Source organism: Nelumbo lutea, chromosome 3, assembly GCF_056320005.1.
Source record: "Nelumbo lutea isolate HS-2025 chromosome 3, American lotus-T2T, whole genome shotgun sequence".
In the NCBI taxonomy this organism is placed as follows: Eukaryota; Viridiplantae; Streptophyta; class Magnoliopsida; order Proteales; family Nelumbonaceae; genus Nelumbo; species Nelumbo lutea.
In genome coordinates, this window is record NC_142686.1 from 103,305,912 (window position 1) to 103,449,771 (window position 143,860).

General features: G+C 39.7%; 8 protein-coding genes across 12 annotated transcripts; 7 read left to right on the forward strand and 1 right to left on the reverse strand.

Annotated features, from left to right (window-relative positions):
- The first annotated feature begins 14,038 nt into the window (after nt 1-14,038).
- On the forward strand, nt 14,039-30,522 carry LOC148867291 (PH-response transcription factor). Its single transcript, XM_088980696.1, has 9 exons — nt 14,039-15,059; nt 15,148-15,216; nt 28,002-28,058; nt 28,220-28,259; nt 28,744-28,839; nt 29,015-29,278; nt 29,536-29,578; nt 29,946-30,024; nt 30,156-30,522. Exons 1-9 carry the CDS (start codon nt 14,781-14,783, stop codon nt 30,246-30,248), a joined length of 1,020 nt encoding a protein of 339 aa, XP_088836822.1. The 5' UTR covers nt 14,039-14,780; the 3' UTR covers nt 30,249-30,522.
- LOC148867292 (uncharacterized) lies at nt 19,564-20,582 on the forward strand. The gene is made up of 2 exons (XM_088980698.1): nt 19,564-19,796; nt 19,881-20,582. Exons 1-2 carry the CDS (start codon nt 19,707-19,709, stop codon nt 20,451-20,453), a joined length of 663 nt encoding a protein of 220 aa, XP_088836824.1. The 5' UTR covers nt 19,564-19,706; the 3' UTR covers nt 20,454-20,582.
- Nucleotides 30,523-40,847: 10,325 nt separating the features above from the next.
- Nucleotides 40,848-45,024, forward strand: LOC148867293 (receptor-like cytosolic serine/threonine-protein kinase RBK2). Of its 4 annotated transcripts, none has more exons than XM_088980411.1 (9): nt 40,848-41,626; nt 42,158-42,270; nt 42,376-42,759; nt 42,893-43,144; nt 43,236-43,390; nt 43,793-43,872; nt 43,966-44,101; nt 44,212-44,361; nt 44,745-45,024. In XM_088980411.1, the coding sequence occupies exons 1-9, from the start codon at nt 41,592-41,594 to the stop codon at nt 44,913-44,915; spliced, it is 1,476 nt and encodes a 491-aa protein (XP_088836537.1). In that variant the 5' UTR covers nt 40,848-41,591; the 3' UTR covers nt 44,916-45,024. The 4 variants fall into 4 exon arrangements, with proteins under 4 accessions (XP_088836537.1, XP_088836539.1, XP_088836540.1 ...); XM_088980413.1 differs by having other exon boundaries at nt 40,882-41,626; nt 42,923-43,144; XM_088980414.1 differs by having other exon boundaries at nt 41,324-41,626; nt 42,383-42,759.
- Nucleotides 45,025-60,960: 15,936 nt separating this feature from the next.
- Nucleotides 60,961-83,964, forward strand: LOC148867294 (autophagy-related protein 18g-like). Its single transcript, XM_088979207.1, has 9 exons — nt 60,961-61,530; nt 70,714-71,175; nt 71,558-72,007; nt 79,558-79,803; nt 79,931-80,755; nt 80,839-81,014; nt 82,339-82,469; nt 82,690-83,322; nt 83,517-83,964. The coding sequence occupies exons 1-9, from the start codon at nt 61,357-61,359 to the stop codon at nt 83,519-83,521; spliced, it is 3,102 nt and encodes a 1,033-aa protein (XP_088835333.1). The 5' UTR covers nt 60,961-61,356; the 3' UTR covers nt 83,522-83,964.
- A 2,288-nt stretch (nt 83,965-86,252) lies between these two features.
- On the forward strand, nt 86,253-106,533 carry LOC148867295 (putative prolyl 4-hydroxylase 4). Its single transcript, XM_088976475.1, has 9 exons — nt 86,253-86,805; nt 86,872-86,929; nt 87,099-87,236; nt 94,646-94,837; nt 94,924-95,134; nt 95,239-95,582; nt 103,569-103,796; nt 105,833-105,899; nt 106,005-106,533. The coding sequence occupies exons 1-9, from the start codon at nt 86,594-86,596 to the stop codon at nt 106,298-106,300; spliced, it is 1,746 nt and encodes a 581-aa protein (XP_088832601.1). The 5' UTR covers nt 86,253-86,593; the 3' UTR covers nt 106,301-106,533.
- Nucleotides 106,534-112,861: 6,328 nt separating this feature from the next.
- Nucleotides 112,862-114,791, forward strand: LOC148867296 (histidine-containing phosphotransfer protein 1-like). 2 transcript variants are annotated; one of them, XM_088979209.1, is made up of 6 exons: nt 112,862-113,296; nt 113,444-113,574; nt 113,710-113,778; nt 114,127-114,198; nt 114,322-114,394; nt 114,466-114,791. In XM_088979209.1, the coding sequence occupies exons 1-6, from the start codon at nt 113,237-113,239 to the stop codon at nt 114,511-114,513; spliced, it is 453 nt and encodes a 150-aa protein (XP_088835335.1). In that variant the 5' UTR covers nt 112,862-113,236; the 3' UTR covers nt 114,514-114,791. The 2 variants fall into 2 exon arrangements, with proteins under 2 accessions (XP_088835335.1, XP_088835336.1); XM_088979210.1 differs by having other exon boundaries at nt 114,478-114,791.
- A 2,148-nt stretch (nt 114,792-116,939) lies between these two features.
- LOC148867297 (nucleoside hydrolase 3-like) lies at nt 116,940-127,808 on the reverse strand. The gene is made up of 13 exons (XM_088979208.1): nt 127,647-127,808; nt 127,355-127,563; nt 126,955-127,134; nt 126,603-126,707; nt 126,096-126,431; nt 125,737-125,913; nt 125,143-125,427; nt 124,721-124,843; nt 124,415-124,612; nt 123,095-123,348; nt 118,929-119,133; nt 117,821-118,126; nt 116,940-117,388 (listed from the first exon to the last, which is right to left on the reverse strand). Exons 1-13 carry the CDS (start codon nt 127,672-127,674, stop codon nt 117,080-117,082), a joined length of 2,715 nt encoding a protein of 904 aa, XP_088835334.1. The 5' UTR covers nt 127,675-127,808; the 3' UTR covers nt 116,940-117,079.
- Nucleotides 127,809-133,808: 6,000 nt separating this feature from the next.
- LOC148867298 (uncharacterized) lies at nt 133,809-134,519 on the forward strand. Its single transcript, XM_088976476.1, has 2 exons — nt 133,809-134,103; nt 134,164-134,519. Exons 1-2 carry the CDS (start codon nt 133,809-133,811, stop codon nt 134,517-134,519), a joined length of 651 nt encoding a protein of 216 aa, XP_088832602.1.
- The last annotated feature ends 9,341 nt before the right edge of the window (nt 134,520-143,860 follow it).

Below are 143,860 nucleotides of genomic sequence, written 5' to 3' on the forward strand. Positions count from 1 at the left end.
CGGTACTTTTATCGGGATATTCCCTACCCCGCTGGTTGCACTCAACGCCTCCTGGGGCGGTCCTCTCCCTTAATAAATAAACTCCAAGCACCCGAGGGGAGTTCTTGGATTCACTGCCGGTGTCCTCACTACTGGATGAGGTGGAACATGGAGTGCTGGTGTTAAAGAGGTCGAGAAGGTCATAACATTCAGGACTAGAGTCTGAGTATGACAAGGTTCCAAGAGAAGTCCTTTACCTAACAAGTTAAGTGTGAGGAAGAAAGCTAAGGAATCGGTTGGTTGGTGGCCAAGGTCTGTGGAAGCACAAGTTGAAAGCGAGAAAATGGTAGGGAGATGCCTCAACCAACGGCCCTATTTAAAGGAAAATGTACAGTTTAGACCGCTTCAATCCAATGGCCATAGAGCCACTGACCTGATAGCCCGAACCGACGTGTGCCACATGGCGTCGACCTTGGGAATGCAAAACGACGCCGAAGAAATTAGTCAGTCCGATCGATGAACCCGAGCTAGAAGCAACCCAAGTCGGGCGACCCACTGCCCATCTCGTGCACGGTCATGACCGATCGATGCCAATGCCTGTCCCGCGTACGGATCAACAACGATGCCCATACAGAGCACAATCGACAAACACTAATGCCTCACACCCGTGCTGGATACGGCCTCGCACTCTTGGCCCACTACGATCCTCCAAAGAAGTGAGAAGTCAACAAGGAAGCAATTGGCACTAGATGACCAAGTAGAGCTCTCGAAAGCCGAGGCCAACACCTCCATGCCACTATATGACGCTCTCTTCGACCAAGCCAAGGCCTTCGCTTGATGCACTATCCAATGCCTCCAGGAAGCATCATACTACTCTCTATGATCGAAGTCAAGGTCTCCGTTCAACACATCGCTTGACCTCGGCCACTATGTTGTCGAGAGTGGGGAGCAATTGATATAGGCGCATATGGCAGGGTCCCAAATGGCACCATGTGGCATCGGTCAGATGAGATCTTGGCCGTCCACCTCTAATTGCCTCCAACCACTCCATGGCAAGGTCAAGTATAAAAGGGAGAGTCCAGCTTCAAGGTAAAGCCATCTAGTCCACTCTTGCTCTCTAGCTTTCCTTCTCTTGAGTGACTTCGTTTGAGCCATCATCTCAAGCCTGGTCCGACCCCTCTCAAGCACTTGACTAACTAGAGCGTCAAAGTCTCTACCCCTGGGATAACACCTGGGGCCTCTGACGTGTGCTCTCTCCTTGTCTCAGGTTGGATACATCGGCCTCAGCTAGAAACAAAATTACCTTGTTGCCCTCAGCCTCATCCTAGGAATCAACACATGTAAATACGAAAGATGTTCGGAATATACACTACACAACTTCAGTGTCTTGTGGGTAGGAGATTCGAGCTCCGAGGGACCAAGGTGTAGACATGATAACAATGGGGACTCATAGGAAATGTCCACCCAATCCAATGAGTATCCATTCCAATCCCCGTTTGGGTGGGTTTTTTTCCCTTTTATAGGGACAAATTTTGGGATTTTAGGATCTGTATAGGTGTTGAGTTTAATAATATATTGAATTTTATGTAAAGGATAATTTATAATTATATGTTTTTTACATGTTTTAATCAAATAATTGGAAACTTTGATGTCTATTCATTCATGTTATTATACTTATTTATTGCTTATATATAACAAGAAATAATTGTAAATTATGTGTTCTAAATCCAACCTTTCAACTTAATCCACCCCACCCTCAAATGTGGGAACGATAGTGTCTAGGAGATTTTGAATTTTTAATGTGCTAGAGGATTTGGATTTTGAAAATCCAACCCACTATGGGTTTTCGAGAAATTACAAGGTGGAAGGTCCAGAAAACCCAACCCAATATAGGTTTTGGGGAGAGTACAACTTAAACCCACCCTATTACCATCCCTAATCCAATGCAACCTTGGGCCCATAAGTCAACCATTGGAACAAAGAATGATGAATGATGCTAGTGCAATGAGTGTAAAAAACATTCTTAGAAGGCATACATTAACACATAAAATGATAAAACATGATATCATGGTGTGGAGATAATTACTACGTGCCAACTGATTCTTGGAGCACGGCTCTGCTTGGTTAGTTGTTTTTGTTCTCTCACCAAAATAATAAGGGGTAATAGCATATAAGGGCAACTTTTTGGGTTTAATATCAATAAAAGTAATATATTTAAAGATTTTCAAAAATATGTTAGCTTTTTAAAAATAATATCAATAAAGGGCAAAAACATTGTTCATCTTCTTTTTCTTGCCATTTTTATTCACCAAAGCCGCCGCCACCGCCGTCCGCTGTCGCCCATCGCTGCCTCCACTCACCTCCACCTCCGCCTCTAGCAACATTGTTGAAGGTGGCGGCGATGACACTGGTGGCTTCTCTGTCCAACACCGCCACCTCTGCCTCTGCCTCCAACGACGTTGCCGGAGATGGGTGGAGACAAAAGTGGCGGTTGTAGCGGGTAGAGGAATGACCACTAGCGCCACTGCCGCCACCTCTACCTCCAGCCACCTTCGGCAACATTGCCGGAGGCGGAGGCAGCAGCAGACAGCTGTGGCGAGTGGCGATGGATGGCAGCGGGTGGCGGCTCTGGTGAACAAATGGCAAGAAGAAGATGATGAACAGTGTTTTTGCCCTTTATTGATATTATTTTTAAAAAGTTAACCTATTTTTGAAATTTTTTTAAATATATTACTTTTTTTGATATTAAACCCCAAAAATTGCCCTTATATGCTAGAAACCCAAATAATAATACTAATAATATTACACGTGGAAGTAAAATAATTATATCCGTTTTTAGAATTGAGCTTGATTTTTGTTGTTTTATCCAAACCAATTGCGTCATTAATAATATATAAAGTTTTTTTCTTATAATTTTTAATTTTTTATTATATTTTATGTCTAAAAGGATAAATTTCATAGACATTATACGAGAATTGAGAAATGAGATAATTTTGGTTAAAAACAATTATTTTATCAGAAATTAACTTCTAAGTTGTAACATCATAGGTACTTGCTTTTCCTAATTAATAATTAGTTTGGTTCTCATTTATCTTATAGGCTGTTTTTGGTGGCAGTGCAATTTTATTTGCACTAAGACAAATGCATGGGAGTGCAAACAAAAAAAAAATGCAAATTCTGGTTTAGTCTTTGTTTCAGGTTTTACTTTATTAGACTGTGTTTGTTTGCAGTGTAAACCTCATCAATGTAAAACTCCCTCAATAGGGTTTTACACCAAACCATTTGGAAAAAATTTAAACCACTGAAAAAGTGAGCATCGAAAAAAGTGATTATTGATGTATTACATCGATTTTTATGGATGCCATTTTTATATCGTTAATCGATGTAAAACCTCACTATAAGTGATGTTTTACATCGGTTTATGATGTAAACCTCATCTCTATCCAAATGCGGATAAAACCAAACTGATAGTGACCTTTTACACCGCAAACAAATGCAGCTTTAGGTTCTTATTTTAATGCACTTGTACTGCATTCAAACAAAATAAGATAAATTTTGAAACAAAAATAAATCATAATTTGCACCAAAATCATTTAAACTATCACACTTTTGCATTAGTACAAATAGATTTACTATGCAACCAATGCAGCTATACAACCAATGAATAATCGGTTCAGGATTGGTCCACCCTATTTCGAACCAGAGCCAACCCATTAACAGTTCTAGCCTGAAGCCTCAGCTCTCAAGAATGGATTAAGGTTGTGTTTGGTATGATTGCAGTTTTTCCGTAAAACGTTTTGGGTTGATTAATAGAAATTGAGGAGATCATGAGAAAGATGAGCTGTCACTTTATGCAAGAGAGTCAAATCAACTGAGAAAATGCATGTGAAAATTGATCATTTCTGTTTAGAGTTGAAACATCAAGTAATATTTTAACACCAATTTTCATGAAGAAACATTAATGGTACCTGATGGAGCGCGATCCGGCTGGTCTTAGCTGTCCGCTGCCTTGCTTCCGAACGGGGTAGCAGGGAACCAGAAATGGAGGAGATGGGAAAGCTCCGGGGGGAACCCGGTGTAGAGGCTCCGAATTAGAATCTTTCAAAAGCAAGGTAATACCAGATAGCGCAAAGTTTGCATATCTCCGTTGTCGGGGGGCAGGGGGCTCTTATAGTCACTTCGTGTACTCGTCCCGAGGCCCTTGTCAGATCGGGTATGATTACCCTTGCGCTTGTCAACTCGGCCGTCATCCCTTCTGTTGAGACAGAACCGTCACTGCCTATCCGTCTAACTGGAGATGGTGGCGTCAGTGGCGGTAGCAGGTGGCCATTTAGAGTGCTGCTGCCAAACGTCAGATCCCAAGTCAGTCAGGCGTGGCGTCCTCGGGCACGGACTTCCCTGGTGTCAGGCATGGTACGACTTGTTTGGCTTTGGTGCCTAGAAGATGATGCGAAGTGCTGAGCGAGGCAGTCTTGAGCTCGGAGGTATCCCGAACTGTTACAAGGTGGGTCAGTTCGGTGGTGTGTCCCCTTGTCCCCACCTAGGCTTGGCCCCTTCTGCCGAGCTGTCGTTTCTGCCACGTGTCACATAATGAAGAGATCGGGCCAAATCTTCCTTCATCAATTGCCCCCCACTCCTTATGCCGAGGGTCTTGCCATGGTGCGGGGAGTTTTCGCGAGGTAGCTGGTGGATTTGTCCCATCCTTCAAACCTTCACTGTACAAGACGCTTTTGCTAAGGTTCTTTCGGTTTCCGAGGAGGCTGGGAACGTGCTTACTCAAGAACGCTGGTGGTTGTGACCGCGCATTTTAAATTTCAAACCAACTCGCGCCGCTGGGACGTGACAGCGGGTCATTTCAAAAAGGCACGCCACTGCTGTACGTGCGCGGTCGACTGTCAGGGAGACGTGCGGAGCGTCAGTTTCAAAAAGAGGCCTGTCGAAGCGACGTCGGTTTCAAAAGGACGCGCTGACATTTCGCTTTTTTCGGAAACACGTGCGCCAATCACGTCTCGACCTTAAGGGTTGTGCGGCCGATAAAAACGTGGGCCGTCGGATCGTCTTCGGTCTGCACGGTCAATTCTTGGTTACTATATCTATAAATAGTGGGGGACCCCGGTTGTTTGTCACTTCTGCGGTTTGTCTATTGAGCTCGCGTCCAACCTTTCAGCTCGCGTCCAAGTCTTTTCCAGCTCGCGTCAAAGCTGTTTACACAGTTCACGGTTCTTTAGTTTTTCTTCAAACTTTCCGGTGAGTACTTTCTTGAATTCGTCTTTTCCCCAATGTCTAGCTTTGATAGCTCAGACGACTCTTCGAGTAGGGCTGATGTAGGGCCCACCAACCAAGCCGTGTCCCCAGACTGCCTCAGTGATCCTGAGGTGGAGTTTGAGGACTACGAACCAGTAGGTCGAGTCGCTTCGGGCAGTTTGGCGTCTACCTCCCGCCGAGGTCGGATGCTAGACCGGTTTGGCCCTTCGACCATGACGCCTGAGGGGCTTCAATCCATACTTCTATCTTATAATCTTCCCGGGGGGTACACAATTCCTTCGGGTAGCTTTCCTTGGGAACACGGTCCCGACGAGATCGTGATTTTTTGAGAGCAGCTCGCTGCAGGGTTGCAACTTCCTTTCCATCCCCTTCTCGTCGAAGTCATAAACCACTTCGGTGTCACCATTGGCCAGCTTCATCCGAACTCTATCCGGAACCTGGTGGGGACAATCTCCCTTTTTTGCGAGCAGAACTTTCCCTTAGACTTAGAGATATTCTCCTCTATCTTGATGCTCAAGAGACAGGCGGGTTCTCTTCCTGGGAGGAGACGGGCGTATTACCTTACTCCTCGTCAGGGTTTCAAGCTTTTGCACGATCTTCCTAATAAGGTCCCGGCTTGGAAGCGGGACTACTTCAGCGTGCGAAGTGCACAAGGATGGCCCTTTCAGACCGGGTGGGATGAGGCCGCTCCCGATTTGGGCGTAACTCTTGATAAAGAGACGGTGAAGGGTCTCCAGTAGTGGGCACGGCAAGGCTTAAAGTGCCACCACTACTTAACGGAGGCTAAGTTTTTTCCAGTCGGCCTGAGTTCTGGTAGGTTTCTGGCTATGCAGTTTTTTTTTTTTTTGATGTCGAACTCGTTTTTGTAGGTGTGATGGATGCGGAGAGAACTCGTGGGGGGCGTTTGTTCCAAGGTATGAAGAGGAGGAAGCGGGTCGCCAAGCGAACTCGTAACAAGCTGCCCCTGGATGAGGAGCCCCAAGCCCCAGACCATACGCCAGAGGATCTGCCCAGGGAGCCCGAAGTGACTCCACCGGTGCACGAGACTGCCGGGGCGCCTTTCGCTGAAACCACTCATACGGGCGCTCCTGCGTACTCAAGTGCTCCTGCTCACTCCGGGTCTGCTCATACGCGGGCTGGGCCCTCAGGCTCGGGAGCTCAAGGGGAGTTAAGGAGCGTGTTGACGCCGAACTACGCTCTTCAGAAGAGTAGGGATGCTACTTTCCCCGAGGAGGTCGCGGCGTGGACCAATCTTCCCTTGAATCAGGTCGCTTGCCATGCCGTAACGCATGCCATGGTGGTAAGTTAGATTCTGTCTTCCTTTTTTATTCTGTTGCTTCTGCTGTCATGTTGCTCACTTGTTTCTTTTGGTAGGTGAATTCTTCGATTCATGCCTTGGCGGCCCAAGTGGAGAGGAGCTCGCGACAGGCGCGAGCTACTGAGGCTGCCGCTCATGCTGCTGAAAAAGCCTTCCGTGCTGCAAAGGCAAATACCCGGGCTGCTGAGGCGGCTGCTTATGCTGCTGAAAAGGCAGCTCGCGTCGCGATGGCCAGACAGGCGAGGTCTCAGTGTGACGCCGAGGCCATGGGGGTAGTTGTCAAGCATATGGCGGACTTGAAGTTGGATTTGCAGCATCAAGTCGAGTATCTTCAAGAGGACATTAGGGAGAGAACACAGATTTTTTCCCAAGGCATTGAAGACGCCAAGAAGAAGGCAGTTGAAGACTACATTGCCTCCCCGCGTTTTGACGATCTGATGGTGGACTCTTACAGGAGGGGGTTCAAGTTGAGCCGGTGGATGATCCGGAATACATACCCCGACCTCGATGTAAGTGCCATAACCACTTCGCGCATAACTCAGGAGATGGCCAATGCTGCCGATGGCGAGCCGGACTCTGAAGGAGAGGCAGGGCCTTTGGGTGTTGTTGAAGTGCCTTCCGATGGCGAAGAAGTGGCTCCGGGCATGTAAATTTTTTTTTTCCAGTGTACTGTTTCTTGCAATGGAGTGTCTTTTTCCCCTTGCTCATCTTCCCCGAGCTGTTTCTTTGCCGGGTTTTTAAATTTTCGTGGCCTTTTATGCCGTGAACTGATTTTTGTCGAGCTGATAATGTGCTGAAGTTCCTCGGCTTGCCTTGTGACACATGGCCTGATTTCGTCCACTTCGCTAGGTGGTTTATAGGTACTATCGCCTCAAGTTCACGATGTTCCACGTTCGGGGTACTCGTTCGCCCTCCAAGGTTTCGAGTTCGTATGCGCCCCCAAGCGCTGTTTTTACTTTATAGGGCCCTTCCCAATTAGGTCCAAGCTTGCCGACACCGGGTTCGGGCACCATAATCTTACGGAGGACCAGGTCGCCGACTCGGAAGCTTCGTTGCTTTACTCTGCTATTGTAGTAGCGAGCTACCTGCTGCTGGTATGCCGCTGTTCGGATGTGCGCGAGGTCCCTTACCTCGTCCAGTAGGTCGAGGTTGGTGCGTAACTCATCTCCGTTCGTCCGATCGTCGTATGTTTCTAATCGCAACGTCGGTATTTCGATTTCCGCCGGGATCACTGCTTCAGTGCCGTAGGTGAGGTTGAAGGGGGTTTCTCCCATGGCTGCTTTTTCAGTCGTTCGGTGAGCCCATAAGACACTTGGTAGCTCTTCGGCCCACAATCCCTTAGCACGATCCAGACGTGCTTTCAGTCCACGCAGGATGGCTCTGTTCATCACTTCCGTCTGGCCGTTTGCCTGTGGGTGCACGACTGACGTGAAATTTTGCCGAATTCCCATGTCTTGGCACCACTCTTGGAACTTGATATCCTCGAACTGTTTGCCGTTGTCAGAGATTAGAACCCGAGGTAATCCGAACTGACATACTATGTTCTTCCAAAAGAAGTTCTGTATGTTTCGGGCCGTAACAGTTGCCAGAGGTTCAGCTTCTATCCACTTTGTAAAGTAATCTACTGCAACAACTAAGAATTTTCTTCCGCCTGTTGCTGGTGGGAATGGCCCTAGGAGGTCGATGCCCCATTGTGCAAAGGGCCACGGGCTGGCGAGGTATTTGAGGTCGGAGGCAGGTTGATGGTGGATGTTAGCGTGCTTCTGACACTTGTCGCATTTTCTGACGAGCTCGATAGCTTCTGCCTTCATTGTTGGCCAGTAGTATCCTTGTCGAAGTGCCTTTTGGGCGAGTGCTCTGCCCCCCAAGTGTCTGCCGCACAGGCCTTCATGAGTGTCGCGGAGTACAAACTCGGCTTCGGTAGGTCGCAGGCACCGCAAATAGGGGAGCGTGTACGACCATCGGTATAACCGTTCGTCTATTATGACATATTTGGCCGCCTGGCGCTGCACCCTCTTGGCCGCATTGCGTTCTGCAGGGAGGGTTCCGTCTATTAGGAAGCTCGCGAGTGGATCGATCCAGCTCGGCTCTGCTTCTAAGATGGGAGCGACCTCCTCTGTCCCCCCGAGAATGCTAGGCCGAGGTAAGTCCTCTATGTACACAGTTCTCATATTGTTGTGACTCGTGCTGGCTAACCGGGACAGGTCATCGGCCTCAGTGTTTTCGGACCTCAGGATTTGCCTGATGATGTGTGACCGAAAGTTGAGCAGGGCTTCTTTTACTTTGGCCAAATATCCAATCATGGAGAGATCGCGTGCTTCGTATTCGCCGGTAACTTGGTTTACCACGAGCTGAGAATCGCTACAGATGACCAAGTGTTTTGCCTTAACCTTTCGCGCTAGGTCCAGCCCAGCGATCAATGCTTCGTACTCTGCCTCATTGATGGATGCCGCGAACTCAAAGCCTAGTGCGTACTCTACTTTTGTGTCGCTCGGGCCGCACAAGACTATTCCAGCTCCGCTGCCCTGCCGGTTCGAGGAACCATCCACGTGAAGGATCCAGGGCTCCTCATCCCAATTCGCTCTTCACCTGATCAGGAGAGATGCCACACTGGGTGCTACTTCACGGGGTTCGAGCTCTATGGGCTCAGGAGCTCCGGGTTCGCCGCAAATGGGGACCTCGGGCTCGACCTGTGGAGCTTCATGGCTGAAAGTGCACTCGGCAATAAAATCTGCCAAAGCTTGGGCCTTGATAGCGGTTCTCGGTTTGTACTGGAGGTCGTACTCGCTGAGTTTGATGGCCCATTTCGTCAGTCGACCGGAGACTTCCGGTTTGAGTAAAACTTGTCTAAGAGGTTTGTTAGTTAGGACGATGACGGTGTGAGCCTGGAAGTACGGGCAGAGTTTCCGAGCTGCTATTACTAGGGCGTATGCTAGTTTTCCTATCTCCAGGTACCTTGCCTCTGCTCCCTGCAAAGTTTTACTAACATAATATATGGGTCGTTGGACCCGGTCTGTTTCCTTTATTAGTACCAAACTAACCGCCTCGTCGCTCGCCGAGAGGTACAGTTGTAAGACCTCGCCCACCTCGGGCCGGGCTAAGGTTGGAACACTAGCGAGGTAACCTTTTAGTTCGTCGAATGCGAACTGGCAGTCCTGGGTCCATTCGAACCCTTTGCCTTTGACTGCCTTGAAGAAGGGTAGGCAACAGTCTACTGACTTAGATAAGAAGCGGCTTAGAGCGGCTATGCGGCCGTTTAGCCTCTGAACCTCTTTTACTTTCCGATGAGGTTTCATATCTAGAATGGCTTTTAGTTTGTCCGGGTTGGCCTCAATACCGCGCTGATTGACAATGTAGCCTAGGAACTTGCCCGAGGTGACGCCGAAGACACACTTGTTGGGATTCAACTTCATGCTAAACTGACGCAGGATTTGGAAAACTGAATATAAGTCTTGTATTAACTCTTGTGAAAACTGAGTCTTGACGACCATGTCGTCTACATAACACTCTATCTTCGTGCCAATCAGGGGCCGAAATAGCTTATTTACAAGTCTTTGGAAAGTTGCCCCGGCATTTTTTAGTCCGAAGGGCATGACTTTGTAGCAATACAGGCCGAACTCGGTAATGAAGCTGGTTTTTTCCTCATCGGATGGGTCCATCCTAACTTGGTTGTAGCCCGAGTAGGCGTCCAGGAAGCTTAGCAACTCGTTTCCCGAGGTCGCGTCCACTAGGCGGTCAATTCTGGGGAGGGGGAAGCAATCTTTCAGGCAAGCTCGGTTCAGGTCGGTATAGTCGACGCACATGCGCCACTTGCCGCTTGCTTTTTTTACCAACACCGGGTTGGCCACCCAGCTCGGGTAGTGGACTTCCCTTATGAAGTTTGTTGGGAGGAGCTTCTCAACCTCCTCGTCGACCGCTCTCCAGCGTTCTGGGGCTAGGTTGCGTTTCTTCTGTCTAACGGGTCTGGCTATAGGGTCAGTATTCGGCCGCGGACCAGGCAAAAATATCTAAATTTTGAAGTAAAAAACTCACCAGTTCGGCTCGTAGGGGGTCTTCGATGGAAGCTCCGATGCTTAGTGTGCGAGCTGGGTCCGTAGCTGAAGTCGGGATTGCGACGGTTTCCTCCGTGGGCGAAGCTCGCTCCTCACCTTGCTCCGCCGGCCGCTCCAGCTCGAGGTCGTCGGCCGCCTTGGTTTTTCCCTTTAGGGCGGCAACGTAGCACTTGCGGGACTCGAACTGGTCGCCCCGCGCTACCCCTATACCGAAGTCCGTAGGGAACTTCATGGCCAAATAGTAGGTGGAGACCGCCGCCCGTAGGACATGCGTGATCGGCCGCCCTATTATGGCATTGTATGGGGAGGGGGTCGCGACTACCAGGAAATCATGGTTGAGTCTGACCGCACAAGGCCATGTGCCGACTTCCACAGGGACAGTTACTTTTCCGAGGGGCCTAACTTCCTCTCCGCTGAAACCTACCAGGGGAGTGTTCGCGGGCTTCAGCTCGCTCCTCTTTAACTGCAGCTGGTCAAATGCCGATTTGAAGAGGATGTCCGCTGAGCTGCCCGAATCTACGAGTACGCGCCTGACCTCGAAGTCGCTTATCCTTAGCTTAATGACAAGCGCGTCATCATGGGGGTAGTGGACTCCTCGCGCGTCGTCCTCCGTGAAAAAGATTGGTTCTTCGGTCTTTGGTCTCTTTGGGGGGTTCCTTTCTTCGAGGGCTGCTTCGCGAACTGAAGTCCGGGCTGCTGCCGAGGTACACCCCGCTACCACGGATCCTCCCACTATTACATGGATGGTTCCCCGAACTGGCCTCTCTTCCGGAGGCTGCTTCTGCAACGGTTCGGCAGGTCTGTTGCTAGACTCGGGTGCATCCTTTTCTTGCTCCCCTTGCCGACCTGCTTTATTGTTATTGTTGTGCTATACAAAATTTCTCAAGTATCCGCGACGGATGAGTCCCTCTATCTCGTCCCGGAGGTTATTACACTGTTCGGTGCTATGACCATGGTCTCTATGGAAACTACAATACAAATTCTTGTTTCTATCGTTCGGATTTCCCTTCAGGCGAGGTGGCCACTTAACGTATGGAGCGTCTTTAATCGTCATTAAGATCTCTGTCCGCCTCGTGTTTAACGGCGTGTAGTCCGTCCGAACTGCTAGGGGGGCCCGGAAGGAATGGTTCGGCTTCGGCTCCCGGGTCGGGTTTTTTCTATTCACCGGGTTGGAGAGGTTGCCTTCTCTCTTTCTTTTCTCGTTCCCACCTTCGGTTCGTTGGTTGATTTCTTCCTCTGTCCTCATGAACTTATCCGCAAGTTTGAGGAATTCGGCCACGGCCACGGGCTGGTTGGCCACCATGTGCCATTTGAACTCTTTGTGCGTCACCCCTCTTTTGGCCGCCGCGAGCTGCACTGCGGGGTCCAACCGCGGTATTTGCAAGCATGCTTCGTTGAACCACTTGATGTAGCCCCGAATAGATTCTCCTTCTCTTTGGACCACTTCGAAGATGCTTTCCTCTGTTCTGGGGCACCGTCGGCTGGTGACGAAGTGTGTGGTGAAGACTTGCACGAACTGGGCCCAACACTTTATCGACCCGGGGGCCTGGTTCATGTACCAAGTGCGAGCTACCCCCCTGAGGGTGGTGGTAAAGGCCACGCACATGCACGATTCGCTGGCCCTGGCGATGTGCATTTGCAACTAAAAGGCGTCAACGTGGTCGTTGGGGTCGAAGGACCCGTCGTACTTGTCCAGAGGTGGGAGCTTGAAGTCTCTGGGTAAGGGGACCGCCAGGAGTTCCGATGCGAGGGGGGAAGGAACGGAGAGAGCCGGGGTAACCCCTACCTCGTCCGAGCTCGTGGCTTTGCCTCTGAATTCCGACAAGGCGCAGGTGGCGGTTTGGCGACTTCGCCGGCGCCTTCGCAGTTGAGCGGGCTTTGTGCTGGCGCTGCTGGCCTCCGTGTTACCGAGCTCGATGGGCCCGGAGTGCTGGCGGTCTGCCGCCAGGGCGCTGAATCGGTTTTCGGTGAGCGGGAGCTTGGGCTGGGAGCGCCGGGGTGCCGACCTTGCGGGCGAGGTTCCCGACCCGCCTGCGGGTTGCGAGGCGGGGATGACATTTTTCTCTCTTCGGCCTGGGGACGAGGCCTAGCTGTTGGGGTGGTTCTGGGGCCGGGAGGCCTTCGCCTGGCGGGGGCGCCCATCCTGCGGGGAGGCCTTAACCGGCCTCGGAGCGGGGTGGCGAGGTGGAAGTAATGGTTGGTTCAGTGGCAGTTGGGGGAACTGCTGTTGATAGTGATACTAGGAGATGTTGTGCAGCACTTGGTGCTGGTGAAGCTGGTGTTGCTGGAACTGTTGCATTTGGGCTTGCATTGCCCGCATGCACTACATCAGGTCCTCCAATCGATCTTGGCTAACTGCCAGGGGGACGACAGTTGGTTCAGTGAAGGTTGTCTCAATGGGGAGAGGAAAGGGGACGCTTGTGGTAGGAGGGTTTACGGGTGCCACTGCTTGTGGCGTGTTCAGGATGGGGATCCCATCCGCCGAAAGGGGGATGGTGAACTGTCCAACGCATACTACGGGGACCTGAAGTTGCTCCCCGGTGGCGTTTGTCTCCGTGCCACGTCCGGTGTTGCTGGAGGAGGCCATGAGTGTTGGGTTTTTTGAAGAGAAAAGGGGGGTATCGAAGTTTGGAGGGAGGCTTTTTGAAGCGTATTCCCACAGACGGTGCCAATTGATGGAGCGCGATCCGGCCGGTCTTAGCTGTCCGTTGCCTTGCTTCCGAACGGGGTAGCAGGGAACCTGAAACGGAGGAGATGGGAAAGCTCCGGGGGGAACCCGGTGTAGAGGCTCCGAAGCTCAAGTTAGAATCTTTCAAAAGCAAGGTAATACCAGATAGCGCAAAGTTTGCATACCTCCATTGTCGGGGGGCAGGGGCTCTTATAGTCACTTCGTGTACTCGTCCCGAGGCCCTTGTCAGATCGGGTATGATTACCCTTGCGCTTGTCAACTCGGCCGTCGTCCCTTCTGTTGAGACAGAACCGTCACTGCCTAACCGTCTAACTGGAGATGGTGGCGTCAGTGGCGGTGGCAGGTGGCCGTTTAGAGTGTTGCTGCCAAACGTCAGATCCCAAGTCAGTCAGGCGTGGCGTCCTCGGGCACGGACTTCCCTGGTGTCAGGCATGGTACGACTTGTTTGGCTTTGGTGCCTAGAAGATGATGCGAAGTGCTGAGCGAGGCGGTCTTGAGCTCGGAGGTATCCCGAACTGTTACAAGGTGGGTCAGTTCGGTGGTGTGTCCCCTTGTCCCCGCCTAGGCTTGGCCCCTTCTGCCGAGCTATCGTTTCTGCCACGTGTCACATAATGAAGAGGTCGGGCCAAATCTTCCTTGATCAGTACCAAACACAACCTTAATTTAGCTTTGACCCCAAATTCCGTTGACCCCAACCTTACAAATTCTCATTTAGGCCAAAGCAATTGGTAAACCAGAGATTGAGATTTGAACTCAATTTGAGTAGCTTGGTCATCCATTCAATTAGCTTTGATCCCCTCATCATCATAACTCATAAGCTTTGATCCCCTCATGAGCGAACTGATCCCACAAAGAGAAAAGAGAAAAAAGAGAAGGTTGAGGAACCCAAAAAGCTGAGTAAGTTTTGGATGCTCCATCATCGGTTTTCAATTCAAAACTCAAAATGGTGTTCTCTGATCTGATAATAGAAATCTATCTCTATGCATGTATGCACTACTGTTACTGTTACATTGGTTTGTAATCTTTTGCATAAACAGACATCAGGAAAATAGATTTCTTCTTCTTGAGTCATCCACGTCGCTATCCTTGATGACCTGTGCCAAGCCGATGCACTCAGTCATCGATTTTCATCTTACTTTATGGCCTACAATTACAACTCACAGATAAACTAACTTGCACCAACAGAACACCAACCTCTTCTTCTTCTTCTTCTTCTTCTCTCTCTCTCCATCATCTACTCATCCCCTTCCTATCCACAATTTCATACTCTATTTTCTTATTTCCATTTACACCCATAACCCAGACCAGACCATCACCACCACCATATATTTTCCTCTTTTTCTCAGAGGGAGGGAAGGAGAGAGAAACTCCATCCGTCCGTCGTCCAATAAACCAGTTGCAGAGGACTACACACAGTGACACAGACACCCTCTTTCATTTTCTCTGGTTAAACCAATCAGAATTTGAGAATTAAGAAATGCACGCACAAGACTCGGGAGTTCCCAATTTCGATCTTCCCGAGGAGGTCCTCGCTGTCCTGCCGTCTGACCCTTTTCAACAGCTCGATATCGCTCGCAAGGTAACCTCCATCGCCCTCGCGACACGTGTCTCTAAGCTTGAATCCGAAGCTTCTCGTCTTCTCGCCAATCTCACTGAGAAAGATGCCTACATCTCCGAATTACATGCTCAGATCGAGGCCCTCGACGCTTCCCTTGCCGATACCGCCGATAAGCTCGCTCGGGCCGACGAAGAGAAGGTACCCACTACTTCCCCTCCCCTCTCCTCTACGGTTGGGTTTTCCTTTTGCTCACTTTGTTCTGTTTCTGTGTGGTTACAACTTACAGGAGGCTCTGTTGAAGGAGAACGCTTCCCTGTCCAACACTATAAAGAAGCTTAACCGAGATGTCTCCAAGGTAAAACTACCCCCATCCTCCTGTTTTTCGTATTCCAACCGAAATTCTGCGCGTCGAAATCTTTTGAAGGCTGAGATTCTAATAGAACAATCAATTAGTGCCTAGAGGGTGGAACTAATCTTCTGTTTTCTTTAACTCTGAATGCTACAATATCCTACTCCTGCCACAAAATCAATTATGTTGACTTCGCATTGTTCTATTGGGGACCTTTCAGATTTACATATAGCATACCTCTTGGCTTTATTCTTTGTTTAATCCTTATTGACCATAATCTGATTTACAAATAAACATCTATCTCAGCTCAATGCCACTCTCAAACTGGCTCAATGCCTAAACCAAACTCAACTGTTTAAAGCATTACCAGAAGAATACCATTAATGGTATCATCGTGTTTTCCCATTTCGTTTGAGTGCACAACCTCATCATCTCTAAATTGGAGCCATTTCCGGTTTATTAAGAAAAAAAAAGTGTATATAATTGAGCTGAAACTTCCTCTGATTTTAAAATTTCCCTTATCATACATGCTTGCTTAGCACAACTTTGAAATTTCCTTCCATTAGATATCCATCACATGATCTGAATGTGGGGCCACTTGATCACAGATGAAATGGCTGAACAGAATGACTATTGTTTTGTCTTTTAGTGGATAAAATAATCAAGTAATAAAATACTCAAGGGTATAATAATCAACCCAATTTCTGCTCCATCCAGTAAGGAACTTGTAACCTCTTGAATAAATTATTCACTAAATGCCAAAAAAATAAGTCTTTTAGTCATTCAGTTCAGCCACTTCAGCTGTTATCAAACATCCCCTGAATGTTATTGCATGACTTTTACAAATTTTCATTTTCATAAATTCAATAATACCCTGCCATTGCAAATTTTAGATGCTTTTTTTTAGAGAGAGAAGATAACAAGGTATTATATTAATATAATAATATTATTAAAAAAAAGGCGGTATAAACAGAGACAGTAAGCACAGGAGCCCAAAAACAGGGCATTACATTGCTACTGAATAAATCCAATCTATTTACTCCTTTTTTGCCAAACTATCAGCTAACATATTTTGATCTCTTGGAACCCATCTGAAAGAACAAGCAAGTTTAGATGTTATTGACACCGAGATGTCCTTATTTTATGTGGGATAGTTAATTGTCGATGTTACTTCCTCTCTCCTCTTGTAGTTTAGGACAGGACACAACCATTTTGGCATTTTGATGATTGGGCATGGATTGAACAGTTTGACCACTAGTTCAACCGTTTCACTCATCTAAACAAAAAATTAAAAATTAAAAAATTAAAAATCAGAAATGGTTCCAGATTTTTTTAGAGCTGTTTTACAGCAAAATAAACTTAAAACAATAAATGTCAGAGGGTATAACAACTATTAAAACATGTACCAGTGGTATGTTTGACCAAAGTCCACACTTCTAAGAACAAGGCAACTAAAAATCCACTTTGGCCGTTGGTTCCCTGTTCCAACTGTCCTGCTGTCTATCTGGTCTGGTCTGTTATCAGTCTAACAATGTTGGTTAGGATTTTGAGAATTAAAAGAATGATTTTGAGAATGTTAGAAAATTTTGAAAATTAAAAAAAATAAAGAGTTTCTGAATGGAACAGGTTTTTTAGGTGATACACATGAGTAAAAAAACTACGTACAAGCAAGAGAGGTTATTAGTATTTTTCACAGCTATAATAGGAGGTGAGCATATCAAGAGGTGGCTGCTATTGGTCCCACAAGAACATTGTTCTTCATGGACTATTGGGAGCTTGTCAAGAAAGGTGACTTAAGGAGCCATATGAAGGGAATAAAGTCAATGTTTTGAATATTGTAATCATAACTGATGGTGCGCAATCCGACCGGTCCTAGCTGTCAACGACCTTGCCTCTGACTAGAGCAACGGGGAGCCTGAAACGGAGAAGATGAGGGAACTCTGGGGGGAACTCGGTGAGATTGCTCCGAAGCTCAAGTTAGCATTCTCTCAAAGGCAAGATAAAATCAGATGGCGCAAAGTTCACATACCTTGTTGTTGGGGGTAGGGGGCCTTTTATAACCACTTCGCGCACTCACTCCGAGGCTTCTGTCAGGTCAGGTATGATTATTTCTGTTCTTCTGCTAGTTCGGGTGTCATCCCTTCTGTTGGGACAGAACCGCCACTGCTCCTTGTCAGAGTTGTCTCTGTAACTGGAGATGGTGGTGGCAGGTGGTAGTGGCAGGCGGTCGTTTGAAGTGCGGCTGTCAAGCGTCAGATCCCAAGTCAGTCAGGTGCGCCGCCCCTGGATACGAACTTCCTCGGTGTCAGGCATGGTACGGTTGTTCAGTTCGGTGTCCTGGAGGCGAAGTGATGAAGTGGTGAGCGAGGTGAAGACTTGAGTTCGGATAGAGGTGTGTCCCGAACTACCATGGGGCAGGCCAGTTCGGGTTACTGCCCTTTGTTTTTGGCTCGGGGCCTAAGGGAGAGTTTGGGCTCCTTGTAGGGAGTTCGGGCTCTTAGGATGGAGTTCGGGCTCCTAGTAGGGAGTTCGGACTGCTGGTAGGGAGTTCAGACCGCTGGTTCCTCCCTATGGTGCTCGCGCCTTGGGTGCACTGTTGTGCCGAGCTGTTGCCTTTGCCACGTGTTGCGTAATCACGAGGTCGGGTCAAATCTTCCTTCATCAATTGCCCCCCACTCCTCGTGCTAAGAGTCTTGCCCTGGCGCGGGGAGTTCGCGAGGTGGTAGGTGGATTTGTCTTGTACTTCGAATTTTGATAATGCGAGGTGCGTTGTCAGGGTTCTTTGGGTTTCTCGAGCGCACAAAAGGTGGGAGACGCGCCTACCTGCTAACAAATGTTGACAGGCGTGGCGGCGCGCGCTTATTTCAAATTTCAAAAGAGCGCGCCGCTGGGAGACGTGACAGCGGGTCTTTTCGAATTTGAAAAAACGCGCCGCTACCGTTTGAAAGGCGAGGAGATGTGCGCTAGCGTTCTATCAGTTTCAGAAAGACGTGTGCTGTCATCTTGTCAGTTTCAGAAAGACGTGCGCCGGCGTTTTGTCAATTTCAGAAAGACGTGCGCCAATCACGTCTCGGTCTCAGAGGACGTGCGGTCAGCGCGAATGCGGGCCGTCGGATTGGCTCTGATCTGCACTATTGGTTCTCGGTTACTGTGGGTATAAATAGTGGGGGACCTCAGTCGCTTTGTCACTTCTTCGTTTTGCTTCTTGAGCTCACGTCCAAGTTTCAGCTCGCGTCCAGGCTTTTAGTTCGCCTTCAAGGTTTTTTGTTTGTTCCAGTTTCCGAAGTCTATTCAAACATTTTTTCGGGTGAGTACTTTCTTGGGATCCACCTTTTCTCCTTGATGTCTAGCTTGGATAGCTCAAACGGTTCTTCAAGTGGGTCTGATGCAGGTTTTACGAACCGAGTTGCATCCCTTGATGGCCTTAGCGAACTTGAGGAAGAGTTTGAGCCCGTAGGCCGAGCCGCTTTGGGCAGTTTGGCGTCTACCTCTTGTCGAGGTCGAATGTTAGATAGGTTTGGTGCTTCGACCATGACGCCTGATGGGCTCCAATCCCTTATTCCCTATTACAACTTGTCTGGGGAGTACGCCTATTTCATTCCTTCGGGTAGCTTTCCTTAGGAACACGGTCCTGAGGAGATCGTGATATTCCGGGAGCAGCTCGCTGCGGGGCTGCGACTGCCTTTCCACCCCTTCTTGTCGAGGTTATGAATCACTTCGCCATTACTGTCGGCCAGCTTCACCCGAACTCCATTCGCAACTTGGTGGGGACAATCTCCCTATTTTGCAAACAGGGCTTTCCTTTAGACTTGGAGATATTTTCTTCTATCATAATGCTTAAGAAACAAGCGGGTTTTAAGCTCTTGCACGAACTTCCCAACAAGGTCCCGACGTGGAAGCGGGACTACTTCGGGGTGCGAAGTGTACTAGGGTGGCCTTTTCAGACCGGGTGGGGGATGGCCGCCCCTGACTCCGGTGTTACGCTTGACAAAGAGACGGTGAAGGGCCTTCGGCAATGGGCACGACTAGGGCCAAAATGCCATCAGTATCTGTCGGAGGCCAAGCTCATTGCGGCCGGCCTGAGTTCGGGTAGGTTCCTTGCTCAAAAGTTTCTTGTTTTGCTTTGTTCTTTCGTTTTTTCTGATGCCGAACTCTTTTTTTGCAGGTGTGATGGACTCAGAAAGGACTCGCGGTGGACACCTGTTCCAAGGCATGAAGAGGAGGAAGCGAGTCACCAAGCGAACTCGTGCCGAGATGCCCTAGGATGCGGAGCCTCATGTACCAGACTACTCGTCAAAGGATCCGCCCAGGGAGCCCGAGGTGGCTCCTTCAATGCAAGAAGCGGCAGGGGCCCCTTATGCCGAGACTACTCACACGGGGGCTCCCGCCTACTCTAGTGATTTGGGTCCGCTTATACGCGAGCTGGGCCCTCAGGCTCGGGAGCCCAAGGGGAATTCAGGAGCGTGCTGTCGTCAAACTACGCTTTTCAGAAGAGAATGGAGGCCACCTTCCCCGAGGAGATCGCGGCGTGGACCGATCTTCCTTTGAACCAGGTCGCCTATCGTGCTACTACTCATGCTATGGTGGTGAGTCAGATTTCTTGTCGGGCTTCTTTGTTTTTATCCCTCTTGCTATCGTTCTCTTAATCACTTGTTCTTTCCTTTTGGTAGGTGAACTCTTCTATTCATGCATTGGCGGCCCAGGTGGAGAGGAGCTCGAGGCAGGCGCAAGCTGCCGAAGAGGCTTTTCATGCCACCGAGGCGACTACCCGAGCTGCTGAGGCGGCTGTTCGTTCTGCTGCGGAGGCTGCTCGCACTGCTATGGCCAGGCAGGCAAGGTCTCAGAGAGATGCCAAGGCCATGGGGGTGGTTGTGAAGCACATGGCGGACCTGAGGCTGGATCTGCAGCATCATGTCGAATACCTTCAGGAGGACATAAGGGAGAGATTGCAAATCTTTTCCCCAGGCATCGAAGATGCCAGGAAGAAGGCCGTTGATGAGTACATCGCCTCGCTGCGCTTTGATGACCTGATGGTGGATTCGTACAGAAGGGGATTTAAACTGAGCCGGTGGAAGATCTGGAACACGTACCCCGAGCTCGATATCAGTGCCATATTCACTTCGTGCATAACTCAAGATATGGCCAATGTTGTTGATAGTGAGCCAGATTTTGAGGTCGAGGCAGGACCTTCGGGTATCGTTGAAGTGCCTTCTGATAATGAAGAAGTAGCTCCGAGCCTATGAATTTTTATTTTCTTTTAAATGTACGCTCCCTTACTTTGTAATGGAATGACTTTTCTTTTGGTTAAGTGTTCGTTGTTCTTTCTCCCGAAATGACCGTATTTGCCGAACTGACAATATGCCCGATCTGTTTCTTGCCCGGGTTACTGCACTCACACGACTGTTTTGATGTTTAATAAAGTCTCCGTTTCGCTTGAGCCTTTGGCTGACTTTTCTTTGCTTGCCTATGCCGAGATTCCTTCGTTAGCTCGGCATCTTGGCCCTTAGGCTCTGGTAGCGATTTCGTCCACTTCGCTTGGCGGTCTATAGGTAGTATCGCCTTAAGTTGACGATGTTCCATGCTCGGGGTACTTGTTTGCCCTCTAAGGTTTCGAGCTCGTATGCCCCCTCGATCGCTCTCTTCACTCTGTAGGGCCCTTCCCAATTTGGTCCAAGTTTGCCCACGCCGGGTTCGGGCACCATAATCTTACGAAGAACCAGGTCGCCGATTCGGAAGCTCCGCTTCTTTACTCTGGCATTGTAGTACCGAGCTACTTTCTATTAGTAGGCTGTTGTCCGAATGTGCACGAGGTCTCTTACCTCATCCAATAGGTCGAGGTTGGTACGTAACTCGTCTTTGTTTGTCTGGTCATCAAATGCTTCTAGTCGTAGTGTAGGTATCTCGATTTCCGCTGGGATTACCGCTTCGTCCGCCCACAACCCTTTAGCCCGGTCTAGTCGTGCTTTCAGTCCGCGGAGGATGGGTCTGTTCATTACTTCTGTCTGACCGTTTGCCTGCGGGTGTGCGACCGATGTGAAGTTTTGACGAATTCCCATATTTTGGCACCATTCTTGGAACTTGATATCCTCGAACTGTTTGCCGTTGTCGGAGATCAGTACCCGAGGTAGCCCGAAACGACATACTATGCTCTTCCAAAAGAAGTTCTGTATGTTTCGGGCTGTAACTGTTGCCAGAGGTTCAACTTCTATCCATTTTGTGAAGTAATCTACTGCCACCACTAGGAACTTTCTCCCACCTGTTGCTGGCGGGAATGGCCCCAGGAGGTCGATGCCCCATTACGCAAAGGGCCATGGGCTGGTGAGGTATTTGAGGTCGGAAGCAAGTTGATGGTGGATATTGGCATGCTTCTAACACTTGTCACATTTTCTGATGAGCTCGATAGCTTCTGCCTTCATTGTTGGCCAGTAGTATCCTTGTTGAAGTGCCTTTTGGGCGAGGGCTCTGCCCCCCAGGTGTTCGCCGCACAAACCTTCATGAGTGTTGCGGAGTACGAGCTCGGCTTCGGCAGGTCGCAAGCAACGCAGGTAGGGGAGCGTGTAGGATCGTCGGTACAATCGTTCGTCTATTATGACGTATTTGGCTACCTGGCGCTGCACCCTCTTGGCTGCATTGCAGTCCGCAGGGAGGGTTCCATCGAGCAAGAAGCTCGCGAGTGGGTCGATCCAGCTCGGCTCTGCTTCAAGGACGGGAGCGCCCTCCTCTGCCCCACCGAGAATGCTAGGCCGAGGTAAGTCCTCTATGTACACGGTTCTCATGGTGTTATGACTCGTGCTGGCTAACCGAGACAGGGCGTCGGCCTCAGTGTTCTCTGACCTCGGGATTTGCCTGATGAAGTGTGACTGGAAGTTGAGCAGAGCCTCCTTTACTTTCACCAAGTATGCGATCATAGAGAGCTCGCGTGCTTCGTATTCGCCCGTAACCTGGTTGACCACGAGCTGGGAGTCACTACAGATAACTATGTGCTTTGCTCTTACCTTTTGCGCTAGGTTCAGCCTGGCTATCAGTGCCTCGTACTCTGCCTCGTTCTTGGATGCCGCGAACTCAAAGCATAGTGCGTATTCCAATTTCGTGCCATCCGGGCCGCATAGGACTATTCCAGCCCCGCTGCCCTACTGGTTCGAGGAGCCATCTACGTGAAGGATCCAGGGCTCCTCATCCCAGTTCACGCTTGGCCTAACCAGGAGAGATGCCACACTGGCTGCTACTTCACAGGGTTCAGACTCTATTGGCTTGGGAGCTCCGGGTTCACCCAAATTGGGGATCTCGCGCTCAATCGGCCCAGTGGCTTCGAGGCTGAATGTGCACTCGACGATAAAATCTGCTAAGGCTTGGGCCTTAATGGCAGTTCGTGGCTTGTACTAGAGGTCGTACTCGCTGAGCTCGATGGCCCACTTCGTCAGCCGACCGGAAACCTCGGGCTTGAGTAAGACTTGCCTCAGAGGTTTGTCAGTCAAGACGATGACAGTGTGAGCCTGGAAATATGGGCGGAGTTTCCGAGCTGCAATTACCAGTGCGTACGCTAGCTTTTCTATCTGCGGATATCTCGTTTCTGCTCCCTACAGAATTTTACTAACATAATAGACGGGCCGCTGGACCCGATCTACTTCTTTTATTAGTATCGAACTGACCACATCGTCGCTCGCCGAGAGGTACAGTTCTAAGACCTCGCCCTCCTTGGGCCTGACTAAGGTTGGCACGGTGGCGAGGTAGTTCTTTAGCTCGTCGAACGCGAGCTGGCAGTCTCGGGTCCATTCGAACCCTTTGCCTTTGATTGCCTTAAAGAGAGGCAAACAACGGTCTGTCGATTTGGACATGAAGTGGCTCAGAGCAGCTATGCAGCCGTTTAGCCTCTGAAGACACATTTGTTGGGGTTGACAATGTACCCTAGGAACTTACCCGAGGTGACACCGAAGACACATTTGTTGGGGTTCAGTTTCATGCTAAATTGACATAGAATTTGGAAGACAGAATTTAAGTCTTGTATTAATTCTTGTGAGAACTGCGTCTTGACGACCATGTCGTCTACATAACATTCTATTTCCGTGCCAATTAAGGGCCGAAACAGCTTATTTACAAGTCTTTGGATGGTCGCCCCAGCATTCTTCAGTCCGAAGGGCATGACCTTGTAGCAGTACAGGCCGAATTCGGTTATGAAGCTGGTTTTTTCCTCTTCGGACTGGTCCATCCTGATTTGGTTGTAGCCTGAGTAGGCGTCCAAGAAGCTTAGCAACTCATGTCCCGAGGTTGCGTCCACTAGGCGGTCAATTCTGGGGAGGGGGAAGCAGTCTTTTGGGCAAGCTCGGTTCAGGTCGGTGTAGTCGACGCACATGCACCACTTTTCGTTTGCCTTTTTCACCAGTACTGGGTTGGCTACCCAGCTCGGGTAATGAACTTCCCTTATGAAGTCCGTTGCGAGGAGCTTTTCGACCTCCTCGTCGACCGCCCTCTAGCGCTCCGGGGCTAAGTTGCGTTTCTTCTGTCTAATGGGTCTGACTATAGGGTCAATGTTAAGTTTGTGAGTTATAAGGCCAGGGTCAATACCGGGCATATCGGCCGCGGACCATGCAAAAATATCTAAATTTTGAAGTAAGAAACTCACCAGTTTGGTCCGTGGAGGCTCCTTGACGGAAGCACCGATCTGTAGCGTTCAAGCCGGATCTGTAGCCGAGGTCGGGATCGCGACCGTTTCCTCTATGGGCGAAGCTCGTTCCTCACCCTGCTCCGTAGGCCGCTCCAGTTCGAGGTCGTCAGCTACCTTGGTTTTTCCCTTTAGGGCGGCAACATAACACTTGCGGGACTCAAGCTGGTCGCCCCGCGCTACCCCCACACCGAAGTCTGTGAGGAACTTCATTGCCAGATAGTAGGTGGAGACCACTGCCCGCAGAATATGCGTAATTGGCCGCCCTATTATGGCATTGTATGGGGAGGGGGTCGCGACCACCAGGAAATCGTGGTTGAGTTTGACCGTGCAAGGCCATGTGCCGACTTCCACAGGTACTGTTATCTTCCCGAGGGGCCTGACTTCCTCTCCGCTAAAGCCACCCACCAGGGGAGTGTTTGTAGGCTTCAGCTCGCTTCTCTGCTACTGTAGCTGTTCAAATGCCGACTTGAAGAGGATGTCTGCCGAACTACCTGAATCCACAAGTACGTGCCTGACTTCGAAGTCGCTGATCCTTAGTTTTATGACAAGTGCGTCATCGTGGGGGTAGTGGACACCTCGCGCAGCGTCTTCCGTGAAGATCGATTTTTCTGTCTTTGGCCTCTTTGGAGGGTTCTGTTCTTCTCGGGCTGCCTCGCAAACTGACATTCGGGCTGCTGCCGAAGTACATCCTGCTACCACCGAACCTCCCACTATCACATGGATGGTTCCCCGAACTGGCCTCTCTTCTGGAGGCTGTCGCTGCAACGCTTCGGCCGGTCTGCTTCTAGATTTGGGGGCATCCTTTCCGTGCTCCCCTTGCCGATCTGCCTTATTATTATTATCATTATGCTGTACAAAATTTCTCAAGTATCCGCGACGGATGAGTCCCTCTATCTCATCCCGGAGATTATTACATTGTTCGGTACTATGACTGTGATCTCTATGAAAACTACAGTACAGATTTTTATTTCTCTCGTTTGTATTACTCTTTAGGCGAGGTGGCCACTTTACGTATGGGGCATCCTTGATCGTCATCAAGATCTCGGCCCGCCTTGTGTTTAACGGCGTGTAATCCGTCCGAACTGCTAAGGGAGCTCGGGACGGCTGGCTTGGCTTCGCCTCCCGGGCCTGGTTTCTTTTGTCGCCTGGGTTGGAGAGCTCACCTTCTCTTTTTCTTTTCTTGACCCCGCCTTCGGTTCTTTGGTTGATTTCTTCCTCTGTTTGCATGAACTTGTCCATGAGCTTGAGGAAATCGGCCACGGTCTGGTTGGCTATCATGTGCCATTTGAACTCCTTGTGCGTTACTCCTCTCTTGGCCGCCGCGAGCTGTACTGCGGGGTCTAATCGCGGTATCTGCAAGCATGCTTCATTGAATCGCTTGATGTAGCCCCGGATGGATTCTCCTTCCCTCTGGACTACTCCGAAGATGCTTTCCTCGGTTCTGGGGCACCGCTTGCTGGTAACGAAGTGTGCAGTGAAGACCTGCACGAACTGGGTCCAGCTTCTTATTGACCCGGGGGCTAGGTTCCGGTACCAAGTGCGGGCCACCCCCCTGAAGGTGGTGGTGAAGGCCACGCACATGCATGATTCACTATCTCTAGCGAGGTGCATTTGGGACTGGAAAGCATCAACGTGGTCGTTGGGGTCAAAGGACTCATCATACTTGTCCAAAGGTAGGAGCTTGAAGTCTCTGGGCATGGGGACTGCAAGGAGTTCTGATGCGAAGGGGGAAGGAACTGAGAGAATTGGGGCAGCTTTTACCTTGTCTGAGCTCGTCTCTTCCTTACCTCTGAGCTCGGGTAGGACACGGGTGGCAGTTCGGTGGCTTCGTCGGTGCCTTCGTTGTTGAGCGGGCCTGGTACTGGCGCTGCTGGCCTTTGTGTTGCCGAGCTTGATGGGCCCAGAATGTTGGTAGTCTGCTGCCAGGGCACTGAACCGGTTCTCCGTGAGCGGGAACTCAGGCTTGGAGCGCCGAGGTGCTGACTTTGCGGGCGAGGTTCCTGATCCGCCTGCGAGCTGCGAGGCGGGGGTGATTTTCCTTTCCTTTCGGTGAGGGCGTCCACCCTGAGGGGAGGCCTTGACCGGCTTCGGAACAGGGTGCCGAGGTGGAAGTAGTGACTGGTTCAAGGGTAGCTGAGGGAACTGCTGCTGATAATGGTGTTGAGAGAGGTGGTGTAGTACTTGGTGCTGCTGGAGTTGTTGCATATGGGCTTGCATTGCCCGCATGCATTGCACTAGGTCGTCCAACTGGTTCTGGCAGGTCGCCAGTGAGACAACAGTTGGTTCAGCGAAAGTTGTTTCGATAGGGAGTGGAAGAGGGATGTTCAGGGCAGGAAGGTTTAGGGGTGCCACTGCTTGTGGCGCATTCAAGCTGGGGATCCCATCCATTGGAAGGGGGATGGTGAACTGTCCGATGCACACCACGGGGACTTGGAGTTGCTCCCCGGTGGTGTTCGTTTCTGTGCCACGTCTGGCATTGCTGGAAGAAGCCATGGGTGTTGGAGTTTTCTGGAAGAAGAGGAGGTTATGAGAGTTTTAGAGGGAGGCTTTTAGAAGCGTTCCCACAGATGGCGCCAATTGATGGTGCGCAATCTGGCCGGTCCTAGCTGTCAACGACCTTGCCTCTGACTGGAGCAACGGGGAGCCTGAAACGGAGAAGATGAGGGAACTCCGGGGGGAACCCGGTGAGATTGCTTCGAAGCTCAAGTTAGTATTCTCTCAAAGGCAAGATAAAACTAGATGGCGCAAAGTTTACATACCTTGTTTTTGGGGGTAGGGGGCCTTTTTAACCACTTCGCGCACTCACTCCAAGGCTTCTATCAGGTCGGGTATGATTACTTCTATTCTTCTGCCAATTCGGGTGTCATCCCTTTTGCTGGGACAGAACCGCCACTGCTCCTTGTCGGAGCCGTCTCTGTAACTGGAGATGGTGGTGGCAAGTGGTGGTGGCAGGCGGCCGTTTGAAGTGCGACTGTCAAACGTCAGATCCCAAGTCAGTCAGGTGCGCCGCCCCTGCATACGAACTTCCTCGGTGTCAGGCATGGTATGGTTGTTCAGTTCGGCGTTCTGGAGGCGAAGTGCTGAAGTGGTGAGCGAGGTGAAGTCTTGAGTTTGGATAGAGGTGTGTCCCGAACTGCCATGGGGCAGGCCGGTTCGGGTTACTGCCCTTTGTGTTTGGCTCGGGGCCTAAGGGAGAGTTCGGGCTCTTAGTAGGGAGTTCGGGCTCCTAGTAGGGAGTTCGGACTGCTGGTAGGGAGTTCGGACCGCTGGTAGGGAGTTCGGTCCGTTGGTTCCTCCCTATGGTGCTCGCGCCTTGGGCGCACTGTTGCGCCGAGCTGTTGCCTTTGCCACGTGTTGCGTAATCACGAGGTCAGGCCAAATCTTCCTTCATCAATAACAATGATAGAAAAATGTAATTCTAATAGGAATTAGGAACTGTAATAAGGTTGAGTTGAATTGAATTGTGATTTTTATCATAAATTGTAAGATTGCTTATATCTTTTAAAATTTTGTCAAAATAATTCAAAATATATAGTAAAAGCTAACATATAAAGAAATATGGTTTTACCACATTTTAAATCCCTATTATATGAGTAGTTAGTAATTACTAAAACGAAGTTTACCATTTGTACATTATAGGTGTAAGATAATTTAATCAAGTTTTGGCTTCAAAGTTGATTAACCCACACATAATGGCTTTTTAACCTACATATGATCTCAATGCATGCCACCCACCCCTCAATGCTTTTCTGAGAAAGCATGTTATGGATGACTAAGTTTATGGTTATATTCTTTTCTTTGATAATTAAGCATTACTACCCTACTGTTATCTTTATCAAATAAACATTAGCATTAGCAGGTGATGGACTCCTCAATTGTGGTACCAACTTTTTTTCTTCAAATAGTTGTTCTTGGACTTCATTAACGAGTATTGTAATAGAAATCAGTAAGTGCGTGTGGAAATGGAAAAAAAAAATTAAAGTAAAAACAATGTTACTGTTCTACTTTCTGAATCCAAGTCCCTCTGCTTCTTCTTAGTAATATATTGTATAACCAAATTTATTCATGATTCAACCTCAATTTTCTTGTCTTCTCTGGAGTAAGTTTTCACCATTTTCCACTTGTACAGCTGGAAGTCTTTAGGAAAACTCTCATGCAATCACTGCAAGAGGAGGAAGAAACTTCTGTAAGTCATATTTTCTATAAATTATTTCTGCATTTACAGATATTTTTTTTGCAACTATTTCTTATATTGATTGTTTATAACTCTTGGATATCTTACTCTAGTGAACTTTCTAGATGCATTTAAGATTTTGACCACCATCCTGACTAAATCCCTTTCTGCAGCAAGCAGCAGCTCCAAAGATTGTTGCGAAGCTGATGCCAGGTTAGCAAAGCTAATACTTCTAGTTCACTGTTTGGTGGTGTTATAAGATTACTTATAAACAGTCTACTGTTTAGTCTAAGTATATTATTAATGACAAAGTGCGGTATTAATTGATTTTTATTACAAAAAAGCAGAGAAGAATGCAGGGCCACTAGGTCTCCCCTGAGAGGCTTCTTGGATCCCAAGTTGAATTGTTGGGTTGTTCAAATCTTTTCAATCTGCTGACACTTCCATATTTCATACAAACATCTTAAAGAATTAAATAGACTCTGTGGCTCTCTCTGTCACACACACATATAATCCCAAAACAGATTTTGGATTTTCTCATGACAATAGTTCTGTTATGGTTTCTTGACCTACCAGAAATGGACCACTGAGCATCTGGGTTTCGAATTTTTGCCCTGATAAATTATTTTGTTGACTCTGCTCTATCGTTTGTAGACCATATGAAAATATTATAATAAGGTTTTCTGATTTGTTTCAGGGGAAAATGCTATACTACCACCTTCAAGGTCATCTTCAATTCAGAGTCAGTTTTCAGAAACAGGAAATTCATTTACAGAGGATGGTGATACAGATGGTATGCTGGCATTACATTTCTTCAATAGTTGTTGACAGAATTGTTGTGACTGCACATACACATATCATGCAAGTGTTTTGTTTCCTGAAATTATCTTCATTTTCATCTGCCGTAGTTGAAGAACTACTACTCTTTCTTTTTTTTCTTTTTGTTCTTACTACTAATATTTTGGCAGCATCAAGGCCCCGAGTATCACAAGGTCTTCTGTTAGCATCCCAAGCCAGCACGCCAAAGGTTTCACCTCCAGTTTCCCCTCCAAGTCTTTCTGTATCAGGATCTCCAACAAGAATGTCTAAACCAGTTTCACCAAGACGGCATTCCATTTCCTTTTCAACCTCGAGAGGCATGCTTGATGATAGATCTTCAATTTTTTCTTCAGTTTCATCAAGCCATCACAGTTCAATATCATCAAGCTCTGCTGACTTTGGAAGCCAAAGTGGTTAGCTCTGAGAACCTTCTTCCTGATAGTAAGGATTATTCATATACTAATTAATCATTTCAAGCAGAGTTGACACAACTTCCTGTGATATACATCATACATACAAGTGTGGATTCATTAATCATGACTTTGTACCTGTAGTGTGAATAAAAGCTGTCTTAAACTAATGTTGTTTATCAGTTATTTAGTAACATACTTATGTTTCTCACATTGATCTCATTTTTCTTTCTTCTTTTTTCCCCATCAATTTGTTTCAGGACGGACCAGAATAGATGGGAAAGAGTTCTTCCGCCAAGTTCGGTATATAAAAAAGCACACTTTCTTAGAATTTTGGAAAGATATATACATCAAAAACTCAGTATTTTACTTGATTCTTTAAATATTAATCAATCCGCATGGCTTTGCATTCTTCTCAATAGTCAGCATTCACCATATATAGTGCCACTTTGTGCGAGTAGAGTCAGTTCCTAGTACACATGAACATGCCTAAAGATACTTGTACTTAATTCCATTCTTCTAATAGAACGCATCAAGTAACCAAATGGTTAAGTAGTTCACTTCCAATTTTTGGAACAAGTGCTTCCCCAACGTTCTGGGTTCAATTAAACATTGAACAGCATCATCAAACTACCTCATCCACATCTGATCTCTGTATATGTTTCATCAGGAGCCGCTTGTCTTATGAGCAGTTTGGTGCATTCCTAGCCAATGTCAAGGAATTGAATTCCCACAAGCAGACAAGAGAGGTACATAAAATCAGCCATCATTTCTCATTTGGTCAATTTTTAACTCTTCCAAATACAATCCTTCACTGCCCAGCTATTTCTGTGAATTATGTCTTTGACCTTTCTATCTTTATGAACGAACATACTTTCAGGAAACTTTGCAGAAGGCAGATGAGATTTTTGGACCAGATAATAAGGACCTCTATAGCAAATTTGAAGGATTAATCACCCGCAATGTTCACTGAAAGCCCCAACATATGGAATAAAATTGTTTTTCTAAATATCAATGTACCGTTTTTTGTTCCTTCTTTAGACTTTAGCTGTATCTGTAAATAGAATAGTCTCTTGGCTGTCATTGTGTGATTCTATGTACAACTCTCCTTTAGTTTTATTTATTATTTATTGGTTGTATCTACTAATCAAATTTCAACAGAAGTCTTGTTTTAGTAAGTACCAAATGTTCATCTTGATTTTAGTCAAGTAATGAATAACATAAGATAAAAATTTTCCATTCTTCTATGGAACATGTGCAAAATTCATTAGTTGCTACTGCAGGCCAATTTTGAAAAGCAGAACTCATGGAATTTCTGAAGAGATCCCAGGCGGTGTCTTGTCAGGGGTGGACTGGATACAGACTTGAACCTTCTTATTGCATGAAGTGGCTGCTTTCGTATTGGAGGTTGCAATCTCACCCTTGTCAGCCTGAGATTTTACCATTTGCACCAAGCATTCCTCCTTGGAAGGAAATCTCATATCTTGTATGGAATTCAATTTTTGTGAAGATACTAATGGGGAATTTTGATTTGACCCAGAGGTAAGATGCATTGTCCCAAGATCAGGTTCCGAATTTGACTGTTGGTAACTCTAACATCCACTGTAATTGATGGGATGGAAGGTGGAACCAAGACCAGAGGAAGTATGGATGTGGACATGGAGTGGACAAGGATGGGCCCCAACCCACCCTCCCTTTCTTAAACCTGTCTTCAAATTTCAAATTCAGGCATTTCCATAACAAGAAAATTTTATCTTCCCCAATTTAGGTTGAGTATGAAGCCATGAAGGGGCGATTGCTCTGCCCAACCTGGTAATGGTTGGGAGTATCACGTTTTGGAAGGTTAGAGAAGATAAGCAATTCCGCATAAAAAGGCAAGAAATATCCATTAATGGGATGCATACGGAGTTTTCAATCATGGAAGTTTGCCTTTCAAGACATGAAACAGATACTGGTCTAAATGGTGAACAGCTTACTTTTCTGAATCTATCTCATCCTCCTTACACATTCACATCTTGCACCGAGGCAGATTTCTAGCTCGCAGTACAAATTATAATTCTTAGCCCCCTTCCTTGGTTGGGCCGTTATCGTGTTATGCTGGTTATTTCTATTTCTATTTCTATTTCTATTCTAAGTTTTCAATCAGAAATGATACAAATATAAACTGTTGAGTGGGTTGCCTTGCATGTGCCTGTAAATGAAGCCACTAGACCTGGCAATCGGATTGGGTTGGGTCAAGGGGATATTGGTTCGAGCTTTGGGTTGGGATGGAAAAGGTTAAACCCTAAACCTAAATAATCAGGCCAGGGTTAACTCACAAGTCAGAAGAGTCAATGGTTCAATTACCCAGTCAGCAGGCAATGCTTTTTTTAATCAAAAATATGGATTTTGATGTAGGCGTATGTGGCAGGAACCGGATGGCACCACGTGGCAGGGTTAGGAAGCAATTCTGGCCGTCTGCTGCTAACTACCTTCAGTTCATCCCAAGCTGGCTCAAGTATAAATAAGTGGCGTCACTCCCTAAGTAAGTTATCTTGGCTTTTTTTGCTCTCAAGTTGTCTAGGTAATTTCATTTGAGCACTCTGTCCTCAGGCCTTCTCCAATCTCCTTGTTACACATTAACTTGACCGTCAGAGACTCCACCTCTGGAATAGCACCTAGAGCCTCTGACGTGCTTCTCCTTCCATGTATCGGACTTACAGGCCCTCGGCTTCATCAACCCTCAGACATATCAGCCTTATTGTCCTCGACCCATCCTTGGCAGCAACAGATTTAATCGTTCAATTCGAATTATTCAAACAGTTTAACCATATGGGTCAACGCCGATTTGGAAACATTGATGTAGAAAAGAGGTGATTAGGTGGTGATCGGTGACCCGGGTTGGGCAAGCCGGATTCACAGGGTAGGTCGAATTTTTGCCAGGCGTAGAAGCCATGGCTCATCAAAATAGGTGGACCAACCTAACATGGCCTGTTGGCTGTTGCATCCCAGATTTCTTTTTACAAGACGTCAATGCCAAACAAGAAGACAAAGCATTTCATTACTTGCTTTTATTTTTAACCATGTATATGGAGGAAATGTTATCTAACATTTGTCCAAACAGCAACCCTAATATTTTTATATGGGTAAGAGCAACCGACATTTATCTGCAATCGATCAGGAGGAACCAAGCAATATATTCTCAAATCTCAAATGGGTTAAAACCTAATTTTAACGATTACGTCGGTCTCATTAATGGTTCTATCAGACGCCTTCACCCCTTTGATTGGACCGAAACAACCCAGAAAAAGTATTTGTCTTACAATATCCACACAGACCAAAACCTAACCCTTAAACAATTCAAGTACTACACATTGCTGAGAATTGAGAAAGCAATATCTGTACGTTGGTCAATCACAAAATGACTCTAGCTGTGTGTCTGCGATCGAGGTCGGTGCGACTCAAAACAGTTTTATATAGCTTCAGACCTTCAGACCAGTACTTTGTACTGTCTGTATATATGGCCGAAAAGGATCAATTTCCGCCATATGTAAATGTAGCTAACTGAAAATATTGATACAAAGAAAGAAAAGATGAAACCCAGAAAAAAGAATTCATTAGGGAATTATGGGATCAGACAAAGTTGAGGATCGACCTGGTCTGATAGTTTAAACATCGACACTTAGGTTGGTTGCATCATCTTATAAGGAATTACAATTACTTCTGTGGATAGAAGATGAAAGGCTTAAACATTTTAACAGATTTTCTAACAGATGAGAGGACACATGCATTGGATTTAGAAACACGTAGTTATCAGCTCAGAAAACATCGTTCTCTCTTTTGTCATTCTTCTGCAACAAGAAGTGAATAAACAAATATAACTCAGGAGATGGTCTGTCACCAAGCCCAGTTCTTATTTAACGAGACTCATGCTAGGGTTGGTCGTATTTTGGCATCTGATAATTACCATCTAGAGCACACCAACGAACCAGAAAAAAAAAGAATTGAAATGATGATGGATTGGGCATTGACAAAGAGATTTTTTATCATGGACTAATTCCTTCTATCTTACTCCTTATTGCAAAGGATCTAGGAAGCTTTCAAGATTAATGACTGTAGTAAGATTGAAGATTCTAATAATTATCAATGTTTTAAAAATCAACCCTGAGGCAGATCGCTGGTTGAACCACTCAAGTCAAATGGAAAATTTTCCCCAATCAAACAAGTGAGTGTGTAACATGTGACTCGATGACCAGGTTGAATGGGTCAATGGTTCAACTGTCTGGATGATTTTTTTATCAAATTAATGGTTTTTTGTCAAAATCTGATTTTAATAAAAAATAAAACCGGTCAAATGATTCAACCAATCGGGTCAATGATAATAATTATCAGTGTCAGTGTAATTACTATTGATTGATCTCATAGTTGGGACAGATCAACATCCTAGAGTGGAAAACAAAACGTGCCAACTTCTTTAGGTTGAGAGCAAGATAAGAAAACAATAGTACTCCTTACTCATTATTATTTGAATCATGTTGCGTGAGAGGTTGGTTTGTGGCCGACGCTAACAAAATCAGCTGAAGAAAGATGGTCCTTTTCTTTAGGATCCCTCTCTGATTCTTCATCTTTTTTCAATCTCAAGTTTTTCACTTTTCAGTAAAAAGAAATCTGCAAGAGCACTCTTACCGTCTTACGCTATTGGAGCTCCACCATTGTTTATTGATAACCAGAACGAATAAATAAGTATTGTCTGTGTAGTCTGTGTCCATTTTCTTTACTCCATGTATTCTGAATGTGTTCAGGCCTGATTTGCTCTAAACAAACAATATGTCATATAGCTTTTAAGCATGCGTTAGCTAGTGGGGCAGTGTCATATAATTTTCTGACTACATTTTATAACTTAGAAAAACACTATCTGATTAAATAATTTGACCAACTTCATTACATTGAATTAATCATTTCTTCAACAGCAATTAGGGATAAATAGCATTTGTTCCTATTCAGAGATCTGGGTTTGCAATTTGGGTCCTGATTTTGAATTTGGTTGGGATTGGTTTTGCCCCCTAATTCAAGTATTCAACCCCATTAAGAGCAAAACCAATTATTTAAACCAATAACTTGGTATAATTGAAGACAGAAGAAGACATTTAGCAAAGTTAATCTATTGTTCATCAATTTATCAAGCTAAAGGCTTGTTTGTTGTAATTGGGTCAAATCACTTCATACCCAATAAACCCATTTAAAAATTTCTGCCTTTGTGGGTCTAATATCCTCGTACAAAGTTACAAACCCTATAGGATAGGCCGATAGGGACCAGATCTACTCTAATATATAACCCAGTCCAGACTACAGACCTGGCCTATTAAATGAATGTTTAGGGTAAAAGAAACATATGGCTCAGTGATAAACTTCAGAATCTACAAAAGCGATTATCAAAATTTGTTACCAATATTTCTTGCTTATAGCGTTACTCAACAAACTACATTTAAAATAGTAATAATAATAATAATAAAGTGTACTCTAATGTGGTGATAGGAGAGCTAGGTTTTAGGATCGGCCCCTCATGGGGGGGGTAGTGTAGACTAGGGAGTCTAGGGTAGGATCCTCTATAAGGGATCACATCAATGGCTTTGGCTCTTAAATAATACTCATTTTTTTAATTTATTAATTTTCACAAAAATAAAATAAAAACACTAAAATGACATTTAGGGATGATCATTTTCGGCCTCACTCACATATATTTTATGTTACAATTTATATTTTACATATGAATATTATAATATAACACTCACGATACATATTATGCATATTATTTTGTTTTATATAATGTTTTTCTGCATATATTATATGACACTTGACATATAACATAAAATATTATATAGATTTAATATTTTATGCATTAAAAGTCATAAGCCTATAACCCAGGTGTTAAGCCTGACCCGGCCCATGACCACCCTTAATGGCATTGCTGGTCACAATGGGTCGAACCAGTGATTTCTCATTATGGCAGGCCTACGTGGAAGAAATGGGTTCCCGTAGTCAAACACAAGATTTATGTTCGAAGATAGAGTTGTTTTTATGGGTTAAAATTAGGGGTTTTCATATTAAATGTCAAACCGATGAAACCGGCACAACCTAACCCAAGTTGGTCGATTTTTAAAACCATTGGTCGGTTTCATTTTGTATGAGAAAATAAACCAACAATTTGGTTCGGTTTCGGTGAAACTATTAATTTGTCCCTACTCAATATGTTAAATGTTGATATATTTTATTTGTGTTTTGTTTGAATTTTGATAAAATGGTTATTTAGGATAAAAACTAAAAATGTAAAACCAATACATATATAATACAATGGTACAATATTTAATTTAGTTTTGTATAAATTTAAATATGTTGACAAAAAAATCAGTTTTGCATAAAAAACTAATTGATTTAAATATATATTTTGGTTTTGCATAAAAACTAAAAATAAATAAACTTAAATATAAATAGATATTTAGATATAGATAATTTAGTTTAAAATACATATAAAAATCGACTAAACTAATAAACTGACCCTTCATGTTTGGGTCAGTTTTGCTTCAAGGTCGACCGGTTTCGATTTAGTCAATGAATAAACCGACTATATTGGGTTGGTTGAAGAAAATGACTCAAACCGACCCAACCCGACCCATGAACACCCCTAGTTAAAATTTTGATTGGATAGTTTGATTTAAAATCATACTAGCGGGGACCCGTGCAGTGCACGGGATTTGTTAAGTAAAGTTAAACAATAAAACACATAAGAGTATACAATTCTTTTATATTTGTAACTTTTTAAATAATGATTAACTATTTATATTTTATAATACTTTCAATAACTTTTTACAATACAAAAATATAATAATTTATTGCAGCTAAGCTTGTTCATCAAATTGATGAAAGCAACCAACCCGGCCAACTCGCCTTGAATTGCTCAGTTTCTAATATTTCCAGTTGAAATTTTGATCAGTTTCGTTGTGGCCATTCATAAATTAACCAAAATCGAATGACCCAACCACAAATATATTTTAATATTTTTGTATTTTAATATGGAAAAATAGGGAAATTCCTATATTTCTTAGTCTCAAATATTTCATATTATAAATTTATTTTTTAATAATATTAATGTAATTTTAAAATTTTAAAATTAAGTTTTCAATATAATCTTTTAAACAAATTGAGCAAGCTGAAAATTAACCCAAACCAATACAACCCGATTTAGTTGGTTTTCACTAATGGTTAGTAGATTTCGGGCGACCAACTCCCCAACATGACCATGTCAATTTGGTTGGCCAAATAGCCTACAACCGAACTAAAGCAGGTTGTGATCAACACTCCTAATTTCATCTAAATTAATATTTTAATCTCTAAGAAATAAAAGAAGTTTAATCTCCAATAATTATTAAAAATTTATAGAAAAAATGCACAATAATTGAAAATATATTAATAATAAAAATAAAATAATTATAACAATTACAAAAATACTAAAAAAATATATTAAGTTAGTCAACAAATATTGTAATCTAAAAAATACAATACATATAATAAGTATAACAAATTAAATTTAAAATGTTAAACAACAGTAGTTTAATATCCAATATTTATTAAAACTTTTCTGTTAAATAACAAAACAAATATAGATTTATACATAAATATTGAAAATATATTTATAAAAAACTATAAATAATTGATGAATATACAATAAATATTAATTTTAGTATATTAAATATATAATAAATATAGATTAATATTTTAAAATCATTATTAATGAATATTATTTTTTTGAAAGTTATTTTTCTTGACTTATTAACTGATGTAAGTAAAATAGGTTATTTAAAATGTTATTTAGTTATTTAAATAATATCCTTATTTAAATTTTATAATTTTAATTATTAATTGAATTTAATAATTTATTAAATTATAACTTATTCTATTATTACATAATTTCAGTATTAATTTAAAAAAATGAATTATTATTAATTTTAGTATTATGTTATGATTTATTTTTTTAAATTTATTCATAATTTCGTTATTTTAACTATTTAAAATATAGTTATGATGAGTATTTTGTTATTTAAAATATTAATAAGTATATTAAATATCTAAAATACTCATTATCTGAACTTAAGATATTTAGTTATTGAAATATTTAAATAATATTTTACTTTTTAATGTTAAGTTTCTATTATTTGAATAAGATTTATCTTGAATAATATAAAAAATAATAATTTATATTGTTAGTAGATAATTTCATGATGAATTTTGTAAAATATAAAAGTATTAATAATATGAATATTATTAAATCTATTATAATTATTTTTTGTATTTTTAATAATTATTTTAAATTTTATACTATTATTACATAATTTCATTATTAATTTTGTAAAAATATTACATTATTATTAATTTGAATATTATCTTAAGATTTTTTTTATTTATTGCATAATTTTGTTATCTTAACTATTTAAAATATTGTTATGTTAAATATTTCGTTATTTAATAAACTTAGTTATTTAAATGTTTAAATAATATATAAAACATTTAAAATACTCATTATTTGAATTTTAGATATTTAGTTATTGAAATATTAAAACAATATTTTATTTTTTAATGTTAAATTTCTATTATTTGAATACCATTTAGTTTGAATAATCTGAAAAATCATAATTTATATTATTAGTACATAATTTCGTGATAACTTTGTAAAAACATAAAACTTTTAATAATATGAATATTATTAAATCTATTATATATTTTTTTGTTTTTGATAATTATTTTAAAGTATATACTATTATTAGATTACTTAATTGTTAATTTTGTAAAAACATTAAATTATTATTAATTTGAATATTATGTTATGATTTTTTATTTTATTGCATAATTTTGTTATTGTAACTATTTAAAATATAGTTATGTTAAATATTTCGTTATTTAACTTAAAATTTCTTTAGATAGAAATAGATAAAAAGTGACAAAAATGATAAATAGAAATTAAAGATAATTTAGAGAGAAATTCTCTAGTAAATTAGAGATAAGTTAGGAGATAAATAGGAATTAGAGATGATTTAGGAGTAAGTTTAGGATACATTTTAGGAGAAGAGATTGTTGGAGAAGGAGAACATGTCATTGGTTCTTTAAAAAATGACATAGAATAAAAAATAAATAAATAATTCAAAAAAGGGAAAATTTTTCTTGACAGCTTTGTTTTAATATATATATATATATATATAGAGAGAGAGAGAGAGAGAGAGAGAGAGAGAGAGAGAGAGAGATTATATGCAGTATGCCAAGCTTCATCAGTGTGTGCCTATGTGTTTGTGATAAAGATTTTATCCCTTTTTTTGTTGTATTTTATCAATTTTCTTTGTTGAATAGATGACATTCAAATTTGTTTTAAGTATACATAGCAAATTAAACAAAAAAGTTAAAAACCATGTGCCAAATTGCTACTACTAATACACAAATTTCAACACTTGAAAAAAAAAATCTCACTGAAATTTCCTCAAAGATAGGCTTTTCCCAACCTCAAGATAGGCTTTTGATTCTATACTTACCTTGTTAAAATGGGTTTTCCAGACTTTCAAAGTTGGTGGTTTTAAGTGCTTTACATTCTCCATGGTCCACAGTCTACGCAATAAACAGACTTAAGAAATTCTGGACTGTTGAGTGTTGAATATTCTCACCTTGAAATCAAAGATGTTTATCAATATGTCCATTTCAGAGCTTGTTTTTAATTTTTGTGAGAGTGAAAACCTTAGAGGAAGGGACGGTTTTGTTAACGGCCGAAGGCTTGAAGTAGTTAAACTGAATGACTCATTGCTTTGTTTGTTAGTAGGGAGGGCAATTTTACTCATAAAATTGAGGCTATTCCTAGTCTTGTCTCATCCCGAATTCAGTTGTAAATTAGTAAAATATTTTTAGGTTTAATATTGATTTTTTTAAATATTTATAAGTTTTTTTTCAAATTCTTAAAATCTCATATTTCTATTTTTAAAGTATACCTAAATTATCATAATTCAATTCTTAAAATATCCCAAATTCTCAGAATCCTATCTTATTTGGAAAATATTCATAAATTAAATTATTTTTAGGTGATTGCCTCGATGCAAGGAAAATTTGAGGATTTTTTGTCTTTGACGGGACAAAAACAGGAGTAGAGTATCTTAAATACGGGGTGGGGATGGGGATGGGGATGGGGATGGGGATGGGGTGCACCACCTAAACCTGCCCTATTGCCATTCCTATTTGTTAGTGAGGAGGTACGTTATAGTTTGTGGGTAAAGGCATGATTTTGATAACCAGAGCAGACCAGACAATCAGACTGGTTGACACGAGAACTGGTCAAGTAATCAATTCCATTTTACCCTAAAACCGCTCCTAGGACAAAAAACCGTTGATTTTATCAACAACCTACTGACCAAGCCGGTCAAATCATCAACGCTTCCACCTAGACATTCAATAGTTTTGGCCCTTTTTATTTTATTTATTTTGTACTTTTTAAAACAGGCCATTCATTCAGATTAAACGATTGGACCATTTGACCGGAGAACAAGTGGCCGGAACAGTTCTATGTCCGGTCCATTTTTTTTAAACCTTGCTTGCTTAAGGGCCTTAACATACACTTGCGAAAATGAGGTAACCGGTACTTTCAAAATCCAATAGTCAAGTCCATTTGTTAAAGCCACACAATGCCATCTACGCCTTCAAAGTTCGAACATTTAAAAATCTCAAAATTACCTTTTACATATTTTATGAGACTGCTTTGCCCTAGTTCTTAACCTCTTTTTCTCATTTTCTCTCTCTCAAAGTTGAATAAACAAGAGTTGAAGCTACAGAACAAATTATGTTTGATTCCAAAGAGATTTACTAATTATTCAGACTCAAACTCTTGATGGGCAATGCATTTTGATAAATTTAATCAGCTAATGAACTTGGACTCGAATATTAATTTTTAAAAATATAGGGTATCTCCTTGTTGCAAATGAAAATTGAAGCCATTAAAAGTACAGGGTACCTCCCTCTAATTTTCCCAATAATTAAAATAATCAAATCCTTAAATGTACAGTAATCAATCCAATTTCAAGTCTCAACTTAGCCATTAAATTAAGGGTACAACTTCATGAACCACTTCACTAGAACTAGAAGATGAAGCTAGCAATAAGTGATTGAGTTCAGCCACTTCAACTCTCATCAAATTGCCCCCAACACGTGGTCAACACTGAATTGAATGTACAGAGCATGTTCTGAGTAGATTCTGCCAACTATTGGTGGGATTTAATTTATTTCCTTCCAAACATGACTTTTCTGCAACCATTGTCTTTATTTATTAACTTGTTTCCAAAAAATAAATAAATAAAAGACTGTTGCCTTCATTAACTGAGGCATGGAGAATTGGAGATTATCAAAAACATTTGAATTTCAAAAGTAAAACCAAACCACAGTTTCAGTTTCCAGAAAAGAAGTAAGGCGCTGGAAACGAGAAATCAAATGCTCAATCACATCTAGGAAACGCAGCGTCTGGGAGGAAAACCAGAACCCATTTTTATGCAACTTGATTGCAGGCAAATCGAGGAAACAAATGTTTTTAAATGGGGTAGTGAGACTGAGATTATTCTATTTTATTTTACTGCATTCAATGTTTACACAGCTTTTCTGAGCTTTAATTGCTCCACCATTTCCCCACAAAATGCTCTCATATGTCATCTCAGACTGGAAACGCTTTCACATTTGAATTCAAAATTCATGGATGGAGACTGTAGAATGGAGAGGATAGAACTAATTCACCAGTACCAGTAGAATACCAATTTGGGGGGTTTGACCAACAGAAACTGCTTCAAACTGCCAACTAACACATTAATCCTAACCTTTAATTTGGTGGGTCATAGATCAATGTCCTATCAGATGGTCTACCCACAAATCAATGGTCTAGATTGATGATTGTCGAAAACTCCAAGGTGGGGACAACACCATAGCCATGAATTGCCGAAGATGGATTGAAGAAGAATGAAGGGCCAAGGTTTATATATAATTTCCCGGGCTTAAGGAATCGTTGCTGGGTTTGCTAAGCTTCGTTCCGGCCGCTGCTACACGTGTCGGTCGGCTCCGAGCAACGGCAGCGATTCTGGCGGACTTCTGTAAGGACGAAAAATCTTCACAGGTTTGCATTTGCAGAAATGGCTACGGGATTTCTGAGATTTTGCTACCACTCGAATTGAAAATGGAGATATGGAGAAAAGAGACGATTTTTTTATACATTCCCTTGCATTCGTTGCTTCTCTTTTGGTTTTCTGGCATCCTTTTGCTCGTCTGAGAATTCATGGAAGCTGCTCTAGAGCCTTCAGCTTCTCCATGGTATGCCTCTTTCTCTCGTATTTTTTTTCTTTGTCTCCTTTTTTCTTTAGATATAGCTTCTGGGTTTGTCTGGTTTTATGAAAATATGAAACATTCATTTCTCCCCCGTCTGTAATGGGTTTTCACTGTTTACTGGGTTTGTGTGTGTGGGTGGGTGGTGGGGGGATGGTATTCTGTCTTTTCTCTTTCCTCTTAAATCTGTTTTCGTAGTTGAGCATTATGTATTTCAATGTAGTAACAAACTCGATTTTGTTTTACGTCGTTTTCTGTTTCCCTCTTTTTGTTCTCATATGGAAAGATAGTCTCGTTTCATTTCTTTCTTCTTTTTCTATTCTTTCCATCGTGCTTTGTTTTTCGAGGCTGCCGATTTCTTATTTTTTTGTTTTCCATTTTCACCGTTCTGGTTTCAGCTCTCTCTCTCTCTCTCTCTCATTTTCTCTTTTTCGATTTTTCCTTATCATGGGTTCTTTGTAATCTGCTCTTTTTACCTGCGTGTTTGATATTATTATTTGAATGGGTTTATCTCCACAGTGAAAACGGTAACGGCGCCAGTGCCGTCACCGGGAAACTCCCGGTAGGCGAGGGTACTCCGGGTGAAGATAAAATTCCGGTGGCTGTGCTTTCCGTCTCTGTTTCCGCTCAAGGTGAAGGACTGAATTCCCCATATCTGAAGACGTCCGGAATCACATTTTTTCGATTTCATTTACAGATTTTCTTATTCGTATCATGCAATGCTTTTGTCTTCCTAGACCTTAGATCTTTAGACATGGAGAAGGAGCGAGTGGACGATTCTTCTCCTCGGGAAGTTCTAGAGGACTGCCTCCGGAGCTTAGAATCTGAGACGGGTTCATCCAAAGCCAGTACATCGGATTCTGATTCTCAACCCAATCGCAGAGCCGTCTCCCATTGGCAGGAATTCGTTCGGCTGATAAAAACTCGAACAATAAAGCGATTATACACCTTCCCTCCATTCGTAGTTCCAAAGCTTTCAAAAAGGAAGAGCAGAAACACTCGAGCGAACCCCATCTCTAAGCCGAACCCAACTGAAGATACAAGTTTCTGCAGTATTAAGTCGTCCTGGAAAAACTTTACACTCTCAGAGCTCCAAAATGCAACCAACAATTTCAGCCCTGGTATTCACCTTGTTTTTTGTCAAATGGGTTCAAATGCTTTCTCCTTAGAATCTTTATAGACAATCTGACTGGAGCTTCAATCATAAACTTACCAGTTTCAGAGAAAACATCTCTTTCATTTCTTTTATTGTAGGAAATATAATTGGGAAGGGCGGTTATGCAGAAGTTTACAAAGGGAGGTTGAAAGATGGGCAGTTTGTAGCAGTCAAGCGGCTCATTCAAGGAACACCGGAAGAGACAATTGGGGATTTCTTATCTGAGCTTGGGATTATAGTCCATGTGAATCATCCTAATACCGCGAAGTTGATTGGATATGGGGTTGAAGGGGGAATGTATATTGTTCTACAATTGTCTCCACATGGAAGCTTGGCATCTCTGCTCTATGGTTTGTTCATCATGTTACTATCTATCTCTCAAACTTTCTGCTGATGGTGGGTTAATATGTTATTTTGACATTGCTTTTTGTTTACCTGCAGGTTCAAAGGTGAAATTGAAATGGAGCATTAGGTACAAGATTGCTCTGGGAACAGCTAAGGGTCTTAAGTATCTTCATGAGAACTGTCAAAGAAGAATCATCCACAGAGATATCAAGGCTTCTAATATTTTGCTTACAGAGGATTTTGAGCCTCAGGTACCATTCAAGTCTGTGGAGGATCAAATGATATGATCATGGGTTTTGCGGAAGTTTCATGTTTCTATTACAAATTCTTGAATATACAATCAATTTGAGATTTTTTGAGAGAATTTTCTTTTGATATCTTATTATGCCTTTCAAGATTTTTATTTTATTTTATTTTTTTTATTCTCATTGCAGGTTCCATCCTAACAAGTTCTATTGTTTTTTTACTGAAATTTTGCAATTTTTCATAGTGCTTATAATTCTTTTACTGATCTTTTTCCCCCTTTTATTATCTTAACATAGCAAATTAAGAACAATGGTATATTGCTCAGAACAATGATGTTTATTTGTTTATGTTTTTTGACTGTGCTTTGGAGCTCATAGTAAATTCTAAAATGGCCAATTTCAATACAGATTTGTGATTTTGGACTAGCAAAGTGGCTACCTGAACAGTGGACTCATCACATCATACCAAAATTTGAGGGCACATTTGGGTCTGTAAATCTAAGAGCTAAGACTTCCCATTTTTCCTGAGCCCTGTAGCGAGATTTTATTCTTATCTTTTCCTTAGTGTCTTACTGTTGCAGTTACCTTGCTCCTGAGTACTTCATGCATGGAATAGTAGATGAGAAAACTGATGTATTTGCTTTTGGGGTGCTACTGCTAGAGCTCATCACTGGACGCCAAGCTCTGGACAATTCAAAAAAAAGTCTCGTGATGTGGGTAAGTTCTCATCTGCTTCCATTTGTTTTTTTTTTTCGGTAGCATGCTAAACTTCTCATATGGCCCCAGAGGATAAAGTCTGAAATTTATGTGGTTACTTCTTTCTGCAGGCAAAGCCTTTGCTCGATAAAAACGACATTAGGGAATTAGCTGATCCTTCTCTTGATAATGCCTATGATCCAGAACAGATGAATCGTGTGGTTTTATCAGCATCTTTGTGCGTACAGAACTCTTCAATTCTACGCCCTCGGATGAGTCAGGCATGTTCTTATCTGCAATTCCACATTTAAATCAGTAAGACTGGACGTTGATGCACACCTAGAAGAAAACCACCTAAAAGAATAACTTAACTGTTTGATCTCTCAAATTGTTCTTCATGGTCGGTAAAATTGTACAGCAATATCTTTATGTTTAGTGACTGATATTTACCATGGGAAAGTTTTCAAAGTCAAAACAGATCAAGTATTAATAAACATCTTCGGTCCTTCCAAGCTGGACAAAACAAATTAAGCATTAGTAACTTTTATATATCTACAAGAGAGAGAGAGAGAGAGAGAGTATCCATTTGGTCTTTCCATAGACTCTGATAAACATGGTTTGAGGCTTTGAGCTGCATGTTGATCTGCCTTTGCCTTGCATGCAGGTTGTACAAATTCTTAGAGGTGATGAAGGGAGCTTGGACTGCGTAAAACTATGCCAAAACCTAGGCCTTCAAAGGACCTACTCAGTAGAACTATTTGATGCAGAGGAATACAACTCGACAAGGTACCTGAGTGACCTTAATCGGCATAAAGAGATTGCTTTAGAGTTCTGAAAGCATTGACAACCGATTGCATCTTGTAAACTTCTAGAAAGAAAGTAAATGTTGTTTTGTCAGGATGTGTAAATCGAATTCTTGTGTAAATATATGATGCGATTTTGTATATTGAAGCTGCTTTTCTTTCTTTTTCCTTTTATTTTTTGGTTTGGGGGGGGGGGGGGGGTTGTTAGAAGATTTTGAATCCGCCTTTTAATGTATATTCCAGAGGAACCCAAATTTGGAACCTGAGGAAGGAGCCTGAAAAGTGAAGTCAGGAGGAGGAGGAGGAACAGAATCAGAAAAATCCTTGGCAGGTGGCGTGGGTTGTGAACAAAATGCAGGACTATCTTGTTTTGTGTGCTAAATATGCTAGTAAGCCTAAAATTTGATGGTGAAACACCAAAACAGAAAACTGAGATGAAAGGAAAATCAAGAATTGGAATTGGAAATGCATTGAAGATCATGGTGATGAGGTCACAAGCGATTGTTCGAGGCACAAGGTGGTGTTCTAGGGGCAGAAATTCTGACGGTCAAGTTAACAGAATTGGCAATAAGCGTGAGCTACCTTACCTTCCAAGAACATTTTCCACTAAAGATGTTCCGAATATAGGGTTGGAATATGCTGTGAGGCGTTTGTAGAGTGCAGATGTGAATTCTGTATTCATAGGGGTGAGAGTAGTGGATCATTCCCTTTGCTCCCAATAGGCACGTGGTTGGCTGTTAGAGTGCATTAGTGCATGGGTCTTAATGGTTCAATCGGTCGGCTGAACCGTAACGATCCAATGTGACAGCTTTCCATGTCATGCCTACGTCATTGGGAGATGTTCCCAATGATAGCATCAAGAATGATGATGGCATCATTAGGAGATGTTTTCAATACATGGTGCCGATATGATGTGGGATATTGTGGGGTCTGATTGGTTTTTAGTAAAACTATCAAGTTGTGAAATCAAATCAGCCCCTCCTACAGCGTGGCATCATTGGGAGATGTTCTGAATACAGGGCGGGGATGTTCTGTGGGGGAGCTGATTTGAACTCCTAGGTTGCCCTCTGAGGTGATTTGAATTGTCCTAATCACTTTCGGCCAGTGTACTAGCTGCTTTGTCGGCTCTGACAATGGAATGACATGTTGCTATAGAAATGGATCCATGTGCCGTTTTTTTCCACGTCACGACCCCGACAAAAAAATTGTAAAACACTTGAAAAGCAAGCTTCACGGGTGGCTAAAGGCTAAAGGACCTTCACCTTATGGAAGGTTTTCCCCAAATACGTACCAACTTCCAAGCTAAGTTGTATTAATTGACCCCCTACCTGCTACCTCTACTTTAAAGAAAATTCCAAATTTTCGTACCTCTTAGGCTGTGAGTGAGAGGGTTCAGAAGCCCTGCAATGCTGATTCATGCATACAATTACGCAATAAAAGAGTCCAGATTCATTTGCTCTTCGCGTTTCCTTTTAAATTCCAATCACCTAGAATAACAAGTGTTGCTATAATTAGCATTTTACCAGAAGCATTTCGATTTTCTAAAATATTACTCCTTTCACCTTTGATTTTGAGGGTAAAAACTGATGGCCCTATGTGCATTTATTCATCTTTTTTTTTTAGGAAAATAAAATAATGAACATTTTAGTCATAAAAAAATCATTTTTAAAAATAATAATTGTCTTATTCAATTATTGACAATTTTCTCTCCAGATAGAAAAATTATTCATCTAGGAAATAGGTATCACTTACCTACATAATCAGTATTTAAGGAAAATAAAGTTTTCATAGATTACTTGGTCAATGAGATGATAGAAGCATTAGCAGGCAACTGAAACAACATTCTGTGCAACTTTAAATTTGAGAGGAGCAATTTTAAAGATATCTATCCAACTGCCACCTTGGTTAAGTGCCCATTTGAGAGGGCTGAAGCCCATAAGCGGCTTCTGGCTTTCCGAGGTCGGCCCTACACTTACAGCCTATAAGTTATGTTTGGTGAAATTTTCAAAAAGTCCTAACTGGTGTCGGTAGGTAATTTAAAGCGCTGTCTGTTCCTCTTTAAATAATTTATCTAGAAGGCTTCAATAAAAGCATCTGAATCAGCTTAGATGAATCTTACTCATCTCTCCCAAATGGGCCCTATCTGAATTGCTTCAATGCAGCTGAACCAATTTAACTGAACCTTCAGCTCAGCCCTCTCAAACAGGGCCGCAATATCCCTTTTAAGCATGGTTTACCATGTATAGGACTCAATGACTCAAACCAAACTATCAGACTTCTATTGCATCTCCCAAGTTCTTTTCTCTATCAAATACTGTTAATAGAGATAAGATTTGCTCCTCACAGTGCGCGTCTCACACCAACTTTATAGTGCATAGCAGATATATTGAGAACATATCCTGATGTAATCATTCATGAGAAGATGTTTCCAACGCACAGCTATGATGCATTGTGAGGATTGTGTGAGGAGAAGATGCGAATTCCTGTTAATAACCCAACCCAGCCAATCCAAACTACTTAGACCAGCGCAAATAGCAATAGAATTGTGGGCTTGACTCAAATGCTGTCTAGTTGTCTTATTGGATCCAAGTTCTGGGCCAGGGCCATCCATCCAAGTTCTGGGCCAGCCATGTGTAAGCGTCAAAGAAAAGAATAGAAACTTTCAATAATAATAATAAAAAAAAAAAAAGATAAGTGAACTGCAATCCACCTTAGAAATCTGAATTGCAACTCCCTCCTAGTCTATTAGTAGTCCACTTATAAACCGCATTTTACCCGTGAATTTGGCATCAATCTACGGGCAGAATTCAGTCCACCCCTAAAAATCCTAGCTCCACCCTAAGGGTAGACTGAACTATAAAAATTTGGCTGGTTGGGCCTTCTTGGGTTCACCCTTCACATTAGGTCTTTGGAAGAAAACGCAAGCTTATCCTCTTACCCTAAGCTCTGCCCTATATGATAAGGGGCCCTTTAATAAATGTTGAATTTGCTGAATTGAAACACTTGAAAAGGCCCATTTGGTTTGTAGTAGAAATCAAAATTAAAATCCCTTAGAATTGGAATTGAAATTAAAATAGTCTATTTTTCATAAACTGTTTGGTTCGAATAGGAGTTAGAAAGAATTGGAATAAGCTGAAATGAGATTTCCTTCTAAAAAGAGGGAAAGGAATGACCATTCCCTCAAATGGGGGAATGTCATTCCAGCAGGAGGGAATGGGATTCTCTGATTCCGCCCAACAAAACAATTAAAATTAGAATAACATTTTTTACGATTTGAATGCCATTTTTCTTTTCATTTTTTTAATTGTTAAAACAATTTAATAATAAAATTGTTAAGGCTACAGTGATCTCCTCAACCTCGGTTTCAGCCATTATGAAACCAATAATATCCTTAAAAACTTATTCGCCAAAAGACAATGCAATAAAATTTTCAGCTGTTATCAAAGGCCTCAGTCCGTGTTGAGTGTTGACTGCTGAGGCTCCACAACCAGAACTTTAGCTGCTATAAATAAACTCATAAAGGATTCCAATTAGATGGTGTTTGCGGATTGTCCGAACAAAAAAATGTGCATGTGTTTGAAAGAGAGAGAGAGAGATTTTTTGGAGTTCAGGAGGGTAAATATGACATTTTTCCATTGTTAGAATTAGAGCAAAAAAATGTATTTATCACAATTTGGGTTGATAGCTAAACTAATGGTCCATTTGGTTCACTGTCGAAATCGGAATGGTCTATTCCCTTCACCTGTTTGGTTCAAATTAGAATCGGAATCAAAATCAAAATTGGGTAGAACAGATTGTCATTCCCAGGATTAGGGGAGGAAATGGTCATTCCCCCAAATGGGATTCTGATTCCACCCAACTAAATAGTTGGAATTGAAATGGACCATTCTAATTCTGATTCCTTACCCCTATTCCTACAAATCAAATGGACGGTAAATATTGATTACCAATCCACAGTAGTTCAATTGACAGGTTCAATAACTTTTTGTGGTGGATACTTGGAATCAAATCCCGCTGCCATTAGGGTTGGGGTTATGTTGTATGGGTTTTGGTGGGTGATGGAATACGGGTTACCCAGTTGTATGTGTAGCCCCATAAAATAAAATAAAAAAAAAAAAAAAAAAGTGCATTAATTTACAAAAACGGCAACACTAATTTGCTTTTTGCTGATGTAAAACTTGTTTTTATTTTAGAAAATAAAACTACCACCCTCCAAATCCTCTACTGGCCCAATGATATACGAACTCATTTACGTTAAAGGTGGTATTCATCAAAGACACATTTGAAATTGCTTATTGCTTTTTTGAATGATGCACTTATTCAGAGTTTTATCGACTGGAATGCTATAAGTGAATCTTCAGTTCATATTTGGGCTTCTACTTTGTGAATAAGATCCAATACATTAAATTCTGGGTTGGGCTTGACCCATTTGTATGAGCCCGTATGGTTTCTCTTACTCCTATCTTATTTCTCCTTTTGTTTGGATCAGACTTGGCTTTACCCAAGTTAGAGCCCACATACGCATTCAAGGCATCATAGTGAACCTATCCACGGATCCATCAGTTTAGGTGGTGTTCGCCACTGTGTTCATCTCGTGTCAGTCCCATCCACACCCCAATTTCTCATCCACAATAAAAACTCGTGGCTAGGGCCCGTTCACACTCTATTATTGATCCCCTGGTTCACACTCTTCCTAAAAGGCTGAAATTCTATTGTTTGTTTTACATTTTAATGTTTTTGCCAATAAAATATTAATGATTTTACTTAATTTTTTATTTATTTTTAGTTTTTAATATTTTTATTAATAAAATAATATTTTTAAATATTTAAAATACATTTTTAAAATGTTAACTATTTTACTATTGTTTTTATAAAAAAATTAAATTTAGTGGTTAATATTAATTCATTGATGCATTTTTCAATATAGTTATCATATAAAATGTAAAAATTAGATATTTATGATTAATTGTGTAGTCAAGGTTTTCGAACTGTCATTGACCCAAACAGTCGAACTGTTCGGCTTGGAAACGATCCAGGCAAGCGGCTCTGTCCATTAAAAAGTCAACAACCTGTTGACCCAAGCGGTCAAACCATCAACCTATTCAACGGTTTTTGACCATTTTTTTATTTCTAATTATTTTTTTAATGTTTTTGTTAGAACATGCGTTTGTTCAAACCGGACGGTTGGATCGTCAACCCGAAAACTGGTGGTCAGAATGGTTCCGTTTCTGCATTGTTTTTTAAGATATTGGTGTAGATCATTCATAAATGTATATAAGATACATGAAATCAAAAAGTGTCCACACCACACCTATAAAACACCACTTTGGGTGTGGACTAGTTCAGACCACATAGTTTGTCAACACTTCAAAATAGCTGTAGACTATGGTGTGGATTAGTCACACCCATTGATTTCTCATCCACACTACAGAACTCCCTCTTAGTCAGGCCTTTCATTTTACTGTGTTAGCACCTATCTATCTCGGATCTCCTATTCACAAATTCTTCTCACATACCTACCCACACAACATTACAGGTTGTGTATTGAGAATATGTCCTTTATCATTTAGGCCCGTTTGCTTTTCGAAAAGTTATTTACCTGGTGAAATACACTTATCAAGGTAAATATTTTCCATGAAACACTTGTCCAGTTAAGTTTATTTACCCATGTTCATTTATTTCTCAAGTAAATAAGACAATGACTATTTTAGCCATAGAAATCCATTATTAAAAGGAACAATTTTATCACATCCAAATATTTTACCTATTTGGAATATGTGATACCCAGGGACACGAACCCCACATAATTCTGAAAAAATAACATGAGTATCTTGGTTAATGGGAACCAAAATCCTATTGACCAACTTTCCCTCCTCTCAAAATCCAAAACACAAACAGGCCCTTAGGAGATGTTCCCAATACATGGAACATTGTGGCAGTATCTTGTGGGTAGAAATGTGGGAAAAGTTTGTGGGTAAGAGATATAGAGTGGTCAACCCTCTACACCTCAATTATTGTATCATTTCAAGCGGATCCACACTCATAATCTGTCCCAATATGTGGATCTTATATACAGAATTCCAAATCTGTGTTGTGGGATGGATTTGTAATGCATGCATATAAGAATTGTATTTTACTATTTTTTAAGGCTATGTTTGGTTTGAAGGAAAAGGTAGGGAAAGGAAAGGAAAGGAAGGGAAACATACACAAATCTTGTATATATTTCCCTTCCTTTCCCTATCTTTTCCTTCAAACCAAACACAACCTAAAGGAAAAGATCTATGATGCCGGAAAGACGTAATACCCAAAAGGCTTTTAAGCCTTTCACCAATCAAACCCCTGTGAACTTTGATAGAAACCCATTTGATTCCTTACCACTTTTATGATGCTAGTTGATTGATTATAAGTTTTCCCAATATTGTCTTTTTGACATCGTAATTGAACCCTTTTTCTAAATTTTGCATGTAATCCTTTTTTTTTCTTTGAAAAAAATGGTCATTTAGTTAGACACCTCTTGTAATTTTCTGCATTTACTAAAACCTATCCTATAGTTTTCGTGTTACTAAAACACCCCTTACAAACTGTTTGTATTTTTGTTTGGGAATCATCATTTGACCTTTTAAAGCTAGTAGAAAATGTGAAGGACATGGGCCTAGGTTTTTTTATTCCAAAAATAATCTCATATTAAACTTTTAGAAACAAACTTGAGGGCAAAATCAACATTTTCTTTCTTTTTTTATTTTCTTTTTTATTATTTTGGTAAAACAGACATTAAGGCCAAAAACATAATTTCCTATTATTGTCCAAGAAAATCTAAGAAGAACAGTTGCAAACTATAGGGGGTGTCTTAATAATACACAAACTATACATAAAACTATAGAGGTGTGGGTGTCTATGTAAATCACCCCCCAAAAAACACAACTGAACTGCATACAAATCTCCTTCTCTCTTTTACTTCTGTTCCATTTCCTAGGAGTCTTAATCTCCTACCAACAAAGTACGTTCTAACACCCTTTCAACATAATTTGACACCACACATTTCACCATGAGATTGGAATCCCACACCCAACATATAAGAGATGTACAATGTCAGATTATGTTGGAACCTATTTTGTTGGGAGGAATCCCAACTCCGTTTGTAATGCATGAAATGGGTTGGATCGGGACCAGATCCAGCCAAATTCAGACAATCTTCACCTGAAAGGATCCATACCAAGCCGACAAAACACTTTCCAGATCCACATCCGATCTGAAATTGGGATATCTTTCGGGCCTTTCCCTTGAAGAAGAGGCTTGTAGGCTCTGCACATCAGGCTGCAATTAGTTGTCGTGCGATGTTGGAATGAAGATTGAAATTTGGGAGAGGGTTTGTGGAAAGACACGATACCGGGAAAATTTACAACCCATGAACCTGCATTATAAAATAGTAATCAATCAGGTGAGTTTTCATCAAAATTTACATGATTGTTAACTTGTGATTGATCTAAGCCTTTTTGGTATCATATCTTTTCGGCATCATAAATTTTTCTTTTGGGAGAAGAGTTATGGATATAAAAAAATAAAAATCCGCTCCATTTTTATAGAGAAATCATAAATGTTCTATCTCGCTCGTTATCCTCCGAAGCATGACATAGACTCGACCAACTATTTTCCATGGTCAAAATCTTGTCTAAATTTAAGAAAGGTCACCTTCAACAAAAACACAAACCAAATAAAAGGTTCAATAAGAGATGAAGACAGAACGTTTAATAAGCCCAATTAGAAGTTATTGACAGCCGCATACAAAGAATATATGAATATGTGAAGTTTGGGATTCAATATTTTCCTTTCACTTGCTTATGAAAACATAGGGAGGTAAAAAAAGGAAGCTATTTTCTCATAGGTTGCTTGGGATCAGTGTGTATCATGATCTTTTCATTTTATAAGTGGGCCCTAATTCACAATTGATTTGTTTCATCTATTTTTTTTTAAATACAAAAAAAAAGGATGCAGGTTGATCGCATGTTTAAATTGATTTGCCTTAATATTATAATATATATAATATTGACAACTGTGTGACATCTCAAAAAATAATCATTTTTTTCAAATTTTAATGTACCATATCACCAGGTGTTTCAAGAAACCCCTCCTTTATTGAATCCCAAAGTTAATTATTACAAAAAACATTTTTTAAAAAAACAAGGCTACCAAATACTGTTTTTTATCGATTCTGTTTATTTGCTGATGTGGCACGCATAACACACCAACAGAAATGGAACTGTGGTAAAATGCACCAGTCCCAAACGTCCCCTTAGGCTGTGTTTAGTTTGAAGGAAAAAGTAGGAAAAGGTAGGGAAACCTATACAAGATTTATAAAGGTTCCCCCTTCCCTCACCTTTCCCTTCCTTTTCCTTCAAACCAAACATAACTTTAATTCCTTCCTTTTTTTACCAGGATTTACTATCAATTATCCTCTCCTACATAAAAAAGGTGCTTGGCTCCATTGATGTTTGTTGAATAAACGTTTTGTAAGGCACTTGTCTCATCTTGAAAAATGAGAAATGTGGTTGATTAGGCACCATTAGACGCTACACAAGCCAAATAATAACCGTTCAGTCCACCCCTACGTGGAGCTACTATTAGACTAGGGTGGACTGAATCCCGCTCTAATAAATGACTCTCACATAACCCAAAACAAATATTTTTTAATAATCGGCTCAAGCAAATAAAAATTTAGGTTTTATATCAAGAAGCACCCAATTAATTGAATCAAACCATATTTGAACTTGGACCGGAATTTGGGGTTATTTTTGGATTAATTTTGGCCATGGACAACCAGGTGCTGATGGAAGTATAGGCCAACTCCCAACTACATTACTTCAGATAAGCTGAAAGTTTTTGCTGTCTAGCAAGTTGTGGAATCAATGATAATGCCCCGCACCGGTGAAAAAATATATATAGCCCACATTGAGAAATTGCATGGTTGTGAGCCCCGTGTATTTTATGATTGATGTGGAATGTTATTATTGATTCTACAACTTGCTGAACAGTTACTGCATTCAGCTAATCCTATCTCCAATTGCCTGAGTGCTTGTGGCTTCTTCTCTGACCCTACTAATGAGGCCCAGGTGAACCCCCATTTTCCAAGTTGAGATCACACAAAACAAGTTCCAACACCCTACCACATTTCTCGCTATAAAATTAGGACCTGCAATGTATGAGATGTGCAGTGTCAGATGTAGACATGTAGATGGTGTGGTGTTGGAACATATTTTATTGGAAGGTGATCCCAACTCCCATATTTCAGTCTGTGCTAACTTGCCCAGCCCATAGCTCTCCAAGCAAGGTTCTAAATATTGATATGCCTGATATATCGATAGGGGTGTATCGGATAATATCAATAGTGTTTTTTTTATTTTTTATTTTTTTCAAAATCAATTTAAGGAAAATCGGTTTAAGGCTCTTCCACCCCCTTAATCAGTCAGAACCCCAATACACCCTCTGTAGAAATGTATCAGGGAGCTTCCAAAACAATACATATTGACCAACATGTATCGATACTTTGAACCTTGCCTCCAAATGGGCCAATTCATACTCTTAAATAAATTGATTCTTTTCTTGTTGTGGTAATAAACTAATAATCAAATCAGAACTCAGAAAGAATAGATCATGTATGTATGACATTTAGGTGTAGGTATGGTTGTTGATGTAGCTAGGCAGTTGGGTTTTAGGTTTGGGCCTCTCGGGTGCTTTGCCCTGGAGGCGACGCAATCCAGAGAGTTTGATTTTTGAGCCATTCAGCCAAGTAACATTAGCACCATACGCAATTCAAACAGAAATGGTGGCTTATTTCTTGTTAGGAATATTGATGTGTGTCGCCTCTTTGGTCTTATTTCCTTCTCTTGAGATGGCTCTTTCAATTGAACCCCCTCTATTATATAATTATTAAAGGTACAACTATTTAATAAATAGATCACCATTAATGTTGAATCCATTAGGGCAAGCACTTGATTAGAATAAGATATGTACCTCCTAATCTCATTAATTTAATTGATTAATTAGAGGAATAAAGACATATTTGCATGCTTTTAATCAGCATCGGTTCCAGGAGGGAGGACATAGTCCCGAAATGTTCTAATAACATAATCCAAGGTTGGAAGCATCTCAAATTCATGGGTTCTTAATTAATTTTCTTCCCTTTCAACCCTCACTGTGAAACCATGTAACTCCTACATTAATTCAAGACTAATTATTATTTGTGATCAAATCCCTGTTGATAATTACTAGTAGGGGTGTAATTGAAGTAGAAAGAACTTTATCGAATAATATCAATCTAAGCCAATTCAAGTATTATATTTTTGAATTGTGTTAGTGTAAGATATCAATAGGCTGGTTGGTAAGGTCTTCTGTTGATTGTAGCAGAGACTTAAAATCGAATTCTGCTTGCACCTGGATTGGGGGATAGACTACTCTATGTTGTGTAGCCCTTAGAGCAGAGAGAGAGAGAGAGAGAGAGAGAGAGAACTATGTTTAATTATTCTGACCATGATCCATTAGTGAAAGTGAAAACTTATAGCAAATAAAATCAGAAAACAAATTGATGGGTTTTTGGTTACTTCTTCCCTTTCAATCCTACTGTGAAACCATGTAACTCTCGCATTAATCCATTAATCCAACTTTAATTATTTTTTCTGTCAAATCGTTGTTGATAATTATTGTTGTTAGAAAGCAAGACACAAACAGACCCTCATTAATATCTGCTTGCCCCAACACACATTGTTTTCGGGTAGGGATCTACTACTAGTAATACACTCCCACCAGTCCACCACTGTACCCATAGGTCACTGCAGTCACAAATCGGAGACATCTCCCTTGTCATTCATGAGGCGATGTTTTCTATCTACCGCTGCAATGATTGGTTGATACTTTTTTGGTGTCCCACCGGCCTTTTATTAATTTGGTTTTATCAACACAGCTTTTATAATTTATAAGCCCTACTAACATTTCTAAACCTACTCCCACTTTAAAAAAATATAAATATAAATATATATAATATAAATACATATAAAATAATATAAAATATAAAATTTTACATTCTTTGTACCTTTTCTAAATTGAGCCTAAGGCTGCATTTATTTACAATACAAATGTTGAACCAGGATATTTGTGTATTTAGTTAAGAGGTTAAATAGTGGTTAAGAGATTAAAAATGTGTTTTTTTCTGACATTTTTGTATTATGAGGAGAGAACATTATTATATCTATTTTTTAGATTTAAATTTATACTCTTTTGATAATTGGTGCATTTGATCAAAAGTTTAAGGCGTTTAATGATGAGGTCCATGCTTTATATCGATTTCAACCAAACAGGAAGAACATAATAAAAGGGTTACATTAAGAAGCCACTTTACACTCTTAAACCAAAAAGAAAATATTAACTACAAAGTACATATTTAATCAATATTTTTGAACCATCGTTGACCTGGATGGTCGGATCGTTCGGCCCAAAAACCGTCTGAACAACCGGTTCTGTTTCACCCCTAACTCGTTATTGAGTCAAAACCCATTGACTTTGTAAAAAAACCGCTCACTCAAGCGGTCGAACTGTTGACTTGTTTGACCTGACCAACGATTCACAATATAAAGTTGCAGGAAAACTCGGATTTGAGGTCCAGTCTGAGATCGGATTTGAGGTCCAGTCTGAGACACGAACTCAGATATGGGATCTAGCACAAAGAGAAGAAGAAGAAGACTTTCTTCTATCGGTGTTTTTAGAGAAATCGATCTCAAATCTGAGATCTGAGTTCTCGGATCTCAGATCTGCATCTGTTGTCACCGTCATCAATGAGCATCCAATCATCATCCTCCTCTTCCTTTTTCTTCCCTCCTTCTCTCCTTCCTTCTTCTTCTTTCTTTTTTTCTTTCTCATATGACAATAATTTTCCTTTCTCCTTCTACTTTTTGGCTTTCTCAGTCGATATCTCTTCTTTCTTATATAAGATTTGCATATTAGGACAAATTTCATATAAACATTTTCCCTAATATACAAACCATCCAAACTGTTCGACTCGAACAATTGAACTGCTAACCCAGAAACCGGATAGCTACCAGATCAGTTTTTAAAACCTTGTATTTAATATTTTAATTACATTTGCATCGCAATTAATACAGCCTAAACAGAAGAAGGAAAAAAAAAAAGGAGGGAAATTTATATATAATCAATGTGTTACGGTTTGAGCCTCAGAATAAATTATATTCACGATACAAAACCACTACTGGAGTCTGGAGGAGGGGGAACAGTTGTCACAATTGGAATTTTAATAATACTAATATTCCCTGAAAGGGTAGCGTAAGCAATGGAGAGTGTAGACAACTTAAGAAACTTGTGTTGGACAGGTAGCTTAAGCGGCGGCCCTGAATAGATAGCTTCATCTCATTGAATGGAATTCTTTTATAAGATCTTCCATTAAAGAAAAGATCGAATAGATGGCGTCACACAGGAAGAAGAAAAGCCAAAGTCTAACACTTGCATCGTTTATTAATTCTTTCTTTAAATTAAATACAACATGGTATATCTAGGACAACTAAAATAAATGGCTATCCCACAAAGTTTCTCGTTTCATCAACAAACCCAATCACCCATGTCCTATGCCCATAACTCCATATCCTACAAATAACCTGAGCAGATATAACAGTTTACAAATGGAATGGTTAATCTAGGTGATTTCACATAATTGAGACTTGGGATAGGACTTTGCAAAAATCGATCCTGAAATAAAACTGCTTTGCTTATCAGTTTTTTCATTAAGGCTACCTTTGATGTATATTTTTGTTTGGTATTTTGGCTGTTTACAAGTAAGGAAGATCGGTTTTTGGTCTATTTTTGTTTGGTGTGTAGAATATTTACCTGTCAAAAGACAAATTGTCAACAAAACGCGAAAGCCCATTTTGAGCTGATTTTGTGAAGCTTCAGATAAAGCTTATCGCATCTTTCGCGTTTTATCCTCGTGCAAAAAGACCAACGCCTACCAAACATGCTTCGAACTGCTTAAATCTTTATACAAAAGCTCAATACGTTTTTTGACTGTTAGAACTATCAGAAGATCTTTCCAAAAATACATACCAAACGAACCCTAATTTAACGTTCTTTTTAAAAAACAGTACAATCAAGAACCATCATTGAGTTTTGGGTTGAACGGTTCATTCGTTCGGTCCAGTTTGATTTTATTAGCTTGGGACATATAAGAGAAAAATTATACCACCGAACCTTCATAGCTGAGACTTGAGAGGCCTACCCATGAGAATGTATTTAACCTGACCTACATCATCTCTCTTTCAATGTGATGTGCGTATGGCCCAATGTTTAATTTTTCAATCCATCCTTGACTCAGGCGGTTGAATCGTTAACCTCTTTGCTCGGTCAACAAGTTATGAGTTGCACACAAACTTCTGAAGGCCTTAAGCTTTGCATTCGATTGTTAAATTGGGGCTTTCAAAAAAACAAAAAGATTGTTAGATTGGGATGATCTTTATATCGATTTCGGGTAATTTTTTAAAATCCTTATATTTTTATAAAAAATCCATTTTTTTACTTTAAATCCTATTTTTAGCATTTTTTATAAATAAAAAAATTAAAAATTGATACATGTATATACATATATGTATATTACATGTAAATATAATTATACATTATTTTTTTGACAAAATACATATTTACACACATATAAATATATTTATATATACATACTAATGTATCACGGTCTCACCCTAGGGGTGTCAATTGGACCGGATTTGGTCCAAACCGATCCAGTCTAATATGAGTCCATTAATAATAGACCAGGTCCGATCCAATCCAATGAATATTTTAGACTATTTTGAACCGGTCCAATTCAATGCCTGGACCATCCAATCTGTTTAAATTTGTTTTAATCTAGATTCTAACTCAAACCTGATCCATTGACACATATATCCTAATCTTCTATCAATGGATCAAATATTGGCTCAATCTAACCCCAATCCAATATAAATTCTTTATGAATGGACCAGATCCAGTCCAATAAAATAAATACTTTGGAACATTAAATTTGGACTGGTCCAATTCAACATATCTGATTGGTTCATTCAAATTGGTTTTGATTTGAACGAATCCAGTCCAAAAGCTGGTCTATTGACACCCCTATTCATCTATTTTAACCTAGATGATTGAACCCACGACCCAGAAGCAAAAATGTTTCTGCCCCAGAATCGGTTTTTAAAACATTGTATGAGTAAACCGAGGTCGATGGATGGTAGAATTTGCAGGCTGTGTGGGTGTTGGCTAATGGGGTCTGGCCCGGAATTCCCTACCAACACCGCCTAATCCGATAACTACAACCTACAGGTTTGGCGTATAGCACGTCACCCTTATCGGGGCTAAACTCACATTACAATTTACACAACAAAAGACGAAACTACTCTTCTTAGCGGTGGTGGTGCCGTGTCTCACCACCTGCTTTCCTGTCGGCACGCAACCACGGCTCCGCGAAGTCGCCCAAGGCCCCTAACCAACCCAAAGTTATATCCGTTTTCAATATTCCCACACTCTCTCTCACTTTCAAAATTTCAATCCAAAAGCAATCTCTCATCCTCAAGAGTCAAGAGTAAAGACCAAAGACGAAGGTCTGAGAAAAGTTGTTAAGCCAAGCGCACCGCTTGCGGGATTGACGTTGGCCTTGCCTGCTTCACCCTTCGAAACCTTGTTCCTCTCTGTTAACAGTGCAAATGGATGGTTCGGATGATCATCTGATTTCCAATCTGTTGGATCCGGATATCTCCTGTGTTCGGTTTTTGAATTGGAATGGATAATAGCAGTGTTTTCGAATTGTCATTTTTTCTGACGGTTGGACCATTCGGTCTAGATAGCATCTAGGCAACCGGTTCCGTTTCACCTTAATCCATTCTTTGGTCAAAAACTTTTGACTTAGTGATCCATTGAGCTAAGTGGTTGAATTATTGACTCATTCAACCTGAACAATGATTTTTTTGTTGTTTTTTATTTTAATTATTATTTTTTAATTTAAAATGGCTCATCAATTTGAACCGAATGATTATGGGTGGTTATGAGTCAATTTTTTCACAAATTGTTCGAGTTTGATTTGTAAAAAGCTTAGCTTGGTTCAGTCAAAATCGAGTTTATATATATATTGGTAATTTATTAGCAAGTTGAACATGAATAGTTAGATATTCGACTCGACTTAACTATGAGTGATCAAATTGCAAACCTAGAAACCGGTGGCCAAAATGATTCTAGTTTTAGATCAGTTTTTAAAACATTGGATAATAGTATCTGATTAAAACCCTATTCAATATGAAAGAATTCGATCCATCGGATCAGATTTAGGTACCCAACAATAACATCCTCATTGGATTCGATTGCACGTGGATCTCACAATGCCCACAGGACCCACCACATCCACAGCCCCATCTGTCCGACCCACTCAAAAGGCCAAAACCAGTCCACACCCATCCGATCCATGACCATGATGAAAATGTTCTTACGTCCTTGTCCTTTCTGAACCCATTTGGACGGTTATGATATTACCCCGAAGGTGGGGACCCAGGTACAACCAGCATGATGCCATGTTGAGAAAGAATACTGGGAATTTCGATGGAAGGGATTCGCATCTGTGAATTTCACTTCAACAAAACTCGTTAGCTGTTAAACTCATTACTGTGGTTGGTGGGTGGGTAGGAGACGAGCAGGAGACCGAAAGGAGGCCCTTTCTTGGCTTCATCTCTCTCTCTCTCTCTCCTCTGTTTAATTAACAAGATGGTGTGAGTGAAACTGAGATATTGAGTTAATACTTTTATTTTTTATTTTAAAAATAAGGAATCTATGAATCATTGGTTTCTGTTGGGTTTCTCTCTCTTGCCGTAGTATATTTAAGCTTACTTGGGCATTTCGTAAAGGTATTTCCAATTGCGTGTGATGTATTTGTAATATTTTTTTTTTGTGTTTATTTTCTCCATTTTGACTGATTTTATTTCTAATTTCTAAATTTTGGAATTTAAAAAGCTAACAACAACTAACAAAGAAATAAATTTTTTACTTAACTTACAGCGCAAACAACAGGCGCTCATCAGTCTGAGGGAGGAGACAGAGAGAGAGAGAGAGAGACGTAGCGGTAGCGGCCCCTTCCAATCCAAGTCAAAATACTCCGAACCCAAAAAAGAAACATTATACGACCCAAAGAAACTGGGAACAGCGATTTCAAAGAGGAGAGAGGAGGAGAAGGAGGGGAGAGATTGGAGATTGGAGAAGGAGAAAACCATATTGGTTTATTGTGTCTGTCGGATTCAGTTTGATCGTGCAATCGGATGGTATTGGGAATCGTGGGTCGTCAGAGATGGTCGGCGGCAGCGGCTGCAGTGGTGATGTCGACGGAGGGTGGTGGTGGGGTTCCTTCTGAGTGGTCGAGTCGGACTGCGAGCAGCGGTTTGCGACCCAGCGGGGACGATGAGGAAGGGAAAGGGGAGGAGTAACGGTTTGTTGCCCAATTCTCTTCGGATTATTTCCTCTTGCTTGAAGACGGTCTCCACGAATGCCAGTACCGTTGCTTCCACCGTGAGGTCTGCAGGGGCGTCCGTCGCCGCTTCTATTTCTGTTGCTTCTGATGAGGCCAAAGACCAGGTTCCCCTTTTCTCTTTCTTTTTTTTCTGATATTCGATGCTGATTTTTCATTCTATTTGCTTTTTTTTTTTGAGCATGTTAATTTAATTAATACTCATTGTTTTTAACATCTGTTCCTGTTTTTGATTATTGAGTTATTTCTTAGTCTTTCTATTCAACTGTTTTTTTTTTTTTTTCTATATTTTTGTGATAACTGAGATGGAAAGGGAGAAAAAAACGGAACTTTTTTTTTGATCAGTAGAGAAAAATGGAATTTGCTCGATCATTTCTTTCAGTTATTCGATTTCTTAATCCTTTAGAATTATTATGTTCAGATTTGGATTATCTATCTGTGTTGTGAGGAGGGCAGAGATGGCTATGGATAGGTTGTTTCATTTCTTAAAAATTCTTCTGAAGGATTGTTTGTGTTGCTGGTGGTGGTGCTTCTATTGTTCGGCACATATAAAACAACAAAAGAACATGTTAAAGAGCAAAAGCTTAAAAGAAACACCTGCATCTGAGTAGTGTTTTCTTGGCGTTTCATCTCCATCGTCCTATTTCTGGATTGATCTGCTTATGCTAGAGCGAAACAGAACATTGATAGGCTTCTGGGTTTTTATCTTCATCACCTTCTTATGTATCTTGTCTATGCTATCTCTGGGTCTATTATTTTCTCTAAGTGCCTAATCTTATTGGGCATTGTTCTTTGTTCATTTAGCATCCCAAGCAGCTTGTTTGTTTTCAGGTCAAGCAGTGGAATGGTGTTCCTGATCCCATAGACTTGGAACATAGGTTGGCATAATTTGTATAGGACTCTCAGTAGTTGCAGATACTTAAAATGGAGTTTGAACTCTGGAACCATTTTCAATTATCAAAAAAAAAAAAAAAAAGGAGTTTGAACTCCCACTTTGAAAACTCTCTCCTGTTGACCACCAGTTAAATGATAAGTTATTAGTCAATACATAACAATGACTTTCCACAGCTATGCAAGTAAAGGGGAAATACTATAGAGGAGCCAATGATTTTTCCGTTTTTTTTTTTTTTTTTTTTGAGAAAAGTTAACCAAGATTCATTAAGAGAAAAAGAGGTACATGAGAAGATGTACAAAGCAGGGGAAGAACCCCTACAAATTACAAAGGAGGAAGCTTATCGCTATATAATTGCTCTAAGAACAGTTCTATTGTATTTTTCAGTTTTGAGTGATATGTTTGTTGTCTAACAGTTCTATTGTATTATTATTATTTTTTTTTTCAGTTTGTATCACTTAAAGTCACTATATGAGAATTTATGCTGTATTCTTGGTTACATAGTCCGTCCATGTCTGAGGTTTGAGATTGCATCTATCTCTTCTTACCAAAGCAATTGGTCCCCCAAGTGGTCTGGTTTAACAGTTCAACACTGAACCTTTCTTTCATCAACCCTCAACATGAATGTTGAATCTCAGAAACAAATTCTCATTATTCTCATGGTCTAGGAATGAGGAATGGGGATAAGATATTTCCAAATCTTCATACTTCCACTGACTTTGAGATTTTGCAAGCTACCAAAGGAAACACATTAGAAGAGCCATCATCATTTTTTTTTTTAACCTTATAAGTTTAATTGTGAGGTGACAGGTGAGAATTACGAATACTAAGGGAAAAATAGAATAATGAATGAAGATCTTGACCCTTTGTTTTTTTTTTTTTTTTGGGGGGGGGTAGTGATGATATCTAGATGAAATGAGCATAAAATGTCATTTTAATTTTCATCTAGTTAAAAAATGTGGTTTATAAATCTAGTAGAACTTCTGGATTTATGGTCTGAATAGTTACATCTCATCAATCTTTTTTCGGAGAAGCTAAAGGTGTCATTAATTCTTAAAGGGTTACTTGATGCATTCTAGGGGAGTTTAGTATCGTCCACTACTTGAATTGAAAGGGGGCAGGAGGACAGTTTCTTGTATGAAGGATGTTGCAGACTTTGGCGATGGGAAACCTGTTGGTAGATTTTCCTTTTAGGTTGGGGAGTTCACTTTATTAACTATTATAACCCCTTCATTAGTAAGTTGGATTGAATCTGTATCTCATCCAATCTGGAATGTTGGTACAAATTGGTCATGCAACTATGCAAGTGGCTTTGCAAAGTCCAGTTCAGATCATTTACTTATTGTTTTGGACTGTGAAAAGAGGTCCAAAAGGCCACTTGTATTTAAATTTAAATTATGGGGACAGATGTACCTGACTTTATGGAATTTTTCAGAAATTGATGGAGATATTTTTATTTAAAGAAAAAACTAGATATATGTATTTTAGGAAACTTTTATTTTGTGGATAACTGTGAAACTTTATTAAACTGAATGTGTTGTGGCCTTGTGGGAAACTCAAAGTGATTAAAAGGAAATTTAGAGAAAAATGGAATAACGTGATACTGATGAAAAAAATGGAATAACGTGATGTTAGGAGGATAAAGAACAAGAAAAATATTCCATCTTACTGTATCTACTATTTACTAATAAATAGAATGAAGTGGATCCTTTACTTAAGGGGGATTTAAGTGGTGAAACCGGAGGCCAAGGAAGATTTTAAGGAGATGGTCATGTCAAATAAAGAGGAGATATCATGGAGACAGCAGTGTGGGATTTGGTTGAAGGAGTGCACCAAGATTATAAACTTACCTATTCATGCTTGTTAGGAGATTTACTTCCGTTTTAAGGGTTACAATGGATGGCTATATTACAATGTCTCTAGTTTAGAAAAATTAGTGGTTGACTTCTTTTCCAAGTTGCTTATAAAGGACAGTTCTTTTAGATCAAGGCTTAGGTGCTTCAATATGAGCTCTCTAGTTTGGAAAAATTATTTATGGTTAAGACTTCTGTATTCTTTGGTAAAGAGAGCTCTCAATATGAGCTTGGGCTGCCATGACTGCCCTCTTTTAAGTCACAGGGCTTCTGTACTCTGTATGAACCATGGAAAGTTGTTATTTAATTACTAATACAGATATATTTACTCTTTTTGCACAGCTGACCGGTTTTTGGTACTGGGGTGATTATACTTGTATGCTTGTTAGTTATTTCTGTAATTGTATTTTGTAAATGGGCTTCCCTCCCAAAATTTCATTTTTTTTTCTACCTACAAAAAAGAAAATAAAAAGATAATTCTCTTTGTTGAGAAGATTATACTGAACTCAACTCAATTCAACCCTACTATATGGGTAATATGCGGTGGGAAGAAGTGGGAGAAATAAGGATCTGAATTATGAGAGGAAGAGACTCTGATCTGGATAGTGATAGAGAAGAGACAGAAGAAGTAATGCACTTCAGAAGAAAAAAGAGAGGAAATAAAAATAAACTTTTCATTCCATTAAATCTACTCTTAATTTTCAATTAAAATGATCCTATTCAAGGTTTTCAAGCTGTTATTGACCTGGATGAGTGGACTGTTTGGTCTAGAAGCCGATCAGGGTACTGATTCCGTTTCACCCCCGAACCGCTATTTTCCCCAAAACTGTTGTATTGGTTAGTGACCTGCTGACCCAGGTGGTTGAACCATTGACCCATTTGACTTAGACAGTGGTTTCTGGGGTCTGGGCATTCTTATGTTACTCAGGCTGATCCATGCGGACTGGATGGTTGAACTGCTGACCCGGAAACCAGTGTCCAAAAGCGGTTCTGTTTCCCGGTCGGTTTTTAAAACATTGATCCTATTTATAGACTAAACATGAGGTCTGAGATATCCCTTTTCAACTAGGAAGCTGACCTAAAATAAATTCTAACACAGTGAGTAACCCATGAGGATGCTCAATCAAGGACTCTAATACCTAAAATAACTCAAATAGAGCTATCTAATTGTACTGCAACTAACTTATTGTAAAGACACCAGAAATTACTAAAAATATCAAATAACAATTTTATTATAAATAGAAGCTTTAGGGATTACAGAAAATAGTAAGTCTTAATGTTACTATAAATAACAATTTGATTTTTACTAGGAATAAATTTCTGTAAGACCCGAAATACCCCTGTTTAGATACCAAGAAACAAAAAATATTGAAATCTATAACCCAAAAATTACGAAGTTGTGATTGATTCAAGAATATGAAGGATCTTCTTTATTCCAAAGCTTCTTTCTCTACTTTTGTGGTTGCATTGGTAGAGTTGGCTACATGAGTCCTATTCCACCAATTCACATTGTTCAATATCATGTTCATTATTAAATTATTATGGGCCCTTAAATCATTTCTTACTACTTCAACCCATGCATTTCTTCACCTGCCCCTAGATCTTCTAGACCTTGTTGGTGCTGTAGATGGTCTTATCTCATGTAATGATCAATGTGGTCTTTTGTTGTTCATATTTCCTTTATTATTTATTACTTCAGTTTTTGGTCAACAATGAGATCTAATAGTTTATTGCTAAATACATAGAAGAGTATTTGTTTAAGCAATCAGGGATAGGAGGTGTATTTAGATATAGTGAAGGATTTTTCTTGTTTTCTCTGGACCAATAGGTGTTGAAGCAGTTATTGTGGTGAAATATTAGAATTAACACAAGAGCTGAGTTGCTTTTCTAATTGGAGTTAAGTTAGAAATTGAAGGAGATTCACAAGTGGTGGTTGGATTGGCGAGGGGAAATAAAGAGGACCCTTGGTAGTTATGGCACCACTTGCAAAAGTGTAGATCTTTGGCTAGTAAAAATCATCTCTACTCTTGGATTTGGAGATGTACCAACTCATAAGCTGATAGTCTCCCCAGGTCAGGACTGGATATAGAAGAGCTGCACTGGGGTGATCATCTGTCTTAGAAGGTTTCAAACCGCAGATGTTGAAGGAGCTGCATGCCACTCCATTTGTATGGAAGAGCAAACTCACAAGCCTCTGAATCAACTTCCACCATAATAATTCACTGAGAGCAATCTTGACCGAATGGCATACACCTAGCCTCTGTAATAATTCACAAAGCCTCTGAATCAACTCACAAAGCCTCTGTAATCATGATTCAGTCTATGATATCCAGGTACCTGTACATACCTAGTGCACCAGTGTCAGACATGATATTTACCAGATACTGCATGTGCACTTCTAGATATAGTCTATAGCATTAATACTTTTAAAATATGCAAAATTATATGTTTGGACAAATTATACTATAAAAGAATCTGCACATATTAGAAATTCAATAAATTTGGCTAGACATAAATCTTAAGAAATGACATTTAGCTTTTAAATTAAGAGCTTATTACATGGATACATGTATATATGTCCTGGAATTTAGGAAATGGAGAGTTATATCCTTGTTTTTTCTTATCTGTCTCCTTGTCGGTATCCCTATCTGAGTATCATAGGATTCAACTAAATCAGAAATGTATTGCCAAGCATTTGGGAGTCCCTCTTTGTTTGGTTGTAAGTGAACTTCTCCTTGGATCCACAAAGCTTTTTCAGCCCTTCTTTTCTCCCAAACTGAAAAAAGAGGAAAAACTATGTGGTGTGCAAGAGCAGCTACTATTTGGTATTTTTGGGAAGAAACTTGAGAATATTCAGAGACAAGAAGAAGAGTAGAGATCCAATATTAGAAAACATGATGATTAAGGTTGATATTCATAGAAACTGGTTGGCAGTGGCTTCTTCTTCCTCCATGGCAAGAGATAAAGCTTCACTACAATAGATCCCTCCTGTTGAGATTCTTGAGAATAGTATCAAGCTGAACTTTGATTGATCAGTTCCGGTAGCCCAGGCCTTTCTGAATTTGGAAGAATTTAAAGAGATGGGGAAGGAAATACTTTAGCACTATTTATAAAAAAAAAGCTTCAGCACTCTCTATTCAGGGCCTATTGGTGTAGGTGATTCCATAAGGGCAGAGCTATGGGCTGTGTTGCATGCCTAAGGATGGCTTGATCTCTTAATCATAAAGTTATATTGGTAGGAGACTCAAGGGTAGTAATTACCTAGACTAGGAACATTAAAGCGGGATATTGCCATATAGGAAAAAAACAAAGAAACTGTCAATGGACATTAGAACACAATACAAGTGCATTGCAAGATCAGCGAACTCCTAATCAGATGGACAGGCAAAATTAGGGGTCAATGGGAATCAAATGTTTTGTGGCACTGTATCAAATGGGGGGATTGTGTAAATTAAGGGCAGAGGGGGTTAGTAGAGGCTAATGACCCAAAAGGGGTACAAGACAAGAGTTGTTTAAGGAATGATGTTACTTCTTTGACTCTAACACAAGGTCTGACCAACTTACCATATTGTCAGCAATTAGAAGACGAGTTTTTTTTTTTTTTTTTCTATCTCTGTTTCTAAAGAAGTTGTCTTGTTTATCAATAAATGACTCTCTTATATGTCTCACCATCCGTAAAAAAAGCAAGTTGTTCTGCTCCTCTAAATCATTCTCTCTTAAGAAACCAGATAATATCTTCACCATCATCATATATAAATTGTTCTAATATTAACTGGTTTAGGTTTGCAATTATTCTTTCTCCTCACCTTCCTTCACCTTGTTGAAATTTATACCATTTGCCTTTTCCAGTCAGGCCTCACATGCAGAGAGAGAGAGAGAGAGAGAGAGAGAGAGAGATCTACCAGTGAAGTCACTTGAAAATTTAAATAGAAGCTCATTGTTTGGTTTGAAACAATTGTTTGCCCATGAAAATGGCTATTGCAGTCAGATCTCTGAAGGGTCTGAGGGATGACAGTCAGGAGAGATCGGAGGGGAAATTGATGAAGTAGCAGATGGCTGGACCCCTAGAGGGGCTTCACTACGTACCCTCTGGAGAGGGATTAGGCCACTGTAATTCCTGCAGAAGGTTGGTGGGAAGAGGGAAAAGAGAGAGACTGCCAGTGAGAGGGAGGGAGCGGATTCAGGTCCCATTCAGAAATGAGTACCCTTTATATATATTTTCCTTTTCCTCTTCTGTATAAAGAACCTTCTAGAACTATGCCATGTCATCCAGGGTGGCCAGCTGTCAGCCACTAGTCTATATTCATAGTTTCATACTGCCTTTACAACTTACAATCACCATCTTGCATCTCAGGTTGATCACCGAACTAGGCTGGTCTGATTTTGGTTCAGGATGTATTAAACTAGGTCTTTTACAACAATGTTTCAAAACATTGAGGCATGATACAAGGCATTCCACTGTCCTTACCGTCCTGATGCATGAGGCATGGTTCAGAACACGAGGTGTGGAAGTGCAAAAAGTCCTAAGCCTCCTCAAGAAGAAGAAGAAGGTATACAGGGAATATGCCTCTGTACATGCCTTTGTACTAGATAACTTGACTCATTAAGGATGGAAGGTGTCCCCTTCTTACTAGAGTCACCACCAAAAGTGGAAGAGGGATCCAAAAGATGGTTCCCTCCTCACTTGGTTGAACTGGTCTGTCAAATATATCATCCTTCTTAGAAGTTGTATTGGTTAAGGGTGAAAAATGGATTGGAAGATTGAACCTAAACTCAAATGAATAAAAATTTTATTTCATGGCAGTGTCTTGAAGAAACTTGTTATTTGAAACTGCTTTACTCTATGTTCCCAAAATATACATATTTTGATATTAAATATTTTGGCTGATTATGTGAATAGAGAACCCAATTATGAGAGAAAGGTAACTGATTTCATTAAGAAAAGAGAAGGGTACACAAGAAGGTGTACAAATATAAAGAAAAGAAAAACAAAAGCAGGGATCAGATCCTTATGTATTATACAGGAGGAAACTTATCAGAGTACAAATCTTCTAACAGAGCACCTAATTTTTCTAGTCCATCTGCAAGAGAATTAAATTCCCTTAGAATCCAAATCAGGTTTGCATTAGAAGCAGTCAGTAAATCCCTCGCCTCCGTCAGAAAGTGACTGAGTCTCCATGGCCCAGTCTCTTGTTTTCCTAACCATTTTATAGTGTTTGCTGAATCGCCTTCAGTGGAGAGGTTCTGAATACCTAATCTGTTAATTATTCTGATCCCTGTAAGTGCAGCCAACACTTCTGCCTTGGAGAATTTGCCATGCTTATCGGCCCACTATACACCCAGCAGATGTTCCCATTTTCATCCCTTAGAACTCCTCCTATGTCAGCAGCACCAGGGTTGCCTGAACCCAATTCCCCATCTTGAGGATTGCTGAGTCATGATATGATATGGTGCACTAAGCTGGAGAATGATCATACCAAAATGTATCTATATTTCAACATCTAGATAATATGGTTCCACCAGTTTCAAGAATGCCCTTTGTGGATAATAAAAATAGGAAAAAATAGGAAAGTGGTCATTTCTGCCATTTTCTCAGGCCCAATTGGAGTGGGTGACTCCCTTAGAGCTGAGATCTTTGCAGTTATGGAAGGAGTCCGGAAAGCTAAGGAGTTGAACATCAGGAAACTCATAATTGAAGGGGATTCAGAGGTGGTGATAGGGTGGCTGATTAAAGATTACAATGGCTTATGGAGGTACAACAATGAGAGGAGGAAATTCAAGTGGCTGGTGCGAGAGATGGAAGTTAAGACATGTTGGGTTAAAAGATAGGCTAATTCCCTAGCTGACGGTTTAGCTAAACAAGGGGCAGAAAGGGATTCACTGTTTTGGGCTAAGCTGTAACTTTAGTGTTTTTTTCTTTTTTTTTTTCCTTTTCTTGAGGTTTTTTGTTGCTCTTGGAAGATAATTGTGTTTGTCTTCCTCTTGTAAATCTTCTATTGATGATTTAATGAAAGTGTTATTGGGAAAAAAAAGGAAAAAAATGGTAAAACTAAAATTTAAAGGAAAAAAACAAAGTAGAAACAGACAGTTGGCCTGTCTCTGATTATAAAACAGTTTCAGGCTGTTACTATATATTATATAAAGCTATGCACTATTTGACCAAGGAAAGTAAAGAGCAGAGCCGAATTTGAACTAGTCCATCTAGGGCCTGGTTCATGGTATGAATGGTCAAACTATGCTGTCCAGTCTGTATTTCAGAAAAATTCCATGCTGATTATGAGAATTTCTTATACTTCCTTCCACAATTGTCACAGAGAAACCTGAAAGATGTGAAACATTCTGTGTGCATCACCAGAAATGCTATCCTTTTGGTCTTGTCTATCTCTTGGATAAAAGTTGCTTTGACTTGATGCTTGTCATCAGGAGCATTTTATATGCATGCTAAATCTAGTCTAACTGCATTCCAACTTATGCATTTATAACTGGCAGTATAAAATGTCATCTCATTGACTTTTGCACATGAACTAAAATTCTTGGTCAAACAGGTATTATGGGCTGGCTTTGACAAGCTAGAGCTTGATCAGTCTACCTTGAAACATGTGCTCCTACTTGGTTACTCCAATGGCTTTCAAGTCCTTGATGTTGAGGATGCTGCTAACGTCAGTGAACTGGTTTCTAAGCGTGATGGTCCAGTTACGTTTTTACAGATGCAGCCCATTCCTGAGAAGTCAGAAGGTTGTGAAGGGTTTAGAGCATCACATCCATTACTCTTGGTTGTTGCAGGGGATGAAACCAACTCCTCAGGTCCTGTTCATGGAGGGGGCTATTTGAATGGGGTGATCAGAGATGGTAATATTGATACTCAACCAGGAAACTGTGTCTCTCCTACTGCTGTGCGATTTTACTCGCTAAGGTCTCATAGTTATGTTCACATGCTGAGATTTCGGTCAGCTGTGTATATGGTCAGATGCAGCCCTCGCATTGTAGCAGTTGGTCTTGCAACTCAAGTGAGAACTTATCAAACTCGATTCCATATTATATTCATCAATATTTTTAGTATGGAAAACTTAGATATTATCAATAAGAGGAATGCCATATTGCCATTGGATCTGGAGCATTTGCAGCAGGTTTGAAGCCTGCATCATTAAGTTGTCCTACACCAAACTGCTGGACTGTTTCAGAACTGTTCACCAAATTCCTTTTAACAGTAGGATAGAGTACATTTTCTACTATTGGCTTTTGTTATAAGAATTTTTCTAAATATACACACTATATTTTAGGATGTATATAGGTAAATATAGTGATATCCCACCTGCAGATACTGGATAGTTGTGGTTTTTTTTGATGGAGAAGTTTTGCGGTTACTGATAAATTCTTTTTTATGTGCAGATATACTGCTTTGACGCCCTCACACTGGAGATGAAATTCAGTGTTTTGACCTATCCTGTCCCTCAGGTAGGAGGACAAGGAGCAGTTGGAGTTAGCATTGGTTATGGTCCAATGGCTGTGGGTCCCAGGTGGCTAGCTTATGCTTCAAACAATCCTTTACTGTCAAATACAGGCCGCCTTAGCCCACAAAACCTTAGCCCTTCTCCAGGTGTTAGTCCGTCAACATCACCAAGCAGTGGGAGCTTAGTGGCTCGCTATGCAGTAGAGTCAAGTAAACATTTAGCTGCTGGCATAATAAATCTTGGTGATATGGGATACAAAACATTGTCTAAATACTGCCAGGAGTTCTTACCTGATGGTTCTAACTCTCCAGTATCGACAAATTCAGGGAGGAAAGTTGGTAGACTTGCATCATCAACACATTCAAATGAAACAGATAATGCAGGAATGGTAAGTCCTTTATAAATATTTTTATTTTTTATTTTTTGACTTCAGAAAGGGAAATTCACGGGAGATATTGTCTTAGAACTGTAAGAAAACTATACAAAGTACAACTTAAGTATTATGCCATATTAGAAAGTATTGTTTTTAGTAAACAAATCACGACATGAACCTATGATTTTAAGACTCATAACTCATAAGTCACAAGCCTTTATCAGGTCAGTATGGCAAAAATCAATTGGTTGCTGGATATATAAGATCTTGAGTGAAACTTCAGCTGTTGAAACTTCACTGGTGGCGGATAATGACCCATGTGCGGCAGTAAAAGAAGGTGGGGGAGGAGATAAAGACAAGGAGGAACAAATTCTGAAATTGATTCAAGTGATGGATTCTGAAATGGAAGCTGGGGTAAATGAAACTATTGTAGGCATAGAAGAAAAGGAAAAGGAATTCTGTGGGTTAGATGAGAGAGAAGATGTTTGCAGAGAGCCACCCAAACTAAAAGGAAAGGAACAAAAAGAAGCCAAAGGGAAGGTCTATCTTAGAAAGGAGGCAGAAGATGACAAAAAAAGAAAGAGGAGAATGAATGAGGTGGAAAAGCTAGCCTGTGGTGTATCCTATGAGAAGTTTGTAAATAGGAAGAGGGAGAAGAAAAGAGGAGAATAGGAATTGGGAATAAGAACGGGTCTAGAAAACAAGTGGAAAGAAGAGGAGAATTATTAGGAATGTGATAAGAACAGAGAGACCGGTAATAGTCATGCTACAGGAAACACAACTTTCGGATTTGGATGGAAGATGGATAAGAAGTATTTGGAGTAGCAGGGGTCTAAGTTGGTTTTTTTCCCTGTCGTGGGGTGCCTCGGGTGGGATCCTTACAATTTGGAAGAATGAGGAAGTTGACTGTCAGGTGGAATTGATAGGACTGTACTCAGTATCAATAAAAGCCAAGAGGATGAGTGATGGAAGGGATTGGGTGTTGACTGAAGAAAAAGAGGAGAATAGGAATTGGGAATAAGAACGGGTCTAGAAAACAAGTGGAAAGAAGAGGAGAATTATTAGGAATGTGATAAGAACAGAGAGACCGGTAATAGTCATGCTACAGGAAACACAACTTTCGGATTTGGATGGAAGATGGATAAGAAGTATCTGGAGTAGCAGGGGTCTAAGTTGGTTTTTTTCCCCGTCGTGGGGTGCCTCGGGTGGGATCCTTACAATTTGGAAGAATGAGGAAGTTGACTGTCAGGTGGAATTGATAGGACTGTACTCAGTATCAATAAAAGCCAAGAGGATGAGTGATGGAAGGGATTGGGTGTTGACTGAAGAAAAGAGGAGAATAGGAATTGGGAATAAGAACGGTTTAGAAAACAAGTGGAAAGAAGAGGAGAATTATTAGGAATGTGATAAGAACAGAGAGACCGGTAATAGTCATGCTATAGGAAACACAACTTTCGGATTTGGATGGAAGATGGATAAGAAGTATCTGGAGTAGCAGGGGTCTAAGTTGGTTTTTTTCCCCGTCGTGGGGTGCCTCGGGTGGGATCCTTACAATTTGGAAGAATGAGGAAGTTGACTGTCAGGTGGAATTCATAGGACTGTACTCAGTATCAATAAAAGCCAAGAGGATGAGTGATGGAAGGGATTGGGTGTTGACTGAAGAAAAGAGGAGAATAGGAATTGGGAATAAGAACGGGTCTAGAAAACAAGTGGAAAGAAGAGGAGAATTATTAGGAATGTGATAAGAACAGAGAGACCGGTAATAGTCATGCTACAGGAAACGCAACTTTCGGATTTGGATGGAAGATGGATAAGAAGTATCTGGAGTAGCAGGGGTCTAAGTTGGTTTTTTTCCTCGTCGTGGGGTGCCTCGGGTGGGATCCTTACAATTTGGAAGAATGAGGAAGTTGACTGTCAGGTGGAATTGATAGGACTGTACTCAGTATCAATAAAAGCCAAGAGGATGAGTGACGGAAGGGATTGGGTGTTGACTAATGTGTATGGCCCGAACTCATATAGAGAGGTACATTCTGGGAAGAGCTAGTTGCAATCAGGGGCCTTTGGGAAGGCTTGTGGTGTTTGGGAGGGGATTTCAATGTAATAAGGTATACAAATGAGACAAACAACCCTAATTAGTTCATAACAAAAAGTATGAGACACTTCAACTCCTTGGTTGAGTCCCTAGAACTAAGAGAACCTACCTTGTTACAAGCCTCTTTCACCTGGTCAAATCTTCAAGAAAATCAAGTGTGTTCAAAACTGGATAGGCTCCTTTTCTCCATTGGTTGGGAAGAGTTGTGGGGAAACTTAACACTGAAAGCCCTACGTAGAGTAACCTCTAACCACTGCCCCCTAAGTCTCTACCAAGAAAACCTTAATGGAGGCCCCACACCTTTTAGATTTGATAATATGTGGCTAGAAGTTCCAATTTTTTTGCAAAAGTTAAAAGATTGGTGGTCAGAAGGTGGAATAAGGGCTAGAGAGAAAGTGGTGAGATTCTCCAAGAAGTTGAAAAGATTGAAGGAAAAGGTTAAGGAGTGGAACAAAGAGGAATTTGGAAAACTTGAGGTCATAAAGGAGGAATTAGCTAGGAAAATAGAGGAAGTGGACCAAAAGGAGGCCCAAAAAGAGTGCGGGCCGGAGGATAGAGCTAAAACATGGAACTTAAAAATGCAACTAGAGGTGATCCTGAGGAAGGAAGAAATTTTTTGGAGACAAAAATCTAGGTGTAAATGGCTTCTAGAGAGGGATGGAAATACCAGATTTTTCCACTCCCTAGCAAACGGGAGAAGACAAAAAAACCAAATCTCTAGTATAGAGGTGGAGGGAAGAGTAAACTCAAAGGAGGAAATTGAAAGGTGCTTTGTGGATTATTTCAAGTCAATCCTTGCCTCCACTGATGAAAGCAATTCAGAATTGGGAGAATTACAGTGGGATAGAGTGCCAGAATCTGAAGCTGCCCTCCTAGAAAGAGCTTTCAGTGTAGAGGAGCTACACGAAGCAATTTTCTCGATGGATAGATCTAAAGCTCTGGGCCGGATGGATTTTCAATGGCTTTCTATCATGATTGTTGGGAAATGGATGTATTTGATGAGTTCTATCAAAAAGGGAAGTTATCGCTTGGAGCAAATGCAACTTTTATTGCTTTAGTGCCAAAAAAGAAAGAAGCCAAAACCCGTAAGGATTACATATCGATAAGACTTGTGGGTAGCTTGTTTAAGATCATTGCTAAAGTCCTGGTTGGTAGGTTGAAGACTGTCTTTGCCTTTGTTACCTCTCAAAACTAAGGAGCTTTTGTACAAGGGAGACAAAGTGTGGATCAAATATTAATGACAAATGAATGTGTGGAAGTTAATAAAAAACAAGGTGGCAAAGGTTTGATTTGCAAATTGGGCCTAGAAAAAGATTATGATATGGTGGATTGGTCCTTCCTATTGAATCTCATGGAAAAGATGGGTTTGGGTGAAAGATGGAGGTTGTGGATTAAATGATGTATTAGATCGACAGATTTTTCCATCCTGATGAATGGGGTAGCAAAGGATCTCTTCCAGGCTAAAAGAGGACTCAGACAGGGTGATCCCTTATCCCCATTCTTATTCACTTTTGTGGCTGAGGTCTTGAGTAGACAAATCATCAAGGCTGACCAAGATAACTAGTTTAAAGGTTAGAGGATTGGTAGATCAGAAGTGGTGGTTCCTCGCTTTCAATTTGCTAATGATATAATAATTTTCTGTGAAAGTTGTGATGAATCCAGTTTAAGGAATCTGAAAAGTTTGGTGGACAAGTTTCAATAGGCCCCCAAACTGAAAGTGAATTGGGGAAAAGCTGTGTAGCTGGAATAAACATTGGGGAGGGGGACATCCAAGCCATGGCAAATTTGCTAGGTTGTGAAGTGAAAAGCTGGCCTCTAGAATACTTAGGTATGCCCTTGGGGTGGGGGGGAATCCGAAAGCTTTCAGCTTTTGGAAGCTAGTGTTAGAGAGGTTCACAAAGAAGTTCACGATGTGGAAGACAAATTATATTTCCTTGGGGGGAAGAATCACCTTGATAAAATCTACCCTAGCAAACCTACCCACTTATTTCCTCTCCACCTTTAAGATCCAGGTGAAAATAGCCAGGAAGTTGGAGAAGATTATGAGGGATTTTTTGTGGGAAACTGGCGATGAAAAGAAGGACCATTTAGTGAAGTGGGAGCAAGTTTTTTACCCAAAGGAGCAAGGTGTCCTAGGTTTAGGGAACATATTAAAGAAAAATAAGGCCCTTCTAGGGAAATGGCTGTGGAATTCCCTTGTGAAGAAGATAGGTTGTGGCACAGGGTCATTAAAAGCACTTATGGTGAAGCAGATAACTGCTGGGGTGCAAAACTAGCTTCCATTGCAGCTCCAAATTCCCCCTGGAAGGCAATCTTTGAGGTACTACCAACCTTTCTTCAATTTATCTAATTTGGTGTTGGATGTGGCAATAAAGTTTTATTCTGGGAAGACCTTTGGGTTGAGGATTTGCCTCTTATGGTTAAATTCCCGGAGCTCTACTCCTTATCAATCCTTAAAAACAAACCTGTTGCTAGGATTGGTATGCTTTCAGATTTGGGTATCTCTCGGGACTTTGACTTTGGAAGAGGGTTGAGGGAAAATGAATGTGAGTCCCTAGTTCTTTTGATCTCAACACTTGAGAAGGTCTACTTAGACCAATCTATAGCTGATAGTAGAGTGTGGTCCCCAACTCCTGATGGTTTATTTTCTTGTGCATCTTTCTTTGGTTTGCTCATTCACTCTGATCCTTTGGAGGTGAACTTCCCAGTGAGAGAAATCTGGTGTAAACCAATCCCTCCAAAAGTACAAGCTCACTGTTGGGAAATGTTCCTGGGGAAGGTAAATACTTGTGATGTGCTACAAAAAAGGAGGCCTAACAAATGCCTCTCTTCTCATGTGCGTCCTTTGTATGGATTGTGGTGAAACCCTACCCCACTTACTTTTATCCTGCTCTTTTGTTTCTAGTATTTGGAGTGTTGTTTGTTCTCTCTTTGGATGTAGATGGGCTCCCCCACAGGATGTGGTAAGTCTATTCAGCCCCTCCTTGAGACAACAGAAGAAAAGAGGAAAGTGCTTATGGAAGGCAGCAAGAGCTGCTACAGTATGGACTATATGGGAGGAAAGAAACCTAAGACTTTTCTCTGAAAGAAGTAAATCAAAGGAGGAAGTCATTGAAGCCATAAAAAGCAGAACTGCACATTGGGTGATGACCATGGAGCTATTAAAAAATTTCTCCACGAATGAGATTCTAAGAAGTTGGACTGAAGTAGCACAAACAGACACCCAAAGTAGTTGTGAGAGTGGAATGGAAGCCACCTGCACTGAACAAACTAAAACTAAACTTTGATGGGAGTTCCTTTGGTAATCCAAGAAGGGCAGGCATAGGGGGTGTGATTAGAAATCATTTGGGTGTGGTGGTGGCACTCTTCTCAGGACCAATAGGTATTGGTGACTCAATACAGGCTGAATATCTAGACCTACTTCAAGGTCTAAAGATGGCTGAGCAGATAGGAACAACGGATTTAGAAATAGGAGACTCACTACTGATCATTTCTTGGGGTAAAAACATCACATCAGTACCTTGGAAGCTCAAATTTATCTTCAGAGAAATTGACATACTTGCAAGGAGGTTAAAGTCTCAGTTGGTTGGGTCAAATGGAATGCAAATGGGATGGCGGATACCCTAGCAAAACAAGGGGCAAATAGATCTACCTTGTACTGGGCAGAACTGTAGCTGCTTGTATGTGGTTGCAGATTAGGTTAATGCATTTCTGCAACTTGTAACTATTGTAACTGATTGTAACTTTTTCTCTGTTATTAAAACAAAATTTTTGCTGATAAAAAAAAAGATTGTTTTCCTTATCATTGCCCTTCGTGTATCTTCGACTGAGTTGGGACTTTCTTGGAATTTGGGATTGAGAAGGGGATTAAAGGATTCAGAGTTTCTTATGGTTCTTGACCTATTGTCACACCTGGGGGAAGTCTTCCTTGATGGCTCTATTAGCTGATCACAGAGTTTGGACATGTATGAATTCTGGGTCCTTTACATGACTTGTTTTTTCCCTGCCCTTTCCTCCTCCCCACCCCCACCTCCAGGCCTTTTCTTCTGAGAGCTATTTAGTGTAAGCCAATCCCACTTAAGATCAGTGCTCTTTGTTGGGAGGTTTTCTATTTGAGAATCAACACTTACGAGGTTTTACAAAGCGAAGACCCAACTGGCGTTTATCACCCCACTTTTGACTTTTATGTAAAGCAAGTGATGAAACTATGCACTACCTACTGATCTCTTGTTTTTATGCCTCTAGTATTTGGGAGCACTTCTTTGCCTACTCCAGATGTAGGTGGTCTCCTCCAGAGTATGTGATTAAGTTGTTTGATCATAGCCTTTTCTCTCTATCAAAGAAAAGGGGGAAGATATTATGGAAATGTGTTGGAGGCTTAGAGCTGCTGTCTTTTGGTCAGTTTGGTTGAAAGGAATGCAAGACTCTTTAAGGAAACACTCAAACTAGGAAGCAGTGATTGAGAGAACATTATAGTAGAAGTAGTTCATTGGGATATAACCCTATCTCTCTTTAGCACTTTCTTGATGGACGACTTATTAAGTGGTTGGAAACATACTGCTTCATCATCATCTCTACTCAGTTCCTCATCATGGTTCTCTCTTCCAGCTTACTACCTCAAGTCAAACATTGGTGGCTGCAGCATGAGAAATCCAGGACAGTCAGTGTAGGAGGTGTTTTTAGTCATTTTGATGGTACAGTTGCAACATTGTTTTCAGGTTCAGTATGGTATGAGAACTTGATAAGAGCAGAACTATTGGCTGTAATTCAAGGTCTTAGAATGGGGAAAGACCTCGACTACAATCAGCTGTTGGTAGAGGGGGATTCAAAGGTTGTGGTGGGATGCTCAAGAGCAGCAGCATGGAGCCATGGCAGTACAGGCATATTCTTAGAGACACAAGACATCTTGCTACAGACTTGGGAGCTGCATTCACCTGGGCTCTGAGATACTGCAACAGTATGACAAGATGACTTGGCCAAACATGGAGTCAACAGAACAGAACTGTATTGGGAATCAGTCATTGGGAAAATGGATGATGATGTAGACTAACAAGGGACAGGAATATGGATTAGGTAGCAAGCTAGCCTAATACTTTGGGATGCTTGGTGTACTCCTTATATATGACTGTCATTTTTTCACATAAAACTGATCCTTTCTTTTCTATATCATATATCTTCACAAATCTTAAATCATCATCAGCATCATGCAAGCCTTATCCAAACTATATGGGGTTGGCTATGATAGTAGCACTGGCTGCCAACCTGATGCAACTGTCCTCCTTTATCCAGGCTTTGGACCAGCGTTGTAAGACAAACACACAAATCTTAAATGATCTATTAAAATGTTGCTCGATCCACAAAAGTATCAAAATGTGAGATATCACTAATTAATTCCACTGTATAATACTCCATGCTGATCTAACTATGGCGCAAAATGATTTTTGCTTCCTATGGTTAAAATTGTTGGTTGCAGGTTGTTGTTAAGGATTTTGTTTCTAGAGCAGTTATTTCACAATTTAGAGCTCATACTAGTCCAATATCTGCACTATGCTTTGACCCAAGTGGGACCCTTTTGGTTACTGCCTCTGTACATGGAAACAATATAAATATATTCAGGATTATGCCATCCTGCGTTTCAACTGGATCAAGCACCCCTAGCTATGATTGGAGCTCTTCTCATGTGCATCTTTATAAGCTATATCGTGGAATTACCTCGGCAGTAAGCAATTAAGCATTTTTCTTTTAAATCTTTCCAGATATTTGGTATCTATTCTGTTTTGCACCCTTCATTGGTTTATTTGTGAATGGTTTTTCGATATCTTCTTTCCTGGATGTTTGTCTTTCAGGTGATACAAGATATCTGTTTTAGTCATTATAGTCGGTGGATAACCATTGTTTCCTCGCGGGGAACGTGTCATGTGTTTGTTCTATCTCCTTTTGGTGGTGAGGTTGGTCTTCAAACACAAAATTGCAGTAGTGATGGGCCCACCCTCTTACCAGGTCTATCTATTCCATGGTGGTCTACTTCATCTTGTATGGTAAACCAGCAGTTGTTTTCGCCTCCACCATCCATTACACTCTCTGTTGTAAGCAGGATAAAAAACAGCAATTCTGGTTGGCTTAATACGGTTAGCAATGCTGCAGCTTCTGCAACAGGAAAGATATTTATTCCTTCTGGTGCTGTTGCTGCTATTTTCCACAATTCTGTATATCATGGTCTTCAGCACTTGCCCTCAAGAGCCAATGCCTTGGAGCACTTATTGGTTTATACGCCATCTGGCCATGTAGTTCAACATGAACTTCTTCCGTCCCTGGGAGCAGAACAAAGTGAGAGCAGTTCAAGAACTGGATCGGGTTCTAATATGCAAATACAAGATGATGAGTTGAGAGTGAAGGTGGAACCTCTTCAATGGTGGGATGTATGCAGAAGGTCTGATTGGCCAGAAAGAGAGGAATGCATTTCTCAAGTTTCCTTTGATAGACAAGAAGCTTCCGAGACAATCATGGATACTTCTGATTCTGAAGATAATGATGTGAAGTATATGATGGAACAGAATACTAGCATGGTGGGGAAAGAGTTACTTAAATCCCATGAAAGACCTCACTGGTATCTTTCCAATGCAGAGGTGCAGATTAACTCTGGGTGGATTCCCATTTGGCAGAAATCTAAGGTACCTCTTTTAATTTGAGTTGTAAGATACCCTAACATGTCATTGTGTTATGTTCTGGTTATGATTCTTTCACATTTTTCTAGATTTCCTTCTATATGATGATTCCCTTGAGGACCAATGAGAGGTGGCCTACTAAAGATTATGCCGGTGGGGAGATTGAAATTGAGAAGTTTCCTGTTCATGAAGTTGAAATAAGAAGAAAGGATTTATTGCCTGTTTTTGATCATTTCCATAGTATCAAATCAGATTGGAATGACAGGTAATGACAAGTTTTGTCTGCATTTCCTTGCAGGTTGTGGCTATTATTTAATATTTAGTTGTGTTTTCCTTTTCATGTGAGATGGATTGGTATCTTGCAAAGATTTCTAGTTCCATGGACTTCCACTTATATTTCTGGTTTCTCTGTGTTTCCACTGTTAACTTATTGGATCGGGCTATGTTTGAAACTTGTTTCTTCCTCTTTTTCTGTGTAAGAGTAACAAGTGAAAGGCTAAATCTGAGACTGAATATTCACTTAGAGAACTCCACACTTAAATGTCAAAGAAATCATGGAACTTTTACTTTTATCAATTTTATTTATACTACTTGGTACCAAAATTTTTGAGGTATAAAATGAAAACTGTGGAGGGGCAAGGAAACCCCTGAAAAACTTCATTGCTTTTTCACTGGGCCACATATACAACATAAATAATTATTGGCTTTCAGAATATTCAGAGATGATTCTTTTCCAGACATCACATTGAAACATATTTAGTTCTGCTATTTTAATTAAAATGTGAACATATTAAATCAAATTATATCATTTGCTACATGACATTTTCAATATATCTGTTTTATTTTGAAGATATTTATGAACTTCACAACTATGCTTCTTGCTTAGATTTACAAAAATTGCCTTCTCTCCCATTTCTTATATTGTATCTTTGGGGTTCTGAAACACCTGTTGGAACCCTCTTTTTTTAATTAAAAAATATATAAAACCCTACCCAAAAACCAATTTAAAAACCTAAAAAAATATAAAAGTACATGCTTTTTAGTACCAATACGCTTCTGCCCATACACAGGGGTGCATCGGTACTTTGAACCTTGCTTATATCCAAGGATCAAAATTTCGATACACTACGCCCCATGTTGGGCGTATTGTATCGTATCTTTTGGGTTTCGAAATACCTGCTTACAGGTGTTTCGGGAACCCTCTTTTTTGAATAAAAAATATATATAAAAACCTACCCAAAAATCAATTTTTGAAAAAAATACTAAAAAATAAAAGCGCATGCTTTTTAGTACTGATACGTCTCTGCCAATACACGGGCATATTGATACTTTGAGCCTTGCTTATATCTGCAGTTAATAAAGGCAATATAAAGTTTTTTGATTGATAAACACACAATAAAAAATTTACAAAAAATATTTTCCAAATAAGCAATAAGTATTTGTCATAGCATTATAAAAAGCAGCTCTTCCATTATCTAGCATATTTGCACATTTGAGATTTAGTTTTATCCTTTCTATGTTTTTCGTAAGATTTTCTGTCCCATTGTATAATTAAAATACTAGGATATCTGCTTGCTTGTCTAATGCAGGGGCGTTGTTGGGGGAAGATATATGAACTCTTCTTCTGATACTCCAGGAACTAAGGGCAAGTTCACTGAAGAGACTGTTACTTGCCATTCTAAGCCAGCTTCTCTTGGATCTGTGGGAAGCTCAGATGGGGGTAAGAACATCTGAATTAAGAGGCAATTCTTTTTTTTTTAGCATATAATGGTTTGGATATTGCTTTGAAATTTTGTATACAAGGTCTCAATAAAATCTTGTATGCTAATTCCTGGTCACTTGGTATGAAGCTTCAAAGTTCAAATAAATGGTGCATTCTTGAAATTTATTATTGATTTATTCTATAAACAAATCCTCATTTTGTTCTTTATCTCCATTAGGGTCAGTGAGAACTGAATCTTTACTTGATTTGGATCAAATAAATACCATGAAATCTTCTGTATCTGTGAATCCAACTGCGAGTGAGACCAATCATGATACAAAGGGGAGTCTCAGTAATTCATCATCCTTTCTAAGCCCAGATCCTTCTGACCAAGTGGATGGAACATTCCCTTCTGAACATTGTACCAAGTCTGGTAACCTTGTGGGGGATAGTTCTGTTATAAATGGTTTATCCTCTTCACCTTCTGTTGGAAGTCCTCTCACCAGTGGTGCTCTCACAAAAACTGGTGTGATCAGTGAAATCTTGAATGCAAGTTCTGATTGTTCAACCTTTGGTATCAAAACTTCTGCTGATGGGCCTGGGCATGTGGAGTTGCAAGAGCCACTAGATTTTGGGCAGTATTTTGATGAGGGCTATTGTAAAGTGACAGAGCTTGATGAATGTCGTGACTCCACTGAAGTTGTTACCGATGCTGACAGCAATAGCAGCCATTGTGAGAGAGAGAAACCTGAAGAAGGAGACAATGATGACATGCTTGGGGGTGTATATAGCAGCCATTGTGAGAGAGAGAAACCTGAAGAAGGAGACAATGATGACATGCTTGGGGGTGTATTTGCCTTCAGTGAGGAAGGTAATAATCCACAAATTATTTATATGACTTTATCATGTATGGTTTGATTGTTTATGCACACCGTTGCAATAGCTGCCACTGAATGGCCATATGATCACCTAACAAAGAATGGCAGTATGATAGATAGAGTGGTTATCCTTGTTATTTCTAATGTAAGGATTTAACTCTAACTTTGAATTTCTATTGTGATGTAGGGTGATCTCTACCTCTATCCTCGAGTCCAAAAATAGCTGCATTGATTACACCTACCCGCTATTCATATTCAAGGATTTTGTGGCAAGGTTTTCTGGATGCCTTCTAAAGAATAGAGGTCAGATCAAGATTATTTCCAGACTCCTATTCAAGTGCAAGATTTCAATTTCTAACTGAAAAGGCTACTGGTTCCATGAATCAGGGGAGGGCATATCAACCACTTCAACCAAAGTGACTCTCCCTCACATTCCTGTACATGTTGTAGATGGAAATTCATAATTCATGGGAGGCTAGCTTTTGGGTGTGGGGAAGTTTGGACTTTTGGGTTTATTCCCTGTCTTGAACTTTCTATCGGGTTTTCTGTACAGATGATTTCAGTGTAAACAGGTTCTTTCTCTAAGCTGTGTAACAAATATTTTTTCTAAAAAAAGGAAAAAGAAGATTAAACAACTCGTTACATTGTGCAAGCAAAATCATCTTTTAGCTGTCTGGCTTCTTGCAGTGGTGAATCTCTGGAAAAAAAGGAAAAGAAAACCTTACCATATTTTATTTCCTCTTCAATCCCTGCCTTCACCTGTTAATCAACTGGTTGACCACACTGACTAGCTCAGTGAGGAGATAAAATTGAGGTTTGAGTTCGCTCCTTGAGCACCCTAGAGCGCTTAGGAGTTGGTTTATTTTAGATAGGAGTTAGCTATATGGGTTGGAGGGCTTTTGGCCATTCTACTACTGAGGCAGGTTACAGAAATGCAGAGGTAAGAGGACAATGGAGACTGTCATAATTCTGCAATACTGAAAAGATAGTTAAGCAGCTGGATCTAGAATTATTCGGACCGCAAAGTTTAGTAGTACTTTTCGAGGCAACTGGAAGATCGTATTAGATTGGTACAGCTTTGCGTTAACAAGGCCAGACCATATCGGAGTAGGGGTGAGCAAAAAAAACTGAAAAACCGAACCGACTATTTTGGTTCGGTTTCGGTTAACCAATAAAGAAAACTGGTAGATAACCAAACCGACTGGGTATACATATATTTCTATTTATTTTATATATGTTTACGTATATTATATATATATATATGTTTATATTTTTTATATATTATAAATTAATAAATATGCACTATATATAAATATATATATTTATAATATATGATATATTATTTATTATATAAAATAATATTTTATATATATTTATAATTTTTATTATATATATATATAATATTTATAATAAATATTGTAAAATTTTAAAAACTGAAAAATCGATGAATTGAACCGATGGTTAATCGAACCGGTCAATCGGTTTTCCAAAAACCAGTACTACTGGTTCGGTTACAAAATGAGCCCTACAGTTTGTTTAACTGAACCGTGAGCACCCTAATTGGGAGCGTTTGGTTGTTAGTAGAATTGAACTCGAGATGGGTAGGGATCTTCTACCAACATCATACTTCCAACACCGTCCATTTGCATTTATAATTGGAATGGCAACGGGGCGGCTTCGGGGTGGGGATTACATTCCCCATCCCCGACCCCGACCCTGACCCCTAAATCACCCCCCATCTCCGTCCTCGATCCCCGTCGGGGAAAGGAATCCTCCTCTATCCCCGACCCCGATGGGATGAATTCTCCGTTAGGGACCCGAATCCCTGATTGTCACTACAAAATCCAGACTCTTAACCTTAGAACAACTGGAGCAAATGCAAAGAATCAACAGACTCCAAAAGATACGAATAGCCATCAACTCTTGCACCGGAAAAAAGGAAAATAGGAAAAAGAAACAAAGAATTAACAAAGATCCAAAGCACTACCATTCAAATCTTCAGATTATTTGCCGAGAAACCCATTCAAATTTGTCTTATCTGTTGAAAAACCCATTCAGATCTTCTCTCCTTCTACTTCTCCTCCACCTCTTCCTCATCGAGTGGTAGACTAGTGGTCGGCGACGATAGAGGTCTGACGACGTCCGATGTTCAATAGTCGAATGGCGATAGCGATAGCGGTCGGCAAATCGACGATGAAGACAAAGGAAGAAGAAGACTAGGTTCTGGTCCTTCTAGGTTCAGAGTTCTCTCTTTACTGTTAGCTTCTCTGTCGAAGTCTCGAAAACTGGACACTTCAAGTGTTTTTTAAGTTTTAATAAAAAATGAATAATAATATAATATTATATTATTATAATATAAATATTATAAATAGTATGTAGTATTATATATTATATTATATATAATTATATATAGATTAATTGGGGTCGGGTCGGGTCGGGGATTGCATTCCCCATCCCCGTCCTCACCCCTGATTGGGGATTCAAGGATAGCCCCATCCTCGACCCCTCCCCCCCATACTTGACCTTGTCGAGTCAAGGAGCCTGAATACCCATTGGGAACGGGGAAAATTGCCACTCCTAATTCATAGCGGCTGGTTGGGACATGTTGGAAGCATCAGGTTGGTAGCAAATCTAAACTCGAAATGGATAGGGATCTGTTACCAACAAAACTCTTCAAACACTGTCCAATTAGCCATTGCAGCCATGCAGGAAATGTTCAAACACATCCATCGTGCATTGGGAACATCGGCTTATAAATACGGAATACGTTCTCAATCAATGGATATGACTAAGCCCACCATAAAGGTAAGACCTGGTCTCGATCCAACACTGCACATCTCACCATATAACTAAGCCCACCATAAAGGTAAGAGTGTAAGACCCATTATGTATGAGATGGTGTTGGGACGTATTTGATTGGCAGGTGATCCGGATTCGTTTATGATTGGCTTATTAGTCAAGGTCTTCCACCAGTGGCAGTGTCCCTTTTAGTTAATTAAATGAGCCTTGGGCCAATGATCGTTTACGTCTGTCTGATCCTTGTCTTGAGATTGGAGATCAGCTCATCAGATCCCTTGATCTTCTGACAATGTGATGAAAAGATTTCGCTCACCAAAGCGTCCTTCTTCTTCCGATCAGTTGAGTTCACTGATTGACACGTAAAAGAGACAGGAGCGTTGCAGCTGGCAGCTGCTCCACGCTCCTTTTCTCTCTCTCTGAACTTTGGGGGAGGAACGGCGCGATCATCTTCCTGTTGGAGATTTTATGCGAAGAATACCAAAGATAATCTCGCTAAATGTTACAGCAGCAACCTTTCCCAGTCTCTTCGACATGACCATGAGACGAGCGGGTTTATCTCTGCGTGCAATCATCTCTTTGCTCTCGATTTCGTTGATCCTTCATGAGTCTGCGGGCTCGCATTCCCCTGCTTGGATTATTTCCCATGCTAAAGTAAAGCAGGTCTCCTGGAAACCAAGGTAATTTTCTATCTTTTTTATTGCTTTTCTGTTTGCATCTCTTCTGCTAAGCCACATGATTTGCAGAGCTTTTGTCTACGAAGGTTTCCTTACGGACGAAGAATGTGATCATTTGATATCTCTTGTGAGTCTAATTTCTTCTATTCGATTCAAACAAACGATAGTTAATTAGTTTGAAGTGAGACCTGTCCTGGAACTTTCCTGTATTAATTTTCTTCTCTTTTGTCCTTTTTCTAATTGTAAATCGATCCTTTTTCTTGTATCTACTTCCTTCGGCGGTGGGGATGTCAAAGGCGAAACCGGAACTCAAGAGGTCTGCTGTTGCAGATAATGTTTCGGGGAAAAGCAAGCTAAGCGAAGTGCGAACTAGCTCAGGGATGTTTATCAAGAAGGGAAAGGTTGTATCTTGTGTGTCCTTATTCTCGTTCAACTAATTTACTCATATATGAGTCGGAATTTCACCGTTTTAGTTTTGTTACATAAAATTAATGGTTTCTGGCGTTTTAGTTTCACTAAATCTTTCTGACCCCCTTCTTTTTTGTTCTCTTTGTCATCCCATGTTTCTTTTCTTTCTTTTCTTTTTTTTTTTCCTTTCTTTCCATGCTCTGATAATCTCTCTGCAAGTTGCGAATGCTTATTTATTTCTTTTATTTAATGCAATGTTGTTGTTCTTTTTACTTGATAACATTATAAGTTAATAAGCAATGCCATATGTACACAGGATTATCTTTAAAGGAGAAGTTAAACATGTTCAAAGTCCATGGTGTGAGTGATTGGCATTGTACTCCTTTACTAAATCAATGAATGTTACCGTTTCCAATACAAAAATACTGAAATTGAAGCACGGGCAAACTAATGTGCAGTTGAGCACCATGCTCAGCCTTGCCTCCGTCCTTCCAATAGGTCCTGAATAAGGTTCGCAGGCTCTGCAACATGCTGCCTAGCATGATTTCATCCTCAAGCCCCTCTTTGAACCAACCAAGGAAACCGTGTAGATTATGTGATATACCCACCCATAAGTCCTAAATGTCAATTCCAAAGAAAAAGAAAAGGTTGGACACAACATCCACAAGAAACCTATCCCAAATGTAAGCCATGTGGTAGCAAAGCAAGCCAGATATGGTGTAATTGCTCATATATATTTTTCTTAAGACAGTAAAAATGAAAAAGGGTGTCTTGATTGAGTGTGTTGATTTCATCAAGGGCATATTGGGAGAATGATGACTAGCATGAGAACAACCAGAGGAAGACATGACTTGAAACAGGTCCCCATTTAAGATTGATGACCAAGAGATAAAAAATCAACCATTTCTTGACATCAAAGTATGTCCTCCCCCTAATACCTCCACGATATTCTGCCTCTCTTCTTAGAAGGTGAAAAGAAGGTCTAAACAAGATGACTAGAGAATCCAGTGGATGCCACCTCCAACAAAACAAAAAGAAGAAAAACTCAAATGCATGATGCAAAGTGGCAGGAGATTAGTGGGTGGAAATCACATTATTCACTTGCTTTACAATGATGACACACTTGAGGTGAAATGCACCAAAAAGGACTCAATCATATCATAAACCTTTGGGTTCTTTATTTTGTAAGTCTTTGAAGCATCTTGTTTATTAGGTTAGTCGTTCTCTTCTTAACTATCATGAATTGACATGTGATTTGGTTAGGATTGAATCAATTTAAAAAATCAGTATGATAGATGGAAATTTAGCTATGGTCTTCATAGGGAGAACAAAATGATATTCCACTGCCTCAGCACCTTGACTAGAAGTAGAACACCACTTTTTTTTCTTTTTTTTTTCCCATAATTTCCTCTACAAAGTTGCCAATTTTTTGATAAATCCCTTTGCCATGTTCTGTTTTTGTTTTCCTTCTGCCATCTTTTTGTCAAATAGTTCTAGGAAGCATTTTGTGGATTCACAAAATTGGAATACTTGATTGTGGAAGTTTTATATTCTGAATCTGATCAATGATTATTACAGTTTTTTTTTTTTAATGCATGGGCATGGAGCAAGGAATTAGGATTTTTGATGTGAGGTTTGAGCGTTATCAGGTCTCATTATTTAAGGAGAAAATGTGAACCAAAATGAGAAAATAGTGTATAGTTATGCAAAAAAGGATTATATATTAGAAAAAAATATATAGGTGAATTAATCATCACACAAGGAAGGATCATAAAGCAGTAAAAGCTTTCCTTCAAACCCTTATTGGAAATCTGGTACTGTAAATTAAAACCTCAAGTGGGTATTGAAAACCCCAAATATCCATACAGATTAAAAATTACATACCTAGAAATCATAGATTTTTTTTATCAATAACAAAGGATTTCATTAATTAAAGAAATAGGATTACAAAGGGGAGATAACCTCTATTATCTCCCCGACAAAAGAAACATTGCAAAAAATTACAGTTGAGCCCAAAACAAGTCCTCCCTATTCACCCCTTGTTTTGCTAACCCATCAGCTAAGGAATTTGCACATCTCTTAACCCAAGCTACTTTAACTTTCATTTCTTTTGTCAAGCATTTGAACTTTTTCTTCTCATTGTTGTACATCCACAGACCAGTTTTATCCCCCTTTAGCCAATCTATCACTAGCTTAGAATCTCCTTCAATGATCATCTTCCCCAAATTTAAGTTCTTAGCTCTCTGAACACCATCTAACACCGCCAAAGTCTCAACTCTAAGAGAATCTTCCGCTTCAATTGGACCTGAGAACAAAATAGTAATGTTCCCTTTCTCGTCCCTTATAACACCCCCAATACCTGAAGGCCCTAGGTTGCCGATACTACTTCCATCAAAGTTCAATTTATAGAATCTGTTTGGAGGGGGGGGGGACCAAATTGGAACTGAAACCTCTTGAACCGGGGCTGAAAAGGCAATTTCTTTCCATTTTCTTGACAAATCATCTATTGAGACATTGTTGAAAAGATCAATTGATTTAAGCCAATGGAATACCCTGGAACAAATCACCTCCTAAATGGTTTCCTTATTCCTCTCTCTCCCTGAAAAGATTCTGGAATTCCTTTCTTCCCATACAATCCAAACAACAACAGCTTTCACACAATGCCACATTATTCTTCCCCTTTCTTTGGCAATCTGGAGAAGGAAGGAGCAAACAAACCTTTCACATCTTATGGAGGGCCCCACCTACACCCAAACAAAGAAGAAAACCATTCCCATAAACCTTTAACAAATGAACAAGAGATCAGTAAATGGTAGCAATTCTCACCAGCAGCCTTACAAAGACAGCACCATTAAGGAGACAAACAATCTTTGGTCTTTTTCTATGAAGCACATCATAGGTGTTAATTCTTTCTAGGTAAGCTTCCCAACAAAAACAACCAATCCTAGGTGGGATAGGTTTGCTCCACACTTCTTTAACAGAGGAAAAGGTAGAACCCCAAAAGATTCCGGTTGGGTTAGGGTGTTGAAAAAGGAAGAGCAAGTAAACAAACCATGAGGAGTGGGGGTCTAGATTCTTTTATCAGCTTAATGAGGGTCCAACTACACCCCATCAAATACACTCAAGAGAGACAAAGTACTACTTAACTCGTATCCCTAATAGCCCTTCTTAAGCCCAAATCCCAACCAAAACCGGAACTGGAATTGTAAGGAACCTGGAAAGTAGGGATAGGTTGATAGGGTTGCTGGTCGTGTTACAGAAGAAGAGCTGGTTCGAGGGAGCTCACCCTCCTGAAATGGACGAGAGAGAGAGAGAGGAAGAGAAGAGAAGAGAGATGAGAGAAACTCAGAACTATTTCATTCATGCCACTAAATTGATTGCTACAGATATTTATAACTGCTGATAGTGGCTTGTAACCACCCAACAAACTCGCTCAAAACTCTGGACGTGGACGGCGCGTGTAAACAAATCTCAGAGGAGGTGCTGCTCGCCTGAGTCGTGGGGTGTGCTGACCTGGGTCCGAAGTGTCCTGGGCCTGGCTCTCCATAACTGGGCCTGCATCTGGCCGGTCCTAACATAGGCTCATTTTTATAAAGTGACAAAGCAAACACAAAAGGGTACTCATCCCTCAACTGAGAATTCCCCACCCACAGATGTTCCCAAAGTTTAATACCATTCCCTGAGTGCAAGTCATACCTAATCCAAGGCAAGAACAAAGGAAGGATAGCTTGGATGGCTTTTCATGGGGATGCTCTTGTATCCCTTGCTTTGATTCCAGTGTCCTAGCCATTTTCTGCAGTCCTATGAATGCTCACCACTACCTTTGCCCATAACTTTTCTTTCTCATCTGGAAGTTGCTACGACCACTTGCCTAAAAGAGCTAAGTTTTGTTTCTATACATTTCCAACTCCTAAGCCCCCTAACTTCTTGCTCCTACAAACCACTTCCCACCTAACCCTATGATCCTTCCTCCCCAGTTCCCACAGAAAGTCCCTTATTAGTTTCTTCGACTTCCTAGCTATTCCACTGGGAATTTTGAATACTGACAAAAAATAAACAGGCAAGTTATCTAGAGTGGACCTAATTAAAGTAGCCCTTCCTCCCATGAATAGGTAATTTCTTTTCCAAGAGTCAAGTCTCTTTTCTCCACCACCGGGGACCAGGAACTCACTTTCCTAAGGTTATCACCTAGAGGAAGACCTAAGTATTTCATAGGCCAACTAGATATTGCGCACCCCAAAGCATCAGTACACTCAACCATCTCCCCCTCTTCCATATTTACTCCAGCTATGCAACTTTTCTCAAAATTTACCTTTAAATTTGATATTTGCTCAAAAAGTTGCACCACAACTTTGAGATTCCTCACCCACCCCCAATTTCCACCATCACAAAACAGAATTGTATCGTCAACAAACTGTAGATGAGTAAGAGATACTTCTTCCCTACCAATTCTCTATTCTTTTGTTAGACCCCTTGCATTTGCCTTTGAAATCAATCTCCCCAACACCTCTAGTATTAGGGTGAATAGGAAAGGAGGGAGAGGGTCTCCTTGTCTTATACCCCTTAAGGTTAGAAAGAAATCTACTACTGTTCCGTTCACTAGAATAGAATAATGATAAGTCCTCAAACACCCCATTATCCATTTGCCCCATCTACCTCTAAAACCAAAGCACCCCATCACCTCCCTCAAGAAGGACCAATCCACCATATCATATGCTTTTTCTAGGTTGAGCATTCACACCAATCCTTTCCCCCCATACCTCCTCATATCCTCCACACATTCATTAACTATCAGAATTTGATCCACAATTTGCCTCCTCTACACAAAAGTCCCTTGGTTGGGGGAAATGATGGTAGGAAGGACAAGCCTAATCCTGAGAGATAACACCATAGCAATGATTTTGTACAAACTATTTACCATGCTGATTGGTCGAAAATCTCTCAGGTGGGTGGCATCGGATTTTTTGGCACCAAAGCAATGTAAGTGGAGTTCAAGCCTGAATTAATTACTCCTCTCTTGTAGAAATCTTAGAATTCATATCTAACTCATTTTTGTGATGAGAACTCTACTGCATTTAATGTATAAAAATATTATTTACATAAGGGACCTCAAGATGTTGTGCTTGTGCATTATATTTTGCATGAGCCTCTGAATGTTTCCCTAACCCTTGCCTTGAGATGATCCTCAACACATAAGCTTCTCATGCCTTTTAAAACATTGGATTATAAAAGTTGTACCAATAATTTTACCACCTTCCTCAACTCTTCTAGTTTGGAAGTTGGTTAAGTTTTATATAGATGTTGGTTCTTAGATTGATTTCTAATCAGATCTTATAAACTTGCAGCTTTGTTACCAATAAGGGGAACACCTTTTTCTGTGTTTATAGTTATCTTGTCTCTACTTAGAACACTGGAATTCAAGTATAAGTGATGGGATTAAGTTGTTGGGTGGAGATGCATGAGCAATTATCATCTAAAGTAATGGAGTTTATGATTTATGACCCCAACTTCTTATGTATTTTATTATCTTGTTGCTATAGTTCCAGCTTATTTTATGTTTTCTGAAAACTTTCACTTTATATTATATACAATTTGGTAAATTACACCAAAAAACTCCCATTACACCCCAAAAACCACAATCCAAACCCAACTAAAAAAACCTCAAAACAATGCACAACCAGACCCAGAATGATGCAAACCCAATCTTGAACATAACCCCTAAACTACCAAACCTGACAAAAACATGCAGAACTCTCCAGCCCAGCAACCAAGACTAGACAGTCATCCAAAAGACTAAGACCCCCTTCCCACTACAAAAACACTTCGCCCAATCACTCCCTGTTTCCGATGGTTGAAACTGGAATCTCTTTAATTTTCTTCAATACTTTCTTAGTCTTCTTAGCCCTCTTGTTAAGGCCAACCCCAAATAATCCTCCCTTCAATATAGAAAAAATCTTTGAAACTGGAACATTCTGATTGATTTTTCGGTGTTCGAATCTTCTTACTATTTTAGGAAGAAAAACGGTATTCCTCTTTTTATCATTTATCCCTTCTAACTCTAATACCGTATTCTTCTCAAAAACTTGCTCTGCTTCCACCTCATTTCAGAACATCCCCATCAAATTCTTCTTCCAGTTATATAGATTATATAAGCTTCCAAATTGTAGGGTATTATTTGTTGGAATGCCACTTGTTCAGTTCATATCATCATGTTAGAACATTCAACACTTTGTATTTATCTCAATTCTGTCACTTTTCACTAGAGTAATTCCTTAGCATCTTTGGAAAAAAAAATATTGGTTTTCTATTTTTTTTGGTTGGGGAAGGGGGGAGGAGTAATTTGGGAATCCTGTTCCTCTTTAAATTGGGTGCATTGCTAGTTAATAGTCAAAAAGAATTCTTGGGAAACCAAAAATATGTTGTGCAGAAGTGTGGCTGTGGGGATTGATATTAGTGGCACCAAAAGAAAGAGAAAGTATGCGCAAGGATCTTGCATGGTTCAGCGGGATACCAACAATCCACCAGCAAAAATTGTCAAAATAATTCACCAATGTATGAGGTTACAATGAATCCCAAATGCGAACAAGCCAAAAATTTCCAAAGAAATATTTATCGAAAAAAAAAAAAAATCCAAAGAAACATACTCTGAAAAGCCACTGTCTTACCAAGGGACATACTCTTCTGAGTTCTGACACCAATCTCATTAAAGGATCTGATAGGAATTGATCAGCACCCTTGAAGACTTATTCTAGAAAGAAGGCCTTACAACAGGTCCTGATATGGCATAATGATGGTACTTGGGATTTGGACTGAATTGAACACCAAGGGTATTTTTGTCATTTGACAATTTTTTGTAGGGTCCAATAATAGGGTTTGATTGTCTATTTATAGTTTGTTTATGTTTAAAATTTTAGAGTCATTGTATAACTAGGATTAGAGTTATTGAGTCTTCTTTGAATGAAGTATAAGCTATGACAACTTAGTTTGAGTCCTTACTAGGATTATTGAGTCTAACATATAGACTCCTAAAATTATTATGAGTTTAGAGTCTAAATATGTATAGGCTATAGACATTTTACACAGAGCAATGAAGTTTATTGAATTTTTTTCAGCTAATGCTAACTATGGTGAGTGACTCCCATGCCCTAAAGTGATTCTAGGCACCCTGTGACTGATTCTAGGTATTTTCTCTCTTCTTTCTCCCTACTCTCTCTTATTCCTTCAAGAAGCCATTACATCCATCAACAGCCATAGAATTTTGATCAAAGAAGACCATTCAACATTTTCTAAGGACTAGAACTGAGTTGGTCCTACATCAGTTTGGCATCAGAGCCAAGGTTATAGGCTGTTATCATCATGGCTACACATAGTGGCAAGCAGTACAGGGGTCGGCTGATTGATACACAGAAATTCATTGATTTTCACCCTTTGCAAGAGAGTTGAAACTATTGAAGCACAAGTAAAAGAACTTCAAGAAGCTAAAGAAGAAGAAATCCACCAAGAAGCACCCGTAATCAATGAAAGGGATGGAAGACGAAACAAGGGATCTGTCCATGAAGATGGTATTGCTGAATATAAAGAATCCGTTAATCTTAGAGGGCGACAAAGAGCTGCAAACTACACAAGAGTACTAGTGTACCACTTGCACAAGCTAATCGAGCCCGAAATACCCATCTTTTTCATGTTGGTTATGCAGATGATATAACCAAGAAGGTAAAGGTGGATGTTTCTAATTTCAATGGAGATTTAGGTTCTCAATCTTTTTCAGATTGGTTGGTTGCACTGGAGGAATATTTTGATTTGTATGACATGATTGATAATTGGAGGATCAGATTTGCACATATGAAGTTTGGTGGTCAAGATAAAGTATGGTGGAAAAGCATGGAGCGAAGATTGGAGGAGGAGATGGTCCTATTTCTACATGGTCAGAAATGAAGAAACATTTGAGGGACAAGTACCTCCCAATGGACATCCAAGATGAGTTATATGAGGAATTGACTAACCTCAAGCAAGGTATGTAATTTGTAGTTGAATACGTGCGTAAATTTGATGAATTATCTATTAGATGTGATACTACTGAAAGTGAGAGGCAAAAGTTGGCTCGATTCAAGAATGGACAAAGGGCTGAAATCAAGAAAGAGATGGTAACTGCTCGAGTCTTTGACTTGGAGGATGCCTACCAAGTTGCTATCAAAATTGAGAAGAGTTTAAAACAAACAATTACAAGGCAATTTCTATCACAAGTTGGGGAGTATGCAGCTCGTAAGCAAGCTGATGGGGGAAAGATTTCTAGGCTGGCATATTCTAATGCCATCTCTAATAAACCTAGTGGGTCTAGACCTTATCAAGGGGCTGACTATAAGAGTAGATCGGTTGCTAGTGGTGTTACTCAGGAAAAAACAGCTTGATACTAGTTGCTTTAGATGTGGAAGAAAGGGCCATATGGCTTACCAATGTTCTACCAAAAGTCTTAATATCATTTATGAAAACGGCATTGAAGCGGTAGATGACCTAGGTGATGACTTAGCTGAAGAAGAGGATTATTCCTTCACTAATAATGATGCTTTAGATGAAAACAACAACTTGTTGGTGTAGTTCGGCATATTCTTGCATCCTTGAAGGAAGAAATCAAGGAAGATTGGCTTCGTACAGTAATATTTCAAACTATAGTGAGTAGTGGAGACAAACGTTGTAAGCTTATCATAGACAGTGAGAGTAGTATGAATGTGGTTTCTAAAGGCACTATGGATCGACTAAAGCTGACACCAAAACCACATCCACAACCATATAAGATTGTTTGGGTTGACAAGTCAACAATTCTAGTAACTAAATGAGCCCTCATTACTATTTCTTATGGTAGTTATTCTGATTCTATTTGGTGTGACATTGTTCTTATGAATGTTACACACATATTGCTTGGAAGGCCTTGGTTGTATGATAGGGATATCTACCATTGTGGAAGGGAGAACACCTATCACTTCCTATTTAATGGGAAGAAAGTTATCATGAAGCCAATGTCATTGAAAGTTGTTCCACCTATCACTTCTTATTTACACACATTGCTTTATTTAAGCAACCAGATGTTGTTCCACCTATTGAAATGCCTAAAGAACTGGTCCAAGTGTTGGATGAGTTATCAAGTTTGGCACTAGAAGAGCTACCTAATGAGTTACCTCCCATGAGAGATGTTAACAGCTGTTATTTTTTCCTATGTATAGTACTGCAGGGGTACTATTGTACTTTTTCTCCTTTTTATTTTGTTGTTGTCGCCCTAGTATATATATTAAAAAGCTGCGCCGCCAGCAGTAATCTTTTTGCTTTCAGTTCTCTCTTCTCTCTTCTACTCTCTCTTTTCTCTCTTCTTTCATTCTTCTCTCCTGCATAACATGGTATTAGAGCAGGACTACCAGATTTGAAAGGAGAAGTCAAGCGAACAGTCTTTTTTCTTCTTCGCACCAGATTTCTAGATCTGCTGTTAGGCTGATTGAAGATCTCACACATTGAAGTAACCTTTCTCTCTCTCTTTTACCTTTTTTTTTTCTGGTCGTGTGCCAGGGCAAAACCTGTACTAGGTCTGCTGATTGGATGTGAGGTGATCAACACCTCCTTTTTTGTGGGGTCGACTGATCCCTGTGAAACTGTAGGTCGTGAGGACCTTTTTTATGTGCTGCAACAACAGCTTTTATGGTGAACTGTGGGCCAGAAAGTGACCAGTACCTCTTGTGTGTTGCAATAGTAGCTTTTATGGTGAACTGAAGGTCAGAAAGTGACCAGTACTTGCTGTAACAGTAGTCCTGTTGATGCGTATGTCAAGAGATGACCTGTATGCACTGTGGCAACACTTGTGTTGAACTTGTAAGTCAAGGGATGACTTGTTAGTGCTGTAACCTGTAACAGCACTTTAAGGTTGTGTACACCATTTAAGAGTTGTTTTTGAATCTGAAATCATGAGTGGTGAAGATTCTGCTACATCCGGTGTTTCCTCAATGCTGAATGGAATGAGTGGGGGTGTGGACCTATCCTTTCCCATGGCTGTTATCCCTCTTGATGGTTTAAATTATTTAGAGTGGTCAAGAGGGATCAAGTTGTACATCACTGCAAGGGTCATGTTTTGGCTGAATATGACAGATGAGTGGTCAAGAGGGATCAAGCACCACATTCTGGGAGTGCTGAATATGACGGATGGAACTAGGAAAACAACATGGTCATGTCTTGGCTTTTAGTTTCTATGCAACTTCAAATAAGAAGGAATTTCATGTGGGCTGAAACGACAAATGAGATATGGGAACAGGCAAAATCAACATATTCGGAACTGCGACACTATGCAAAAATCTACCAACTACAGGCAGAATCGTCTACTTGTAAACAGGGGGAGAGGTGTCTATCTGTGTAGTACTCAGACTTGACCTCTATCTGGAAGGAGTTAGATCATTATCAGAGTGTGGACTGGAAGTGTGATGAAGATGCAAAACTGTACAAAAAACTCGTCTCCCAGCAGAGAGTGTTTGCTTTCTTACATGGTTTGAGCCCTACATATGAATCTATTAGGGTCCAAATCCTAGGTAGCAAGGATCTTCCATCAATTCAGGAAGTTTATGCTCTTGTACAATCAGAAGAAAGTAGAAGGAATTTGATGAACAGTTCTGGAGGAGATGCAATTGTGTTGGCAGCGAAAGGGAGTGTTACTACCGGTGGAGGAAATACTTCTAGGAAGGGAGATCTTTAGAAAAAGATGGATGACAAGGACAAATTGTGGTGTACTCACTGCTAGAAACCCCGACATACCCGAGACACATGCTGGGATCTTCATGGGAAGCCGAAATGGGCTCAAGATCTGAATAAGAAGCAAGGTTCAGATATGAATAAAAAGTCAGGACAACAAGGTATAAGAAAACACACTATGGCAAACATGGTTACTTAGGAGAATCAGCCCCCCGTTCATACTGTGACTCAGACACATTCATCTAGATCTGACCCAAGGGAGGATATTATAAATTCCTTCTGTGACCATTTAGCGCTCTATGGTAGAGCAATTCGTCAGATGGATGTTCCTCCCTCAACTTCATTTGCGTCTACATCAGGTAACTCTGCCATAGCTTTCCATGTTGGTTCTCATAACCCTGACACTCCCTGGATCATTGATTCTAGAGCGTCAAAACACGACTGGTACATCCTCTTACTTTCAAGCCTATCACCTTCTTTCTGGAAGAAACAAGGTGAGACTATCTGATGGATCATATACTACCATAGCTGGTCAAGGAACCATTTCTCTCCCTCTCGGCCTTACCCTCTCTGATGCTTTACATGTTCCGAAATTTCCTATTAATTTGTTCTCTGTTAATAGTATTACTAATTCCTTAAACTGTTCAGTGACCTTTTTCCCTATTGTGTGATCCAGGATTTGGCCTCGGGGAGAACGATTGATAGAGGGTGTATGGTTAATGGACTTTACATGTTGAAGAATAAGGCCATTCTTCAAGTCACAGAGTCTAAGAGTCAGTCCTGTAAGGTTTGGGAACATGCATGTGATGCATTAGGGATCTTGCTGTTTCAAGGAGATGGCGATTCTTTCTCTCAGCCACCCCATTTTGTTGTGGGGTGTAGGTACACGAGGTCTGATGTATAATGTCGTGTTGGTCCAAGTATTCCTGAAATGATGAGGATAAATATTCGCAGCCATTATCAGAACGAAAAACTTTGATGTGGGTACCAAATTGGTTACGAATTTCAGCATAAAATTTTTGGAAAATGGTAAACAATTCACTTCTTTCTTTCATTAAATAGAGCCACGTCATCCTTGAAAAATCATCCACAAAAATGACAAAATATCTGTATCCATTATATGACATTACTTTATAAGGACCCCAAACATCTGAATGAACTAAAGAAAAAGGACTCGGCACACGGTTATCAACCCTAGAACTAAATGGAACACGATGGTGTTTCCCAAACTGACACGACTCACAATCCAAAACAGAAAGCTGACTCAAGGATGGAACCAAGGACTTCAAGACTTTGAGCGACGGATGACCAAATCGGCAGTGCCACTGGAGAGGAGAAAGAGATGACTGGAGAGCTGTTGAAGTTCTACCACCACCACCATCAAGATAATACAGTCCACCTGCTTCATGCCCTCCACCAATCTTCATCCCCGTCTTGAGATCCTGAAAGACACAGAAGGATAAAAGGTAATGGAGCAGTTAAGTGATTTGGTCAGCTTACTAACAGACATAAGGTTAAAAGGCAATTTAGGAACATACAGAATTGATGAGAGGGATACAAGATCTATGTCAACATTACCAACACCACAAATTGAGGATGTGGAACCATTAGCAAGGGTGACAGATTGTGATGTTGAGCAATGAGATAAGGAGGAAAACACACCTGGAGTTCCAGTCATGTGATCGGAGGATCCAAAGTCAATGATCCAGGGATTGGGTGTAGATGCCAGACAAGCCATACCTGAGTGAGCAAAAGTCGCCGTGTTCTGTTGTGATTGGATAAACCTCTCGTATTCATCACGGGGAACACTCACCATCTCCTTCATGGGACCATCTGTGGATGTAGGAGGCAACTGGTCAGATGAATGATTCTCCTGTTTAAAGTTGGAACTTGAGTCACCGGTCGTGGCATGATTGGCCCAGGTTGAGGGAGGACCATGTAAATCATAACAATAGTTGATGGTATGTCCATCCATACCACAATGAGTGCACTTCCTCGGGCCTGAGCTACGTCCTCTACCACGTGCTCCCCCTGAATCTCTGCTCCCAGTACGACCACCACCACGATTATAAGTAGACCCACCATTGCCACTTCGGCCATATGCAGAACCACTACCAACACCACGGCCAGACTGAGCTCCCCGAGCTCCACCTCTACCACCACGGCCTCTCGATGCAGCAAAGGCAGATCTATCTGAGATATTAGAGTTCTCAGTAGATCCGATAGAAATCCTCCGAAGTTGAGAAAATGCCTCTTCTAGGGACGGTTCATATCCAGACTGAGCTCCCCGAGCTCCACCTCTACCATCATGGCCAGACTGGTTCATATTCAGACTTTAGTCCCACCAAAAATCTAGTCACATCAAGCTACTCTCTCTGTTGTTGCTGAATCTTGACATCAGAAGTGAGAGGATGATAGACATTTAACTCATTACGTATGTTCCTCATGTTAGCATAGTACTCCTCAAGACTCTGATTGCCCTGTTGCAGATTTAAGTACTCTTGATAAAGCTGATAAACTCTGGTTGTATTGTCCTTCCCCGAATACAATTTTTTTGCATGGTCCCAGACGTCTTTGGTAGTATCAAGGAACATGAAGTTCACACTAATCCTGGGTTCCATACTGTTCCACAACCATGTGATGATCTGAGCGTCCCCTTGCTCCCAATCTTCATACTCGTGAGAGTCAGAGGAGGTTTTCTCCTCTCTGATATGTTTTACTTTCTTCTTTGCCTTTAGAAAGACTTCAACGGATTTAGCCCAAGGCACATAATTCTCTCCATTTAACTTAATGGAGGTCATCTGAACATTCAGGTAGTCTGTAGGCACCATCACACTAGGTTTATAATCATTACTGTCTCCCATTATGTTATCACCAATTTTGCACACTTGCTGAATTCTATTATCACTGAGATCTGCACACTACACACCACTAGGTCACACCTGTCACACTGATTGCAGCACTAATTGTTGCTGGAATGTGTGCTCTTTACACCACAAACCCTGCTCCTACAACTACCTGAAATCTCACCACTATATGATCATATCTCTTCCTTCAACATGCACAAAAAAACCAGCATAAACCCTAGCACTTACTGGCCGAAACACTAGCAAATGGTCTGAAACACACCTCTTATTTAATCCATAAAGATATCAAGAACTGAAATCTCTTACCTTATCGCTGAAGTAACACCCATGCGAGCAGGAGAGTAGTCCACACACAACAGCCGCTTCACACACAATAGCCACACACAGTTCGACCCTCTATTCTTCCTCTACTAGGAGAGGGCGATCTCAGAAATCACAACAACCGACCACATACGACCTGACTGGAGGCATAGAGACCCCCAAGGGAAGAGGGCGATCACTCCTTTTCAGCCCTTTCCCTTATCTCCAGTCGAACACAGAAAAAAAAAAGAGGAAAACCCTAGATAGGGTGCACAGAGAATGAACCCTAGGCAAGCAGAAATCTAGGCAGAAATAACCTGCTCTGATACCATGTTAGAATTCAGGTCTGCTTTTGAGTTCGGCCTGACTGAGTTCAGTTATGTAGAAGAAGAAAGAGTGATAGAGAAAGAGAGAAAGAGAGAAAGAGAGAAGAGAGAATTCTGGTTCGAACTGAAAGAGTCAACCTAACTTCTCCTAGTCGGCCAGTAAGTATTTATATTATTATTAAAACATAACTGAAAAGACCTATGTGCCCTTACTTAAGTTAAGAGCACATGTTTCAACACAATATTACAGATCAGCAACATCAATCAAGGTATAAAGACAGAAATACCCCTACGCTAACACCCTCCACTCCCTTTTGGTTTCAGATCTGGTCTGGTTTGGGTTCAAGATTGATCATTGAAAATGCAGTTTTCTAAAATAGGGAATGTGATTCCCACGTGGGAGAGAGAACTTTTTGAAATTTCGCCCAACCTTCCTGCAGGGTTCGGCCATCCATATGATGGATCTCTCATCCCTTCACAACGTTGATGACTTAACTCCTTATCATGGACATGTGGATTCTTTTTAAGACTCCTAGACCTAAGTTGCCAACTATTGCAGCTCCAAATGACATTCCCGAGGGTGTTTTAGATGAATAAATAATATCTACTGCTATGGGAGGGTATCGGAAATTCCTTGTCAAGTGGAAAGGCAAGCCTATGCCTAAGTGTTCTTAGATAACTGTTGAAGACTTTTGTCATTTCAACCCAGATCTTTATGAAAGGTACCATGCTTTTAATTCGCTCCGGGTCGAGTTCTTTGAAGCTAGAGAGAGATGATAGGAATCGATAGCGCCCTTGAAGACTTATTCTAGAAAGAAGAAGGCCTTACAACAGGTCTTGATATGGCATAGTGATGGTACCTGAATTGAACACCTAGGGTATTTTTGCCATTTGGAAAATTTTCTGTAGGGTCCAATAATAGGGTTTGATTGTCTATTTATAGTTTGTTTATGTTTAAAATTTCAGAGTCATTGCATTAGTAGGATTAGAGTTATTGAGTCTTCTTTGAATGAAGTAAGATATGACAATTTAGTTTGAGTCCTACTAGGATTATTGAGTCTAACAGTTTGACTCCTAGGACTATTATGAGTCTAACAGCTTGACTCCTAGAATTATAATGGTGAGTGATTCCCATGCCCTAGAGTGATTCTAGGTACCCTGTAAGTGATTCCAGGTATTTTCTCTCTTCTTTCTCTCCCTATTTTTTCTCTTATTCTTTCAAGAAGCCATTACAGCCATCAACAGCCATAAAATTCTGATCAAAGAAGACCATTCAACATTCTCTAAGGACTAGAACTGAGCTGGTCCCACATCAGGATCCTAAAGCAAAAGTTAAGAATTTGAAACATGGATACAAATTGTGTAGAACCCTCAAAACCTGCATCGGAGAAAACACTGTTCAGAATCTGGAAAACTCTAGCATCCCAAAAGTCCATTGAAAACTAAAATTCACTCTCCAAAAAATTCCCAAATGTACAAGGACCTTTTTCCTTGTATTCCAAGGAAGCATCAACAGATATGGGTTGGTGTATAGGCACACTAAATACATGATCTAAATTGATGAATGACAAAAGTGTCTCATTTTCATCTTTAAGCTGTTTTTATTCATTAAGTATGAAAAAAGTTGGCTTATAGACAAAATGGGGTGGTGACATACATGTACCAATATCTGAACATCATTGTTGGGAATGGGACTGCTTAATCTTGTGAAATTGATTTGTATGACACGCTTGATGGTGGAAATATTGCTTTAGTGTAAACATACTATGTCTGGCATGAGAAGGCAAATATATATATATATATATATATATATATATATAGTGTTAGTGTTTTGTGAATTAAATATTGAACCTATCAGGAACATAAAATATTAGGGTAGGAGTGTGCTAGCACAAAAACTAATAACTGATTCAAATCTTGGTTACCAACTTATTAGGAGTTAAACGGCTATGATTAATCTATGGTCTTTATCCTCGTTATCTATGCCATGATTTTTGTAATTTCCAGTGCATATATTAGCATCCTTATGTGGCTTCCTTTCTCACTTCTTGCTCCTCACCAACATGCTTCCTTATTCCTAGATATGAAGCACATCTAATAAAGTGGCCTTCCTCATTCTCAGGGTAGCTGAACATGAATTTCATTACAAATGCTCTCTATAACTTTTGAAGTTCTTGACTGTCTTTGTTTCCCAGAAAATGGTGAAGACATACAAGTACTGCGATATGAGAATGGGCAAAAGTATGATCCACACTATGATTACTTTGTTGATAAGGTTAATATTGCTAGGGGCGGGCACCGCATTGCCACTGTACTTTTGTATCTCACTGATGTGACAAAAGGTGGTGAAACAGTGTTTCCCTCAGCAGAGGTTGGTTAAAGCATTCTCAAATTTTGTTTCTATTCCAACTGCAGGGGCTGTTTATTCTATTACTGTTTAATATTTGTTTATGGAGTTTCTTACCAGTGTTAGATGCTAAAATTGTCATTTGTGGATGCCTTTTTCCAAGTACTGTTTGCTGGTTTGTCCTATGATGCATCCTACCACATGGATGCTGGTATTAAGGTTATACCTTCAATGACAAAAGTGCTGGAGTTGCATTTATCATAGTTCTGATTTTCTGATTGTGAGCCAACTATTGCAATTATGAACCATGTTCACTGGGATTAGAACAACTCAAGACCGAAAAGCATGTCATTCAGGGTGCTGCATGGGCATGTGGTATATTTAGAATATTGCCATTACCAAAATATATTTTAACGAATAAAAGGAAATTACCCATTGTTGGTCCCAGCTATCCAGGGTCTTGGGAAAGGTGAAGTTAAATGTTTAAATGTTACGAAGTTTCATTTAGTCTGGGAAGATAATTGTTAAAAAAGTGATACTTGGCTTAAAAAAAAAAAAAACATAGATGCATGGTATCAGCATACTCTTATGCGTCCACATAGGTACCTACCTATACACAGTTTTCTGGACATACATCACTTCGGTAAAAAAAGTAAAAGATTTTGTTTATCCATTAAATTAGATTTAATAAAATAATATAATGAAGCCATGAATTAGAATAATAAATAAATCAACTTGAGGAGCTCAAAGGGACAAACCTGGAATTTTTTCTTTTCCTTTTTGTTCTGTTAGGGAAGTTCTTTGACTGTGCAAGGATTCTTATCATTTCTTTAGTCATTTATTTTTCCAGTAAAACATTCTAAGTGGCATTTAATTTTTAAATAACTCCCCTATAAATAATAGAACTCGGGACACTACTTTTTATGGCACCTGCTAGGGCTGTTCATCAAACTGACCAACCCAGCCCAACTCGACCCGAGTTGGTTGTTTTTTAATATTTTCGGTTGGCTTCAGTTCAGTACTTTCCCAACCCGGCCAAGTTGGGTCAGTTTCAGTTTGGCCATTTGTGAACCGACCAAAACCGAATCGACCCAACCATATATATATATATATATATTAATATTAATATTTTATATTTTAAATATAATTTTTTAATACGGGAACGTGGGAAAATTCCCATATTTCCTAGTTTAAACTATTTTATATTGCAAATTTAACATAATTTTTCAATAATATCGCTGTAATTTTTAAAAGTTAAATTTAAATTTTTAAGTTTAAATTTTTTGAACCGATCGACCAACTGAAAACCAACCCAAACCAATACAACCCAAGTTGACCGGTCAGTTTTGAGCAAGGTTTTTAAAACTGAACCAGACAACGAACCGTTCAGGGGTCCAGTTCCCAGGTCAAATGGTCTAACCGTTCGAGCCGAACAAACAACCCATTCTGACAAAAATTTAAAAAATGGCCAAAAACCGTTGCATGGTTCGAACGGTTCGACCACCCGGGTCAGCGGTTTGCTGACCAAATCAACGGTTTTTGGCCAAAAGACGGTTCTGGGGTAAAACGGAACTGGTCAGGTGACCGGTTCCTGGTTTTTCCGGTCCGACCGTCTAGTTTTGAAAACATTGGTTTTGGGTGACCAACTCCCAAACCGACCAGGTTGATTCAATTGGCCAAACACCTTGCAACTGAACTGAACCAACCCATGAACACCCCTAGCACCTGCCTAGATCCAGATGAAGTGTCAAGTGTCCCAGACAATGCAGTTGTCCTCTCTGATTACAAAGTGATGTATAAATGGTCTCCTGGAAAGTATATCTCCCCTTATTTGTACTTAATTATTCTGTTTGATTAATGAAAGTTTTGTTATTGATCAAATAAAAAAAACGTCTTCAGGAAAAGACACTGGCTTTTCTCTTCTATATTACTTGCACTTTGATCAGCTTTTCAGCATACTTCACACATGGTGCAAAGTATAGCTAGCTGGAAACCATTTCCAGGGTTGTTATTGTCGTGTGTTCAAAAGAAAATCTTCTCACTGTTTAATGATTTAATAGGAGCCTCCACATAGATCGCCTGCAGTAGATGGTGACTTGTCAGATTGTGCAAAGAAGGGAGTAGCCGGTGAGTTCCTGGTGCAGATTTTAATTGTTTTCATGTACTTAATACTTCTACATTCTTCAGTAGTGTTAATGTGATGATCTTTTTGGCCAACCTGATATGTATCAGTAAAACCATACAGAGGAGATGCTCTTCTCTTCTTCAGTCTCCACCCAGATGCTACCCCAGACCAGAGTAGCCTTCATGCCGGTTGCCCAGTAATTGAAGGTGAGAAATGGTCTGCAACCAAGTGGATACATGTAGACTCATTTGACAAGAACTTGGCAGCTGATTCTGGATGTAAGGATCAGAATGAGAGTTGTGAGAGGTGGGCTGCTCTTGGGGAATGCACGAAGAACCCATCGTATATGGTAGGAACTCCAGACCTCCCAGGTTACTGTAGGAGGAGTTGTAAGGTGTGTTAAGATCTATTATGGTTCCTGTAGAAAATATCCTATGGCCACAGGTTGATCCTATCTTATATAGCCAGACAATGTTGTATTAATCAGTCTTTGTTGTAAGAATTTTACTTTTTTTTTTCCTGCTAAGTTATTCTTTGACTAGTCCTTCGCCTCTTTTTCTGTATTTGAGTCGTTCAGTTATTTGAGAAAGTGGAAAAATATTCAATAGATGAATTAAAAAAATTTTCCTTGCATCAGTTTCAATTAGTGTTGGATTACAAGTTTACATCCATAATATCAACAAATTCTAAATGTAATAGCCAATTTGTTATTTGATTCAGCAGGGCCTTAGGGGCCTAATTGTTTACAAAACTCTGATTTAACAACTTGCTCAGAAGGGTGTCTTTTGATGGTATTACCGTGTGTGTTTCCCCACCTCTTTATAGAGATGGATTCCATGAGAACAAAATTTTCAAGCCTTATTGATGAACATCACTAGATTCATCAATTAGGGTATCCACCTTTTTTTGGCAGGTTCAGAGCTCAGAGGCTGGCCGAGGTCATTATCCACTGCCACTGACCTTGGTGGGACCATTAATGGATTCACACTTGACGCTTACATCACAAAAGGCTAATTTGTTGTGCATGTTTGGATTTCACATGGGTTTCTTCCACTGTCAAATTCAACCCCGTGAGGGTTGGTATACTTTCTTTACCCATCGAACCATGGAAGCATACTAGATACCGCCTTTTTTAAGTTCAAGCAGAAGACGACATGGGTTTCTCTCTCTCTCTCTCGTCCCCCAACATTTGGTGTTCAGAAACAAGACGCAGAGAGCACTCACTGTTAGTATGTTAACAGTGAGTCTCGTATAACCAACCACTTCCACTTGATTCTTTCATATATATTTGATAGTTGTGGCCTTGTGGGCATCGATTCTCATGCATGAAGATCTCATGTGTGTGATCTCCATTTATTTATTGCTTTAGCTACCGACAAATACCTGGAACCGTCCTCTATTCTTATTCCTATTGTAGCCCCTCATGTCTGTGTTTCTTACGCCCTTCAATGTAGCGTAGGATTCCAGTTGAGATGCCCTTGAACGAGGAGGAAAGACGCAAGAAATGAGTCTGTCTTTGTTTATCCTTGCATTTTTCGGTCTAACTGCTACATTGATTTGGAGGGGCAAATTCACATGAATTTCACCAACTTCAGCCATTGTGTACCGACTTCCGACTGAAAGTTTGGTAACAGTTGGCTCAATTGCTGATGTTAAACATGTCTTACTGCTAACAACTTCAGTTGCTGGAAGGAAGATACGGGTCATCTCACCATCAACAGTAAACATTGCAAAATCAATGATTTGACTGACCTTGCCATACGAGTTTCCATTGGTTTTGAGGTGCATCTTTGAGTTGGGTCAAAGAGGCTATAAGCGAGATGAGCCTATTTTGCCAGTTATTCGGGCTCTGCTTGCTAAATAATTGAATTCGACTTGAAGTAATATCAAAGTTTTTAAAACCAGATTGGACAGGGAACCGTTCTGGGTCTGGTTCTTGGGTCGAATGGCCCGAGCATCTGGTCTAAACAGACGGCCCAGGCCCATTCAGACAGAAAAAAAAAAAGAAAAAGAAAAAAAATTAAAAACACAAAAAGGCCAAAACTGTTCTTGAGTCGAACAGTTCAATGGTTCGACTGCCCGGGTCAATGGTTTGCTGACCAAATCAATGATTTTTGGCCAAAATGTGGTTTTGGGATTAAACAGAATCGGTCAGGTCCAATTTTTCCAGTCCAGTCCAGTTTTGAAAACATTGAGTAATATAGTTCAAACTTCACAATACCTAGCTTGAGTGGCTCATGATCCTAATAGAGCTCATTATAAAATACTATTTTTTTAATATATTCATATTTATAATATAAATAAATTTATAATTGATTTTCATTATGTATTTTTATTTATAATATTAATTTATTTATAATTTTTAATATATACTCAACTTTTATAATATATTTTATTTTTATTATTAATTTATTTATAATTTTTAATGCTAATTTATTTATAATCGGTTCAAGTCAAGCTGAGCTGAGTAGTTTGTGACCTACGAGTATCGACTGGAATTGAATTTGAGCAAAAAACTTCAAACTTAAAACTCGATCAAGTTTGAATTGAGTTTTGACCTCTTAGTATTTTTAAACCTGATACTCGACTGAACTTGACTTGATTACACCCCCTAGGATCAACCTATGAGTGTGTTCTAAACTTAGACATCATCATCATCTCCTGCCTGTGGATTTGCTATCAATTCACGGTCGAGATTCATCCCACCTGTGGAGCTAAGATTTGTAGGGGTGGACCGAACACTAAAAACTCTTAAAAACTGTGGGAATCGAGCAGAAAGGCCAAAGTGTGTGTAAGAGCTTGAACGTGAGTTCCATCTCCTGAAGAAGCGTCCAGGCGTTAGACCAATGAGATTGAGGGAATTAGCCTGGATAAGTAAGATTTAAGAATTGAGCCCATGAATTGAAATGACGATTTGACTACGTTGATTCCACATTAGGAACTAGGAAGTAGGATTTAAGAACCCCCTCCCCCAGGTTAAAATATATATCCAGTTTTGAAACTCTAAAAGTCGAAAGCTAGCATACTTGTCATTTGAGGGGCCCCCATTTGATCAGAGAGGAGGAAATATTCCTTTCTTTTTCTTGAGATTTCTGGTTCTCAGTCTCTTGTCAAGTTGGAGATATGTACAAATACAACTAATCTGTGACCAGATTGTGATTCTTCCGTTTCCTTTGCCCAGATTGTGATTCTCTTTAATGGGTGCTCGACACATCTTCTGTCCATCACTCTAAAGATACATTCTGCAATAATATATTCTTTTGGGCACAAATTAATGGGTCACTCTGATTCTGAACATAGACATAGACTATCGCATAATTAGGTGGTGGAGCCAGTATTTTTTTATTGGGTTCGACTATGAAATCTTACAACCAATCAACCCGAATCATCATAAAGGTGATAGTGAATCAAGTGGGTTTTCATCCAAATTCACGAGAGTTATGATTGATCAAAGCCTTTCAAATATCATGTTTTTCCCTTTTTTTAACAAATTATTTATGGCCCTAGTATGTAATGTAACTATGTTTGTGAAATTATACCTGAGGCCACTATCTGATAGTAGATTAGATGTCATTTTTAGCAAAAGTAATCTTCTTAGTGTAGAATGGGGTAAATAAAATATTTGTGTCACTTCTTACTCTTCAATAGTTCAATATATATTATCAGGATTTGTTTTGAATAGGGTGGATTTGGAATTAGAGGCAGCAGTGGATTTGTCAAATTCGTGAATCTTCGAGTTTCATACTTAGGATGCACTTTTGTGGTCATGGAATGTAGAGAAACATGAAGAGCCTGTAAGTTTTAAGAGCATTTGAATTTCTACTGGGAGCTAGTCGTTTCTTAATTAGATTTCAAATCCATTTCACTTTCCCAGAACCAAGAATCCAGATAGTCTTTATTATCGAGGTGATTTGCAATTCTGTCCCTATTAGTTTATAAAAAAAAAAGGACAATTCAATGTACAAGGCTTCTGTCAATGCGGGGTCTGAGGACCCCTTCTCCTATTAATTTTATGAATGCAAATATTTTAGAAAAATGGTTTTTATGATTTGATTTGATTCATAAAACAAATTGTTTTAAACTATTTAATGATTATTTAAAGTATTCCTATTACCACCAGGAAATTATTTAAGCATCCATAATTTGACAATGGATATGCCATTTGAAGAAAATGGAATGGCCGAACCGGATTTGTGTAACCAACTTCATAGAGAAATGGATGATTTTTACCATTACTGTTATTCAATTATTATTTCCCATACTTATTGGGTATTGGATTTTATTTTTCCATGAGCGGTTATGTTTTATTGATGTGATAGTTGTTTTATTTTTAAAATCAAAAGGAAAATGTTACATAAATCCACTGCAGGCAAAGCTTATCTCAAGCTACCACCAAAGTTCAAAATACCATAGAAAAAATGAAGAAAAAAATATGGAGCACTTGATGGAAACACCCAATTTACAGGCAATTAGGGTGTATCAATACTTTCAATTTTGGCTATCCCATCAATACGTATATGGTGGGTGACACATTGATTTTGCAGAAAATGGTGCTGTATATGTCTAGATTGGAAGCACCGTTTTTTGAAAAAACGATATTTTTTTTTGTTTGGAAACGTTGCTGTCAAATAGGGCATTTTTTGGGGCAACAAAGAGTTTCAAATTGTTTTCAGCACTATTACCCATTATAGTGTACCAATGCTCTGTATTTGTTTTCAGCACTATTACCCATTATAGAAAATCCACATCACTGCAACATCATGTCCTCCTTAGCAGCAAAGAGGTTCAAATTGAGAAAACGCCAAATTCGGAATTTCCCCAGATCATGCCTTCTCGATTTCCAAGGCGTGGTTTAGAGCACTGTTTTTTATGGAAAAATGGTTCCAAACATGTTACCGTTTTCTGGAGCACCAATTTTTCCAACATGGCACTGATATGTCACTGTTTTCTGGAGCAACGACATCGATGCGAAACACCGCCATAGACATTGCTGTAGCTCCCCAACAGTTCTTTTTCTTTCCCGTTCTCTGAAAATGAAGCTTTGAATTGTTAATAATGATCATTTGTAAGAAAAGTAAAATTAATGAGTTGGGCCCGCAGAGGATGCCCCATAGCATATTCTCAAGATGTGCTGTGGAGAGTTCCCAATACACATTAAGGGTAGAATTAGTCAATTAACTAAACCATAAGGGTAGTTTAGGTTCAATTTGAAAGGAGTATAAATGCAAATTTGGAGAGTACAAAAACATTATATTTTGTATTATTTTGTATATATTTACTCTGTACCTATTTATATTTGCACTCCTTTCAAACTGAGCATTAAGAAAATTTTGCTTAATATAAATAGGATGGTGCATACGTGCAATTGCTGGGGAAGGGAAGAAAAACACAAGGAAATATGTACAAATATAAAATATTGTAAAGGTTTTCTCACCTTTCCCTTCCTTTCTTTACCATTTCTTTCAAACCAAACACAGCCTAAATGTAAATGGCCATATCTTCTTTCCAATGGCTGAATGGCTGAAGTTGGATGCACTGTGATTTATTTTTAATCCAATGGTCCCCCTGTTTTAGATAAGGTTTTTAAAATCGGACCGAATAGAAACCGTTCTGGAACTGATTCACGGGTTGAACGGTCCGACCATTCACCTCCACATCAGTTAATACAATCAAACTCCGGCACCCAGCCCAAGTGCCCAACCCCAGCCATCCTCCTCCCAGACGGGCATTATGAAGAGGAGATTCCCGGGGGCCTCATCAGTCAATCACTCACAAGTAGTCATAACTCAGTAGATACAAATTTGCATCATGGATTCAGAAAAGTAGATATTTCCTTCTGGGTACCATCATTTGGAGCCAGACAATTGTATCTAAGTCTCAGTTTGGAAAGAGTAAGAATACAAATATGTACACTGTACAAATGCATACAAAATAGTACAGAACACAAGGTTTTGCACTCTACAGTGTACTCCTTGGCCAGCAGAAACCGTGTCAAAAATGGTCGACTCCATGACGTCTGGGACTGGGATATAGATAAAATGGAAGTCATTTCAGCGCCCCACACTGATCACTGATGATCTCTTGTGAAGGTGCAGAAAATCCACAAGAACCCCCAATCTTCAAGTTATTGAATTTACTCCTTTCCACATCATTTCGCATTAGAATGGAAATGCTACTTGGTAGAATAGACCCAGGAATCTCTCCCATCTTCGCCTTAAATAGAACGTTGACCCCATTGTCATAGGTGCAGCACTTGTCCTTCAATCACCACAGAGAAAAACAACAAAATATTAGAATTTCCATACAAATTTGACCATAATGAGGTCAAGAAGGAATACTACTCTACATCGTTTGCCTGTCTGTGAGAAGAGACAAACCAAAGCCTGATGGTGTCTATTGTACCAGTGACTTAAGCGATATCGATTGACAAACGAACCAAAGCAAGAAACAACAAGAAAAACAGCTATTGGCCTGATTTGATAAAGATACTTGGTAAGATTAGATACGGTAAAAGAGATCTTTATTATGTTACAGAGAGAAGGGGGTAGATCAGTAGATGTGAAATGTGAAAAAGGAAGAAAGAGAAGGGCTAGGTGATGAGGAGATGACTACGTTGGGTTCATTCCTTAAAAAAAGAATTAACAATGTAGGTATATATATTCTCTAAATAACTTAATCTACTCTTTTATGACAACATATTTAATCTTTGAAAAAGATAATATATAGAAAGTTTTCACACTCTTTGACATGATTTTCAGCTGCTGACAGAGAGAGATAGAGACAAAGACAGGAAGAGAAAGAGGTAACGTGGGCTTGAGTCACTTGTACGTCAAATGCCAGTAATTTAAAATCAAGATCAAAGAGTGTTTTAAGAGGAAAAACTAATGAAAGAGAGGGAAAATTACAGTAAAAATATGACGTGGGTGACTGGCGTTTGGTAAGGAAGAGCAATAATTTACCCAACAAAGAAACATGGAGGATTCATACATGAACAACAATGGCAATTGTAATCTATTCTTTTGTGTGTAGGGGCCCCTTTTAAGGTGTAGACTATCCATAAGAGAGAGAGAGAGAGAGAGAGAGAGAGAGAGAGAAGCGTTTAGAAAAGGGATGCTTCCATATGTAGACTATCCATAAAAGCAGCAAAGCAGAAGGTTTTTTGCTTACTGTTTTCTGTCAGAACATTTTCAAGGCTTGAGTTTTTATGTTTTTAAATTAAGGGGAAAGTGGGAAACCATCTACTGAAACGGGTATTTATGACCCGCTGTTCCACGTTAAATAAGGGAGGCGAGGGGGCAGAGAGAAACACAGGGGAGAGAGAGAGGGAGGAGAAGCAAGAATGGATGTGGGTCAGTTGCAGAGAAGGTTAGTTGATTATACAGCATCCTTATTTCGTGAGGTGAGTACAATGAATAGAATACAGAGAAAGAAAAAAAAAAAACTGCAGATGGGTCTGCTTCTTTGTGTTTTAATTATGTTCTGATGATTTCATCTTGCTTGTTAAGAGGTTTTGCTGATGCTTTTTTTTTTTTTTGTTGGTGAGAAGGGATTTCTGGATGATCAATTCACTCAGCTTCAGCAACTTCAAGACGAGAGTAACCCTGATTTCGTTTTTGAAGTTGTCTCTCTCTTTTTCGAAGATTCTGAGAGGCTTCTAAACGATTTGGCCATATCCCTGTGGGTATTCAAGCTGCTGCTTCTATTTTTCGGATCTACTGTTGCTTTTCTTTGATAACTTTTCTGGTTCTGGCCTTGATGGGTCTAGGACTACAGTCTCATTTGTGTTCTTGGATTTCTATTTCTTTCTTGCAGGGATCAGCCGAGTGTAGATTTCAAGAAGGTCGATGCCCATGTTCACCAGTTGAAGGGTAGTAGCTCCAGGTTACTTCCCTAGTTCCCTTCCAGCTTGTTCTTATTTAGTTGCTATATTGAGTGCGTATGGCCAAAGAATACCTGGTTTTTCCTTTTTTTTTTCTCTTGTCCACCCTCTTCTTTTTTCCCTGTTCTTATAAAGGAAACCTCTTCATCCTCACATAACAAGAACCAATTTTAAGTTTCTAATCTCTAGTAGAAAAAATCTTTTACTCTAAGAATATAGTCTGTTTCAAAGCTAACTCGGATCTGAGTTGCAGCCCCAGATTTCAGAGAGGGGGGAAATCAAAATTTGGATCTTATTCATATATCTATAATTAATGTTTGATGAGGAGGATGGGTTTCTATGGGTTACAGCATAGGTGCACAGAGAGTAAAAAATGTCTGCATTGCTTTTCGCAACTTTTGCGAGGAACAGAACATTGAAGGGTGAGTTATTGCTTTCCTTTCACATATCCTCCTTTTTTGAATTAACCCAGATCTTACTGCTTACTGTTAGAACTATGGAAGTCCTCCTCGACTTCTTCTGATCAAGAGAAGAATCTGGTTTAGGTGTCTGAGATGTCTGCAACAAGTGAAACATGATTATGCTCTTGTGAAGAACAAGCTTGAAACTCTATTCAGGGTGAGTGGATGAAATTATCTCTCTTTCTCTCTCTCTCTAGAAGTCTCATTTTTCTTCTCATTGAACTGTAGCTGGAGCAACAGGTTTTAGCAGCTGGTGGGTCGATTCCGATGGAGTGAGTGGTGGCAAGGTCTAATCAAAAGCAGAAAGGTAGAGAACGAAAGAAAGAAAAATGGAGGGTAGTGGTATAGAGAAGCGTTGTACTTTTTTTTTTTATGGTGTTTGAGATGTAAACTACTTCACTTAGTAGTTCTCTTCTTTTAACTGTATGGGGGATTGTTAAGCATAAGAGGGGAGAGAATCTGAGCAAGTCTTTTTGTCCCTTTTGCCATCTCATCAGGTCCACGGCCCACCCACTCTCATTTTCAAATTGAAATGTTGATAATCTTCTCTGTTATTCCATCTTGCATGGTCTAATCTGCCATGATTATGTCAGGCAAGGAGCAATAATTGATCAGATCAAGTTTTCTTCTATTCACTCAGGGATATGAAAGGAAAAATAGGTAAGCTAGCAAAAACAAATAACAAGGTAAGAAAAACACAATCTAAGGTCCTTGTCTGGTAGAAATAGAAATTAGAAAGTAATCTTTGTTTAAGTGACTTACAGTCATCTTCATACCTAACCATGGGTACAGGGTTTCTTGAATCCATGGAACCATTTTCATTGTGATTAAATGAGACCCATCTGATTTTGTGGAACCACATTGAAACCGTCTGATACAACTGACCCAGATATGGGTCCTCTGGTTTGAATGATTTGGTAAGTCAAGCAGATGAAGGATCTCAAGAATATATATATATATATATATATATATATTAATCTACTTAATCAGAGTTGTTAATCTACTTAATTGAATAAGGACGGCAGTACTGTCAAGTGGGGGAATTGCGTCGACATCTTTATTTACAGTTCATTTCTAGATAGGGAGAAATACAGAATGGATACCAAACAGCATTTCAATGCAAAAACCAAAAAAAAGAAAAAAAAATCAATGCAATGGAGGATTGGAGGGCTATTTTTTCATTATTTTTGGGAATTTGTTCAATTCTTTAATGAGCCATCACTATTTTTCTTTGTAACAATATCACAGATGTGTCTGGCAATGTCAACGGTCAATGCTTAATTGCTTACCAATTACCATCAGTTGGGATTTGCATTTGCCTCTTGGTCTGCAATTACATGTGCAAACATGATATGGAACAAGAGCTCTGTACTAAATGAATTCATTCAACGTTTCTTTATTTAGCTTTCCACCTTTCGCCTTTTTAACTTTTGGGATCTTGCCTTTAAAGACCAAGACTGTTTGTTAAATGTTAAGCGTCGTGGTCTATGGGACTGTTAAAAATAGTTGGGAAGACTATTTTCAGCGTGAAAAAAAAAACAAAAGCTTCACTTGAAGCCTTCTGATTTTTGGTTTATTGTCTTTCCATACGCTTGTCTTTGGGTCTTTTGTTCTATACAATACCAAACAAGAAAATGCCATTTTTGGTCTTTCGAGCTTCCTGCAAACTGAAAGACGTGCAAAAATAACAGGCGGAAGCTCCTGGAGTTGATTGTTGATGCAGAGCAGGAAATTGTTGTTTTGGGACTTGCCACCTCTCAGACCCCACATAATAAGTAAAAATAACAAGTATCAACCTCCTTAGATGATTGCAAGTCTGCAACCATCAATTCCTTTGGCAATTCTCTGTATTGTCAGAATTTATTTTTGATTTTTTTTTCAACCCAAAATTTAGGATTTTTCTTGCTCTGACCCCTGGCTACCCTTTGGTGTCATTTAAACTGTGATTTACCAGCTAAGCATAAATTGTCCTCGTGTACCGACTATGAGTCTTGAGATTCTATTGACAGTTGTTGATTATCATTTGTAATGCAGTGATTGTACATTTACTGTCTAAGCCTGGGGCTTGCTTCATTTGATCTGATTGGGGTTAGGGATGGTTTTGCCTGACAGAAATGATAGGTTCCATCACCATGCAGTATGAGGCCAAGGGTCCACAAGTGTGAACCCAATGCATAACAACGATAAGTGCAGTCAAGCTTTTCACCTAATCTTGGCGCGACGGTTGGGTTGCTCCATTGCAACCTGGGTGACCAGGATTCAAATCTTGGAAACAGTGTATCTGTATGTGCAGGGGGTAATAAGGCTGCATATATCTGTCCCTCCCCAGACCCCGCATTGCTGGGCTGCCCTTCCTCATGACTCTTTAAGAATCTACCCAAGCCCCTGCTCATTGTAAGTCTGTCCAGGAAATATTCAATTAAAAGTTACAATGCTTGAAAATCAGAATTTGGAAAAACAAATTGCTTTACCTGATCCAGAAATATGAATGCCATCGTTTACCAGGATTTAATGATCAAGTACACATTTGAAAAAGGAATATGCAAGAACCGTCCTGTGAACTCAGTGTCCATCTTCTGTACCTTTCTAATTTCAGGGATTTTGATAAACATGTCTGTAGAAGTAGAAACTTGATGATATTAGAGATACTATTTTTCTCAGTATATGAAGGATAAGTTCAGTTGTATATTTCCTTTCTTTCTACTACTTTCTTTGAACTCATTGGCACTGTAAGTGCCTTTATTCAAAATATATGATCCTCCAAAGATCATCGTTAGTAATACAAAATATCAACCAAAGAAAAATAATCATTTCTTATTATTGAAGAATATTTTACTCTGTCTCAGCAAGTACTCTTAGTTTGATTTGGTGATCTACGCCAGATTCTTTTCTGCTCATTAAAGCTACCAATCAGAGCAGACTGCAATTTTTCACCCAATAGATTTGTAAAGTGGTCATAATATGCCATAGGGTTCACACTTTCCAATATTTTGGCTAGTTTTCCTCTCCTTTTATCAATGATAATTTGTCCATCTTTGGATATATCACCAGTAGCCAATACTTTTATGGGCTTGACTTGGAAGCTTAGATTTAGATAGTGATTATGACCAGCCAAGATTATTGCACCAAGAATTTCACCCAAGAATGTATCCTGTAGCCAGATAAAACAGTAAAAATAAGATGAAGGAGTGAGACAAAGGAGAATATACTTAAACTAATGAAATGCAGAAAATTTAAATCTACATCATGAAAATACTAGGATTAGGAACACAACATCTATTGGTCTCATCTAGAGATCTTGGTAGGTTAAGGTTGACCTGTTCAGTTGGTCCTGGTTAAACAAAATCACATGCGACTGTCCAAAAACATGTACAATATGTTTAGAAAAGGATCATAAACCCATCGGTTACAATAACCCAATTGGTCCTAATCCCCCCCCCCCTCCAATTTCAAAATTGAACACACAGTGTTTCCTGCACCATGCCAAATGACTACCAGCATTCTGTTGGTGAACTGTTTCTAAGTCTATTAGAATGATACCTTAAGTTTCTCCTTGTTATATTTAGAAATCATGTTACTTTACCATATGATGGTAGCTACGATGCTTTTGTTGTAAACTATATAGCCTTGACAGAAATTTCTGTGCAAGTACAGCCTCGGGGGTCTTTTTTGTGAGCCTTAGCCTCTTCAGAATCTTGCGGAAGGAACTGACTTGCCTTTGGATGCCAAGCGGAATGAGTGTGATATTGAGTTTTGAGTCAAAGACCTTTTTTGCAGCCAATGGATCAAGAAACAGATTGAATTCCGCATATTTATTTGAAGGAACTGTGAAGACATTTCCTTTATCCTTGCTGTCATAGGTGATGTGTCCACCAACTATATATACATTCTGAAAGTGGAAATTAAACAAATGGTCAATGATGTTAACTGGGTATCCATAAAGTTCATTATTTTCATTGAAATGATAAAGAGAAGATCAAGAAGATATAAGGCTTTAAATATGCATGAGAGTAGCCACTTCTTACGGGAATTGCCGAAGGATAGCTTTCTTTCCTTCTCTTTTCTCAAGTTCATCATATTCTATCTGGTAATCTACTCCATTCTCTGAATAAACTTCCTTGATAAGTTACTAATAAAAAAGAATGAAAGGAGGGAGCACCAAGCACATAAATACCAGTGGTTGATGGGAAACATGAATGATGAGGAGAACCACCCTCAACTTCATAGAAAAAGGTAACTCCTCTTCCAAAGTTTTCTGCACAATATTTCTTTCCTGGGAATTAAGGATCTAAGAATACGCTGAACATATCATAGTCAATGACCACTTATCAAGGCCCACCATGACCTCTCCCAAGTTCCTTGGGTGAATGGTTGCACTTAAAGATTCATGAATTCATTCAGCTTTTAGTTTACAAGGTTGTATCATACTTCAATGATTCATGTCAAAATTGTCTTGAGCAATATGATTCAGTTAATCCTCAAAAAGGGCACCTACCCAAAAGGTTAATTAAAAGAAAAGATAATAGAACGTACAGTTAATAATGGAAATGTGTTTCATATGGTAGGTGACTAAAATCAGATATTATACAACAAAAACATCATAAGATTATCTGAGTTTTTTCTTTTTTTAAATTCTTCTTCATTGATAATCTATTCTATGAGCATTTCAAAGAACAGGAAAAATTACTGACCTCAATCATCAAACTTGCCTTCTTCTCTGAAAGAATTATGTTTGCTAAATTAGTCAAAGGTCCGCTGGTCAGCATTGTAACTTTGGATCCTGCATCCATAGTGCTCAAAATGGATCTCACAACTTCTAATGCTAGTGGTTGTCTAACTTCAGGATGATCAGTATCTCTAGGAGGTCCAAACCTCAGGGAATTTTCTGCTGTATACCTGAAACATCACTACAAATGTCATTCAATGAACTAAAATATGTTCAAGAGAATATGGAATATAAAAAATGAAACCAAACAAAGAAAAAATTTAAAAGGTACAGCTTAACCTAGGAACAACAAACCCAAATACCTAACCATCTTTTCTAACTCTCTTGTGCATAAAACAATTAACTTTTCCTTGGAGGTGGTTAACAGGAAAGTCAATATATACATGCAAAATGCCCTACATGAGAATGAAGATAAGATACTTTTCCCCATAAGTGCATTGTGTGCAATGAAAATGGTAAACCTATCAAATTGATTGATTATTAATTGAACAGTAGTCTCAATCATTGGCACCATTTCTTGAGATTGTCAAAATTAGTTAGGTGTTTCTCTTGTAATCATTGAGCCTTACCCCTTTTTGTATGGAAAAAGAGTAAAGGTCATTGGGTAGGCTATTCCTTTTTTTAAGAAGATATTATTAATTATCACTAGGAGGGGGGACGTGAGCCTTACCCCTAAAAGGAAAACATGCACTACAGAAAAACATTTAAAACTAAAACAATGCCTAAAATAGACTACATTAATTACACCGAGAGATGAAACCTTTGTTTGGTCTTGAAGACCTATGAATTGACTCTGCTTGTGCCACAGGAGGCAAAGTCTCTTGTTCCACATTGGAATTGTGTACCATTTTCTCTCTCCATTATTATCCAATTCTGGTTCTGCTCATCTGTTGTTTCTTTTTTAGAGAAAAGGTATAGTACTTCATCCTTTTCTGTACATGTGATCACCCTTTCTGATCTTTCTCGATCTGAGGTTCTATCCTAATTAAATTGACTTCAGCCTCTTGGTTGCAAATTTGTTTTTCTACAGCTGCAATTGTTGCTTCAATCTCAAGAGGCATTGCAGCAACTTGGTAGGGCATTTTCTGCACAATCCTTCTAAGTAGGGTCTCACTAATGCATCTCCATTCTGCTACCTTTAATTTTTCAATTTCCAGTTCATACTCTAATTCACTATCGCTAACCAAGTCATAAAGCACTTTCAGTGCCACATTCTCTACATCAAACATCTAGTGGGCATTCACCTTACCTATATTTTTTCTCCTTTGCAACCACTATTGCTGCCTTAGTATTTATTTCATACACCCATTAACCCAGTAAGCAACTTCCCCATCATCAACATTATTTGTACATTTTTCCATTCTGACTTCCAACAAAGACTACTCTTTCTTCTAAAGTAGGTTCGATTTAAGAACCCTTTTCTACCATGATCAAAGAAGAAGATGGAGCATCCTCTTTAGGATTTCCATCCCTACCACTGGTATGTCTGCATTCGGTTCTAATCACTTCCTTGCCTTTTCCGTGCATCATAGTTTCATTCAGAACCTTCCTCTTTTTTTGTTTTTTCTTCTTCCATTGACATTCAGATTCCTCATGGCCTTTCTTATTACAATACTTGCAATAAGAGGGCATGTTCTCATAGACTATTCTTTGCCATAACCTATCTTTCCTAGAGCCAATCCAAAGACGATAAGGTAAGGTGGTATACTGGACCATCATAGGAAAGATTTTCAAATTCCAACCCCAAAAAAAAGAAGAATGCAAATAAAGAAAAATTTTGATGGTTTTTGCCAGGTAGCCTAGCCTTTCAATGATTGATGGGTATTTATAATAGGTGTTATTGGTAGAATCAGACCAAGGAATTCTAGCAAAACCATGACTCTTCCTATGTTGTTGTATGAAATCAATCCCTCTAAATTGAAAAATGAGAAGACCTGTGCAACATGATTAAATTGGCTTCTTGTTCTGGTGAGGGCCAATAGATGACTACCAATACCTTTCTAAAACAAAGATTTTTCCACCAACTTGAACATTTCATTTTGTGGGTGTCAAGGCTAGCCAATGAGTTATCTCTGGCTAAAGGCGAGCTGAGGTCAAATTTTCTAGGGAGAGAGTACACATGCTGGTATACCTATGCCCTATTTGTATTAAGGATTTCTGGATTTTTTGTTTCTCTTTCCTCCTTTTTCCCTGTCAAATTCATGTACTCATGAAAAACTTATACTAATTATGAGTACTTTAGCAATGCAAAGAATAGAATTATGCACATTACTTAAAGGTTAATCTAACAGAAGATAAGGATACAATAGATGTTGTAGTTTTAGTAGATCTAATACACATTAGTTAATAAAAAATATTATTTTTTATTATTATATATAACATTTATTGTCACATCTATACATGCATAGAATCTAACTAGTCCTAATAATTTATCCAACACCCATCTACTTCTTACCAGGAAGGTTATTATGGTATGAATTATGGATATTATCTTGGCACTCATAGGAGGAGATGCCATTTGCATTAGTAGTTAATTATGGTAGAAAAGAGGTAAATGTGGAATTAGAATCATGAAGGCATATTTTAGAATCAAAGGGTTTAATGGTAACCCAGGAAAAAAGAATACATGCAGTTCCATTCAGTAAAAGCAAATTTAGAAGTAGAAAAAGCAAACTATTGATAGCAAAAGTGATGCCAATTGCCAGAAGCAACCACTATTTCTAATTAATTTCGACTACACATAATGAAAGAGATATTAATGTGAAGGTGTCCTCATAAATACTGTGGTAGATGAAGTTGATGTGTGCTGCTGAAATGTTGCAGGACTAATGCCTATTAATCACATTATAAGGAATATTTCCACAAGAATGCTATAAGTCCAATGCTGCTTTAAGGATTCCTTTTGGGAAAGAAACAAAACATCCATAAAATCAACATGACCAAGAAGAGGATTCTGAGATAGATAGGCAGGGGAACAACGAAGAATATGAGAAACAAGAGAATATGTGGAAACAAATAGGTTGCACTAATATGCGAAGAGATGAGGAAAGGTAGAATTAGATGATTTGATGTCAATATGGTACCAACAACCACATAATTAGGAGTATTTGGTGAAAGCTGAAGATGGTAAAATGGAAACAGGAAGGACAAAAAAGAAAACGGGATTGTCATAACTTCTGCTTTTTCAACAGAAGTTATGATCCTACATACTACAAAGCAAGAATTGTGTATCTAACAGACAAATAGTTGTTATAAAGCCTAGGTTTAGTTTTAATGGAGTTAAGCACCTGACTAAGTTGTATTTCTTATTCTGTCATAAGGAATATTATACAAGAAGTTCTATATTCTTACAGAAGGCACTCCCAGGACATTATCTCTGGTCACAAATATCCCCTCTGACTGCAAGGAAAATGGGTTTTCTCCTTGAATGTTTAATGTCCTTCAAGATTAGTCCCATATGTAGTTTCAAAAAAACATTGATGCTGCATTATGAATTTGTCCTTAGAAGTTCTGAAAGAAGCCCATATACAAAAAGTGCTTAGTTAGCATTTAGAAGATTGGGATGAAGACATAGAACAAAGTTACTTATTATACATTAACTACATATTATTAGTTAACCTAAACAAGAATGGATTCATTATAACAGGACATCGCAGTTTGGATGTTTAAGTTGGCCAAAAATAAAATACAATGTGTGACAATGTAACCTTGGATTCTAGGGGTACTTCTCACTTCATTAATCTTGGAATAAACAGTTCAATTTTTTTCATCGCTAAATTTCCTGTTCAATTCCTAAATACCAATAATTTCATTACGTTTTGCACTGCAAGAAATACTAATATGGAATTCCAATTTTAAGTTCTAGTTATTGTTTTTTCTGTTTTTGTCTAATGATGATGATGATGTTTTGTTGTGTCAAAAATGACCTACCAAGGAAACAACATCAATGTTTATAAGAACATACCTCTAACACAAAAGGAGAGACCAAAGACTTTTATTTCCATTAGTTCTTCCATTTGAGAATCCAAATATGTAATTAACCACGTTTGGAATGTGAGCATTCAAGTGAAACAGAAGACTACCCTTCAAAATGCAATTAGCATCAGTATTATATCAAGATGTAAGAAATACCTTCTAGGGCTCCTTGGAAGATGACGAGCAAACCCATAAAATGTGTCAGAATCAAGAAACCCACCACTTCCATGTGGTATAGCCTTGACATGCTTGCAGCCACCAACAGAAGGAAAAGATGGATTTGCCTCACCAATTGCAAACATGTCTCCCAGACCAACTGGAATATCATCACGTCCCATCATATGCAGTACATCATAAACAACGTCTATTGTTGCAGCATTTGCCCAGCCTGTGGGACTTATCAATATTCCCTGTTGGAAGAAGAAAAGCCATGCATAAAGGAATGTTACTTGCATCTCACACAACTTGAAATGATGGTTGATTAAGTGGTTTCCAATTTAAGTTCAGGAAAAGTATGATGTATTTGAAATTGATTAACATATTTTTTGGTAAATAGGATCAAGTTGCAAGAAACATGTACTAACTGTTGAAGGTACATCACAAATTGGCATTCCTAGAGAATACATCCAGGTCTTAAGGCTCAGTTTGGAAGGAGTACAAATACTATGTACAGAACAAATACATATAAAACAATACAAAATACAAGGTTTTGCACTCTACATATTTGTATTTGTACTCCTTCCAACTGAGCCTAAGGTTAAAAAATAATCCACCAACTCCACTGCCCAGATAAAGTAAACAAGTACCAGCATCATGGTATGGGGGCCATGATTAAACATCTTAGTAGCATCATCCACACATTCATAAGTCAGAATAATCTGGCCATCCAAGCTATACATAGGCAAATTAGCCTTTCTAGGAAAGATACTGTCAAGTTTTTGCCTGTCTTTCCTAATGATGAATTGTATTGGGAAAAGAATCTTAATTGTAATTCATATTAGTATTGGAGAAACAGAAACTTCTTTGTTTTCTTTTAATAAAAGAATGACAATTTAAAAGAGGATTGGACCTTGATAGAGTGGAGTGGAAAAATAGGATTCATGTAGGTGACCTCCACTGTTTTATGGCTTGGTTGAGTCGAGTTTCCTTTAATGGAAACCCAATCACTTTCAGAGTATCTTTTTATATAAATGATTAAATTTTATATACATCAATAATAAAGATCATTTCGGTCTTCTTTTAACTATGTAAGCAGTAATCAAGTGATAACCTCATTTCTCACCTCTGTGCTCAGAACATTAGCAATGCAACCACTTAAGCCACCATATGTCTTGACTCATTGATCTATGTGCCAGGGGTACCAGCCAGGCAAAGCAATGACCCAGATGGTACTTTGAATGCACTTTACTTATATAATTCAAAACCAATGAAATTAAAAAAAATAATAATAATAATAGAAAGGGAAAACAACCATACCTTGAGGTTTATTACTTCAACAGGTACTTTCAGGAGATAGATTAAAGAGAGAAAGTCTCCAGCACTCATATCCATGTCAAAAATAACAGGTTTTCCTAATTTTCTTGTTCCAAAATCTGGTTTGTACATAATCTCTTTATAGTAAGGAAATTGGGTTGCAAAATTAAATCTTCCAGATTGCTCAGGGAGGTTTAGAACCTGCATTTCCCAACACATAGAATTTTCATTTATCTATGTGTGATTACTGAAGAAATACCAAAATTTAAACATAAAAACGCTATAAAAGGAACACTCAGAATCATTTACATCCAAGAAGCTTTTAAAAAATTCTCTTTCCAGCAGACTGCCAATATCCTGATTTGGTTTTGCCTTTGTAGCAACGAGAACATGTACTGCTTCTGTACCGTTTATCTCCTTTGTGTAACCATCCTGCTTGCAATGTAAAATTAGATGATAGAATTCTCTTGTATTTAAGGTGAAACTAACTTAATCTTCCTACAATATCATGAACCAACTGGAAATGCATTACCAAAAAAAAAGGGAAAAGGGGGACATTATTGTTTGATTTAAAGTCAAGACAAGCACTGTGCATTTATCAGATTAAACCAAGAAAAAAATTCTAAGAGCATCTCGCCCCATAAGGCCTGGTTTGTAACTAGATACATTTTCCATCAGATGATTCATGACTAATTTTATTCTGCTTCAGAGAAAAGTCAACAACCAATTACCTGACATCTTCCTTTCCCATTCTTCACTAAGCAGAAGGGATCCTGAATTCCCATCTGAACATGGCCACTATGTACTCCATTTTTCTGTAAATTAAACATTGGAATTTTGTGACCATCAAAAAACGGATTTGAGCCATCTGATATCCCGAATGGGTTGTTTGATGTCACTATTGTAATGTTCATATACTCCATCTCAGCAAATTCATTTTCCCCATCAAGGTTGTGCAAGTTATGCATGATTGACACAGCTACACCAGATGTAAATGAGTCCCACATGAAATGGCTCTGCAAGAGGTTATCCTAATTGATTAGCTCAATTCAATCACTGAAAGAGTACCACTAATCATTTTATGCTAATTTACTTGTGTATTTAACTTTATTTTTTGATAGGAAATGACAATTTCCAATCATTAAAATTTAAAATCATTACATTACATATCAGTCATTCCATAGTTGGAATGCTGATCCCAACAACAGATCCACTGTCACAATACAGCCCAGAAAAGTTCACTGTGAAATGCTAGAACATAAAAACATAGTTGCAGAGAGGAATAGCAATCAATGCAATAAAACAAAGCATCAGTTATAAACTACCCTATAGAATTGGTTGTAACCCCAAATATCACGGATCATTTTCAAGGACTTGAAGCAGTATTGTGACTCATAAGTATGTTGTCTCTGTTCAAATTCCATGAAAAAATTCTCTGTTGTAGGAATAGTGTTTGTTGCATCCAACGGAACAAGAGTGACTGGGATTCCAGAATGGAAAACCTATAATCAAACAAAATATCAAAATATTTGTAAGCATCTAAAAGTATATGCAATAAATTAAGGAAAATACTTAAATTTTATTGAGATACATAGTTTTTTCCCTTCTGTTTTATACAGTAAACTGTCCTAGCTATATTTTCATAATGTCCATTGAATAATCTACATTCAAAAAATTGTATTACCTGGTATGCTGCAAAAGGATCTCCAAAGATATTGAATTCAGCATATGGGTTGCTGTTAAAGGCTGAATATAGATTGCCAAGATCACTACACTGTTTAGGCTTGCAAGTGAAGATGGATTTCTTAGGACAGGAACCTGTTGGGTTGCTAGACCTCACACCACCACCCATGACATAAATGTGCTCAGTGTTCTTCTTCAGATGAGGATTATTCATGAGGAAAATGGCAAAGTTTGTATGTGCCCCAATAATGAGTACAGTGACAGGACCCTTTGATATTGTATCTATCATCACTCTTTGTGCAGTAGGTTGCTGAAGAGGCAAATATTGTCTGTTCCCCTGCTTCAACAACAATAATGTGTAGGAGCTAGATATTAGAATGCAGAGAAGATACAAAAGCCTACAGGCATGTAATATAGTAATAAGTTGCTCTTCCCCATCAAACCCCATATGTTCTTACAATCTGCTAAAAGCATCTAAGAAGACGGTGAAAACTACCAAAATGATTACCTGTGGAAGGAATCCTCTCCGTATTCCATAATTTGTATCAACATTTAATCGCCCCCGTAAGGGGATAGCTTGTCTATACCTACAACCTCCAGCAGTTGAGAGCCCCTAACAAAGAATGTTCAGACACTAATAAAATCAATAACAAACAAGGATATCCATTGACTCAGGGAGTCAACTGATTTTTCAAATACAACATCCCATCAAAATTTCAAAACCCAGATTCACTCTGAAAGTTATGAACAAGATAGATATTTAGAGTAATTTGCAGAGGATTCATTCAAGGAAATACTCTATCTTGATGGCATGTTACACATGAAACTGAGAAAAAAACATAGCAGGTTGTACATTTAACCTGTTCAATTATTGGAAGATATCCTCCAACATCTGGGAGGATGGTACCATTTGGTAATATTCCACCTTCACCTCCAATGCCAACTGCAATGTCATCACGACCCATCATGTAAAGAATGTCATATATTTGATTCACAGAATGCCCGGCATTAGTCCATGCATTGGTGTTGATAGTGATTGCCTACAGAAAGATAATAACTTGGATGAAGAAATATAAGGCAACACCTAGAAGCACTGAATTTCAGACTATCTCATAAACTAACATTTTCAAGACCAAACGTTGTCTGTACTCTCCTTTACCCATTTGTCTTTCTAACAGAAATATTCAATCATATAAAGCTCTTGGTGCAGCCCACCAACCAGTGTTAAAAATTCAATAATAAGAGACAGAGGAACAATACCTGCAAGTCCATTTCTGATCTGTTCTGCTTCAACAGATAGAGAAGAGCAAAGATATCATCAGTATCGACGTCAGTATCCAAAAGGATCCGTCGAGGCAAAGCATTAACAGAGGAAATATCTGCCCCCAGAACTCCAAACAAAAACAGTAACCAGAGAAGCCTCCCCAGCAACATTGACGTGTTGTATAGCAGCCGAGTATGAGCAATTCCTTCACTCGAAAGAGAATTGCTTTTATCAATACAACTGTTCTATCAATCACCCAGTTCTGAAAACGTCAGAAAAGGCACCCACCAGTTATTAGTTGAAAGAAGCATAGCATATGGGGATGGGAACGAAAAAGAAAAGGCAAAGATAGGGAAGAAGAGACAAAAGGAGTTAATAAAGATGAAAAGTGGAGTATGTTGTGATATTTGTGTGCCGGAGATTCGTCTAGAAATGTAGCAGGGATGCCGGAGAAGAAGAGACAGATTGACAGAGCATTGACAGGAATCAGCTTGTCATCTTTATTACTAGATTCTTGAAGAGAAAGGAAGAGAGAGAGAGAGAGAGAGAGAGAGAGAGAGAGAGAGAGAGATAAATGTCGGAAGACACGAGGGGGTGGGGGAATCCTTTGATATTTTATATAGTTGAGTGTTCTAAGTGAGTTGTTTATTGGGAGTCTCTCTGTTTGGGAAGAAAGCCTGTAGAGAGACTAAGAGGAGAGTTGAGGATATCTAGAGAGAGAGAGAGAGAGAGAGAGAGAGGAGAGAGAGATGTGCAGTTAATTGTGTTGGTAATGTCAATGGTGGCTAAAGCTAAAAGCGTTCTATAGTGATTGAAGATTTGTTTAATTCGGTTGATTTCTTTTTGCAGGTTGGGGAGTAAACGCAGTGGAACTGATGTGCTCTTGGACATTTATAAATGGATGGATTGAGATTCTTCTTCTACTATAATATTGTTGTTTGCTTTTGGAAGCTGAAGGGGAAGGCGGCAGAGACTTGTTTAATACAATGTATACACTTAACCCACGCTTTGGTTTGAAAGTGGAAATCCATGGTAGACTGCTCTCTGCTTCTGCTTCTGGTCAGACTGTTTATCATGATTATGTATCAGAATACAAACAAAGTGTCGGAGAGTCAGTTACTTGCAAAAAGAATGCTGTCAGTCGTTGAATGGAGGAGTCATGCTCTTATCATCTCATCGTCATTCGTCACAATCCATCACTCCATACGTCAAAATCAGGCACGCAAAATATAAAACTGAAAGCTGAATTTGGGGTATATGCTGATTCCTCTTATCGCATTTTTATCAGACTTTATTACTTTTTTCGTATTAAAATTTTATATTTAAAATATAAAATATTAATATATATTCATGATTGAGTCGGTTCAGTTTTGGTCGATTTATAAATGATTAAATCGGAATTGACCCAATTTGGTTGGATTGAGAAATCGCTGAACCAAAACCAATCGGAAATACTAGAAAACCGACCAATTCGAGTCGAATTGGGTCAGATTGGTACGTTTTCATCAGTTTGATGAACAACCCTAGATTAAATTAATTATTGTTATTTTTGTATTGTAAAAAATTATTAAAAATAATATATAAAATATAAATAATTATTAATTATATAAAAAATTGAAATATAAAACAATTGTATAATCATATATTTCTATTGTTTAACTTTCGCTTAACAAGGCCCATGCATCGCATGGGTCCTCGCTAGTTTCTATCAGTAGTGATTTTTGTGTTTATGAGAACTATCTCCCCTATTCATCTCGGATGCCTCACATCCAAAAATAATTGGAATCAGCCTAACAGGAGAAATTGTCATTTGTTGTGATTCCTCTTTGGAGTCCAATTTCTAACCGATTTATAAATTTCTTAGAAATTGGCCAACCAAATAACAAAATAATTGAAGATTTTGGAATTGCTAATGTCTCTCTGATGTGGCACTGATTTATGAAAAACCACCATCAATTCCAAACACCACCTTCATTGCCAAATATAAAAATGGAAAGATCTAGGGTAAATTACAGATATGTACCTGTACTTTGGGGGTAGTGACAGATAGGTATCCTGAACTTTCAATTGCAACAGTTGAGTACCCTGAACTCTCAAAAATAGACACTTGGGTCCATCCATTAGTATTCTGTCAATTAAACATTATATAATCTCAAAAATGCCCTTCTTGTGTATTTTTTAGATCATTCTATAGAGTAAAATTATCATCAAAGAACGCTGTTGTTGGACAATTTGAATATGTTATTTGCTGTGCATGTGAGAATGTCATTGTAGAGAGACGTTCGATTATTTGAGAATGATCTCAGAAATACACGAGAAAGGTATCTTTTGGTATTATGTAATGTTTAACTGATGGAATACTAACATATGGACCCAAGTGTCTATTTTTAAAAGTACAGAATACTCAAGTGTTGCAATTTAAAGTTCAGGTACCTATCGTCACTACCCCCAAAATATAAGATACTTATCTATAATTTACAAAAAAATCTATGATACTAAAAAGACATGTGACCAATCAAAACCCCATGAAAAATATACGTGATGCTGTTATATGGAAATCACTGTTTTTCATAGGACAAGTGAATAATCTCAACCACAAATCTTATGGGACCCGGTGTCCTAATAGGAACACATACCAATACAAAGGGGTTGTATGGTCACCTTTCATTCTATATCATAAAATGACATACAACTGCCTATATTTTATTTATTTTTTCGACACAAAAAGATAAATGCATGGATAATATGATTCAGCTTCCTTACATTCCACCTGTCGCTTGTCATTGAGGGTGCAAGTCAGGTTGGTCCAAGTTAAAAGTTTACACTGTTTTGGATTTGGACTTTGGGTTGGGCCCTTTGACAAAATCCCAACCATAACTAAGTAAACCATCAAAGAAAAAACAAAAGTGCAGCATATGACCAAACTACTATTAATTATATGATAAGGGTGAGCACAGATCGATTTAGTTCAGTTAGCTGGGAACTTACTCTCAGGGGGTGTTAATTGTACTCGATTTGGTCCAATATGATCCAGTCCAATGAATATTTTGGATCATTCTGGACTGATCCAATTTAATGTCTGGATCATCTAATTTGTTCAAATTTGTTATGATTTAGATTGGTTTCAATTCAAACCTGGTCTATTGACACCTATATTCTTTATCTTATATCAATGGATCAGATATTGGCTTAATTCAATCCAATCCAATATGTCTTGTTGGTCCATCCAATCCGTCCAAATTAATTTTATACTGGGCGGAGTCCAATCCATAACCTGTCCATTGACACCCTTACTTACTCCTCCAAGGGTCAATTCTGGGTTTTTATAACTAAAGCTTACCCTGTCAAGATTGGTTTCAAGGTCGGTGGTCTTGATGGTTATAGGGTCTACTAAGGTTGGTTTGTTTGTTTGTTTTATGTTCTTTCTCCTTTTCAAAGCTTTGACCTTGGATAATAATTTATCATAAGCATTCTACATTTCAAACTTATATAATCATTCAATCTCAAAGAATATAAAACATAATCCATAAACAACCTAAATAATACCACATAATCATTATTAATGATAATTCAACTTTACACATATTTATACAATTTAGTCAAATGTAATTTCGTTAAGTTCAAAATACAACCAACCTATTCCATCAAGGCCAATCAAGACCAATTCTCCAGTGTTGGTTTGGGTAAAATAAACTCCCAAACCCTAGAGCCAATCTAGGGAGGTGTCTGTTCCAAGAATTTGGAATGGTGGGTTCGATGAGGGTTCCAATCAATTCCAGGTACAACCGACCCATTTAGTCATCCCTAATTGATGGTCGATGTAATCTTTGAACCACATAGCTTTTCAAACTCATCCTTTTCCATCTCCATGGCCTAATCTGTGATTTTGTTTTGGTTTTATTTAGAGAGCCATTTGATCACATCCCATTTTCTTTTTAATAAATCAGACACCTATTTTTTCTTCTTTTTTAGAGAAAAAAGGCACAATGGTTGGTTAAAAGGCAAAACCTCTTGCTTATGAGAATAGCCAAATGCATGGACCTGGCTTTTATGTCTTTCAATAAATATACTTTTTTGAATTATGATTAGGGATATGTCCCTTTACAAAAATCACATGTGCCCAACCAAGCTACTGTCTTTTATTTCTCTTCATTATCATCATCATCTATTGGTTGTTAGGCTACAAATTTAAATTTCAACTTCTTTCCAATCAAGGTTTGAAGTATCGATACGTGTGATATGGAGTTACGGACATGGTGAAGGATCTCATCATACTCATCTTATGTTTTGTCTCTTAAATCGCACAATTTTGTAGGAGTATAAATACAAATATATAGAGTGCAGAGTCTTGTTTCGTCTATTATTTTATATGTATTTGTGTTATATATATTTGTATTTATATACTTTCCAAACTGAGTCTAAGAAATTAATCTAAGGTTTTTTAAAATTGGACTGGATAGGAAACCGTTTTGGAGACCGATTCCCAGGTCAAACGGTCCGACTGTCTAGTCTAAATAGATGACCTGTTCTGACAAAAACAAAAAACCGTTGTCCATATCAATAATTCAACTGTTTAACTGCGTAGGTCGACGATTCACTGACCAAACCAATGGATTTTGGGATGTAACGGCTACGTAAATATTCCCATCTCTCTATTTTAAATCTATTAAGGTCAACTAATGGAACAACCAAATACTAGTGGAGGCTAATGGAAATTTTTTAGGGATGTGGCTTCGCTTTATATAGTAGTACTGCATATTTAGTATTGGATCGACCACTCCATACTCCATAGACGATGAGGTCTTGATTGCTTTAACCTAATTAAGGAACTGACTGAAGGGTTTGGTTTATGCTGGATAATGGACCCTACCTTTTTTTTATATTTATTTGAATGGTGGAAGATCAAAAGTGCGACTCCCTTTTCATTCATCCTTCAAAGATCATAAATAAAAGGAATATTATTTAAAGAAAAAGAGAAGGATAAAATGGAATGTCAAGTGTAGAAGCATATCCTTGTCGTTATTTTATTTGTCCCTCAGCTTCATGGGCCTTCATAGAATGATAGCCTTCTGAAAACGACTTGGGGTGTTTGTGGGCTGTAAAAAGCCTTTTACCTTTATATCACTAAGCCCATAATTAATACTCATTGTTTATTTCAGTCAAAACCAATAAAATAATCAACCCCATTTTACCCTTGATTTTGGATTACCACTTCATGGTCCAAGAGGGTCCAGACAGAGACCATCAAAATCAGCGGAATCTCAAATTTCAAGTGGCAACCAAATGATTCCCTTCCTCGTCATTCAGCATTCCCCATTGGGCTTTGACTTTGTTTGCATTCACTATTTAGAGATAGAATGATGGATCAAGCACAGGGCAGCCACCTATCGGGGCATAGTTGACGAGACAAGATGAGACACCGGTTGTTGGGCCCATTTGGTCATTTCTGTACAAATTGGAATGTGACAGGCAACATTAGACGAACCTTCTCCGGTGCCCGGCCAATTTGGGTCACAGTGTCTCACTGCTCACTACTGCCATAATTCCATTTTTAAGGTGTAGTGCGTTTGGGGTTGGTTCAATTCTCCAATCAAATATAGAGAGAGTAGATAAGATGGTTTGAACATGTGCATAGAATAGAAGACTATGGTATCATTTAAAAGAAGTGATTTATTATACAATCAATAGGCTAGAAGAGTTTGGGGGTAGAATAAAAAAATATGGGTAATTATTGGCGTGAGGTGTAAATTAGGGGATATCCCTTGAATTCAGGGATACTTCTTATCTTAAGTTTACATGTAACTAGGAGAGGTGTGTATTGTGTATATATAACTCATTCTTTGCAAAGGAAAAATAATAAGAAAAACAGAAGAGCTTCTCCTTCTACTCGAGTTATCATGGTATTAGAGCATCACGATCCATGACAAACTCGACGTCCCGATCGCTGTGAAATCTTGGTCGCCAATAACTGGCGACCACTGCTATTACTGTTGCAAGTTCGGCGGTGGCTCTATCTGCTGCTATTACCGTTGCAAGTCCGACGATGGCTCTATCGTATGGTGTTTTCCCTCTATCCAGAACTATCAACCCCACCGCAGACCCCGGTGATTGACTACTACTATTGTCGTTGCAAGACCGACAGTTGCCCTGCTAAGATCTCGCCATCTCATTGTGGTTGCCGGTGGCTGACAACTGCTACTGCCGCTGCAACCCGCTGATATTGCCACTGCGAATTCTTGTTGAGTGCAAACTTCATCTTCTTCACATTAGAACTGTGATTCCACTGTGGTCGCCGGTGGTTGACAACTGCCACTGCTGCTGCAAACCGCCTGCCTCTTCGCGATCTACAACGACCGAACACCGTTCCCTGACACTCAACGTTAGGGGAGATTGCTAACTTCCTTCTACTCCGCGACGCCATCGGGAGAACACCCTTTTGCAGGCACAATCATGTCTGATTCGGAAACCTCAGATCTGTTTGGAGAACAACGACCTAATCCTACCCTCACTGAATTGACCACTAGAATGACTGAACTCCTGCACAAACCAATCCTGATTGCAGAGACCTCTGTCGCTCAGATCGGTGTTAAGTTGGATGGCACCAACTATGCCTTTTGGTCCCAAGTTGTTGAGATGTATATCTCTAGCAGAGACAAACTGGGATATATCAATGGTGAAATTCCTCAGCCTCCACCGACCGACCCAACCTTTGGAAGGTGGCGCACTGACAACGCTATTGTCAAAGGTTAATTAATTAACTCCATTAACGTATCCTTGATTGGTAACTTTATCCGATTCCCTACAGCAAAGATGGTGTGGGATTCTGTTGCTACTACGTACTTTGATGGCAGTGATACCTCACAAGTATACGATCTCCGGCGTCGTGTGACCCGCTTGCGCCAGTCTGGAGGGTCTCTTGAAAAGTACTATAATGACCTCAAAGGATTGTGGAGAGAAATTGATTTTCGCCATCAGAATCCGATGGAGTGTGTGGTGGATATTCAACGGTACATTACTCTCATTCAAGAAGAGAGAGTGTATATCTTCTTGGATGGCCTTGATGACAGACTAGACAAGATTCAGGCAGATGTACTCCAAATGCATCCGTTTCCCACTATTGAACAAGCATACGCACATGTTTGGAGAGAAGCTATCCGATAGAGGGTCATGATCACCGGCAACAATTTTGAAACTCTAGGAGCTGTTTTGGCCTCTAAATGTGTTAAGACTAGGCAACCTACGCCTTCCTCAACGGACTCTCTGCCTGCAAGCAACGAAAAATCTAGTACGTCCTCTAAATCTCGAGCATCTTCTGGTGGAACTAAATGTTCTCATTGTGGTAACTCAAAGCATACCGGGAGAATTGCTTCAAGCTACATGGCTATCCCGACTGGTGGCATGAACTCCAAGCTCGGAAATGTTAAGACAAGGCCAAAACTAGAGGTAAGGCTGCATTGGTTACAATAGAATCTCAACTCTCATTCACACCAAAGGGAGATGTACACCTCTCAGATTCAGGTAACAATCTTCCCAACAAGACCATTGATAACAAGGCATGAATTCTTGACTCAGGAGCTACTGACCCCATGACCTATGATGCTACTGATTTTTCAAAGACTTCAACCCCAAGACAGACTACAATTGCTAATGCCAATGGGGCTATCTCTCAAATCATAAGAGCAGGCACTGTGACCTTGTCACTTGCAATATCCTTGAAAAACACCTTGCTTATTCCCTCGCTCTCCCATAAATTACTATCTGTTAGCCAAATCTCTTCGGATCTAAATTGTATTGTGCTCATTTATCCCACTTTCTGTCTAATTCAGGATATTCTCACCAAGGAGATAATTGGGCGTGGTACTAGGCAAGGGGGCACAGGTCAAGCGCATCATGCACATCATCAAAGTAACACCAAGGAACAATAGATTTAGATTTGGCATCGTCGGTTAGGACATCCATCATTCGGTTATATGAGACATTTATTTTCAGAGTTATTTATAGATATACAACCGCATGTTTTTCAATGTAACACTTGCATCTTAGCTAAGAGTCATAAAACCATCTATCCCTTAAGTATGAATAAAAGTCGAGCTCCATTTGCTTTGATTCACTCGGATGTGTGGGGGCTATCCCTGATAACTATAGTGTTTGGATTTCGCTGGTTTGTAATCTTTGTTGATGATTGCACTTGCATGACATGGTTATATCTGCTGAAACATAAATATGAAATGCTGACTATTTTTCAATCCTTCCATATGATGGTGAAGACTCAGTACAAATCACAGATCTAGGTACTCAGGTCTAATAATGACGGGAAATACATGAATCAATGGTTCCAAGATTATTTTCGGCTTCATGGATTACTTCATGAGACTTCATGCTCCCAAACTCCACGGTAGAATGGCATTGTTGAGAGGAAGAACCGGCACATACTCGAAACTGCCCGTGCTCTATTACTTGGAGCACATGTACCTAACCGACATTGGGCTAATGCTATTGCTACCGCCGTGCACCTCCTTAACCGAATGCCATCACGGGTCTTATAGTTTAAAACACCATTACAAGTTTTTTCATCACATGTCTCATTGCCCTTCTTTTTGATGATAAAACCTTAAGTTTTTTGTTGTGTGGCATTCATACATCTACATCAAAATCAATACACAAAACTGGATCCACGGGCAGCTAGATGCTTATTCTTGGGGTATGTGCTACACCAGAAAGGGTACCAATGTTATGACCTAGTCACCCACTGCACCTATGTTACCATGGATGTCACTTTTCTGGAATCTGAAACTTTCTACTCTCCTTCCACAACCAATTCTTCTCTTCAGGGGGAGAGTCGGAGTAAAGAATAGAATTGGTTTTTACCCGATTGGCCGAATACGAGTGCTTCAACAGAGATGGTGGTCAATGAAGCAACCGGTAAGACACCTACAGAGACAACACCAGAAATATCTACAAAGACCTCAACGTCAGCATCGCCTCTACCAGTAGAAGAAGTAGAGACCCCAACCTCCCCAGTACCGGAAAGCCCACCTCATGAGGATATCCCAAAATCACGTGAAAGCATCCCTGAGGTAATCTCCCCTACCACACCTTCAATCTCTAATAGTATGAATACTTCGGGTGGTTACACTTTACCTTTTAGGCATAATCGTGGCAAACCACCAAATAGATATTCTCCACATGTTGAGGATAGGAGGACAAAGTATCCAATTGCCAACTATGTATCAACGAGGAGACTCACCAAACCTCTAAAAACATTTGTGCAAGAATTGTCCTCTAATTATATTTCCACCTGTGTTCAAGAAGCTTTGACAAACCCGAAATGGACTCGAGCCATACAAGAAGAGATGAGGCACTATTGAAGAACAAGACATGGACTCTAGTTACCTTGACTGAAGGGAAAAGGCCTGTAGGGTGTAAGTGGGTATTTTCCGTTAAATACAAGGCAGACAGGACAATCGAGAGATACAAAGCAAGGCTGGTCGCAAAAGGTTATACCTAGATGCAGGGCGTAGATTATCAAGAGACTTTCTCCCAGTGACCAAGTTGAATATGGTCAGAGTCTTATTATCTCTTGCAGCAAACCTTGATTGGACACTGCACCAGTTCGATGTGAAGAACGCCTTCCTCCATGGTGATCTTGAAGAGGAGGTATACATAGACATCCCACCTAGTTATACAGCGAACTCCAAGAACCAAGTTGTGTGTAAGGTACAACGAGCACTATATGGACTGAAACAATCACCACGGGCATGGTTTGGGAGGTTCAGTCTTGCGATGAGAAAATATGGCTTCCAACAAAGCAATTCAGACCATACACTATTTCTAAAGCACCAACGAGGAAGGGTGACAACTCTAATAATATATGTGGATGATATGATTTATCACAGGGAATGATTCAGAAGAAATAGCAACACTACAGAAGCAATTGGCAACTGAGTTTGAGATGAAGAACTTACTCGGCAAATACACCTTGAACTTGCTCTCCGAAGTGGGACAGTTAGAGTGCAAACCGGCAAATACACCAATCGTTCAAAACCATAGACTTGGAGAATACCCAAACCAAGTACCTACCAATAAGGAGAGATATTAGAGGCTGGTTGGTAAACTCATTTACCTCTCACATACTCATCCAAACATCGCCTACGCCGTCAGCGTAGTAAGTTAGTTCATGCATTGCCCAAGCGAAGATCACGTGAATGTTGTAATGCGGATTCTTCGATACTTGAAGTCATCTCCTGGAAAAGGACTTGTGTTCTCAAAAAATATTCATCTAAAGATAGAAGGCTACACAGATGCAAATCGGGCTGAAAATGTCTCAGAAAGAAAATCCACCTCAGGGCACTTTACATTTGTTGATGGATATTTGGTCACATGGAAGAGTAAAAAACAGAAGGTAGTAGCCCTATCAAGCGCTGAAGCTGAGTTTCAAGGAATGACTAAAGGGCTTTGCGAGCTACTCTGGCTTAGAAGACTGATGACTGAAATTGGTTTCCCCCCAACCTCTGAAATGGACCTATTCTGTGATAAAAAGGCTGTCATTGACATCTCTTAGAATCTCGTCCAACATGATCGAACAAAGCATGTGGAGGTGGACCGACATTTCATCAAACAAAATATCGAGGACAGAATCATACGATTTCCCTTTGTCAAATCTAAAGACCAGCTGACAGATATACTTACAAAGGCTGTATCCAGTAAAAACTTCTACAACTCACTTGGCAAGTTGGGCATCCAAAATTTGTACACGCCAATGTGAGGGGGAGTATTGGCGTGAGCTGTAAATTAGGGGACATCCCTTGAATTCAGGGATACCTCTTATCTTAAGTTTGTATGTAACTAGGAGAGATAGAACACGTTTACATGTAACTAGGAGAGGTGTGTATTGTGTATATATAACTCATTCTTTGCAAAGGAAGGATAATAAGAAAAACAAAAGAACTTCTCCTTCTACTCGAGTTATCAGTAATAAGGGCTCATTCATTAAATTCTCATTGATCAAGGTACTCATGTTTTTATAGAAAATTTATTTTTCCCTAGGTATAAATTATCTTTAAAGTGGGTAACTAGTTTTTTCACCTAGGGGGAAACAATTGGACGTGATAGACTTGTTATTTTTAATAATGGTTTTTCATGGCTAAAATGGATAGATAAATTTACTTAAATAAGTGTTTCCTATGAAATAATTACCTAAATAAGTGCATTTTTACCTGAGTAAGTAATTTTCTAAAAAGTGGATGAAGCCCAAATGATTTAATCATTAAGGCCTCATTTCGTTGACAGGAATAGGGGTCTGGAATTGGAATCAAAATGAATTATTCCAATTCCAATTCCGGACCCCTATTCCTGTTGGTTGGATGGAATCGGAATCCCATTCCCATTCCTACTGGAATAGCATTCCCACATTTGAGGGAATGGCCATTCCCTGCCCTTTCTTTGGGAATGAAATCTCATTCCTATTGATTCCAATTTTCATTCCCATTCATGTTTGAACCAAATAAACTATGGGAATAGACTATTCCCATTCTGATTTCAATTCTAATTCTGACTTTGAATCAAACAAACTCTAATAATTTAATAGTAGATATGTCTTTCAATAGAATAATTGATGAAACATGATTCATGTAGCCGATCCCATATAGTCAGGATAAGACATGAATGATGATGGTGATGGTGGATTACCAGATTTAACTCAAATTTAAAAAAATCTTATAATTGGTGGGTCGGATCAGTTTGTATTGTATTGCAATTAGACGGTAGAGACCCCAAAGAACTAACTATGGGCGGACTACAGTGGCGATAAATGTGCAAAAGTAGAGAATCCGTAGGCAGTTAGACCATCTACATCAATAGGTCCATGTCTCCAATTTGAAACATGAAACTTGAAAAGGAGAGGGGAGGGGGGGGGGCTCCCTTCAGTGTGAAGTCTTTGTTTTTTGCTTTTTCGTAGGGAATATTGGTTGATCTTTAAAAGCATTCTGGGGAACAAGACACGAACATTATAATTTAGGTACATGTCACCACCGACCTTTTCTTCCTTTTTCTGTACATCACAATACTCGATGTCTCTAAGGTGTTTGAAAATTTGCGTGGATGGATGTTAGTCATAAACCAAGGAAAGGTTGTCGGCTGATTCGCCCTCTCAGCTGTGTTTATCTCATCCTGACGTCCACGCAAGTGCACATTGAAGCAGTCATAATCTTTATCGAGTAATAAACCGAAATGGGTGAGAACTCAAGACTACCATTTTCAAATAACAAATGATATTTACCACACTGTATTAATGTATTACCATCTCCCAATAATAGTTCATGAATATATGATCGAAAGCTCATAAGTCATGAGCCCCCCAGTATATAAGCCAAGATTAAAGTTTTGCAAACACAAACCTTTTTTAAATAGACTTTAATGCCTTTATTGGAGGTCAGTTGATATATAAGGTTAAAAGTTAACAAAGGTTAATATCTTGGTCCTTTCTTAATTAGGACTTCGGATTTAAGAAAGTTTATGATGCTGGAAAGATAAAATATTAGAGAGGTTTTTATCAATTACAACCTCTTTCCTCCACGTGAATTTTGATGAAAACCCATTTGATTGGTGATGTAGGCGCACATGGCCTGGACCAATAGCATGCATGCACGCGGCAGACGGCGGTGCTCAGGGCGGACCCAATGAGGGTACACGCAGAACAGAGGTTGGCACGTGACACAAAGCCAATGGCATGGCTGCACCCGGCAGGCCTCAGATGGCCGCGTTCCTCAAGGACAAACCGCATCCTGATCGTCCGAGCCCACCTACCTGCAGGCGGCCTCAAGTATAAATAGGGGCCAACCCTTTCAAAGTAAAGATCTAGACTCTAGACTACTAAGAACTCTACAGCTTCTTGTGTGGCCTCGTCTGAGCACTCCTTATTCAGGCCTCATCCACCTACTAACCCCATACTAACTTGACCATTGGAGTCTCTACCTCAGGTTAGCACCCAAGGCCTTTGACGTCCTCTCTCTCTCCTTGCAATTCTTACCTACTAGCCCTCGGCCACGACATCCTCAAACTCAGCCAACCCTCAGCTTGAGACCAAAATTACCTTATTGTCCTCCACCCATCCTAGGCAACAACAATTGGTTACCACTTTTACCATACTTGTTGGTTAGTTGCAAGTTTTTCAAGTATCATGTCTTTCTAGCTTCATAGTCAAACCCCTTTTGATTTTGAGGGCAATAATGGGTTGGCATTGATCCAATTGAAAGCCACTTTTTACATGGGTTTTATCCCATGCCTCTATATCCATATTTGGAGGGATGCCAAGTGACCATCTCAGTTATTGGATCATCAGCAAGTCTTGCATTCATTAATAGATGCATATGTGTGCAAATGGGCCCTATTTGGGCTTATGCTTTAGTAGGTTTTAAATAAAGCCCAGGAAAAAAATGGAATCTAACCCAATCAAGAGCCAGTCCATACCCTAAAACCTTTGATGAGAGTTACACTTCTATACAAGTGCCATTGGCAACGAATCCGGATTTCCTACCCATAACAACTCTACCCACACCTACCCATATAACACTGCAGCTACATATGTGGGGAACATCTCATCCTCTTATATATTATTATACATAAGGAGATGTTTCCAATGCTCCGAGGTAATATTTTATGGTAGAGTTTATAATATATTAATTATATATTATTAATAATATATTTATAGAATATTCTATATTATAATACATAATACTTTTTTTATTGCTGATGTTATTACTATATAATATATTATAAATTATTAATATATATTCATTTTTTATTATATATAATATTATTGGGCTGGGCTTGTTTAGAAAAGCCCACCCAATATAGAACTGGCCATGCCCAACCCATGAACAGGTCTAATGACTAGGGCTGCAAGTCAAGTCAGGCTAGGTCGGGTTGAGGCCAATCCTAACTCAACCCTAAGTTCTAAACCCCCAACCCTAACCCTAATCCAACATGACCTACCCAACCCTAATCCTAACCCTAACTAAATTCCTTCAACCCAATCCAACCCAAAGTCAACTTCGGGTTGGATTGAGCTCTAGTTGGGCCCAACCCAGCCTTCTTCTCTTCCCTTAAAATCTCGTATGACTTCTTAATCTCAAATCTTAACTCAACTTTCACTACATATATTAACCCTATGTTTTATCAGTATTTGTTTGTTGATGTTTTTATTGGTTCTTTAAATACAAAATTTAGAAAAAAAAAGTGTTTGAAATAATTATAGTCTATTATGAGTTATAACTTATAATAGATCTTTTATGAGCAACAAATTATGGGTGGAAAACAACAGAGAGGAGATAAAGAATAAAATATTCAAAAAACATAAAAAAAACTGTTATTAAGGTTTTCGTTTTTCCAATTAGGATTAAGTGGAGTGATTATCTTAAAAGAAATAAATGATAGTATGTGGTAGGGGCTATACAACTATCATGCATCTAAATAAATCAATGTATGACATCATATATATAACACAAATTCCAACTTGAAATAAGTCGGATTCATAAATTTTAATCCTAACCCTAATCCGAACATCAACTTGACTTTTTTGGGTTGGGTTTGGGCCAACCTGGTCCAAGTTGCAGCCTTACTAATGACCATTAATCACTTGGGAGAAATCTACTCCCATATTCCCCTCCCCCACCCCCATACAAATCCACCACACATTGAAAGCCCCAAACACTAAGATCCCGTTTGAGAGGGCTTCAGTATTGAATTGCATAGGAAGAATTGCTTCTGATGAGTTACCTATGATAGTTTCACTAAAAAATCGATTTTTGGGCTCATGTATATCTATTTTTGGATTTTCAGATTCTTATCAAACAAAGCTTCACAATTTCCAAGTTTCTTAGCTCATGCCAAGTCAGAAGCCACCAAAAAATATTAAAAAAAAAAAGCATAAAAAACCCTTTTCGCCTCTTTGTTATTTTTTTTGGGATAACTACATTGCATTCCACCTCAGAATTCTGAATTCTACTACAGATCTACAACAATTCAAAATTTCAAACACCTCCCCCTATAACACCAATACCCGTTTGTACATTGGCATCAATTCCGAACTGGCACCTACCCTAACTGTAAGGTGGAACTAAGATTTGTTGGGAACCCCTCTTTTCTTCCACTAATGTCAAGAGTTCACATTGGCGCCCCACATTACATGCAACCATGTATTGGGAACATCTCCCAATGACAAATATGAAAGATGTTCCCAATGCACACTTAGACGTGCGGGTGGGGGTGCTGATGTGATCTCCAATAGTGGTGTAAATCGGGCTAGGCCACTCGTGGCTCGACACAAAATTGGAATGGCCTGGCCTGGCACGACACGAAGGCCCACGGGCTGTGCTTGGCCTGACACGAAGGTCTGTGCCATGCTGGGCTGGGGTTTCGAGGTCCACAGGCCAGCACGACACAACAGTCAAGCGGCCCTATGCCTGGCACGGCCCAACCTGAAGCAAGGCCCAGAAGGTTCATAGCGGGCCAAGTGCGGCTTGTCCGAAATATAGTTGTTGCCCCCCTTATAGGCCCAATAGCTAGTTTTAGCTTTTGGAGGGTTTACAAAAATACCCCCTAACAGCTATAAACTACCATATTAGGGAGGTATTTGTGTATTTTGCTTATAGGGGTTAAAAAATGACATAAATGCCCTCCAACAGTAGCTATTGTAGCAAGGGTGGTACTGGCCATTTGACCAGACATTTTCTCACACATGAAAAGGAAGAAGAAATAACCCACAATTTTAAATGAATTGTTGAAATAATGGAAAATAAATTTTTAAAATATTAGGAGAAGTCGAAGAACATTTTCAATCGCCAATCCCACCATGGAATGTGATTCGTGATCTACTAACCCCTCTGGTGTCTATAAGCTATAGTTCCATCAAAGTCTTGTTTAGTTGTTTTAGTGCAGGACCTACAAATACCACTGTATCAAGGTTGGCTAGATGCAATCATGAATCATGATGCAGAATATAGATTACAATTTTACAATTACAAGACAAAAGAGGGCATGATACTACTGCATACATCAGATATTTCAGTTTTCACCTGAAGTAGATGATGAAAGTGTGTGTGCATGCTTTCATCATAATGTATATGTAAATTTTAACAAATAACCCACAATTTTTTTATTCTTTTCAAATTATTGTAAATTTGGTTTTAATTTTAATTTTTATTTGCTATTAACTTAATTTTGTATTTTCAATGTGTAACTATATTGTATTTTTTAAATTTTATCAATTTGTTCCATTTTCATATTTCATTCATCCAAGTATGAGGTATGAAGTATCAAACATTGTATATTTTATAATTTCAATATTTGTATGCTTTGTAATTTGTATCATTATTTATTCAAATTTAAATGAAATAAAATTCCTACTTGAATTGTTTTATATTTTTATATATTTATTTTTTGGGTAATTGACAATCATAAATTCGTTATTCATATCCTGATATGAGACATTCAGTCTAACCCGG

Excerpts from the sequence above, each read along its gene's own strand:
- LOC148867291 (XM_088980696.1), top strand. The coding sequence starts at position 14,781 with ATGCACGCACAAGACTCGGGAGTTCCCAATTTCGATCTTCCCGAGGAG. Across the intron at positions 15,217-28,001 it reads TTAACCGAGATGTCTCCAAG|CTGGAAGTCTTTAGGAAAAC; the intron begins GTAAAACTACCC and ends CCACTTGTACAG. Across the intron at positions 29,579-29,945 it reads GAGTTCTTCCGCCAAGTTCG|GAGCCGCTTGTCTTATGAGC; the intron begins GTATATAAAAAA and ends ATGTTTCATCAG.
- LOC148867292 (XM_088980698.1), top strand. The coding sequence starts at position 19,707 with ATGGAGGCCACCTTCCCCGAGGAGATCGCGGCGTGGACCGATCTTCCT. Across the intron at positions 19,797-19,880 it reads CTACTACTCATGCTATGGTG|GTGAACTCTTCTATTCATGC; the intron begins GTGAGTCAGATT and ends TCCTTTTGGTAG.
- LOC148867293 (XM_088980411.1), top strand. The coding sequence starts at position 41,592 with ATGGAAGCTGCTCTAGAGCCTTCAGCTTCTCCATG. Across the intron at positions 42,760-42,892 it reads AACCAACAATTTCAGCCCTG|GAAATATAATTGGGAAGGGC; the intron begins GTATTCACCTTG and ends CTTTTATTGTAG. Across the intron at positions 43,145-43,235 it reads CTTGGCATCTCTGCTCTATG|GTTCAAAGGTGAAATTGAAA; the intron begins GTTTGTTCATCA and ends GTTTACCTGCAG.
- LOC148867294 (XM_088979207.1), top strand. The coding sequence starts at position 61,357 with ATGAGGAAGGGAAAGGGGAGGAGTAACGGTTTGTTGCCCAATTCTCTT. Across the intron at positions 71,176-71,557 it reads CAGTTGGTCTTGCAACTCAA|ATATACTGCTTTGACGCCCT; the intron begins GTGAGAACTTAT and ends TTTTATGTGCAG. Across the intron at positions 72,008-79,557 it reads AAACAGATAATGCAGGAATG|GTTGTTGTTAAGGATTTTGT; the intron begins GTAAGTCCTTTA and ends TGTTGGTTGCAG.
- LOC148867295 (XM_088976475.1), top strand. The coding sequence starts at position 86,594 with ATGCGAAGAATACCAAAGATAATCTCGCTAAATGTTACAGCAGCAACC. Across the intron at positions 86,806-86,871 it reads CAGGTCTCCTGGAAACCAAG|AGCTTTTGTCTACGAAGGTT; the intron begins GTAATTTTCTAT and ends CATGATTTGCAG. Across the intron at positions 86,930-87,098 it reads GTGATCATTTGATATCTCTT|GCGAAACCGGAACTCAAGAG; the intron begins GTGAGTCTAATT and ends GGGATGTCAAAG.
- LOC148867296 (XM_088979209.1), top strand. The coding sequence starts at position 113,237 with ATGGATGTGGGTCAGTTGCAGAGAAGGTTAGTTGATTATACAGCATCC. Across the intron at positions 113,575-113,709 it reads AACGATTTGGCCATATCCCT|GGATCAGCCGAGTGTAGATT; the intron begins GTGGGTATTCAA and ends TCTTTCTTGCAG. Across the intron at positions 114,199-114,321 it reads GAGGAACAGAACATTGAAGG|GTGTCTGAGATGTCTGCAAC; the intron begins GTGAGTTATTGC and ends AATCTGGTTTAG.
- LOC148867297 (XM_088979208.1), bottom strand. The coding sequence starts at position 127,674 with ATGCTATGCTTCTTTCAACTAATAACTG. Across the intron at positions 127,564-127,646 it reads CTTCTTTCAACTAATAACTG|GAATTGCTCATACTCGGCTG; the intron begins GTGGGTGCCTTT and ends TTTCGAGTGAAG. Across the intron at positions 118,127-118,928 it reads AGGCAAGTTTGATGATTGAG|AATGTATATATAGTTGGTGG; the intron begins GTCAGTAATTTT and ends TTCCACTTTCAG.
- LOC148867298 (XM_088976476.1), top strand. The coding sequence starts at position 133,809 with ATGTCTGATTCGGAAACCTCAGATCTGTTTGGAGAACAACGACCTAAT. Across the intron at positions 134,104-134,163 it reads TGACAACGCTATTGTCAAAG|CAAAGATGGTGTGGGATTCT; the intron begins GTTAATTAATTA and ends GATTCCCTACAG.